Source organism: Prunus dulcis, chromosome 1 (assembly GCF_902201215.1).
Source record: "Prunus dulcis chromosome 1, ALMONDv2, whole genome shotgun sequence".
In the NCBI taxonomy this organism is placed as follows: Eukaryota; Viridiplantae; Streptophyta; class Magnoliopsida; order Rosales; family Rosaceae; genus Prunus; species Prunus dulcis.
The window spans coordinates 23,862,814-24,002,385 of record NC_047650.1 but is presented as its reverse complement, the minus strand read 5'-3'; the positions used below and the strand labels follow the sequence as shown (position 1 = coordinate 24,002,385).

General features: G+C 37.6%; 17 protein-coding genes, 1 long non-coding RNA gene and 1 other non-coding gene across 28 annotated transcripts in view; 10 read left to right on the top strand and 9 right to left on the bottom strand.

Moving 5' to 3' along the window:
- Positions 1-1,508, top strand: part of LOC117624249 — a 4,030-nt gene extending 2,522 nt beyond the window's left edge. Inside the window, exons 3-4 of the mRNA XM_034355405.1 lie at positions 642-716; positions 836-1,508. Coding sequence (XP_034211296.1) covers positions 642-716; positions 836-1,225 — 465 coding nt within the window. The 3' untranslated portion in view covers positions 1,226-1,508. The remainder of the gene's footprint in view (positions 1-641; positions 717-835) is intronic.
- A 5,460-nt stretch (positions 1,509-6,968) lies between these two features.
- On the top strand, positions 6,969-8,057 carry LOC117613898 (thioredoxin H2-like). The gene is made up of 3 exons (XM_034342513.1): positions 6,969-7,216; positions 7,402-7,524; positions 7,628-8,057. Exons 1-3 carry the CDS (start codon positions 7,079-7,081, stop codon positions 7,757-7,759), a joined length of 393 nt encoding a protein of 130 aa, XP_034198404.1. The 5' UTR covers positions 6,969-7,078; the 3' UTR covers positions 7,760-8,057.
- Positions 8,058-9,161: 1,104 nt separating this feature from the next.
- On the bottom strand, positions 9,162-11,356 carry LOC117613462 (dnaJ homolog subfamily B member 1-like). The gene is made up of 2 exons (XM_034342073.1): positions 10,534-11,356; positions 9,162-9,880 (listed from the first exon to the last, which is right to left on the bottom strand). The coding sequence occupies exons 1-2, from the start codon at positions 10,983-10,985 to the stop codon at positions 9,436-9,438; spliced, it is 897 nt and encodes a 298-aa protein (XP_034197964.1). The 5' UTR covers positions 10,986-11,356; the 3' UTR covers positions 9,162-9,435.
- A 2,094-nt stretch (positions 11,357-13,450) lies between these two features.
- On the top strand, positions 13,451-14,779 carry LOC117615831. The gene is made up of 2 exons (XR_004584067.1): positions 13,451-13,559; positions 14,474-14,779. It is a non-coding gene; the product is annotated as an uncharacterized LOC117615831 (long non-coding RNA).
- A 3,182-nt stretch (positions 14,780-17,961) lies between these two features.
- LOC117623024 (pentatricopeptide repeat-containing protein At1g59720, chloroplastic/mitochondrial-like) lies at positions 17,962-19,846 on the top strand. The gene is given in 2 exon segments (XM_034353862.1): positions 17,962-19,558; positions 19,561-19,846. Coding segments are annotated over 2 exon segments (1,776 nt in total). The 5' UTR covers positions 17,962-17,994; the 3' UTR covers positions 19,773-19,846.
- A 221-nt stretch (positions 19,847-20,067) lies between these two features.
- LOC117623032 lies at positions 20,068-24,212 on the bottom strand. The gene is made up of 4 exons (XM_034353875.1): positions 23,266-24,212; positions 20,888-21,487; positions 20,496-20,787; positions 20,068-20,399 (listed from the first exon to the last, which is right to left on the bottom strand). The coding sequence occupies exons 1-4, from the start codon at positions 23,881-23,883 to the stop codon at positions 20,365-20,367; spliced, it is 1,545 nt and encodes a 514-aa protein (XP_034209766.1). The 5' UTR covers positions 23,884-24,212; the 3' UTR covers positions 20,068-20,364.
- A 12,021-nt stretch (positions 24,213-36,233) lies between these two features.
- LOC117635381 (LEAF RUST 10 DISEASE-RESISTANCE LOCUS RECEPTOR-LIKE PROTEIN KINASE-like 1.5) lies at positions 36,234-38,656 on the top strand. The gene has a single exon (XM_034369713.1). It carries the CDS (start codon positions 36,424-36,426, stop codon positions 38,362-38,364), a length of 1,941 nt encoding a protein of 646 aa, XP_034225604.1. The 5' UTR covers positions 36,234-36,423; the 3' UTR covers positions 38,365-38,656.
- A 71-nt stretch (positions 38,657-38,727) lies between these two features.
- LOC117635389 (tetratricopeptide repeat protein 38) lies at positions 38,728-43,214 on the bottom strand. Of its 6 annotated transcripts, none has more exons than XR_004586892.1 (14): positions 42,769-43,214; positions 42,513-42,665; positions 42,304-42,429; positions 41,530-41,631; positions 41,138-41,281; positions 40,924-41,018; positions 40,710-40,854; positions 40,535-40,639; positions 40,030-40,136; positions 39,898-39,949; positions 39,409-39,491; positions 39,234-39,318; positions 39,096-39,160; positions 38,728-38,976 (listed from the first exon to the last, which is right to left on the bottom strand). XR_004586892.1 is itself a non-coding variant. In XM_034369721.1 (14 exons), exons 1-14 carry the CDS (start codon positions 42,859-42,861, stop codon positions 38,890-38,892), a joined length of 1,449 nt encoding a protein of 482 aa, XP_034225612.1. In that variant the 5' UTR covers positions 42,862-43,208; the 3' UTR covers positions 38,728-38,889. The 6 variants fall into 6 exon arrangements, 5 of the variants coding, with proteins under 5 accessions (XP_034225612.1, XP_034225616.1, XP_034225620.1 ...); XM_034369721.1 differs by having other exon boundaries at positions 39,409-39,498; positions 42,769-43,208; XM_034369725.1 differs by having other exon boundaries at positions 39,409-39,498; positions 40,710-40,839; positions 42,769-43,206.
- A 325-nt stretch (positions 43,215-43,539) lies between these two features.
- LOC117613854 (glutathione S-transferase U17-like) lies at positions 43,540-44,645 on the bottom strand. The gene is made up of 2 exons (XM_034342453.1): positions 44,215-44,645; positions 43,540-44,099 (listed from the first exon to the last, which is right to left on the bottom strand). The coding sequence occupies exons 1-2, from the start codon at positions 44,536-44,538 to the stop codon at positions 43,719-43,721; spliced, it is 705 nt and encodes a 234-aa protein (XP_034198344.1). The 5' UTR covers positions 44,539-44,645; the 3' UTR covers positions 43,540-43,718.
- Positions 44,646-63,079: 18,434 nt separating this feature from the next.
- On the bottom strand, positions 63,080-65,241 carry LOC117615938 (glutathione S-transferase U17-like). Its single transcript, XM_034345120.1, has 2 exons — positions 64,711-65,241; positions 63,080-63,622 (listed from the first exon to the last, which is right to left on the bottom strand). The coding sequence occupies exons 1-2, from the start codon at positions 65,026-65,028 to the stop codon at positions 63,242-63,244; spliced, it is 699 nt and encodes a 232-aa protein (XP_034201011.1). The 5' UTR covers positions 65,029-65,241; the 3' UTR covers positions 63,080-63,241.
- A 919-nt stretch (positions 65,242-66,160) lies between these two features.
- Positions 66,161-66,231, bottom strand: TRNAG-GCC. Its single transcript has one exon. It is a non-coding gene; the product is annotated as a tRNA-Gly (tRNA).
- Positions 66,232-83,455: 17,224 nt separating this feature from the next.
- On the bottom strand, positions 83,456-88,767 carry LOC117615468 (hydroxyproline O-galactosyltransferase GALT6-like). 2 transcript variants are annotated; one of them, XM_034344551.1, is made up of 8 exons: positions 87,543-88,767; positions 87,135-87,367; positions 86,764-87,054; positions 86,533-86,661; positions 86,269-86,442; positions 85,005-85,112; positions 84,673-84,887; positions 83,456-83,996 (listed from the first exon to the last, which is right to left on the bottom strand). In XM_034344551.1, the coding sequence occupies exons 1-7, from the start codon at positions 88,402-88,404 to the stop codon at positions 84,678-84,680; spliced, it is 2,007 nt and encodes a 668-aa protein (XP_034200442.1). In that variant the 5' UTR covers positions 88,405-88,767; the 3' UTR covers positions 83,456-83,996; positions 84,673-84,677. The 2 variants fall into 2 exon arrangements, with proteins under 2 accessions (XP_034200442.1, XP_034200440.1); XM_034344549.1 differs by lacking the exon at positions 83,456-83,996 and having other exon boundaries at positions 84,536-84,887; positions 87,543-88,766.
- A 2,867-nt stretch (positions 88,768-91,634) lies between these two features.
- On the top strand, positions 91,635-93,648 carry LOC117615469 (glycerol-3-phosphate acyltransferase RAM2-like). Its single transcript, XM_034344552.1, has 2 exons — positions 91,635-92,254; positions 92,689-93,648. The coding sequence occupies exons 1-2, from the start codon at positions 91,637-91,639 to the stop codon at positions 93,586-93,588; spliced, it is 1,518 nt and encodes a 505-aa protein (XP_034200443.1). The 5' UTR covers positions 91,635-91,636; the 3' UTR covers positions 93,589-93,648.
- Positions 93,649-94,321: 673 nt separating this feature from the next.
- On the top strand, positions 94,322-97,724 carry LOC117614833 (exocyst complex component EXO84A). The gene is made up of 6 exons (XM_034343747.1): positions 94,322-94,581; positions 94,912-95,009; positions 95,109-96,153; positions 96,251-96,964; positions 97,051-97,187; positions 97,331-97,724. Exons 1-6 carry the CDS (start codon positions 94,408-94,410, stop codon positions 97,518-97,520), a joined length of 2,358 nt encoding a protein of 785 aa, XP_034199638.1. The 5' UTR covers positions 94,322-94,407; the 3' UTR covers positions 97,521-97,724.
- Positions 97,725-97,996: 272 nt separating this feature from the next.
- Positions 97,997-100,006, top strand: LOC117630625 (LRR receptor-like serine/threonine-protein kinase FLS2). The gene has a single exon (XM_034363323.1). The coding sequence runs from the start codon at positions 98,039-98,041 to the stop codon at positions 99,986-99,988; it is 1,950 nt and encodes a 649-aa protein (XP_034219214.1). The 5' UTR covers positions 97,997-98,038; the 3' UTR covers positions 99,989-100,006.
- An 85-nt stretch (positions 100,007-100,091) lies between these two features.
- On the bottom strand, positions 100,092-104,466 carry LOC117630633. 2 transcript variants are annotated; one of them, XM_034363330.1, is made up of 9 exons: positions 103,991-104,465; positions 103,388-103,477; positions 102,794-103,288; positions 102,172-102,307; positions 101,711-101,873; positions 101,029-101,157; positions 100,679-100,873; positions 100,453-100,575; positions 100,092-100,345 (listed from the first exon to the last, which is right to left on the bottom strand). In XM_034363330.1, the coding sequence occupies exons 1-9, from the start codon at positions 104,202-104,204 to the stop codon at positions 100,238-100,240; spliced, it is 1,653 nt and encodes a 550-aa protein (XP_034219221.1). In that variant the 5' UTR covers positions 104,205-104,465; the 3' UTR covers positions 100,092-100,237. The 2 variants fall into 2 exon arrangements, with proteins under 2 accessions (XP_034219221.1, XP_034219228.1); XM_034363337.1 differs by having other exon boundaries at positions 100,162-100,345; positions 103,388-103,468; positions 103,991-104,466.
- A 2,165-nt stretch (positions 104,467-106,631) lies between these two features.
- On the bottom strand, positions 106,632-112,953 carry LOC117630610 (spindle pole body component 110). Of its 2 annotated transcripts, XR_004586209.1 has the most exons (14): positions 112,675-112,953; positions 112,540-112,584; positions 112,361-112,459; positions 112,099-112,209; positions 111,844-112,018; positions 111,697-111,753; positions 111,255-111,391; positions 111,087-111,146; positions 110,911-110,988; positions 110,423-110,496; positions 109,823-109,988; positions 109,639-109,722; positions 109,275-109,450; positions 106,632-106,670 (listed from the first exon to the last, which is right to left on the bottom strand). XR_004586209.1 is itself a non-coding variant. In XM_034363313.1 (13 exons), the coding sequence occupies exons 1-13, from the start codon at positions 112,867-112,869 to the stop codon at positions 109,394-109,396; spliced, it is 1,338 nt and encodes a 445-aa protein (XP_034219204.1). In that variant the 5' UTR covers positions 112,870-112,953; the 3' UTR covers positions 109,006-109,393. The 2 variants fall into 2 exon arrangements, 1 of the variants encoding a protein (XP_034219204.1); XM_034363313.1 differs by lacking the exon at positions 106,632-106,670 and having other exon boundaries at positions 109,006-109,450.
- A 4,403-nt stretch (positions 112,954-117,356) lies between these two features.
- LOC117630599 (transcription factor BHLH089) lies at positions 117,357-120,576 on the top strand. The gene is made up of 6 exons (XM_034363304.1): positions 117,357-118,206; positions 118,468-118,665; positions 118,834-118,899; positions 119,146-119,214; positions 119,320-119,391; positions 120,025-120,576. The coding sequence occupies exons 1-6, from the start codon at positions 117,874-117,876 to the stop codon at positions 120,148-120,150; spliced, it is 864 nt and encodes a 287-aa protein (XP_034219195.1). The 5' UTR covers positions 117,357-117,873; the 3' UTR covers positions 120,151-120,576.
- Positions 120,577-132,318: 11,742 nt separating this feature from the next.
- LOC117630584 (phospholipid-transporting ATPase 3) overlaps positions 132,319-139,572 on the top strand; it is a 13,586-nt gene continuing 6,332 nt past the window's right edge. The window contains exons 1-14 of one of the 2 annotated variants that reach the window (XM_034363288.1): positions 132,319-132,995; positions 133,979-134,044; positions 134,698-134,759; positions 135,135-135,216; positions 135,459-135,569; positions 136,553-136,630; positions 136,747-136,843; positions 137,006-137,112; positions 137,517-137,582; positions 137,761-137,882; positions 138,004-138,103; positions 138,246-138,323; positions 138,424-138,540; positions 138,846-138,995. In XM_034363288.1, coding sequence (XP_034219179.1) covers positions 132,831-132,995; positions 133,979-134,044; positions 134,698-134,759; positions 135,135-135,216; positions 135,459-135,569; positions 136,553-136,630; positions 136,747-136,843; positions 137,006-137,112; positions 137,517-137,582; positions 137,761-137,882; positions 138,004-138,103; positions 138,246-138,323; positions 138,424-138,540; positions 138,846-138,995 — 1,401 coding nt within the window. In that variant the 5' untranslated portion in view covers positions 132,319-132,830. The remainder of the gene's footprint in view (positions 132,996-133,978; positions 134,045-134,697; positions 134,760-135,134; positions 135,217-135,458; positions 135,570-136,552; positions 136,631-136,746; positions 136,844-137,005; positions 137,113-137,516; positions 137,583-137,760; positions 137,883-138,003; positions 138,104-138,245; positions 138,324-138,423; positions 138,541-138,845; positions 138,996-139,572) is intronic. The other variant, XM_034363293.1, reaches the window with a different exon arrangement.

The window sequence follows — 139,572 nt, the reverse complement described above, 5'->3', positions numbered from 1 at the left end:
CCTGAACCCATTGTGCCTGTTTTGATTTAAATGCAATTTGAGACTTGTGGAGGACGTATGTGAACTTGTCCACTACCTAAATTATATGATTAACAAGTTTGGAGGCAGACTTGACTACCATTCTGCAATAAGTAAACTTCTGTATCGGCCATACTTGTCAGAGGTTTGAAGAGGGGCGCGGGGGAGGGGGGCCTGTGTCTGGTAGTGGTGGTGTAAATTCAAATAGGGGTAACTTTTCACAGATAGGCAGGGGTACAATACATCTTTTTTAGTTTACCTGGGAGTTCTTTTTATTTGCATGTGAGAGATGATTTGAACGAGTGCATTGAGATCTATCCAAAACTTCGAATCAAGATTGTCTAATGCATTTCTCTTTCTTATATATTTATAAGATATAAAGATGTCTTTACTTTTTTGGTTTAATCTGGTATGGATAACAACTTGAGCATGCAATGTTTACTTGTTTCCTTTTGACGATACATATGGGATAGCTATCTTTATTTCAACTCCATTGTTATGCTGTTTCTGGTCACACCCATTTATAATATATTTGATTACTTGATTTTGTTATTGTTGTTGTTCACTGAGCAATAGCAATTGGTCAAGTTATAAGTGTTGAATTTTCTGTATATGCTCTGTAGGATGAAGACACAGCAAATTTTCAAGGAAATGAGACTGGTGATAACCAATCCAGTCGCACAGAGGAACTTCAGAAGGTGGTGCTCTGTGCTTAGCATTCTACAGTCATTCTTTCTTTTTTAGCATTTTACTATCAATTCTTCCGGGAAATTGGTTTTATTTATTTATTGAAATGGGGGACGTTCTTGCTTTGCAGGATGAATTAGAAACAGAAAATCCTTCTGAGGTTGTCTCGGTTCAACAAGAACAAGCCAAGCTAGAAACAGAAGTAGAGTACAATCAAAGAGATGCAGAATCCGAGCAACAGCAATTTTCACGCAGGCCATATCAAAACCAAAGAGGTGGTCGTGGTGGAGGTGGGCGTAGAGTAAACACCAATGGCCGTGGAGGTCGAGGCAGTGGAAGAGGAGGTGGACCCTACCAGAATGGCCGCAACCAGTTCTATGACCAGCCTGGAAATTATTATCCGAGGAACTACTATAACAATAGGGGAAGGGGCGGTAGGGGTGGTGGGCCCTCTTACAACCACCACGGTTCCGCAGCTCAAGATGGCCATAACTCGGCCAACGTTGGAGTTGCATCATGACAATACTGTTAGTTTCCATAGGATGCTTCTTTACTAGTTTTTATAATGGGGGTTGTGGTTGGGGGTGGGGGTGAAAACGTTTTCTGCTTTGCATGAAATATTGTTTGGCTGTGGGTTCTGCCGTTGACGAATTCACCATCCAGGACATCTTTTGGTCTTTTGTAGTTTCAGCTCATGCATTTTGTGGTCAAAAACTTTGAAAGAGGTAACATGTTGCAGTATTTTTGGGACATGATTTGACTTAATTTAACGCAGGTGCCGGCCTGCCTGATGATTAAATTTCTCCCTATGAGTAGTTCAATTATATCATTTCTCAAAGACCCTGATAAGTAAATCTCGTGCTGTGGCATATGTTCATGGTTGCTGGCGTCCGTGAATGCTACGGTCCCTAATTATGCTGACGGTTTTTTGAATAATTGAATTTTGACATTTTCATTGAGAGGGGTAAGAACATAATAGACTTATATGCACTACACGATACTAAGATAAGAATCCATGACCTCTCCTAAGCATAGTCTAAAATATCGATAATATCGAGGAAATATCGAGGATATTTCGGTTTTTTTGAATCACGGATATTTCGGAACATATCCATATACATATCGTATAAATATCGACAATATCGACGATAATATCGGAAAATATCGATGTCGATAATTTCGCTCACATTTCAGCAATATTTTGTTAAAATATCGATGTAATATCACTAAAATATCGAAAATATCGATGTGAAGGAAAAAAAAAGTTTTTTTTTAAAAAAAAGGAAAAAAGGGGAGAAAAAAGCACAAAGGGGATATAAACCCCTTCCATTTTACTCATCCAACACCTTAAACACCATATCACTTATGTTTTTGTTATAATATGCTAAAATATTTATATTTATATGGGTGGTATGTTAACAATTACATGCAAAACTATTTTGAGGATTTATCATTTGATGACTATTCTTCACAATACGCTTATGTGGTACTAAGTCACTCATGTATCTTACCATGCAATGTATAAAGTGTAAAATATTATAGTAAATCATTATATATAAATGATTACGGTGTATTTAATCTTTTTTCATTAATTATTACATATTTTTTACACTCATAGTGTTTGCCCGCTTGCTGTATAATCAACTTAAAATTAGTCAAATCCATTATGCAATGCATTTCCTTCTAATTTTTTGTGATAAACTCATAGATAATTGACTAAATAAACATTTTCCAAAGTTTCAATGAAAATTTCCAAGTTTTTCTTACAATTTCCGTGGTTTTTATTCAATTTTTATCGATATCGAAAATATCCCGATATTTCCATCGAAATTTTCATATTTTTGGACTACCGATATTTCTGATATCATCGATATTTTAGACCTTGCTCCTAAGGAAGTAATTGCTCCAACTAATACACATCCACATCCGATGACGGTTTATTTTTGGACAAACTACAGTAAACCTCTCAACCTATAAGGTCATTTATGAGTTCATACTCGATTTTGGGGACATTTACAAGTACATACTCAACGTCGCGGAAAACCTACAGTTTGCCCCTCCGTTAGCGAGACAGTCAGGAAATCCGTTATTTGCCTACGTGACATTTGTAGGACCCATTTTTTAACTAACGTGGACTCCACATAAGAAATAAAATTAATAAAATAAATGAAAAAACAATAAAAAAATCCACACACCCAAAAAAAAAAAAAAAAAAAACCTCATCTTCTCCCATTTCCCCTGCCTTCCAGCCTGACCTCCAACCCACCCTCCCCACAGCTCCGCCCCACTTCCATTAGATCTGACTCTCTCCAACCCAAATCAAGTTGCTCTCTCTCTCTCTCTCTCTCTCTCTCTCCCCCGCCCCTTGGTTTCACCTCCATGGGGCATGGTGACTGTGTCGCTTTCTAGAATTTGACCCAGTTTGGTGCGAGACCCATCTACGTGCTGGAGAGAAAGGGCAGCAGCAGCAAAAAAACATCTCTTGATTTTTACCATCATGGTGATGATGGGGAAAATAAATGATGATGATCGTGCATCAGCATCGAAAGTGATAAGGACGCGTATCAAAATAACAACATGCATGGGATTCATCTTCATCTCATCAATCCAAATCAAATCTACCCCTTTGCCATAAATGCTGCCGTTTTGGGAAATGGATGAAGAAAAATCGCAAAAAAAAAAAAAAAAACTCAAAGATCATAGCTTTCTTAGATGGGTTTGTTTGAAAAAGTGAGAAGCATTCGGTTTCTTCAAATTTTCACATGCTTTCAATGTGTAGCAAGCAACCAGTTTTGTGCAAATTCCATTATAATTTATATGTTGGTGCTGGCATATGTGAAAAGTTTGAAGATTCTTTTGCGTTTTGAAGCATTAGAGAGCTGGTGATTCTAGGTCCAAGTTATCAGTTTTGCCTTGTGAGCCTTTGTTGAGTGCTTTGTTGAAGGAAAACGGTTTTGGGTATGTTGATTGCATGTATAGAGAGGTGATTAGGAGTAGAATTGAGCAAGGAAAAGGATGTTTATTCTTAGATTGATTGATTTTTTTTTTTTCTGTTTGACTATCAAGGATCTGGTTGCACGGCCCCAAACCTCTTATTTGAACACGGCCTTGTTGAAATTGGTACTTAGGTGACGAGGGGTAAATTTAAAAGATATTCAATCAAGAACGCAACAACCTTCACACACTTTAGACCTTGACCAAGTACATTTATGACTAGTCAACTGCTAGGCATGAACAACCACAATCAAGAATACACACAGAGCATGCCACAATGTACCTGCAACCCTAGAAGATTACTAGTGAGAACCTAGGCACTCAGAAGGACCCGTCAATCTAGGCATCCCCTATGCTAGCAACAACTATGGTGAAAGTGTGTGAAATCATCATAATCAAGTAAACACCAAACAGCAGATAATGATGACTAGTCAACTATAAGGACACAAACCCAGAATTTATACAATGACTAGTCAACCACAATTCATACGATGACTAGTCAACCACCAAGAACACAAACCCAGAAATTCATGCGATGACTAGTCAACCACCAAGAACAGAAACCCAGAAAAATTACAGAGATGCAATCAGAAATTGTTCACCCAGAAACCCACCATTGGGAAAAACTGGGGGTCATCAACCGACCAGGCAATCCACTAAGTAGAAAAAGATTCTTACAAAGGAACACAAGCAAGCTCAAGCAAAACCTAGATCTATTTAGGAAGATGAGCAATACCTCCTTTGTGCAATCTTCTTCTCCAACTTAGCAAAGCTTGAAGCTCAGTTCTTCATGGCAATGGCAGCTCCTTCTCCAGCTCTTTCATCCCATGGCACTAGCTTGCAAGCTCTAACTCATACAGAAATGAAATTTGGATTCATGGAGAAAATGACCAATTTCTTCAAGAAACCATACTCTTGAAGAAATCAATCTTGAATTTGACCTAGATGTATATGATAGAGTGTTTGATCTAGCAAGATGAAGTTTTCATATTTCAAATGCAGTTTTCAAAAAGAAACAATTTGGAAAACTCAAAGATGAAAAATATGAAGGTTACTCTTGAGGAAGAAGAAGCAAAAGTTTGCTATGAAACTTTCCAAAACTTCTCCCCCAAAAGTGACGGCTGCCCAAAGAAGAATTCTTTGGTATTTACACACAAAAGTTCCCTAGGTCAGAATCCCATGTGGCAGCAGAGAGAGAGAAAAAGGAATAGGACAAAAAAGTTGGTTATCAAGCTGGCGAGCAAGGATGACTAGTCATCCAAGAAACAGATGACTAGTCATCATTTTATGAAAATAGTATAATGCAATGTTATGCAATGCACAATTTACCTTTGCCAATTTGCATGAACCTCCATATGATAGTTGTTAGTTAAGAACACCTAGAGAAGCTATTCTCAATCTAAACTTGAGCTTGATAAATAACAATAGAAATCCTATTACTAAGTTGTCAAGGGAAGCCAAAAGAACAATACAAAATGCATACATTAACACTTGTGCCACCCAGATCTAAGCAACAAGTTGAGTCGCGGGTTGAAGAGGGTTTGGATCGTGATAGCTTCCTCTTCTCCTTCCATCCTATGCAAGTTGGGTGGTTCAGTAGTTCGAATATTGTGGTGTTATATGGGGTTGAAGCACCCAGAGTTATATGGGGTTGAAGAAATTGGGTGGGGGAAGAAATCTGGGAGGGAAGGAATTGGGAGGAAAGGGGAAGAAATCGGGAGAGAGAGAGAGAGAATTTGGGTAGGGTTTTTAATTTTTTTTAAATTTAAAATTTAAAATTTATAAAATTTTAAAATAATTTTAAAAGTAAAATTTTTATTAGTTTTTTATCCACGTGAAACCCCATGTCAATTAAAAAATGGGTCCCATAAATGCCACGTAGGCAGATAACGAATTTCCTGACGATCTCGCTAACAGAGAGGGCAAATTGTAGGTTTTCAGCGACGTTGAGTATGTACTCGTAAATGTCCCCAAAATCAAGTATAAACTAGTAAATAACCCTATAAATTAGGGGGTTTACTGTAGTTTACTCTTTATTTTTTATATCTTGGTTTGATTTCGGGATAAAGTATGGTCATGTCTACTACAAAGTCCATTTAGAATAAGATGTACCTCTACTCTACATCTCCCAAATAAATTAATCAGCGAATGAGATGCCAAACTATGCCTTTTTGGCTTTAATTGGCCCCCTCTCTCCCAAAGCAAGATTGTTTCTTTTATAATCTTCAAAAGCATATCTACTTGCCATTAAACAGATTGAATTTTCATTGGTGAGAAGTAGAGACGAATAAGGAACGAATTGAAAATCAAATGAGTCCTAACACCACAAATTATCACTGAATTTTTCATCTTTGGAAGAAAAAAAAAAAAAAACATTATAAAACTTTTTCAGATCGGTCCGATATAGTTGCTTTTTAGCTTTTTTTTAGTGGTCTTCATATTTTGCTCTTTTTTTTTTTTTTTTTTTTTCCTTCAATCATAAATGAAATATGAAGATGTTTCTAGCCAAAAGAAATATAAAATTAAAAAGGAAAGAAAAACATGCTGTATTTTTTTGGGTTTCAAAAAAACATGTTGTATTTGTTACTATATATTCAGCCGCAATTTGGGTCTCCCTGTGATTGGATGATATAAATGCTTTTTCCAAAAGCGATTATCATTTGTGGTTTGGCTTTGTGGGTGGTAAGTATGGTCGCTTTTGCTTTATGTGCATGCATGGGTGGCACGCAACTCGGACGAAGCAAAACATGGGAGCCCTAGCTGTAAAGTTAAAAAAACAAGATGCTCTTTTTGTTCTTTTATTTTGGCTAAAACTTAAATTTATTTTATAATTACGCTGACTTTTAGTTTTAAATTGGATGCTAATGGAGAGAGAATATATTTATCCCATTCTTCTCCTTGCGGTAAGTTCTCCATTAACATATTTTACTGTTGATACGTTGTTTTCATTTCTTTTGACGTCAGGTCACAAAATTTGCTCTTTACTTGCTTAAATTAGGGTTTCCTTCCCTGTCAGTTAAAAAGAAGGGTAAGGCCCAATCATAAATCTCAAATCAACTCATAAATATGAACTTTAGAAAATGTTGAAATCACAAAGATTTTATTATATAGTGATTTGGAATAATTGCTCTCTCGGACAAGATATGAGTGGTCCACATAGTAGAATGATAGTTGTGTTAAACATATGAATCGGGTTCCTTCTTATAGGTCATCATTCAACTTCCTTTTGCCCACTGCCACTATATAAACTCCCCTTGCCCACCACTTACAAATACCCCAACATTTCTTTCTTTGTTTATTAATTTGATCAAACAAAGAAGAAGAAGAAGAAGAAGAAGAAGAAGAAGAAGAAGAAGGAGGAGGAGAAGGAGAAGAGAAAATGGGAGGCAACTTATCACACATTCAAGACTACTCCGATGATGATTCATCACGCGGAAAGAAGTCTCGCATCATGGCCTTCCATTCCAAGGACCAATGGAACACTCACTTCAATGCCTCCAAAGAAAGCAACAAACTGGTACTTATATTTATAAGCTCTCTCTCTCTCTCTCTCTCTCTATATATATATATATATATATATATATATATATATATATATATATATATATATATATATATATACACACACATAATCTTTGAGTTTTTGTTGTTGTTGTACTAACTTGCATGGTGGTGGTGGTGTTGATGAAAAAATATATGTAGATGGTGATAGATTTCACGGCAACATGGTGTGGACCTTGTCGAGCCATGGAGCCAACATTGAAGGAGTATGCTGATAAATACACAGACGTTGAGTTTATCAAGCTGGATGTAGACGAGTTACCGGTATATATATTTTCATTTTATTTATGCATGATGAACTTTTGTTTCTATATTATTGAAATAATAATAAGGATTTGAGCGATTGATATTAATTGTATACATGTAGGATGTGGCTAGGGAGTTCGGGGTGCAGGCAATGCCTTCATTTGTTTTTGTGAAGAAAGGGGACGTGGTTGATAAGGTCGTGGGGGCCAGGAAGGAGGAACTCCAGAAGAAGATTGAGAAACACAGGAAATAAAATAAAAATAATAATGAAGGTTGAAGAAGGTTGAAGAAGGTTGAAGAAGCTTGATGGCTGATGCTCTGAGTCAAATTGAGCTCGATCGATCGGGAATATGATGATGTGGGAATAAAGCCAACAAAAAAAGAAGAAAAAAGAATAAGATGTCTCCATCCCCTGACTTCGTTTCTCAGAGGGGAGATTGAATAAAATATGAGCCTAAGTTATTTAATTTTCATGCATGGAGTTATGGTGTCTGTAGGTATTTCACTTTGATTTTAATTTGAAATGTCTTCTCTTGCTCTCCTTCCTTTTATAATCCGACTCAATACCAGTATACTTAGAACTCATGAAATATCCAATTCAATGCAATCACAATTCACAACTTGCTTTAAAATCACAAATTTGATCCCTGCAATAATACATATTGAATTCATGATTCTTACATATATAATCAGCTAACGTTTGGTCTAGTAATCTCTTTTTCGTAATATAAAAAATATTCTCAACTTTTCATCATTATTACAAAAATAAAAAGGTAGGTATGTTCGTACATTTAAGCACTCCGTCAGATTCTTATCACTATGGTATTGCATATTCATTGGCGCTCGTGCACACGTTGAGCATCACCTTTCAATCCCACCACAAAGAAAAAGAACAAAAAAGGGTGATGCTCATCAAATGCAGGCCAGAAAAGGGGTTGGTAGTGGAGCTTGGTGTTTCCTAATTAGGAATTAGATTTTTTATTATGAATTTAAATTCTTATCAAGAATTGAATTTCACCTATTAAAGATTTATGTGTTTTGAAGGAATTTAATTTTTTGTGGAACCCACAGAATTCATGTGATTCACATCACAGAATTAAAAAGTAAGTAGAACCCACACAAAATTAAGAATTGAATTCTTAATTTTGGAGGAATTCAATTCTTGGGTGGGAGGTGATATTCCAATTTCGGGAGAATTAACTCATTAAAAATTCATCTTTTTTACCTATTATATCTTCACACAATTTTAAAATTTCCAAATTTTCCATCTACTTGAACTCAATAACGAGGACATTTTAGTAATTAGTACCACTGCTATCCCAATTCCATATGATTTAGTAAACAACTTCAATAGAAATCCGGAATCTAATTCACCTAGCTATTCAACTATGACTTAAGACATAGCCAGCAATACGTTGGACTTGGAGGTAGAAAAATATGCCATGCCCTCTAAATGTTTGTACCATCAGGATTGAGGACCACCAGCCCCACCGGTTAAAGCAGAGACAACAACATGCAATGAATTCAAGCAGACTGACTTATAATATATGAACACGGACCAAAGTCTGTACAAGCTTGTAACTCCAATTCTCCTCAACCACTCAAATGTATAGGGGGCATTGTCCGCAAAAGAAATAATCAGAGAGAGAAGAAGCTTGAAGCTAAAACCAGTTCATCATTTAAAAAACAAAACACATTATACAAATGGTTTTTCCATCATTCTTAAAAAAGAAAGGACTAATAGCTATTTTGCTATTACACTGATTAATTTGAAATGGAAGGCCCAATCCAACCCTAAAAACTTTGCTTCCTAGTATGCACAATTAAGCAGTGGAAACATTAAATATTTACAAAATTGATCTTAATTTGCCAATTAGAGTTAATGGACTTGGCATCCTAGTTAGGCATGAACTCTGATCAAACTAGGAATTAATCAGCTCGACCAAGCACCCTTCTCAGATCACTTTTCTGTTCTACACTCAGCTTCGATGGAAAGACGACGTCAAACTTGATCCTGAGGTTTCCTTTCTTGGTGGGATCTTTTGAGATGGGCATTCCCTCATTAGGGATCAATTCCTCATGACCAGGTTTAATTATATCTCTCACTGGCATCATCAGAATCCTTCCGTCTAAGGTTGTCAGATTGACGAAAGTCCCAGTGAGAGCCTCGAGTAGAGATAACTCCTGAGTGACCACAAGGTCATTCCCATCCCTCTTAAAAACACCGTGGGGTTTTTCATCGACCACGAATATAAGATCTGCTGGAGAGACTCCTGGTTCTTGGTTGCCTTTATCTGGGAAGGTGATTTTCGTACCCTTCTTCCAACCAGGCTTGATGTCTATCTTTAAGATTTCCTCAACTGTCTTCGGCTTACTGCAACAGAGTTTTCTGAAAATTAGACAAAACAGAACTAGAGGAGAGAATCATTCAAGGGAAAAAAAGTTTTAGTTAACTAAATGTCTAAACGCTTATTACAAAGAAATTTGGTTACACCAGACTAAGCTCAGGGCTGCTCTGTAGATTTCTACCCAGGACTTGAGCCTAAATCTCCAAAGAATCATCAATTCAACACCAATTCGCAAGCTACTAGATTGCTAAGTGATTAAAACAAAGAAAGGACAATCTTCTCAAATTAAGAAACTTCATGAGGCCTTAATTCCCTTTCCCTTTACAGGAGGGAGACAAACAAAATGAAATCTCACCCAAAATCGTTCAAGTAGATCAGCTAAACATCTCCAAATGTCTGATTTAATTAATTAGCAAACTCAAACACCTACCCCAAACAAAGCTACTCAATCCAATTTGAACCACATAATGTATATATATGCTTAGATCAAACCAAATTAAAGTCAGTGAAAGAGTCAACATGCCAAAAACACTCTAAATTAGGAAACAATACAAACACATCATTTTCCAAAAATTCCAAATCCCAATTAAAGAAAAAACAAATTTTGCAGCAATTCCCACATATAAATATATAAAAGAAACTCAAAAACAGAGACACAGAGAGAGATTAGAGCACTCACCCAAATTCATCAGGAACAGTTCTTGAAATCCTCATCTTCCTTCTGGTCCCTTTGTACAAATCCTCCAAACTACACACCAACTTACTCTCAATCGCCGCAAGCTTCTTACTTTTCCCTCCACCACCAACGCCATAACTACCATTAACGCTATTCTTCTTCTTAAACACCCTGTCTCTGTCCCCAGATCCGCCGAAGAACTCGGCAAAAATATCATCTGGGTCACCATAATTGAGCCCTTCCTCGCCGTAGATGTCATAGATCTGACGCCTCTGGGGGTCACTGAGGACATCGTAGGCCTGGCAAACTTGCTTGAACTTGGCCTCTGCTCCTTCGTTGTCAACTGGGTTCTTGTCCGGGTGCCACCTCATCGCCAACCTCTTGTACGCCTTCTTCAGGTCCTCCTGGGTCGCGTCCCGGTTCACTCTCAGCACGTTGTAGAAGTCCACGCCCATCTGATTCTCGAATCAACGGCTCCGCTTAATTTTCCGCTGTGAATTGAAAGAGAAGAATGTCGATATCTGCGGGTTTGAATTTGAAAAACCAGAATTATGAAATGGGGGCAATCGGAGAGAAAAATCGGCGAGTGGGCCGGTTGTGGAAGTGCATGGCGAGCAAAATCCAAACGAAACGAAACGCGGTTTTTCTAGTTTTAGATTTAGAGTGTGGAGATTTTTGAGCGCTTAGTTTGGTACGCGTTTCGTCAGTGTTGTTGTTGTCGATAAGGTAGGTTGCTCCAGGAGCAAGAAGGACACAGTTGGTATTAACATTAAATAAAAACCACAACGTGCAGTAGTCAAGTGGGGGGAGCTTGAAGAAACAAAGTATTTTGTAGACTTTTTTTTTTGTTTCTTTTTGTTTTTGGTTTTTTTAAGAATTAAAAGAAAATATTTACAGTTGCACAGATTCTGGTCGGTCGTTGATGCTGGTGATGAGGTGAGGTACATAGAATGAGTGATAGATGGCCGCCATCTTTGGACACGTAATGTTTCCACAACACGACACCGTTTTCTACTTTTTTATTTAGTTAACTTTAGTTAATTTAATTTAATTATTGATTGTTCATTACGCCGCCCTTTCCTCTTCCAAGCTTTGCTATGTGACATTGTGAGTATGTGTGATCCAATTTATTCTTTCTTGTAAAGTATAGTTGTAATTTTGTGGTGTCGACCGACTTTGTGGCTTTTAATAATAACGCAGCTGGCAAGTCAAGTGGTGAATTGGATTGAATTACGAAAGCAGCAATGCAAATGGTGTTAGTTGTTACTTTGCTTATTGGACAAGGAGTTATTGTCAATGTCAATGCTACTTTGCATTTCGAAGTCTAACAATGTCTCTTTAAGTCCTTTTGAAAAGAGAAACTTCCCTACGTAATATTAGGGGTGGGCATCGAGATCAGAAAACTAGAACACTAAGTCACATTAGAAAGAAAAACTCGAAAAAAAACGTGTTGGCTAAAAAAGTCAACAAACTAGCATCGAACTAAACCAGATTGGTTCAAATCAGTTTGATGCTAGTTTCACACCTTACACCGGACATGGACCGGCCATGTATTTTTTTATTTAAAAAAAAATTATTTAAGTTCAATGCTAAATTTCTAATCCCATAACTAATATTTCCCCAAGTTCAACATCAAAGCACCTCTCTTTCCTACGCTTAATTATCTATTTTTGTATGAAATTAGGTCATTTATGAATCAGACTAGACCACACCCACCTTTACGTCATATCACCTATCCGAAAAAGCGAGAAAGACAATAAAACAAGAATACATAAATTTTACTATTGTTTGCGAATATTTCTAAAGAGAGTACTTTTATAAATCTCAAGCGTTTTAAAGTTTTTGTGAAACGTAATCAAAAGCATTTCTTCTTCTTCATAGAAAGGAGATTGACTACCTACAACTTACTTGTGCAACTTTTGTATTGGATGCCACCATAGAGGTCATGATATCATCATCATTCACATGATCAAATGGCACATATGGCCCGATGAGTAGGGTGGTGGTAAAGCTTAGCCTACTTTGGCCTTATTCTGGTGGGGGTGGTAGGTCGCTCTCAAACGTGATGATCAAAATGTAGAACTTATTAAGCAGAAGCAATTAAAAATACTTACCTTGATTTGCCACAAAGTTGTCGAGATATGTAAAATTGGTACACGTGATCTTCCCCTCAATTTGATTCCTCACACACTCATTTAAGATAGGTGAATACTTTTAGTGTAGGTTGCGTAATTGATTGAGCATGAGCAATTGTATTTATATGCATCTACTTAAGAGTCTTACCTATCAAGAAACTCTCAAATAATCATTTTCACAATGAAGTAGGAATCCTTCTTACTCTTGTATTAGGAAAGTAATACAAAAGGGAAAGATGGATAAAAGCGAAAGTCATGGTTTTCCAATTCCATTAGGAAAGTAACTCTGGAAACTGGAAAGTTTAAAGGACTTGGAGAGTTTGGCTTATGAATTTAATTAGGAAATCTTCTTTAATTTTGTAGGTATAGAGAAGGTCAAAGGTGAAAATGTCTTTATTTTCTAAGTGTGCTTTTAGTTTTACTTTTTAAAAGTAACGGTCGGACACTACCACTTGAATGAGAACAATAAAAGCATAGAGTTATTATTTAGTGTCGTTTGATATTACTTATTTGGGGTGATAAGTGATTTAAAAAAAAAAAAAATTAAGAAGCCCAATCCGTTTGGTAAACTATGAGAAAATCACTTATTGTTAAAATTGTTGTAAGAGAAAGCTACAAGGGAAAACAACTAATGAGGTGCTTTCATTTGCTGATTATGCGGGAATCAGTTTTGAAGAAGTGCTGGGTTTAATGAAATTTAAAAACTTCCGAAAATACCCCAATCTATTTTCACGCAATCTCTTCTCTTTGTGCGTCTTCTCCTTCGCATCCCTTTGCTTCTTCACACCATCTCTTTCACAGAGTTCTTATTCTCTCGAATCTCTTGTATTCTTCATATTATTTTTTTCTTGCTGAATCAAATGAATCACACTCCTGAGAAGCCTCAAGACTCATGTATGACGCATATTATGTTTATTTCTTCCCTCTTTCTCTTTAATTTTTAGGGTTTTAACTATAAATTTCCTTCTTCACTCTCTAATTTCTAGGGTTTTAACTTCAATAGTTGTTGTTGTTGGTTTTTTTTTTTTTTTTTTTCATGTTTTTTTTTCCTTGTTTAATTTTTTTTTTTTCTTCTTCAGATTATGGTGCTTTGTAATCCTTGCATTTGGAGATTTGTGTAGCTATTTATTATTGTTGTTTTTCTACTTAGCCTATACGGGGGATTAGATTGGCTTTAGTTTGGTTTGTATTCCTATGAGTTGTGGCTAGTTTGGTTTGTTTTGTAATTCGCTTGTTGTTCTTCTTGTTATTTTGGAGTCCTAAGTTGTGTCTTTGGCTTCCTTGTGAGTTGTGGCTTGCCTTTGTGGGTAGATGATACCATACTTAGCTAGCAGCAGAGTTGGCTTACCTCTATATGTCTCGGAAGGGTATACAAATTATTTTAGAGTTGCTCTAAAATTATGTTCGTCTTTATGCAGAGAGTTCCAATTTCCAAAGGTATTGCTTTCCAGTTTTATTTATTTATTCAAATCCTTCTTCATAATATAAGCATTTTGTTTTTCTTGTTGTGTGTTTACCATCTTGCATATTTTGCCTTCACCCTCATGGTTCTCCAAAACTAATTGCAATTTGAAGCTTATATGAACAATATATATATTTTTTTTGTTTTTTAATGTTTAAAATCTTGATTTTCATGAGTGTCTGTATGTTGGGTTAAGGGCTATGGTGATTGACTGAGGACAAGTGTTTGTTGGCTGCCTTAATTGCATAATGTTGCCTTGTAGGATTGGTTGGTGAGATTTTAGAGGACTTTGCCTGGTGCTTTCTAATTTCCATGGTAGAGTATAATTTTTTTATTGATGGAACAGAGTATGTTTGGGTATTCTTATTAGCAGTGGCGGACCTACAGAAGCGCAAGGAGGTGCAGATGCACCTCCCGTCGCCGGAAAAAACTATGGAGTTATTGGATTTGCCCCTTTGCTCTTTGGCTTTTTAAAAGGTGCTATCAAGACGCTCCTCATGGAGTGCGTCGATCTGAGGCTTTTTCAAGTTTCACAAACGACGTCGTACTTAGGATTTAGGTTCAATGAAACGCATGTTTCAATGAAGTTGTTTAAAAATCAAACTCTTCGGTGTTGGTGCAACCTAAATAACAGCTGTTTCAAAATTCATTATTTTGCTTCAATTACTTGGTTATTATAATAAATATTTTATTATAATCTCACGCTTCCAATTTGAAAAAGCTCATTTGTCCAAAAAAATAAAACAAAGAAGAATCCTTGGACGATGCTCTCACATCACAATTTGAATATTAGAGTTTTTGTTTAATTAGGACTTGATTGACACAACTTGTTTGTTGATCTAATCTTTTTACTATGGTAATATGTTATTATTATTATTATTATTTTTTTGTATTACCGTGCTAATTAACTCTAAAATTATATGAAGGTCTAGTTCATTTCAAAATATGTTTTTTATTCAGTCTTTGGGCAGTACCAAAATCATTATTGCCCCTCTCTTAAAAAATTCTTGGATCCGCCACTGCTTATTAGGATAAAAGATGTGGGCAGCAGAGTGCATAATTCAATACTTTTTCTGTGGGCCGTGGGGTGGAGAAAATTAGCAAGGATGGATCTGGTGTTTTGCCTTTATGAATTGGTGACCACCTTTTCTATTCTTCTACAGGGAATAAATTGTACTTGTTTTTTCTGGGTAATCTCATTACACCTTAAGCATTTATAAGTTGAGATATATCTATGATTCCATTCTTTTGTGCTTATATATATATATATATATATATATATATATATATACACAATAAGATGACAAAAAAGAATAGTAACTTCACCACAACTGAAAATGTTGTAAGTGGATCTCGAAAATTGTCAGCATTGATGCATAACAAGAAGATGGTCCTATAGCACAAGAAATGGAGGCATTGAGAAATCATATAGCTTCAAGTTTAATGAGTTCATCTGGTTTAATTTTTGTTATGATTATATTATTGACTGAATATTTATTTTAATGGAATATATTGGATTTAACTTAAAACATTAGTTTAGAGCATTTGGATACAAATATTTAATTTTCAACATTATAATTTATTTATTTTATAATTAAAATAATTTTTAAGGTGTGATGGAAACATATTTAATACAATATATATATATATATATATGTATAAGTGAAGGTGAAAATACTTTCCCTTTTATCAAACACTTGAACAAAAAAATCATTTCAACATAATACCATTTTTAGTTATTATACACCGCTCACAACACTTTCACACAAAAAATTTACCAGACACTTAGAAACTGATTATTGTATAAACAACACTTTTAACAAAAAGTTTACCTAATGCTAAACTGATTTCTCTCACAACAAATCTGACATCGATTATTTTCACAGTACAGCAATGTCAAACTGAATTGTTAGAATATCGCTTTACCCAAAAAAATAACTGCCCAATGTTTGTTGAGACCTAAAAAATTCAGGGTTGGGCCCAAATAAATTCCAGGCCCAATGCGATACTTTACCGAGAAGAAACCCGATTTGGGCATGCGAAAGTTCGTCATGCACGATTGCACAAGCCACGACCATGTGCCATGCCAAAATATGCAATTCGTCACGCTAAGAATTGAAATGAGCCTATAAAAGGCACTGGCTCTACAAGCCCATACTAATTATCCCGTCAAGCATCATATCCCTTTTCAAAGACAATAAAATTCAAGCACACCAATCGACATGCAATGCCAAGCGGAAAATCATTATTTTTACACATAGCCAGGCTACAAGCTTAAGTGGGCTCAAGCCATGCAAATGCCCGGAGCTTGCTGAGTGGGTTGTGGTATGGATGGTAACGAGCTTTCATGAGGCCCATTGATGAGCCGAGAAATGGAAGTTTTGGGCTGCTTCGAAGCCCCAAAACTCAAGCCCATTTCTTGAGCCCAAATATGTGGGTAAACATAAATGAGAGAAAAAAGCCCAATACTTTAGGAAAAATAGCCAAATACTTTAGGAAATAGATAGCCCATTACTTTATAAAATGGGCCCATCACCCTAATAAAAATGGTCCATCACTTTAGGAGGCTGGCCCATTCCTTTGGTACACTAACCCATCACCTTAGGAAGGCCCAAATAACCAAGAAAATATCTGAAAGTCTCCAGCACATAGCTGGAGACTAAACAACTACAGAAGCCAAAAGCCACTCACGAAGGTGGACTGCTGAGAGTCTCCAGCACATGTTCAAGAAACAAACCCAAGGCAAACCACTTGAAGAACCAAAGGATATTAGTGCACACAGCACCCTTCAGACCAACGTTGTTACCCATCTCTTTCTCATACCAGCTCTTGTCATGATAGGGGAGGAAAGAAAGAGATATGGTAACCAAAGATAGGAGATTGCCACTGAAACAGCCGCGGGAAGGCTCTAGAGCCTCCAAAAATCTTGTCTTTGAGTGCTTGGGCTAAGGAAGATTTCACAAAATAGGAATGAATCAAAGGAAGAGAAGAGAAAGGGGGGGGAGAGACTTGGCAGATTGGAGAGGAACCATCTAGGGTTTCTTGGGAAGAAAGAGTTTTCAGTGCCTATAAAAAAAAGCATTTCCTACCCATCATCAAAAATCACACCCACTACTTCACCACTAGCTATAACCCACATCCAGAGAGCAAGCATTATTTCTCACTCCTGAAGCCCTGCAATTTCGTGCCCTATTCCTCCATCTCCTCCCATTTTCTCTTCTGGCAAGCCATTTCAAAGTCTGACATAGCTTTTGTCAGGCTGCCGGAAAATTACTCAACACACTCATTGTTCTTCCCATCTCTATCTCTCTCTCTCTCTCTCTCTCTCTCTCTCTCTCTCTCTCTCTCTTTTTAACGAATCCTCTCAAAATACCATTCTTCCCTTACCTTAAACCCCTGTTTCTCATAGGAAATCACATCCCTCTCTCTCTTTAATGCTAAACTCATGACTCATTTGCTTCCATGCCACAAGCCTCTCATGCCAAACTAAGTATTTATCTGTAAGCGACTATTAGTTTTGCTGGTGAAGGTAATCAATGTGCTTCCTAAGGCCTCAGCTACCCTTTCGAAGTATTTTTGGAGTCTAATTCTTGAACTCAGACCAGGGGCAATTTTCACACATTTGGCTCTTTACAGCAACCCAGGCTTGCAGTAGCTGCCGGAACGAAAAAGTCCCCACAATGATAAACAGTAATTTAAATTTAATAATTGACAAAGAAATACATATAATATTCGTATGCATAATAAAATATGTAGATATTTTCATATTCACACGACGAAAAATATATAGGTGATTTTTTCATAAAAGATAAAATAACAGTGTGCTTATGATCTCTCACGGCGTTGCAAAGATTTGGCAGCGCGGCAATGGTCCTGGCAATCACACCAACCCCACGTCCTCATCATCATCTCCCTCTTCACAGCTCCAATAATGGAGACTCACGCGCCCACCTCCACACCCATCTTCTCCACCTGTTGAACGAGTGTACGGACATGTCTCAGCTCAAGCAGATACACGCTCACACATTGCGCGCCACATCGACCACAAACCCACACAGCCTCTTCCTCCATAGCCGAATCCTCCATTTCTCTTCGCTCGCCGATATAAACTACGCGTTTCGGGTTTTCAATCAGATTGAGAACCCCAATTCGTTCATGTGGAACACTCTCCTCAGGGCCTGCGCACGAAGCTCTCAGCGCGAAGAGCAGGCCATGTTGCTTTACTGTAGAATGTTAGCTGAAGGGGTTGCTATGCCCGATCAATATACGTTCCCTTTTGTTCTTAGAGCTTGTGCCTACTTGTTTGCCTTGTCCGAAGGGAAACAAGCGCATGCCAGCGCTGTTAAACTCGGGTTTGATTCGGATGTTTATATTAACAACAGTTTGATTCATTTGTACGCTTCTTGTGGGCGTTTGGAATTGGCGAAGAAGGTGTTTGAGAAAATGCGCGAAAGAAGCGTTGTGTCCTGGAATGTTATGATTGATTCATTTGTTCGGGCTGGCGAGTTTGAGACTGCGCTGAAACTGTTTGATGAAATGCAGAAGATGTTTGAGCCTGATGGGTACACAATGCAGAGCATTATAAATGCTTGTGCTGGTTTGGGTGCTTTGTGTTTTGGGATGTGGGCTCATGCTTATGTGTTGAGGAAGTGTGATGGTGGTCTGGCAAACGATGTTTTGATAAACTCTTCGTTGATTGATATGTATTGCAAATGTGGGTCCTTGGAAATTGCTCAGCAAGTCTTCGACAGAATGCCTAAACGTGATGTAACTACATGGAATTATATGATTCTAGGATTTGCCATGCATGGTCAAGCTGAGGCTGCCTTGAAATATTTTGAACGTTTGGTTAAAAAGGAGACCTTTGCGCCCAATTCCATCACATTTGTTGGTGTTCTGAGTGCATGTAATCACAGAGGCATGGTAAACGAAGGACGCAAGTTTTTCGAAATGATGGTAAACAAGTACAGGATTGAACCCCGATTAGAACACTACGGATGCCTAGCTGATCTCTTGGCACGTGCCGGCTTCATCGACGAAGCATTGAATTTGGTGACAACAATGCCCATGAAACCCGACATTGTAATATGGAGGAGTCTTCTTGATGCAAGTAGCAAGCAGCATGCTAGTGTTGAGCTAAGTGAAGAAGTGGCCAGGCAGATCCTCGAGTCTACAGGAGGCCAAGGAGGTGTTTCTAGTGGTGTTTACGTGCTTCTGTCAAGAGTATATGCTTCAGCTAGCCGTTGGAACGACGTTGGATCGATTAGAAAACTAATGACAGTTGACGGTGTAGCGAAAGAGCCCGGCTGTAGTTTGATAGAGATAGATGGTGTTACCCATGAATTTTTTGCAGGGGACACATCTCACCCTCGCAGTAGGGAAATATATAGGGTTCTGGATGTGTTTAAAGAAAGGCTTGAAGTAATGGGTCATGACCTAGTGAGAGAATAGCCATTGCCTTTGGGCTCTTGATCTTGAACCCTGGCGTGCCTATACGCATATTCAAGAACCTGAGGATATGCAATGACTGCCATAAGGTAACCAAATTGATCTCTAAAATATTCAACGTGGAGATTATCATGAGAGATCGTGCTCGATTTCATCACTTCATAGACGGCATCTGCTCTTGTATGGATTATTGGTAACTTTTCACTGTTTTATGATTGTATCACGAGTCAGCAAATGTATAGAAAAAGGCTATTTGCCAACATTTCGTCGACATTTTTCAGGCAAGAGGCTTGGCGTTTGCCTTCGCACGTTGTGAGAGAACAAGTCACATTCTAAACAATAATTAAAAAAGAAATTAGCTCGTGGGTTTGGTTTGGGGTCAAAGAATCTTCACCTGTTTCCCATTAGGGGTCTATCAATAACCTGCGTTTAAAGCGGGAGAAAGTCTTGGGTGGGGTAAATCATGTTCCTCAGATTTCAAAGTAGCACATGTTTAAGCCACCAAAATACGTAAATAAATAAATAAATGATTAAATCCACAAATAATTGTTAAAGGAAGAACTGGCAGCAGGAGGAGGAGGAACAAAGCCATGAATTCATACATTTCAAGGCAACAACGTTAGCATATGTCCTTCCACCATAGCCAAGACATCAACTAAAGAAAGGGCTTCCCCCCATTATCGTTGATTCAAATCCTTTTAAGCTTTAACATACAAACAAGTCTAATCGATATGTACAGAAGACGCAGTAGCCTGACCAAAACTTTGATTTCCATTTGATACCTCCCTCCTATAATAAACCTTGTTTTGCAAGAGATTGCCCAACTGATGCATCAAAATGTAAAACAAAACAAATCAGAAAACCATTCCAAGTCCGAGAACAGATTATGTTAACAAGCTAGAAACTAATAAAAGGCTCACCTTTTGAACTTGACAGCACCAGAACAACCTGCATAGTGACATTGTTTGGGGGAAGCTGCAAGCGAAGGGGAAAGAGCTGGCGATTCAAAGGGCTACGAGCACACACAATGAGACCCTCAATTCCCGTCTCTTCCTCCAGTTTACGAGTCAACTCTTCAACCCCATTTCCTTTGAAGGTCATAGAGTAACCCTGCGCTGCTTCATCGTCCACATCACCATTATCTTCAGCTATATGGTAATATATTGTCCTCCCCTCCGACTTTGGTGGCGACTCCGCATAAGAATCACTCGACTGCAACACCAACATGAAAAAAAAAAATACTCAAAATTCGAAAGATTTCAACTTTAAAGATTTAAGGAAGAAAATAGAAAATCCCAATTCTTAAACAAACCTCTTGTCTGGAAAAATGGTCGGATTTGATCGAAACAGCAGAAGGGGAGCTGGAATCGAATTCCAGGGAATCGGAATGGGGAAGAGGCTGTGGGGCCGAAGGTTTATGCACCGGAGACTGAATATGAATCTCGACGATATCCACATCCCACAAAACCCAATCTTGAGTGGCGGTTCTGTGAGGAATGTCGTGGGTCACCGAGTTGCGCCACGGAGGCAGGCCCCCATTGGCTCGGAGGAAGTTGCCGTACCGGGTCCGGAGCCGGACCTGGGTGCCTTCTCTGATGGGCTCCCACTCCACCGAGGAGTCGAGCCGCCGGGGCAGAGTCTGGAGCACTTTCCGGCCGGTCATGCCGAGCAGGTAGGGCTGGTTGGAGGCGGTGAGGTACTTGCCGAAGCAGCTCTTGAGGCGGATGATGGTATCGGATTCGGGTACGAACTCGACGGTCCATCGGGCCTTCTTGGATGACCCGTTTCGGTCTTGGGTCACGGACTCTTCGTCCTCCTCGGCTAGGAGGTACTTGTCGTGGTGGCTGCGGAGGCGCACCGCCTTGGCGTTTTGGAAGAGGTTCATGCCGATTCTGAACTTGTTCGAATTGGTCTGATTGGAACAGAAAAAATAGAGTTGAAGATTTTAACTCAGAGAAGGAAAAATGTTGAAGAAGGTTTGAATCTAATTGGGATTTTTTCAGTTTTGGATTCAGACACGCAAGCGGATGAGAAATCCTATCCTCGCATTTGTATTTGTATTGCTTGTGAGCTAAGACAAAGGCTAGTCAGCGCCATCACACAGCCGGGTTAGTACAACGCGGTTCTGTGTACGTGGCCTGGCTTCTTCGTAGTAGGTTCCGTGTGGGAGGCTATGATGGGCCCACTGCATGTAGGGTCCTGGGCCGAGCCCATTTATTGTTTATTATTTTATTTAAATTTGTTTGTTTTATATATATATATATATATATATATATATATTATTATTGTAATTGCTGTGTTCCCTTAAAAAAATAAATAAATAAATAAATAAATTGATATCTTCATTTTGAAGCAATTGAAAAAAAAGGTATGAAAATCCACTAGACATCCATTGTCCAGAGCCATGTGAACCTACCTAGAAATATCAAAATCATCACAACTGAAAACAGGTATGATCTATCTACTACTACCACCTTGCTTTTCTGTGTATTTATAGTTTTGAAAACAACTAGTAATTACGTGTTTGCATACGAGGGTAGAATGGTCCACTTTCATTATGGTAGTGCAAACATATGACAAAGATGTATAACTACATCATGTTCAAAATGATGAAATCAATCAATAATGTTTTTTATGACCAAAATGTCTTGTGTTTGTTTGAAGTAGTGCGGTTTTTTGTGTCCACTCTCTGTGCCCATTAAGTTGTAGTGCGTAAGGGTTGGTGTGCAGTTTGCACACAAAAATATCTCCAATAATCAGCCAAATAAGGAGACAAAGATCAATCTGCAATATTGTAATTAAACAAACAAACAAAAGATATGAAAAATTGCAACTTCAAAACAATATTTTACTAACAAAAGGTAAATTCGATAGCTTCCATCTTTTTTGCTTCTAGAATACACAATTCCCACATTTTGTATTAACCTTTTCATTTTCAACCACAAAGTAAGATTCATATTATATATGTGAGATTAAAATGAAGTAGGTCCGTTTTCTTTCTACTTTCTTCTCATAATAAATCAACACCAAGCTCCCACTGACAAAAGGAATTGCCGTATGATATTTTTACTTACCACTTTAACTCTTAATACTTGATACGTGTCTATAGATATAATTATAGTTAACTTTTTACTTTAATTTATATAACCACGGTTATGCTTATGAATACGTGTCAAGTGTTGACGTGTTGAGAAGAATAATGAGCATACACCTTGAGTTAAAGTGGTGAATAAAAATCCTCCCACCAAAATTAGGTTTATCATACTTTATAGATTCCTTACTTACACATTTAGAAGTGTACATGCATACCCAATTAATCAATCAAACATTATGTCTAGTCACCAGATATCAATACACTGCTGCTTGTCAAACACTTTCCATCCCTAAAATCATGACAACAATTTAATCCAAACACTAAACCTATAAGCCTCTGCCACGAGAAAAACTTCCCTATTTTTGTTTTCTTATCTAATTCTCTTTCTCATATCCTGATAAGTAACACATGGAGTAAAAAACAAGGAAAAAGGTGCAACGAAATGGAAATAGAGAAATAGTTCTCCTCTACTACCTTGCCTTTGTAGAATCAATCAACAATTAATCATAATTAACAAATGAAGCTTCTTAATTACTCAATTATCAAACTAATCATATAATTATTATTTTTTTAAACAATAAACATTAAAAACATACCTGCTTAGCGAGTTTATTTGAAGACGGTTTCGGAGACAGCAGCGTAGGCGACTTTGTCGAAAAAACCGAAACGGGCGACCCGTACTCCGACCCGTTAAGTTCATCAGAAAACGACGAAAAACTCGACTGCTGCGACAGTAAAAAATCCGTGAGAGACTCGGAAGCCGGGACCTCGGCCTCGATGACGTCCCACAAAATCCAGTTCTGGGTGGAGGACGTGGTAGGGTCGTCGTGAGTGACGGCGTTCCTCCATGGCGGCGGCCCACCGTTGGCGCGCAAGTACTTGCCGCACCACGTCCGCAGCTTGAGCTGAAAGCCGTCGCGTATGGGCTCCCACTCGAACTTGAAGTCCATGCTCTTGTCGGCTTCCGCCTGGAGCACTTTTCTGCCTGTCATGCCGAGGAGGAAGGGGTGGTCGGCGGCGGCGAGGTAGAGGCCGTGACAGCTCTTGAGGCGGACGACGTGGGATTTGTTGTCGACGAGCTCGACTGTCCAGCGAGCTTTTCGGGAGGCGCCGTTTCGGCTCTGGCGCACGGACTCTTGGTTGTCGTCGGCGACGAGGTACTTGTCGAGGTGACTGCGGAGCTTCACAGCCTTGGCGGTGTTGAAGAACTCCATGGTGATGATCAATGATCAAGTTGAGAGTGATGAAGATGAAATTGATTATAGTTGTGGGATTTTAGTAAGAAGAATAAAAAAATGGAGAAATTGAGGTGATTTGGAAAAGGTTGGTTTGTTTGGAAATTGCTTGTTGGTATTAAACTTGTTCACACATTGACGATGAAGTCATAATAATATTATAAGTTGGCACGATGGCGAGAGCAGAAGATGAGAAGGAAATGACGATCTGGGACTTGTTAATTGACTGAGGAAGATGATGAAGTTTCCTGGTGGAAACAAATTAATTGAGTCAAAGAATATATACGGGGGGTTTTGGGATTTGGGGTAGCTCGTGACTAGCAGAAAAACTTATATATGAAAGTGGAATAGCACTGTTTTTAATTATATTATGTCTAATAAAATGATTGATTAAAAATAACAAAACAGTATTAATCGTGTTGCACGCAAGTTTCTCCGTGACTACATAGGGAGATGCAGAATTGACCATTGGATGATTTGTCTTGGTAACGCGTCCGGGGGTGGTGTCGTATTGTCTAGAAGCTCATGTTAGTGGACCGTAATTCATTCTGTCAAACAAAGACTGAACTTACCTCCACCACCAAAAAAAGGGGGATTGATTTACATGCACCAATTCAAGAATGAATTTCTTCGTCTCTAGAAACAAATACAATTAATGTATTAAATGACTGAAAATCCCCTTAAATTTGTCACTTGAGAGGTTAAGAACCTACATGTTTTAACTAGAAATAACGATATCTAATATATTGTTCTTTTTACAAAAATGATAGTTTAAATTACTTTAAATTATTTTAATATTAAACGAGGATGAAACCGTTTTAGGCCGGCGTACTCTACAACAAATATATATATATATATAGAATATCACTTAATTATCTTTCTCGTATTTATTTTATTTTATTTTATATTCCCTCTCTCATCTCCATTATCTTCCCCTTCCCATTATCCTGTCCATTTAAATGGGCTTCTTACTTAGAGAAGATGACTAGTTCTGGAAAAGTAGACGCTGTGTTGGCATTAGCTGGTGTAGTGAAAATGGTTGGGGCAGAATAATAAGCTACTGGATTTTCATGTCACTATCTTTCCATCCATCCATCAAATATTCCAATATAATATACTTACAAAACGCAAAATTGGCCTCTCTCATGCTAAAACTCCGTTGGTTTTATCAGGTCCCTGATTGTCGCAGTGCCAATTTCAGTAAAATACAATATATACAACACCAAGCGTGAGCGTACAAGGTCAAACCGATTGTGACTCTGAATGATAGCGCTAATTTAAAAATAAAAATAAATAAATAAAGTTGTAGACGAAGCACAAAACAAATTGAAGCTCAGCTCGAGTCATTCTATAATAAGACTCTTATTTAGATGATATCATATCTCTTAATTATTGGATCAAATTAATTAATAGTTAAATTTAATTAATTAGTTTGATTCAACGGTTAAGAGATAAGGCTTCATTCCCTCATCACGATAGAATTCTTGAGCTATGTTGTCCCAAATCATAGTGCCAAATAGAGGTGGACTCAGTTTGGTTTGGTTTAATTTTGAGCTTAAATTGTACGTCGAACTATGAACACCGGTTTGGAGAAAATTCAAACCGTGTGCCGACCAATGAGGTGAGAAACCAATCATCTCGATTAACCGGTTACCTCGGTTTTGTGAAAACTTGCTTGAAAACATTTAGACTCTAAATTCATTCAAGCTCAAACATTCATTCAAAATCTACTTGAAATTCATTCACCATTCACATCACAACAGATTCAAACTCATTCATTCAATCAATCCTTTTGTTGAGGCCCAAAAAATCCAAGGGGCTAAGCCCAGATTAATTCTTGGCCCAACTCGGATAATTGAACGCAAAAGAAGCTCAATCGGGATAAAAGAGAATTTGCAGGACACACCAATACAAGGTATGGGCCACGTGTCATGCCAAGTAAGCACGCGCAAAAGGGCCAAAAGCATGCCAACTTTACAAAATCACGCTCACATACCCGTTCGGTATTACTTGGCTCGATTATAGCCTATTACAGCATAATAAAACTCAAGCACAAGCGTAGGTGTCATGCAAGAAGAGCTATTATTCTAACACCAAGCTATGCCACAAGCTTCAGTGGGCTCAAGCCACAAAATTACTCGGGGCTTGCTGAGAAGGCTGTGGTGTGGATGGGTACAAGCATTCACTAGGCCCAGTTAAAGGATCAAGGAATGAGAATTTTGGGCTACTTGCGAGCACCAAAACTCGAGCCCATTTCTTGGCTCCAAAACATGGGCTAGCATGAGAGAGAGAACATGACTCAATGCCTTAGGAAGAATACAGTAGTTTGCTTAGAAAACCCAATGTTAATTAGAATGCCCAAATACTTTGTTAAAAACGCAACAGGCAAACTGCTTCCAGCAACTTGACGAAAACAAACTGACTAGTCGCTGAAGAGTAGAATATCACCAACCTATGGCCTTGGAAAAAGCCCAACCCAACACTCTATAAAATATCTAGCAGACATGTTCAACCTTTGCCCAAAGGAGTCAACCGAAGCCAACACAAAAACCAGAGAAAATCCATGTGAGCAAGAGGTATACCGGTTGGGTAAACAGCATGTCCATTCCCACCTTTTCCTCTGTTAGCCCCCATAGGAAAATCAAGAAGAAAGTTAGTGGCGCTTCATCCCTATGGAGAAAGGCCAGACATGCCAAAACCTTGGAACCATAAAGAACTCTTTTCCTATGCACCTTGGATGGGAGAATTTCACCAAAGAAGATAAAGTGGAAAGAAGTAATGAAAAAGGAAGGAAAATGTTAGATGAAATTAGGGTTCTTTGTGGCTATAAAAGAAGGTTTTTGCTACCTAGAAAACCAACCCATCATCCAGAGCCTGACCAAGCTTTGTCAAGTATCTGAGAATTTACTCAAACGAGCCCACTTACTAAGGATCGAGACTTTCTACCAAAAATTTTGGCAGAGTCTCCCCTGTAAATTGAACATTTCCCCAAAAATTCAACATGCTCAAAATTCACAGTTTAAGGTACCCAACCAGTAGCATGCTTTAAAGCAAATAAACAGTTTACAACAAAGGCCTCTGGCCTCAAAGATCAAACCCTAGCAAGGGCAATAACAGAGGATATCTAAGGAATTTAAATACAACAAAAACAAAGTTCAAGGGAAACAGAATGAAGGAATCTTACGAAGGCTCAAGGCTCGTGAGCACACGATCCGGCTCAGCTGCGGAGCTCAGTCGACTACTGGCTGGGGGCGCAAAACAGAAAAATGTGAGTGGACAAAAATAAAGTTCAATTCAGTGTAAACCAACATAATATAACCCCCCTGTTTAATAAACCAAGCAAGAAATCCGAATGCATCCCAAATCATCAAAATCAAATAAATATTTATATATGTCAAAACCAAACCAATGCCGGATGCCAAGTTCGAAATCCAAACAGAACACTAAACAAACCCACCAATTAAATATTATAAGTCCCAAACCAAACTCTCGAAAGCGTACCCATTGGCACGACCGGCAAGAAAGTATCCTCACCGAAAAACAAGAATGAATGAATAATTATATACATATGTAAATATATATATATAGATATATATATATATATATATAATATAAGAGATATATATACATATATAATAATAATATAAATATGACCCACACCTAGTTGTACCGGGGAAACAATCCAACCGGGGGATTGTTTGACTAGTCATCATGGCAGAGTCCCCACGAAGAGTCTTCAATTCACCATGTAACTAGGGAACGAGCCATCCAACTGGGGGACTAACTCTCAGCCAGCACGTATAGTCGATACCCTCAAAACTCGTACGTCTGTGACCAGTCCTACGCGTGCGGACTACCCAATCAAGGGTCTACAGCAACATCCCGTCAAGGATGCCCCGGGTTCCGACATTTCCAAGTATCTCAAGTTTTCGTATCCAAGTTCCAAAGCTGGGGAGGTACATAGGGTAGTGCTTATAGCACTCCAAATTGACATTCTATACTCATCACTTTCCAAAATCTCATCTCAACAACCCAAGTACCCCACATATAGCCAAACATATATATAAATTCTCAAAATCCATATATACATACTCAAGATACTCAAATATATTCAAAACCCAAAATATATTACCAATACTTTGTGAAAATAAAGAATTTAACTATTAAATATAACATGCATTTCAATAACTATTTAATTAATATGCATAAAATTCTCATCATAAAACCATGCTTATAAGTTGAAAACAAAGTCCATTCACAAGTAGTCCAACACTGTCTGACCCTGAGAGGGTCTCGCCTGCTGCGTATGCGTGGTCGGAGTACCTATTTCAGAATACGAATACGAGATTAATACAAAGTGTTTCGAACGAGAACTTGAATTAAAATCCTAATTTCCCGGGTTTCTAGCGAGTGTATGAGGAACGGAACAAACTGGAAGTTCCTAAGAGTTCCACAAGGTTTAAGACACATGTCCCGTAAGTTTGGTCCGAAAAGGACGGTTAGGTCGCAGATTGCTCACGATCGGACGGTTGTCGAAAAATCTTCAAACTTTAAATTATTGAATCGGAACATCCGAGGTTCTGATTCATGATCCGCGAAATCCTACGCACTCGTGACAACTAGGAGATCGCATTGGGACAAAAATGCAAGTTTGCTACAGTGCCCGGAATCGGAAATCCAAAACCAGCCGAACCCTAAGTTGAAATTCAATTGACCTATGCTTAAAATTAATGAAATCCTACCCAACCGTCAGCTAGAGCATGAAAAATAGGTTGAAAACCATACCTTACTCGTCAAATTTGGTGGAGAAATGAGAGAGAACGAGAGGCCGAAATTTGGATGAAAAACTGTCAAAGCAGCTTCGTTTCGTGGCTGTTTTCGGCTTCCACGACGGCGGATCGAGGCTGGGACCGGTCTAGAATCGAAGAGGGAAGTGAGGCAGTTCTAACGGGACCGGTGCAGCCCCAAGTGGGGGTGTGTGGTGGCGGTGGCAACGGTGGGAAGTTGCTGCCGTCGCAAGCCAAAAAAATAAAAAGGGAGAAGGGCCAAAAAAATAAAAAGGGAGGAGGGTTTCTGGTTCGCAGGAGAGAGAGAGAGAGAGAGAGAGAGAGAGAGAGAGAGAGAGAGAGAGAGAGATTTGGTTTTTTTTTTAAAAAAAACCAACTTCAAAATATTTACGATTTTGCCACTGTCGATATTTTGATCGTAACTTCTTCGTTACAACTCCGAATCAAGCCCACTACGTGTCTACGGACTCAACTCAATACGATCTACCCAAAAATACCAGCCACTGCCCCAAACTCTGTCCAGGTAATAAAATGACCAAAATACCCCTGCCCCAATGGTAAATCCGTAAATTCAAAATTAATTAAATTAAGAAATTTAATTTAGAGTCAGGGTGTTACAATCTTCTTCTTCGTTTGTTTTTCTTCTTCCCTTAAGATATAAATCGTTCTAATTTTCCTCTGTCTTACTACAAACTTTCGTTCTCTGTAAGAAACCCATGCTTCTCTCTCTCTCTCTCAAATTGCTAAACTTGTGAAAGCTTAGCTCCTATGCCACAAGCTCCTCAAGCTAAGCCATTAATCGATTTATCATGTTTATTTGGCTATTGGTGGAAAGAACCTAAGAGTGTTTTTCTAAAGTTTCATTAGACTTTTCAAAAACTCTTTTGGGGGCTTGGTTCTTGAACTCAAGCATTTGGAGAATTTCTATTCGTTTTCTTCTTATTGCAGCTCAAGCCCATTCGTCAGGTTGTTGAAACAAAAAGACCCCTACACCTTTTAAACTAAAACATATGCATCTGTAACACCCCGACTCCAAATTAAAACCTTTATTTAAGTTATTTAAATTATTTAAGGGAAATTATAAATTTACCATTGAGATAGGAGTATTTTGGTCATTTTCTTAACCAGAGGGAGTTTGAGGCGGTGACTAGTATTTTTGGATAGGTCGTACTGAGACGAGTTCGTAGACATGTAGTAGGCTCGAATCGGAGTTGTAACGAGAGAGATATGGTCAAAAGAAACCCAGTGGCACAATCGTAATTATTTCGAAATGAGATTTTTATAAAAATCAGATTTTTTTTTTTCTCTCTCTCTCTTTCTCTCCTTGAAATTCCGGCCACCTACCACGGCTGTGGACGGGGCCGGTACTAAAATGACCAAGGCGTCGTCCTCTTCCAGCCCCAGCCGACTCTCGCCTCCAGCCGCCGTGGTTTGGCCGAAAAATGGAGAAGAAGTGGCCGGTGTCATTCGATCTCCGCTATCGTCAATCTCCCTCCTCCGGCCACCGATTTCGACGAGCGATGTATGGTTTCTCACCTACTTTTCATGCTCTAGCTGCCTGTTGGGTAGGATTGGATCGGTTCTTAGCGTAGTCAATTCGATTCTCGAATTGAAATTTGGCAGGTTTTGGGATCGCGATTTCGGCCACCTCCGGTCAGTTTTTGGGTTAGGTCCAAGAACAAAAGTGGCTCCAAATAGGGTGTTATACCTAGGGTAGGAGTTTAAAGCTGTGGTTTTGAGATTTTTCGGCGATGCGTAATTGCTTTGGACACCCAACGCTGTCGCGGCTGTGGCGGCGCGTGGCCGAGGGTGGTGGAGTAGCATTATGTCGCGATGAGATCCTTAGGTTGTCACGAGTGCGTAGGATATCACGGATCTCAATTCGGACGTCGTTTGACTATCGAACGGATATCGCCTATTGTGCGTCATCCAGGTTCGATAGGTTAGGACCGTTGGATGGTCTTAAATTTAATATATGTAAATCTAGGTATTTCTAGGATCGTGTAGGATTTCACGGATTGTGAATCGGAGCCCCGGATGTTCCGATTTAATAATTTAAAGTTTATGTTTTATAATAACCGTCAGATCGTGCGATCGTGAGCGATCTGACCGTCCGATCTGAACCAAACTTGCAGGACGAGTGTCCTATACCTTGCAGAACCCATAGGAACTTTCGGATCGGAATTTGGAGGTCGTGGTCCCCGTCGGCCCGTTTGACCAGGGTTAGGGTAGTTTGACCCGTAGTTGACCGTGAGTCTCCCGGAGTAATCTCACCTTCCCAGGGGGATTTTCAGGTGCTAGACTATTGTTGGGGTCTACACAATATTAGAATTAATATGTATGTTTGTATAAGGGTACAAAAGAGTCTAGAATGTCAGTTTGAAGTGCTATACGCACTACCTTAGGTACCTCCCCGGATTTTGGTTACACTCTAAGTACCACCCTGTGAAAGTTAGGTCCCACGTGGCGTAGGTTATCCGGCGTGCGGACAGGCCCCATACGTGGCATTGGTAGTATCGGCGTATGGGGAGATTACGTGATAATATGTTGAGGTCGCACGTGGCTTAGGTTATCTGGCGTGTCGACAGACTCCATACGTGACGTTGGTTGTACTGGCGTATGGGGAGAGATTGTGATATGATGTTCAGGTCTCGCGTGACGTAGGTTATCCCGCGTTGAGACAGACCCCATAGGTGGCGTTGGTTGTACCGGCGTATGGGGAGATATGTGATATGATGTGCAGGTCTCGCGTGGCGTAGGTTATCCGGCGTTGAGACAGGCCCCATGTAATAACCCAAAATAAAATATCTAAAAAGAAAGAAAATATCTAAAAAGTAAGGACAATATCTTTTACCAAAAAGACAAGTTTGCCCTCGCATATTTTAATGGGAGAAAATTTGACTTTTTAATCGAGAAAGAATTTGAGAATTTCGCTTACTCCATTGCGTAGTGCGTGGCGAAACGAGTTCGTAGCCACGGAGTAGACCCGAATCGGAGCTGTAACGAAGAAGATATGGTCTAAATACCGCGAAGGGCAAAATGATAATTTGGCCAAAAAGTCAGATTTTTATCCTTTCTCTCTCCTCTCCCTCGTCACTTTCTCTTCTCTCTTTCTCTCCCGTCGCACCCGATCATTGCGACCCTTCACCTTCTCGGCGACGGCCCGGCCACCACAGGCCGAACTGATCCGTGGGTACCATCGGGTCCGCCTCCCTCTCGCCGTCAAAACCTGACCGACCTCCACCCTTGGGCCGCCCGGAGCTGATCGGAAAACCATGTTTTCCGACGGATGTTCGTCCGAATCCACCCGAACTTCCAGCTCGAATTTCTCCTTCAATTCTCCACCAAATCGATCGAGTAAGGTATGGTTTCTTAGCTATTTTTCACGTTCTAGCTGATGGATGTATGGGTTTCGATCGATTTTAGCTCTAAAGCGATCAATTTTCGACTTGAATTCTGGCCGAAACTTAGGCCGCCAAAAACTACTGTTTCTGGTCACTTTTTGGGGTATGTCCAAGAACAAAAGTGACTCCAAATGGGGTGTTTTACCTAGGGTAGGAGTTTGGAGTCTCGGTTCCGAGATTTTTCGGCCACCCGAAATCGCTTAAGACACCCAAATCTGCCCGCGCGTGCTGGGGCGCGTGGGCGAGGGTGGTGAAGTAATTCTGTGCAGTTTTGTGACCCTCGTGTCGTCACGAGCGCGTAGGATTTTGCGGATCTCGATTCGGAGTCCGTTTGAGCCCCGAACGGATTTTCCATATCGCGCGATCCGTGGGTGCAGTGTCGTCAAATAATCGGATCGCGCTGGATTTCGGATATGTCGGTCTACATGACCTCAGGATCGTGTAGGATTCGACGGATTGCGAATCGGAGTCCCGGATACTCCGAAATCGCGAACCCTGGGGCTAGGGTTTGGATTTTAAACGATAACGCGATTTTGGCCAATCCGACCGTCCGTTTTGGACCAAACTCGCAGAACATGGTTCCCTCTCTGTAAGGAACCTTCAGGGAAGCCCAGATTGGCCATCGGAGATCGTGGACCCACGGGGTCCCGGGTCGGCCGATCTGGCAGTTTATCGCTTAGCTGAGCGTCGGACCTTCCAAAACTGGTCCAAGTGTCTGAAAGGGCTAATGTGGGCATAGGAGTAACTTGGGATGAGATGCACGTATTTCTAGGAGCCGGGGGCAGGGTGTTTAATTTAAATTCTTTTTGTCCAGCAGTTTATTAATTTATTATTCTTGGATAATCAGGCACCAGGAGTCCAGCTAACCCACAGGAGGGACCTTCGAAGGGTCCAGCTAGCTCGGACCAGCAGTGAGTGGACTTTCTTTCATGAATTATTTTATATAAATGAGTTATATAAAGGATTTCTATAAATAAGATTTCATAAGTGATTTTATATTGATTTTATATAAATGAGTTTTTATAAATGAGTTTATTTGAATAAATTTCTTTATTTGATCTTGAGTAAGCTTTATTGTGGTTCCGAACATGATTAGTACAGTAATAGTTCTATAAGTCTGTGCTGCTTATTTACCAGTTATAGAAACAGAGTTTGAGGTTGGAATCAGTTGAGACCGCAGCACAACTTGAGCTTTACAGTTATTACTCAGATATTTTTCTAAAGGAATTTATTTTAAAACCACCTCGTACCCATTTTCTTTGGTGATTACCCACAGTTGGACCGATGTCTACGGACATCCAGTCCGATTTCAGTTTATGTCAGTGCACTTGACTTTGCCTCACGAGTTACGGGGACGCTCGGACCGTGAGTGCCAGGATTTGCGGCTCGGCAGACTTGGTGTCCCGAGAACCTGCCAGGATTGCGGCTCGGCTGACTCTGTGTCCTCGAGACCTGCCAGGATTGCGGATCAGGCTGACTACGGTCCCCTGCATCCTGCCAGAGCGACTCGAGCTGACTTGGTGTCATCGAGGAATCTGCCGGCGGATCAGGCTGATCATAGTCCCCTGATTTCGCTAGTTTGCAGCTCGGGTAGACTGCGTAGCGCCCGAGACCTGCCAGGGGAATTGACGGACATGACATGGGTACAAATAGGTGGTAATTTAAGAGGATTTGAGTTTTCTTTTATTCAAGTATGACTTTCAGTTATTTTATATCAGTTTCTTGATATTCGTGCATTTATATCTTTACATATTGGTTCAGTTATACAAGCACAGTCATCAGTAGGCTTTTACATGCTTATTTGAATACTCTATATTGAAATCTAGACAAACCCTCAATTTAGACTTCTTCTTATTTTTAAATGGGGGTTATTATGTTTATAAAATTGTTTTCAAGAACATTATTTTTGTCCACTCACCTTTTCAACTTGTTTTTCGCCCCCAGGCCATAGAAGTACGCGGGATCCACCACCGAGCCATTCAAAGCTTCCGCGTCACCACGTAAGGTAGAGTTTTATAGAAAATCCTTGAAAGTCGGAAACTTAGAAAATGCTCTGATATCTAGTTGAAACTGTGAAACTAGAGTTGAGATGGGTTATTTGAGATATTCTGGCAGTTGGTGTGAATTTATTGATTGTTTAACAGGTGGAAAATTTTGGGATTGGTTAAAATACAGGGGAGACTCTGCCGAAATTTCGGCAGAAGTCTAAGGGAAATCTGAAAAGAATTTGAGACGAGAAGGGTAAAAAGGTCTTTTGTGCCTGACATTCGCCAGATGTCGGACACGCACAGGATTCGACTCGGATTCCAAAGTTGAAATTGGGTCGGGTCCTGTCACCCCATACGTGGCGTTGGTTGTACTAGGTTATGGGGAGATATTGTGATAGTATGGTATGATTGCACGTGGCGTATGTTATTCGGCATGTTGACAGGCCCCATACGTGGCGTTGGTAGTACCGATGTAGGGGGAGATTATGTGAAATACAGAGAAAAGAAATAAGGTATTGCCTATGTGCGGAATTGGGTTTTATGGAAGAACTACGTGTGGCTTGATCCCTCAGGAAGGGTACGTAGGCAGCCTAAGGTTATTAGGTGCAGCCGCAGACTAAATGTTAGTCCTGTTGTTCCTTTGAGGTTGGTTCGGACCTTGTCCTTGGTCCTGAAATTTACGCGGACATAGATGTAATCGTGTTAAGAGGTTAAAACCTCCTATGTTGAAATTTATTAGTCATAATTTATATTTTGAATTTATCGTTTGCCTTGCTTAATGCATGAATTGATTTGCTAGCATGCTTGGTAGTTGAGAATTATTGAAAGGACGAAGGCCGTTTTTGTGAATTGTATGGAATTATATCGTGCATGCTGCCAGTTGTAGATATTAAATTGTGTTTTATGCATGTTGAATTTTGGGAAATGTTCAATTTACAGAGGAGACTTTGCCGAAATTTCGGTAGAAAGTCTCGGTTTTTAGTAAGTGGGCCCGACATTAGGGCGATGTCGAGAATTCCACAGGATTCGCCTCGAGTTTGGGAAATTCAGAACGGGCCCTTTCAACATCATTCATCATTCACATCCATCCAAAATTTCAAAGTAAATCGTATACATCATTCACTATTCATCATCCACAAGGACGTTTTTCATGGGCCATGCATTGGTGTCGCTGGGTCTTCAAGACAACATCAATTCATGCATCTGGGCTTGAGGCCTTAACTTCAACAAAACACTAGCAAGGGCAAAAATGGAAAACAAATTGATTTAAGCTTGCTTGATGTTGAAAGCGGAGACCCCTATGCTCTGCCACTGCACGGCTGCATGTAACCAAGTACAGAAGATAATTGTTTTTATATTATTTCCCAGAAATCGACGAGCTTTTTATAATTTCCATGCTCATTTTGGTCTTGGGGCCCCTTACCATTATAATTTTAAAAAAAAGAAAAAAGAAAAGAGAAAAGGCTATTCTATGTTTTCACCCTCCCTAGTTTGTCAAATGCTTTCGCATGTCCCCCAGTCAACACAAGCAATAAGAAAACAAACAATGTCACATTTTTAAGTCCCATTTATTTATTTATATATATCTAACATTGAGTCATAATCTCTATATATATATAAAGCATTTAAAATATCAAAAAATACTCTTAATTAATTTAAATATTAAATAAAAATAATATGATAAATTTATATTTTTTTATATTAAAATAAAAAATCAAATCAATTAATAGGTCCACATTTATAGAACATAACTATTCATATTATTTTTTTAAAAATTTAAAAATAAAATAAAAAATAAAAAATAAAATTAATTGGCACATGCGTGCCACGGGCTTGTAATTCATTAATCTCCGACCTCAACGAATATATGTCGACAGGGAAAGACCTTCTGAACCTCAACCTTAAAGCTCAATAATGGAGGAGGAAAAATACAGAAGAAGTTGCTTACCAAAGTAATTTCAGACCCAGAAAGCTAAAGTACTAAGAATGTGCTGTTACACTCTAAAAAGTTAAAAAGTAAAAGCATTTATGACTGCTGCAATTGAAAGAGAATAGAAGAAAGAAAAGGAAAAGAAGAGAAACAGGTAAGAAATCTATGAAAATAGAAACAAAGAGGTAAATAAATATTCAACACAGACCTCGATCGCCATTCTTCCACCCACCCCTCTCGAGTTTTTTTGTCTTCTTTCCACCTTGCTTCACGTGACCCTCCTCCTCCCTCCTCTACATCAGATTCAATTCATTTCGAGATCTCATTTCTATCTTTTTCATGACTTTTAAAACTACACTCTTTACACTCTCTCATTCACCACATTCCAATTCCCATTCCCATTCCCATCCATGCCTCCACCAGACTCAACCACACTCTCAGCAGCCCTTGTCTTCCTCCTACTGACAATCTTCTCAGTTTCCACAGCCACCCACTCATGTTCTTCAAAACCAGAGGCCTCCTCCTCCACGTTTTCATGTCCACCATTCACTTCACCACCTCCCTTTCCTTTCTCTTCTTTACCTGGTTGTGGCCACCCTTCCTTTCAAATCAAATGCGCTGCTCCTCATTCCACCATCTCCATCAATAACTTCTCTTTCTCTCTCCTTCGCTACGAACCCAGCTCCGCCTCACTGGTTCTCTCCCCTCACATCACCAACTCAACAAGCTCACTTACAAAATCAGCCGACACGAACTGCTCGTTCCCTCACTTTCTCTCCATCCCCGACCGCTCCATCAACCTCTCTGCCTCGCCTTTCCGAATCTCCGACGCTTCTTGTTCTCGGCTCTCCGTTCTCAAACCTTGCTCCCCTCCAACTCTTCCCAACTGCAGCCATTGTCCTTGGGAATGCAAGCTCATCAAAAACCCACTCAAGCTTCTCCATGACTGTGGATCTCCACACCGCCCTGTTACAGCGCAGGGCTGCCAAGGCGATGTCTTGGGCTTTCTCGACAATTTCCTCAAATGGGGGATCGAGCTCGAGTGGGACGAAGCTCAAGACTCTTACTTTTCCAGCTGCAGAGATTGTCAGGCCAACAATGGCTTCTGTGGCTTCAATTCCTCTGACCCAGAGAAGCAATTCCTCTGCTTTCGCCCCATACCTCACTTTTCACCACCATGGATTAGCAAAGACAGCCCCAATCGAATCGCCATCTTGTCCTCTGTATTCACATTGGCTTGTTTCCTAATCATTGTCTCAGTCTTTATAGCCATTTTCAGGTCCAGAAGATTAAGCTCCTCTGCCACAGAAGAAGACCCAACAACCCTGTTCCTCCATCGCCACCTCTCAGCTAGTCTTCTCCCACCAGTCTTCACATACGAAGAGCTCGAATCCTCCACCAACCGGTTCGACCCGAAGCGCAAAATCGGAGACGGCGGGTTCGGGTCAGTGTATCTGGGTCAGCTCTACGATGGGCGGGTCGTGGCGGTGAAGTATCTCCACAAGCCCCACCATGGCGCCGCCTCTGGTCGAGCCTTTTCCAACAAGTGCTTCTGCAACGAAATCTTGATACTCTCTTCGATTGACCACCCAAACCTGGTCAAACTCCACGGCTATTGCAGCGATCCAAGAGGCCTTGTTCTGGTCTACGATTACGTCCCTAATGGAACTCTCGCCGACCACCTTCACGGCCCGAAGAGCTTGTACCGTAAAGGGTCTCTGACGTGGCAGGTGAGGGTCGACATTGCTCTGCAAACGGCCATGGTTATGGAGTACTTGCATTTCTCGGTGGTGCCTCCGGTGGTGCACAGAGACATAACGTCGTCGAATATATTCGTGGAGAAAGACATGAGGATCAAAGTTGGGGACTTTGGGCTGTCCAGGCTATTAGTGTTCCCCGAAACGTCGTCGTCTACGTCCGGGTATGTCTGGACCGGCCCGCAAGGGACGCCCGGGTACTTGGACCCGGATTACCACCGGTCGTTCCGGTTGACGGACAAGAGTGACGTGTACAGCTTCGGGGTGGTGCTGCTGGAGCTGATATCCGGGTTGAGAGCGGTGGACCAGAGGAGGGACAAGAGGGAGCTGGCGTTGGCTGACTTGGTGGTGTCCAAGATCCAGATGGGTCTGCTCCACCAGGTCGTCGACCCGGTTTTGATAGTCGACGGAAAGGTGATCGACGGCATTGATGTGGCGGCGGAGCTGGCGTTCAGGTGCGTGGCGGCGGATAAGGACGACCGTCCAGATGCCAGGGAAGTAGTAGAGGAGCTGAAGCGTATCAGGAGCCGTACACGTGGGATGAGCCGGGCTTCGAGTTCGAATTTGATTGGTGATGAGGTGGCGAAAGGCTGATTTGATTTGATGGGCGGGTGTGCGTGTGTGGGGTCAGATGCACATGTGCGGGGGTTTGACTGACAAGCGAAAGTGAAAGGGAGAGAGAGTGTTTGTGTTGTGTCTCATCTCAGCTCTCAGAAGAAGGTTTTTGTGTCGCAGAAAAAGACTGGACTAGATAGAATGTGAATAGATAGATCTGTTTGGTTACTTTAAGAACTGTGTTTTTTTCGTTTTTTGTTTTCCCAGTTTCTGGCTTTTACTGTGTATTATAAATTCCAATATTCAAAACCGAATTTTGGCGTTTTGTTCATATACCCAAGTGCCCATATCACTAAAACAAACCAAAGGATGAATTTACTTTGAATTTTGATGTAGAAGAGAAAAACATAAATTGTTTCCTAGTTAAGGAAACTATAGACTGATTTTATTTGAACATCAAATGTACATATTTGTTCGTGTTACAAGATGTGGAAATTTGCTTGTGTCCTTATTTGTTACATTACATGTACAACACCTTGATTTGGTTGGCTGTGATCTAACTGGTCATGGGAAATATGCAGTCTCCAAAAGCTTGGCTTTCTCACTCGCAATTGCAGCCTCCTCCCTGCCTGTCAATTTATAGCCCCTCTCCTGCAAGCAAAACACATTCCTTTAAATGCAACTGTTCTAACAGAGAACGGTCCTAGAGCTCGTATTCAAATATAAAATTATTAAGTAAAAACATCTTCTAGTATAGCAGAGATATATACCAGCAGGCGCCAAAGGAAAGGGATCCCTTCTCTTGTTTTGATCCGCTTCTCAATCACTTCAATTGCTAGAATTCGGACACAAAGTTAGAAACAAAACCACTGGGAGGTTTGATGGCAAAAGAGTAGCATATACCATACCTTTTGTGGCTTGTCCATTTTTAAGCAACATACAGTACCAGACTTCATTGAATATATCAAGCTGTTCACCTGAGGCTCCAACCATCTTGCATTGTAGTAAGTGGATAGAAATTCTTTAGTGCTCCTCTATGTGAAAATAGGCCAGAGTAAGACAAGCAATTCTTAATGTTAATACCTTGCAGTCATCAGCATCGAAGTCAGGACCGAGCAATTCCAATGCTTGTTTTTCATTACCCCTCCCATACTCGTACAAGGCTTCTGCAAGCTGATAACAATGATATTGTGAAGATGCCCCCAACTTCAATAGGAAAGTGCTAGAATATGTTCTGAAGTGGTAAGAATCATGGCTCTTTTATTTTTCAATGAAATGATGCCTATTATCTCTAATGCCAACCCGAACTGTAGCAATCATAGTTTCTAAATCATTCTATTCGTTGACAGTATTAAGCAAAAAGTCCTGGGTAAAAGTAATAACACAACTTCTTAGTGCTCATAAAAAGTTCAATGCCTGGGTCCCCATATGAGGAAGATTCAGTAGGTAGTGTGATGTGACCAATGCACATATAAAGGTACCCTTTGAAGAGGCAATGCAGAAACAATGAACCAAAGAATAAATAATGATTCCAATATAAAAATTACTGAAGAGGTCACAATCAGAATAAACCTGTATTGGTCTCTGCATTAGCTGTTGCTTCTTCTTCTTCATCTTAGCAATCCTACATGAGGAACAGACTAGCAATCAATACATTGCCAGATAACATTAAGAGTGTGGTTGAGAGTGGAAGGATCCTTTAACCTGGACGTCAAGCCCTTGAGCAAATCTTCTGCCTTTGAAATCTCACCAGTATTAGCCAAGGCCCATAAAATTAACACGTCAAGATGCCACTCTAAATACCAGTTGGCCTGAACAAAGTGGAGCACATTCAGACAACAGAACTAGATTAATAGAGAGACAATAATTAACAGCACATGAAGCATGCATAACCTAGAGAGCTAGCATTGGGATAATAGCTACAAGTTCATATATATTCTTTTTCCAAATCTATGAACCGGAAAAGTAATAAATATTCACCCTTGACACATTATACCGGCCATCTTTATTATACAGGCGTATTTCGTAATTCTCAGACCTTCTATTCTTTGCTACAAAACGAGCACACTTCTTGCGAAAATTGAACAGAAACTGAGGTTTAAACATCCCCTCAAATAGCAGATTTCTAGGAATCTCAATTACAGAGGCATTAGGAAATCATATTACACGTAAGATTGGTAGGGAATAGGGGTCATGTTCTGTAACTTACTTGATCTGTCACGCAATTTGCTAGGGTCTTCAAACGGTCCTCAAAGGCATCTATTTCACCCCGGACATGCACGCGTAACAACAACCCAAGGGCATTCAAGTACACCTAATTGAACAAGAAGTTAGGAATGAAAGATGCAAAAGAGCTGGTCATGTCAAAAATACTTGAAATAAACCTCTGGAGATGCAGCATCAGGTTTCTCCAACTCCTTCCAGATACAATGGTCATATACATTTAGGACTGTTTGGATTGGAGAATGGCCTTCTAAATAACAAAGAGCTACATGCCACCAATTGTGTGTGACCCTGATAATCGTAACACTTCATAGCATCTAAATATCAAGTGAAGAGAAAAAAATGTTTAAATTTGAATAAATTCAATTTGCGTACATAAATGATGAACAAGAATCCCATGAGGATGAGCACTCTTTCATAAACTCTACTGCTTCTTTAAAACGGCAATCATACTGAAGAACATGGCACAACTGCATAACAAATTAAGGACACATGAATTACGACAATGAGTCAAGAACTTAAGCATTAGAAACTTCTTGTGACAACTACCAGATAGTGATATAAAGCAAACTAGATAATTATAACTCACGTTATGGTGCACCCAGCAGTCTTGCTTGTTGATCTCATATCCCTTTTTTGCAGCTTTCTCAGCTTCTGTCATCCGGCCAAGTTCCAATAAAGGAAACGAAAGCATGCCATATATGTAATTTTCTTGTTCATTATTGGGTAGAACCTGTTAGCAGATTGTTACAAGACAAACAAGAAAACAAAACAAGGATTCCCACCCAGAAAAGGTTCCACTAATATCTTAAAAATGCTCAAAACCCCAGACAATGTGTGTTTCTATTAAGTCATAAACTATTATCCTTTGATTGAAATTGCTCAATAATTCATGCAAACATGGTGGGTAAAAAAATTAAGTATTCTCCACTATGTTCAATGAATGTATAAACTTCACACATCCTCAACATAGAAATGAACCTGTTGAACAAGATCCAATGACAGATCAGGTCGAGCCATGTAGAAGCAGAGCACTTGGGCCCTTTTCAGAGAGACCAAATCTTTAGGGAAACTTTTCAAGAGCTGCAAAAATAAACGAAATGAAATTTAATGAACAAAGCCTATAGAACAATAAAAGACTAAACTTATATTGAAGTACTGGAGACTGAAGCTTATATGAAATATTTAAACCGCACAGTATTTACTCCTATACTATTTACCATTAGTACCAAAATCGGGAATATAAGAAATTCACCTATGGAGCATTCCACTTTATTTATATAGATGAACAAGGGGAAACAAGCATTTGAAAACATTGTCAAAAACAACTGTGCAAGATTACGCTTCATTAACAGCTTTTCATGTCTTGGGTTCAGGATGATATATATTTTTTCTATATTTTTTCTATCGGTTATGCAATTCATTAAGAGAAATTGTATATGAGAAGATGTGTCTAAATCATTATGGCACAGCGAGTTTTATGAAGAAAGTGATTGAGCAATCTGTAAAAAAACTAAATTGGCATTGAAGTGAAAAAAGTTTATAGTTTGAGGCAATGATCCGAAATATTTATACAGATAAGTAGAACCAAACTAAAGGTGGGCAAGTACATTTCTGGATCATCTGCAATGAATAACAGCATGACTGACCAAATAGTTAACATGGAGTATGAAAATTGTGGAGAAAGTACAATTTAAAAGCTGTGGTAGGAAACCAAGTAAATAGGTATGCACATCAAGTAAGGAAAATCCCCACTAATAAAGAGGGTGGGTAGTGGCCCGCCTTAGAATGCAACTCAAGAGCAACATCATCATCTCTATTATCAGAAATCAAACAATTGACAGCGTCGAAAACTGCTTTCTCGTATTGAGTAGCTTGTTCCTGTGCATAACAAATTTCCCATTACACCTCTCCAAGGTTAATTAACAAAAGATGTCAAATTGCTCAACTTCAAACAAGCTTACCAGCCGAGACTTGGCGGCTTGGAGATGAGAAGGAGCTCGAGAAGGATCAGAGGAGCAGAGAAAATGGGCAGCCAAGATGTTAGCAAGCACGCAGTCCTTGTCATGTGACGGTGCCTCCAATATCACCGACCTATGTCTCCCATAACTCAACACCTTCACTCATTCACCAAAAATCCCAGTACCCATCTCAACTTTTGACATACCAAACCAATAGAAACAGAAAAATTGAGTAAAAAGAAAGGAGATTAAGACATGCCTGGTCATAGAAATCGTCGATGGCAGATATGCAAGCGTCTGAAGAGGTCCTCACCTCGTAGCCCCATTTGTCAACTTTCACTCCTCCCTCCATTTCCTAGCTCTACTCACCTCTTTTTTTTTCTTTTTTCTTTTTTAATGAGCAAAATCTACTCACCTCTTTGAATCAGTAGCTTGTTGCTTAAAAAAACAGTGTTTTTCTTAGCCAAAACAATGGCGGTGACTTCAACGGAAACTGGGTTTTAGTTTTTTTGCTGTAAAATTTGCAAATGGATGATCATAACATAAAATATGACGAAGGTCTTTGTCAATTGTCGCCGTTGGTTTGGTGGATAGTCTAATGTTAGCATCGGCGCCTAATCTTTTTTCTCTGTTGTCAGATGCCTTATGCGGTTCGAGTAAGGTAGGGACATAACATTTGGATCTGATACTTTTCAATCACCGTGGACACAACAGCGAAGCCCACGTCGCCTGTGCATAATTCATGATCTGTAAATATGATTTCGTTTTTGTTTTCTGTTTTTAAGTGAAAAAATGGTTAATGTAATTTTGCTTTGAAATGGACTGGTTGTAAGTGCAGTTTTAGGCCTAAACAAGGTTCAAGTTGGTAGTTTTGGGCCTTGAGCCCAATTGTAATTTGTAATTCAAAAGTTAAGTTCACTTTAATGAGGGTCGACCTTTAAATAAAGTCTTATATCTTAATCGTTGGATCATGTTAACCAATTTAATCTAACGGTTGACCAATCTAATTTAACGGTTAAAAGATAGTGCCTTACCTAAGGATCATATATAAGGTCCTCACAATGCTCAAAAGTACAAAGTATCAATTGACAATGGTTATTAAAAGATAAAAATAAAAACAAAAATAAGGATAAATATGTTCTCTGTGTAACATTCAGAACATAAAATAGGGCAAGGCTACAGTAAGTTATTTATCCTCGGAATTGGTAATTACTTGGGAGGGGCAGCTGCCTCTCTCAATTTGGCCGCAAGAATCTTAGCAATCTCAGCAAGCTTATCAGTCTCAGGCATGACATCTTTCACAGCAGTATGTGCACAAAATTTGTCAGCCCAATTGACCAGCCCTGGTGTCTTTGTTTGGTCCAGCAGCTTGACCCCATTCAGTTTCTCTATGACTCTGAGCCACCCCAAGAAGCACCCAAACGCAATGTCAAGGTACCCAATCTCATCTCCACCAAAAAAGTCCTTTCCTTTGCTGGACTTTTCATATGCTTCCTCCAGCAAGGCCAGCCCTTCTTCCACTTGCTCCACTGCTGCCTTCTTTGCCTCCTCTTCTTGAGCTGCACCTATGCCTTTCAATGATGGGTACCACTGCCGCCCACATTTAAACCAAGAAACATTACATTAATTAGTAAAAACCATTGTAACAATATTTTTTTCAAAACGCTAATAAGTACAAGTGCTTCCTATAGAATAGCTAATTTACCTTCTCACTAACATAGGCAGCCCAAAATCGTGCTGTGGCGCGATCATAAGGGTCGGAAGGGAGGATAGATGGGCCGGAGGCCCAAACCTCATCAATGTACTCAACGATGACAAGAGATTCACATATGGGTTTGTCACTGTGAATGAGAACCGGAACTTTCTTATGGACTGGATTGGATTGGAGGAGAAGCTGGCTTTTCGATCCAAATGTCTCTTGAAGAAACTCGTAGTCGACAGATTTGAGGTTAAGAGAGATGCGAGCCCTCATCACAAATGGGCTCGGCCACATTCCCAGGACCTTCACGTCGCTCTTGGTGATGGCCATGATGATCGATCAATCTCTCACAACTCAAACTCGAAGCTTTTAATCGAACACTGAGTTTTTGTGTTTAGTGAGCGTGGTGGGATGAATTAAACAAGAGAAACAACCATGGATTGTTAAGTAAGTATGGATTAGAAAAGTGGCTGTGGTGAGTTTGGTGTCAATGCGTGTAACGACATAGTTAGGTGCACTGGTGGATGCATGTTTGAAGGGTAGGCCGCAAAATTAAAGTATTACGTCAATTCATATTTTTTGACTCTTAACATTGTCCAAAGTCGAAAGTAACCTTTACAAAGTTCACTTAAATTTGTTAACATTTTAGCATGGAAAATTCATTGGAGGCCTTGTTTTTCAGAATAACTTTCATGTAAAGGAATACCACTGTAATCTACTTCAAATTAATTGTTCATTGTGATATTCTTGATATAGGTAAGTTTTCCTTATTGTTTTCTTTTTTATTTAGATTTACAGAACGTTTGTAGGGAAGTTTGGATCTGTTCCATGACAGACAACAACCATCAAACTTTGGGCAGCCCTGGTGTCCTTGTTTCGTCCAGCAGTTTGACGCCATTCATCTTCTCTGTCACTCTTAGCCACCCCAAGAAGCACCCAAATGCAATGTCAAGATACCCAATTTTGTCTCCACTGAAAAAGTCCTTTCCTTTGCTAGTCTTCTCAAACGCTTCCTCCAACAGCACCGGGCCACTTGCTTGATTGCCGCCTTCTTCGCCTCCTCTCCCTGAGGAGCAGCAATGCCTCTCATGGACGGAAACCACTACAAGAAAATGCGACAGACTGATAAGCGAATGAGTCATCCAAAACCAACATGTCTCATTTACCAATTCACAATCAATATACAATCAAAGTTCCATTTTTAAGTTCAGTTCATACAGCTTCATCATTTGGTCTCACAAGCATGAGAACCGTGATACATCAAACTCAATGTCAATGTGTACTCGTCACGCAATGTTATCAATTTATAACACGTAAATTTATTTATGACCTTATTGTCCATTCATATTTTAATAAGTGAATTAATAAAAATACATACTGTGTTGTGCTTGTGGTTGGTGCGAGTCAGCTGACACTCTACAAAAGTTATCAATCTCATTAAATGAAGATATAGATGCCAATATTTAAGCATAACTCATCGGTGGCTGGCTCTTGGTCTTACGTTGGCCCTTGAAGCGGTTCTATTGCAATTTTATATGTTTGCGTCGTTTGTTTCATTCTGATCCAAGTAGCTGATATATATGCATAAACTTTCTATTGATTCAGTCAAACAAGAACCACTCATCGGTGGCTGGCTATTGCTATTGGTCTTCCTTAAGTTGGCCCTTGAAGCGGTTCTATTGCAATATTTTTCCTGGCAATGCCCCAAATAAGCTTCACTTGTTGAATTTCTGGGATGCAAGCGCTCCTCTATTTCTATCTTCTTCTCTGCTCATACACTTAACACTCCAACTCTGCCAAGACAGCTGCACCCGGCCAAAGTAAAGTGAAATTATTTGATGTGAAAATTCATATTAACAGCGACTAAAACTCACATAAGCTTAGACCGAAGATTGAATTTTTCCAAACCTAATTTAGGGGGACCATGGTTTTAACAAAGAAGCTTGAGCATTATGAGCACTCAGAAGAACATTTTATTCTTTTGACTTCGAAGAAAAAAAAAAAAACATGTTATTGGTATGATGTAGTGCACATTTAGTTATGCTAGCTCAAAATAGAAAATGAAGGCCCAGGAAAATGAAATAAATATTGCAATTAGACCCTCATAATGAACAATTTCATAATTCATAGTTGATGAAATAAGATTAGGGGTTCATTCATCTATTGATAACATCAAACGAGAATAATAGTCAAATCACCCAATTCTCACATGCACATAATTATATTTAAATATAGTAAAAATTGATTGCCCACTCAAATGCATATAATTAATATCAATTAGGCCCAAAGCTGGGTTGAAACCCAACGGGCTGGCCTATTTAAAGCCCATTATTAAATTACATTTATTTTAGAGAACAAATAATATATAATATTATCACATTTATATCTTAAATTTAAGTCTATTTCTTTTCTATAATAATATATATTAGCCCAGAGTGTGCCAATTGTTTTTTGTTTTTTTAAATTAAAAAAAATAATGGGTAGTTGTGTTTCATAAAAATAGGAATCCATTATATATTTTTATTTTTATTTTTTAAAATATAAAAAAGTGTGAATTTATCATCTTATCCTCATTTAATTAATAATTTCAATTCTAAATTTTTGCATTAACCAAGGGAATTTACTGATATTTTGAATGTTTCATCATTCTCTACCTTTTGCTTTATATATATAGATTAAAATTTAATATTTTCTTTATATATAAAATAATGATTTTGTTTTTCAAGTTTCAATTTTTAAAGTCCAAACAATAATTTAGTCATTTTCTATTTAAATATATTTTAAATAAATTTATTGGTCTCCTTTTTCAACCAATAATAAATCTTGTTAGTATATATATGATTGTAAAAAGATTTAAATGAAGCTGTAAAAAAATTGTAAAACATAAGTCAAATTTGAAGTGGACCCATTTCGGCCCGTTTAGTGGCCCAGCACAAGCATGGGCTAGGGGCTGGATTGATGATTTTCATAAATGGACGGACCCTACAAAGCTCGTTTATTAAATGGGCCAATTTTAAATACACGACCCGAACCGTTTGACACCTTTAACCTTGTGGCATTTCCGTATTAATAGTCAAATATAATTGACAAGTTACTGAAGCACCAAATCCTTATTGAAAAAAGTTAAAAATCTATAAAGGTGATGAGTCTGATTTTGTCAACCAAGGTGCAACTAGAAGATTCCATCGTCGTCAACCAGCACACTAGAAACATGAACACATGCAATTTATTATCAAAAATCCAAGACTAGGACATTGCAAAACTGTTAAATCACAACCAGGCATTAGCATAACTCCTGGGAAATAGCAAGTTTCAATAGTTATTAGTTACCACGGGATGACTAAGTTCCCCTGCCCGACGAACTGCAGCAACCAGATCTCGGTTGGATTCAGTATACATAATACATATATGCTAGTTACATGTCCATATTGACCAATGAATAAATAGATCACAACTGGTGTCAGAGGACCAGCAACCTGCATTTGTTCCATCAATTTTTCAGCCTGAGCTATATTTCCTGATTTACAAAGGCCATTTACAATTGAGTTGTAAGTAAAGACGACATAAAGTTGAAGGCCCTTCTTGCATATCTCTTGAAGATGCTCATTTGCTATGTCTACCTCCCCTCGTTTACAAAGGCCACAGCCAGTTATATAAATAGTATAGTCGTGTGGCTTTAAAAAAAATATTTTAATATGCAACATTTCACCGGCATAGTCCTGTGCCGACGAAGTTTCATCGGTAGAGTTTTTTTTTTTAAAAAAAAAAAAATACAAAATTAGTTTATATATAAAAAGACTCGCCCAGCGCCTATGCGCCACGTGTCAAACAAGTAAAGCCGTGCGACTATACTATTTTTTTAAAAAATTTAGATAAAAGGAGTCTAACCGGACGGCTATACTATTTTTAAAAACAATTAGGAAAAAACTGAGTATAGCCATGCGGCTACCTTTTTAAATATATATTATTTTTATTCAATAATATGTGAGAATAAGGTGTATAATACGTAAATTTTGTGTGTCTTATTGAAATCTTTGTAAAACATACATGCATTAAACATGAGAAATACGTAATAACTCCGGAAAAGTAAAAAATCAAAAAAGGACAATAGATATTCTAGTAATGGCCTAATAGTAATGGATATGGCTCTTGGGCTATGGAGAAATTTAATTAAGACACCCAAATAATTTCACAAAAGACTTAATAAATAAAAATTAATTATTTTGTGGACTTTTTCTTTAATTTTTTATATTAAATAATAATTCAAATATAATTACTAATTAAAGTAATTAAAAAAGACTAAGATATTACTTAGTTACATATATTAAATTAAAGAAGAATGCCAAAAAAAAAGAGTAAAGAAACTAATTTTATATTTTTAAAACTTAAAAAAAAAAAAAACCTCTCCCGAAAGTTCGTCAGACTCGTCTATGCCGACAAAATTTCTAGATTAAATTTCCTTTTTAAACAGTATAGCCGGGCGGCTATACTATTTTTAAAAAACACAATGAAAAATGAGTATAGCCGCACGACTATACTATTTCTTAAAAAATTTGAAAAAAAACTTGTATTGCCGTGCAGCTATAGGATATATATATATATATATATATATATAAGTAATTTTTCTTATCTTTGCCGTGACTCTTTTTCCAATTTTTCTTAGGGAAGAATTTCTTTTTACCATAAAATTATTTATCCACATTATTATGTTGGAATAACTGTCTTCTGCGTGAATAATGGCAACGTTTACTAAACTATCGGTTGTAGTGACTGGACTTATTCTTTCTAGATGGGGAAATAGACATTAGACCATACTGTTCGCAGAAATTACCTAACTCATATTTAGCAGAATTTCTTTCATACTGGATTTATTTACTAATTTTCATATCAACACACATTCTCATACCGACTTGGTTAATGGTGCTAATTATATTACCGTATGTGAGATGATCCCAATCTATATGTCCTTGTTCATTACTAAGGGTTGATCGGATCTTATGGGCGAATAAATTAGGAAGACCATTAACAAATTTTTCTTTCCAAAATGACTGATTACTATCATCTCTAATCATGACTCTGGAAATAAACACATCTTTATACCACATAAAATCAGATAACTTAGGGCATCTTAGATTACTAATTGATCATGAATTCTGGCAGTAGTATTACTAGGTGTTCCAATGAAGTGATCAATTATTGTGTATAGTAAGGTGTTGACTCCATCTTCAATGCATTGACCTATTTGTTCATCGAAAATAGGAAGACCTTCATCGTTTAGTTTGACTGCATGAATTATTTGTTGCTTAGACTCATGGGTTAAATGTTTATCTCACAAAGAACGAAGAGTTCCGGTGAAACCAGTTTCTAACAAGGGAACAATTTCAGACTGTCTGAAACTGTGGTTGGTGATGTAACTATTGGTGACTATGGACATATGTTGAAGCTTATTAAGGATTTCTTGCTCAGAAAGACTATCAATGTTTCATTCATATAACTTATTTGAAGAAACTAAAAACTGACTGAAAACTAACTCTGTGTGTTTCGTTCTTCAAATTGTATATCCAGAGGTGTTGGCTTAGGATACCAATTTTTTGTGAGACTAGTAGGGCTGACTTTGTTTGTTAATCGTTGGACTTGGGGATCATTTTCTAGCTCAAGATTTTTAAATGCATTTTCAATTTTAGAAATATTACTAGTTTCTGTTTCAATACTGGCAATTGATTCAGACTCAGAGGAGTTATGGAAAGCAAATGGTGATTCAGAGGATCCTAAGACTTTAACGCTTGTTTCAACCTTTTCTTTATCTTTTCTTTTGACTGGCGTTAATTCCTCTAGCATCTTCTCAATTTTTGTCATTGTTTCTTTTGTCTTAAAAGTTGGACTTGATTTTAAATCCTGAAAAGTGACTAAGGGTTTCTCATGTTGCCTAGGTGTGAGTTCTTTAGACAATAATCTGTCAACTTTTGTCTCTATCTTGTCTAATTGCTTACCTATGACAACTAAACTTTGGTTGGTGTAATTATTTTGCTCAACTATCATTTTATTCTCTGGATCAGGGATCTTAAAGGGACTGGCAACTATTTTGGATTTCTGATGCTTTATGATTATTGTTTCTACAGGTGGAAAACTGGCAAGGATCTCAGTGTGATATACTTTTTCCCATTTTTCTTAGGTTAAAGTTTTTAACTCATTAGGCAAATGTCGGCTTTCTACAAAATCAAGATAATATATTTCAACTTTAGCAGTGCGCATGTATTCTTTCCAATTATTAAAAATTTGTTGTATTTTGACTCTATCAGGGATAACTGAATCATAAAATCTCTTCTAGCTTGATTCTCAGGGGCATGCAAATGATTTTCTAATCCTGTCCAATCAATTATAAATTTTTTATTTAGGGTTCTTAACTGATTACCTATGAAATCAGATTGAGTAGGTGAATCAAGGGACTCAAATTTAGTGTCTTCCTATAATGGGGTTTTTCCATAAACAGGATGGGTAACTTGGGAAGTTTTTCTTAGTGATTCTAATTTTAAATCAATTAAAGCTTTCTCTAACTCTAGGTCTCGTTCTAGGGTAGAGGAAGAAGTTGCAAAGGAATGCCTTACAGGAACATGTCTCTGGGATTGACCATGTGTGGGTAACTGTTGTAATTGGACTGTTGACTTTTGTGGAGGTTGATTACCAAAATTAATTTTTACCGTGCCATCTAAATATTGTTGTATGTAGTCTAAATCGTTTAGACTACACTGGATGGGAACTGGAGGGATCTCAGTGGTTAGGGTCCAACCAGCAGGAAGGGTAACGTCTGACCATTTGATAGAATGGGGAACTCTAACAATAGCATCAGGCGTATGGCTTTGGATTAATAAAGTTTGACTCTTTGGGCTCTTGTTTAGGGCTTGAAAATTCATATTGGTGCCTGTGACTTTATAGTAGATTCGATAGACTAAAGCTAAGGGTTGGGAACCCGACAAGACCTCATAGCCTTCTGTTTTAATATTTAAAGTAAGGGTTTTCAATATGTGTGGATCACTCAGGCTGACTGTAAAATCTGGATAGCAATCAAAGTGAATAGGGCCATTAGCAAGACTAGACTCAATAATTCCTAACGTACCGTCGTTGAAATTAGTAAACCTAGCATCACACAAACAGAGAAGGATTGAAGCCTTTAACCCTAATCTGGTTAATGGCTTGACAACAACTTGGACTAGACCAATATGGAGGAAATTGTTTCCATCATTTTTATGTTTTCTTATTGACTCAAGATTAAGCAACTGACAGGTCTCATGATTCTTACTCAAGGCATAGACTTGTTCGACTATTTTGACATGGGTGGTTGACTTAAAACTGGATAATGACAATTTTTTCTTATAGATGTCCTGACTGGGGACTCTAGGTATATTCCAATCTTTATTATCTAAATTATTATTACTATTGTCATACTCAACTTGTTCTTCATTAACTATCTTTGGGAGACAACTATTAGCTCTAGAGCTGCTAGAATTGCAAGAATTAGTTCTAAATAAGCGACTCATTTTTTCTCAAGGTTCTGGGGTTGGACTTCTAATGAAGAAAGTGAATAGAAACTTCTAAGACTGACTCCATGGGATAACAGGATACGTAAAATTCTCTCGCCCTCCTACTAATGCCATACCTCTCAGGCCTCCTTGTGACTTACTGTTTGTTATGGGTCTTACGATTCGGACACCAAGAGAGAGAAGGACAGGTAGACTGAAAGACCATAAGTAGACAGAGAAGAAATTGAAAACTTACAACTCAAAAAACCTAAATCAGCCACTTGGGTTGGATGAGTTGCAAACTTAGATTAACTCTTCAACACTTACGGTTGTGATACCAGAAGGGCTCTAGAACCAGGAAGAGATAGAATAAAAACAAAAGTATGTGTAAGCACAGAGATTGTAGAATGCATGAAGCAAATTAACGAATATATGAAAATAGATGCAATTAAAAATGGCATTACTCAAAATACTCAAAATACTATTAATAACTTGCAGAATGCAAAACACTTTCAAAGATCCTAGTTTCACTACTGAGTTCTTCAGAGCATTGGTACTTATAGAACTTTGAAATTGAGAAAATTATAGTGTACTAAATTACATTATGTTGATAACTGAAGCTGAGGCCTTCTTAAATAAGCAAATAAAGTGAACTCTGATAACTATTGATGAGCTGGCAACTTTGGATGCTCTAGAAAGTGACTGTAGAAGCACGTGAAAGCTTTTGCTTTTACTGAGTGCTATAACTTTTACTTTGTCGGGGAATCTGACTAAAGAAGCACGGGCTATCAGACCGTTGAAGTACGGGTCCAAGATTCCGAATGCTTTGCCTATCTCAGGGCTCATGATGTTGGGCAAATTTAATCATCTCCGAGGTCAAGAGGACTAAAATCATAGGGGTCTTGACCATGGATTTGATCATAAGGAGGGTAATCACTCCACCGCATTTTCGGGGCTGGAGTTTTTTGACTGGATGACTTTGGTTGACTGGTAGATGATTGTGACTTGGGAGTGGCATCACTATCATCATCTTCATTCATTTGTGAAGCTTGCAACATTAACTGACGAGCAATTTCCTGCAACTTGGACTCAGATTTTCCCTCGATTGGGAAAGAAGAGCAGGGGATGTCTTTTTCTCTAGCTGAGGATTCCTGACTGGAGGAAAATCAGCATAAACATAATCTGCAACACGCTCAAGTTTAAATTTATCCCACCATTTGATTGAAAATTGATGGGATAAGACTCTGGTTTCCCAATTAACTTGGTAAGACCATTTGAGGATACAAAGGACTTTGTACTTAGCAAAAAAAGGGAGAAGATTTGGGAAGAACAACTCAGACTTCTTAAACTTATTTTTATTAGTGAAATAATTGACTAAATCTTGCATTGGAAGAGGAAATAGATTAATGACTAGACCATGTTTTTCCCACCAGTGATTGAACTAGTAGGGGAAATGACTCTTAAATTTGCTGTCAAAATTGAGGAACCATGAATGACTAAAATCCACTGTTTGGTGAAGCAAGATAGAATACCATGCTTCGATATAATCATAATAACTGTATTGAAGTTCTGACCAAAGAACTTTGAGATCATATGGGTGACTGCTCCATTCATTCTCATCGATAATTTGATGGATGTAGATGGAATGATAGAGGATGATATGGGAATTATCTATGTCTTTGATTGGCTTAATTGTGATTGATTGGGTCTCATGAAGGATGTCTCTATAAAACTTTAAATTTTTGAATGGTGCTGGGGGAATGAAGTGACTATTTGGTGGAAAGTAGGATTTGGCAATGAAATTGTATTTGGACTCAATTATGAACAGGTGACTATTACTCTTGATCATGTATGGGGATGTCTTATGGTAGGAGGCAACTGGAAGATTAGACGGTGCAATATCCTAGAAAGGATCGTGACTAGATATGAGGGTAGACTGAAAACTGGGACGAACTTGGCCGACTGGGGCTCCTAGGTTGGCAAATCTGTTACTAATTTGGATAGGAGAACATCCCGGGAAATGGACGATCTGGGAAGATGACTCATGTTTAGCTTGACTCATTGATGGAGGGAGGACTCGGGGTGACTGGGGATGACTGGGTTGACTAGTTTGACCAATTTGGCTTTTTGCTTGTCTTTTTCTTTTCTTCTTTCTGCCATTGCTTTCCCTACAGGACTTCTCTAGTAAGAAAATCAGGGACATAATTCTCACTTCCTCCCAAATACTCAATATCAAAATCAAAGATACTCAAAATAGCTTGCCAACGTGCAAATATTTGTTTGGATGCAATATTTTGAACATCTTTTTCTAATACATGCTTAGTAGACTTACAATCAAGTCAGATTAAAAAATTTTGATTTAATAAATCATACTGAAATTTATTAATGCATAATACAATAGATAATATATCTTTCTTAATAGTACTATAATTATTTTGAGACTGTGACCAAGTACCAGAATGGAATCGAATGATTTGCTCAGTTTGACTAGAATTGACTCTTTGTTTGAGGATACATCCATAACCAATGTTAGAGGCATCAGTTTCAACTATCTTGAATGAATCAGCAAAAGGGATACCAAGACATGAAAGTGTCTTAATATAAGCTTTGATTTGTTTGACTATATCAGTATGAATAGAGGACCAAGGTGGTGGCGATCAAATAAAGGCTTACATTGTTTTCTCAAATTCTTATAGAAATCAAAAACATAATTTAGAGATCCTAGAAATCTCTGGAGTTGACTTTTGTCTAGGATTTGATCAGGAAACTTATCAGCAAACTGGATAACTCGATCTATGGGACTAATATGTGATTGGCAGATATTAAACCCAAGAAATCTCACACTAGCAGAAATAACTAAAAGCAGTTTATCAGGGATAACTGAATCATAAAATCTCTTCTAGCTTGATTCTCAGGGGCATGCAAATGATTTTCTAATCTTGTCCAATCAATTATAAATTTTTTATTTAGGGTTCTTAACTGATTACCTATGAAATCAGATTGAGTAGTGAATCAGGTGCCTCAGATTTAGTGTCTTCCTGTATTGGGGTTTTTCTATAAATAGGATGGGTAACTTGGGAAGTTTTTCTTAGTGATTCTAATTTTAAATCAGTTAAAACTTTCTCTAACTCTAGGTCTCATTATAGGGTAGAGGAAGAAGCTGCAAAGGAATGCCTTGCAGGAACATGTCTCTGGGATCAGTGGCGGACTCATAAATTTTTTAGCGGAGGTGCAAAATTGATTAAGTATGAAAAATGGTTTTTCGGAATAATAATTTTCTCAAGATAATTTTTGGCGGCTTTTATTCCTTACAAATCAAATAAGAAAACTTGATTTTATGGGATTTTAGTATGAAGTATATATTGACTTAATGAGCCATCATTTTTAGCCTGAATCGTATTTTGCACTAAAACCGATTTTTCATATTTTAATTTGGTAGGAATTTGATTTTCTAGTATTTTTATTTGAATCCAAATGGAGGGTACTTCTTTATTTACATTGTAAACTTAAGTAAATAGAGTAATATAAAAATAAATTAAAGTAAAAGGACAAAGACATTTACTTGAATGTTGAAAATGGAAATAAAGTAATCTGTACACCAGTTGAGCAAATGGGCAGTTTGAAGCACCTACAATGGCTTTTTCGGCAAAGAGAGGTGCAGCTGCACCTCCTTGCGCCTTAATGGATCCGCCTCTGTCTGGGATTGACCAGGTGTGGGTAACTGTTGTAACTGGACTGTCGACTTTTGTGGAGGTTGATTACCGAAATTAATTTTTACCTTGCCATCTAAATATTGTTGTAAGTAGTCTAAATCTTTTAGACTACGTTGGATGGGAACTGGAGGGATCTCAGTGGTTAGGGTCCAATTAGCAGGAAGGGTAACGTCTGACCATTTGATAGAGTGGGGAACTCTAACAGTAGCATCAAGCGTATGGCTTTGGATTAATAAAGTTTGACTCTTTGGGCTCTTGTTTAGGGCTTGAAAATTCATATTGGTGCCTGTGACTTTATAATAGATTCGATAGACTAAAGCTAAGGGTTGGGAACTCGGCAAGACCTCATAGCCTGCTGTTTTAATATTTAAAGTGAGGGTTTTCAATATGTGTGGATCACTCAGGCTGACTGTAAAATCTGGATAGCAATCAAAGTGAATAGGGCCATTAGCAAGATTAGACTCAATAATTCCTAACGTACTGTCGTTGAAATTAGTAAACCTAGCATCACGCAAACAGAGAAGGATTGAAGCCTTTAACCCTAATCTAGTTAATGGCTTGACAACAACTTGGACTAAACCAATATGGAGGAAATTGTTTCCATCATTTTTATGTTTTCTTGTTGACTCAAGATTAAGCAATTGACAGGTCTCATGATTCTTAATCAAGGCATAGACTTGTTTGACTGTTTTGACATAGGTGGTTGGCTTAAAACTGGATAATGACAATTTTTTCTTATAGATGTCCTGGCTGGGGACTCTGGGTATATTCCAATCTTTATAATCTAAATTATTATTACTATTGTCATACTCAACTCATTCTTCGTTAACTATCTCTGGGAGACAACTATTGGCTCTAGAGCTGCTAGAATTGCAAGAATTAGTTCTAAATAAGCGACTCATTTTTTCTCAAGGTTCTGGGGTTGGACTTCTAATGAAGAAAGTGAAAAGAAACTTCTAAGACTGACTCCATGGGATAACAGGATACCTAAAATTCTCTCACCCTCTTACTAATGCCACTACCGCTTAGGCCTCCCTGGGACTTACTGTTTGGAACGGGTCTTACGATTCGGATACCAAGAGAGAGAAGGATAGGTAGACTGAAAGACCAGAAGTAGACAGAGAAGAAACTGAAAACTTACAACTCAGAAAACCTAAACCAGCCACTTGTGTTGGATGAGTTGCAAACTTAGATTAACTCTTCAACACTTACGGCTCTGATACTAGAAGGGGTTTAGAACCAAGAAGAGATAGAATAAAGACAGAAGTATGTGTAAGCACAGAGATTGTAGAATGCATGAAGCAAATTAATGAATAGATGAAAATAGATGCAATTAAAACTAGCATTACTCAAAGTACTCAAAATATTATTAATAACTTGCAGAATGTCCTGGCTGGGGACTCTGGGTATATTCCAATCTTTATAATCTAAATTATTATTACTATTGTCATACTCAACTCATTCTTCGTTAACTATCTCTGGGAGACAACTATTGGCTCTAGAGCTGCTAGAATTGCAAGAATTAGTTCTAAATAAGCGACTCATTTTTTCTCAAGGTTCTGGGGTTGGACTTCTAATGAAGAAAGTGAAAAGAAACTTCTAAGACTGACTCCATGGGATAACAGGATACCTAAAATTCTCTCACCCTCTTACTAATGCCACTACCGCTTAGGCCTCCCTGGGACTTACTGTTTGGAACGGGTCTTACGATTCGGATACCAAGAGAGAGAAGGATAGGTAGACTGAAAGACCAGAAGTAGACAGAGAAGAAACTGAAAACTTACAACTCAGAAAACCTAAACCAGCCACTTGTGTTGGATGAGTTGCAAACTTAGATTAACTCTTCAACACTTACGGCTCTGATACTAGAAGGGGTTTAGAACCAAGAAGAGATAGAATAAAGACAGAAGTATGTGTAAGCACAGAGATTGTAGAATGCATGAAGCAAATTAATGAATAGATGAAAATAGATGCAATTAAAACTAGCATTACTCAAAGTACTCAAAATATTATTAATAACTTGCAGAATGCAAAACACTTACAAACATCCTAGTTTCACCACTGAGTTCTTCAGAGCATTGGTACTGATAGAACTTTGAAACTGAGAAAATTATAGTATATATATATATATATATGGCTTATTTATGTACATGCCCCATGTGCTCTAAAATTTGTCTCAGATTACCACCTGTGTTTGCAAACGTCTCAAAATACCCCATAAACTTTTTCAAACAGTCTCACGTTACCCGTTCTGTCAGTTTTATAGATATTCTGTTATGTGCATTGGGCCCCACTTCGTTTTCATCTTTAACCTCTGCGAATAAGGGTTTTTCAGTTATAAGAAAGGGAGAAATTTGGTGCTCATAAGGTTTGGAGAACTCTATGACTTGTTTACCAGAGAAAACTGTTTGGAATTTTGGTGTGGTGCTCATGAGGATTGAGTGTGGGGAGAGAGAATCAGAATAGAAGAGGCTCCCTTTGGTGTTTAAAGATTGGTCATCACTTAGAGACCTTGGCAAGCATGAAAGGCTGGGGAAATTTGTTACTTCTTGTTAGGCTGCTTCTTGGGCTGATTGGTCCACTTGGAGACTTGGATTTGTTGCTTCTTGGGGTTTTGAAAGGGATTTCTTGCTCAGCGTTCCATGTTCAAACCAGTATGAATCAAAGAGGCTGAGAAGGTCTTCTTCTCATTCTTCTTCTTCTGTAGCCGTTTTTTTATTATTTATTTTTTTTAAAAGGTTATAACTGCCCGGCTATACTTTTAAATATATTTTGAACGAAGTAGGGCCCAACGCACATAACGGAATGTCTATAAAACTGACGGAACGGGTAACATGAGACTGTTTTTAAAATTTTGGGGGGTATTTTGAGACGTTTGCAAACACATGTGGTAATCTGAGACAAGTTTGAAAGCACATGGGGCATGTACATAAATAAACCTATATATATATAAAGACCCGCCCAACGCCTATGCGACTATACAAGTAAAGCCGTGCGACTATACTATTTTTAAAAACAAAAACAAAAAAAAGGTGTATAGCCGCACATCTATACTATTTTTTTAAAAAATAATTAGGCAAAAACTGAGTATAGCCTTTTTTTTATAAATATATTTTAATTTTATTCAATAATATGTGAGAATTAGGTGTATAATACAGGAATTGTGTGTGTCTTATTGAAGTCTTTGTAAAATTATGTGTATTAAACATGAGAAATACCTGCGTACATGTATCATACATTATTAAACGTGAAAGTGATAAAATCTTTATACGGGTAATAACTCTGGAAAAGTAAAAAAAATCAAAAAGGAACAATAGATACTCGAGTAATGGCCTATAGTAATGGATTTACGAACTTTTATTTTAAGTAACTACTTCTAATTAATATTATCAATATTCATGGTGATTTAAGTAATTGCAAACAGAGACTATGTAATTGACAACCAAGAAGCATCCAATTACATACCAATATGCAATTGCATTTTAAGTACAATCTTATAACTTACAAGTTTAGGGATTTTGTTTACGATGTTATAGTATTATTATAACCAAAACATTGTAACATCAGTCATCACCCTTGTAAACTTTATGTTTACTAGAATAAGGGCCACTTTTAACATCACAAAGGTCTAACCTTATCAATTCTTTGTAATGTAGATTTACATTCTTGTAAAATAAGGATTTATAACTTTATGAATTTGGTGAACCCTAATGTTGTAATCTTGATGCAAAAACTTGTAAACCACTATCCAAATCTTGTAACTTATAAGTTTTGGGATCCCCTTACAATGTTATGGTACCCTTGTATCTAAAATATTGTAACACCGGCCCTTAATTTGGTAAACCCTCATGTTTCCTAGAATAATGACCCCATTTTACATCCCCAAGGTCCATACTTATCAATTCCTTGTAATGTGAATCCATATAGTTGTAAAATAAAGATTTACAATATTATGGATTATGCGAACTCTAATGTGATAACCCTGGTGCAAAAACATGTAATTCCCTACCCAAATCGTGTAACTTACATGTTTATGGATCCTCTTTACAATTTTATGGTACCGTCGCATCCAAAACATTGTAGAATCGGCATTTAATCTTTTAACCCCTCATTTTACTAGAATAAGGACCCCAATTTACATCTTCGTGGTCAACACTTACCAATTCATTGTAATGTGGATCCATATCCTTGTAAAATGAGGATTTACAAAATTATGGATTGGATTATCCCTAACTTTGTAATTCCAGTCCATAAATTTGTAACTCGCAACCCAAATCTTGTAATGTACATGTTTATGGATCCTCTTTGCAACATTTTGGTACCCTCGTATCTAGAAAATTGTAAAATTGGCCCTTAATCTTGTAAACCCTTATTTTACTACAATAAGGGCCCCAATTTACATCCTCATGTTCCGGACTTACCAATTCTTTATAATGCGGATCTATATCCTTGTAAAATAAGGAGTTAAAACATTAAGGATTATGAGAACGCTAATGTTGTAATCGTGGTGCAAAAACCTATAAATAACTACTCAAATCGTGTAACTGCCATGTTTATAGATCATCTTTACAACGTTATGGTACCCTCATATCCCAACAATTGTAAAATTGGCCCTTAATCTTGTAAACCCTCATTTTATTAGAATAAGGATCCCGATTTACATCCTCATGGTCCGGACTTACCAATTCTTTGTAATGTGGATCCAGATCCTTGTAAGATAAGAATTTACAATATTAAGGATTATGAGAACCCTAATGTTGTAATCGTGGTGCAAAAACCAATAAATCACTACCCAAATCATGTAACTTACATGTTTATGGATCATCTTTACAACGTTATGGTACCCTCATATCCCAATCATTGTAAAATTGGCCTTTAATCTTGTAAACCTTAATTTTACTAGATTAGAGACCCCAATTTACTACCTCAAGGTCAACACTTACCAATTACTTGTAATGTGGATCTATATTCTTGTAAAATGAGGATTTACAACGTTATGGATTGGATGATCCCTAACTTTATAATCCCGGTCCATAAATTTGTAACTCACGACCCAAATCTTGTAATGTACATGTTTATGGATCCTCTTTCCAACGTTATGGAACCCTCGTATCTAAAAAATTGTAAAATCGGCCCTTAATCTTGTAAACCCTCATTTTACTATAATAAGGGCTCCAATTTACATCCTCAGGGTCCGGACTTACCAATTCTTTATAATGTGGATCTATATCCTTGTAAAATAAGGATTTACAACATTAAGGATTATGAGAACCCTAATGTTGTAATCGTGGTGCAAAAACCTATAAATAATTACCCAAATCGTGTAACTACCATGTTTATGGATCATCTTTATAACGTTATGGTACCCTCATATCCCAACTATTGTAAAATTGACCCTTAATCTTGCAAACCCTCATTTTACTAGAATAAGGACCCCGATTTACATCCTCATGGTTCGGACTTACCAATTCTTTGTAATGTGGATCCATATTCATGTAAAATCAGGATTTACAACATTAAGGATTATGAGAACCCTAATGTTGTAATTGTGGTGCAAAAACCTGTAAATCACTACCCAAATCGTGTAACTTACATGTTTATGAATCATCTTTACAATTTTATGGTACACTCATATCCCAATCATTGTAAAATTGGCCCTTAATCTTGTAAACTCTCATTTTATTAGATTAGAGACCCCGATTTACTACCTCAAGGTCAACACTTACCAATTCCTTGTAATGTGGATCCATAGATAGCCTTATAAAATGAGGATTTACAATATTATTGATTGGTTGAACCCTAACTTTGTAATCCCGGTCCATAAATTTGTAAATTACGACCCAATTCTTGTAACGTACATGTTTATGGATCCCCATTCCAACTTTATGGTACACGCATGTCGAAAATATTGTAAAATCGGCCCTTAATCTTGTAAACCCTTATCTTTACTAAAATAAGGACCTAATTTACATCTTCAAGGTCCACACATACCAATTCCTTGTAATGTGAATTCATATCCTTGTAAAATGAGGATTTGTAATATTATGGATTAGGTGAACCCTAATGTTGTAATTCTGATTCAAAAACTTCTAAATCCTTACCCAAATCTTGTAACTTATGAGTTTTGGAATCCTTTTACAATGTTATGGTACCCTCATATCCAAACTATTGTAATACCGGTCTTTAATCTTGTAAGACCCTATTTTACAAAGAAAATGACACATAGTAAGACCCTACTTTACAAAGAAAATGACACATATTACCACGGTGAGAGTGGACCTTGGAGGAGTTAAGTTGTGTCATTATCCTTGTAAACACAACTGAAAATCTTGTAATCTACGAGAAAACTTGTAAACTTTCTACTTTTTTTACTTGTTTTTCTTGACTTTTAATCCTAACAATGTACTATAAAATCCATAGCCATGTTAAGAAAAGAATACAAATTTATAATACTTCTAGGATGTCGACGAAAGTACAACCATGTAACATAGAGTTCAACAATTAATATAGTTCTTATTTTAGAAATTGATTTTACACATGCAATTGGATATGCAGTAAGGTATACAATTGAATTGTTCTTTTCAACCAATTACATAAACAAAACTCGAGGTGAAAAAATTTGATGGATAAAGACTTTGAAGCTCTCAAATAAATGTTGATGTGCATTCACCAATTCTATGAAACAAAAGAAACAAAAATTAAAACTACCAACCTCAGTTGATTTTAAAAAACTAAGTATAAGATACAGAGGAATTAACCACAAATAGCCATCATAATTCATATAAATAAAACCAATAACTCATAATGAAATTGAGTAAATCTACAATGAGGTGACATATCGGAAAAAAAAAAAAAAAAAAAAGTTTCTAACACGGTTCTAAAAAAATAAAAATAAAGTCTAAAACGGTAACTTTAGATTTATAAAAGTAAACAAATGTCTTTGCGAAATTTATAAGCATGTTATCGTGAGTCAAATAGAACAAACTCAATTGAAAAATAACATCTCAAATTATATGGCAATTGTCAAACAGGAAGGCCTTAATTGCATGACCATTATGCAATTGCATATGCGTCAAATATTAATAAAAGATGAAAACTGGACAACTTGTATAACCGATAATCAATTTTTTAAAAACCTGGGCGCATCAGTGCGCCTGGTGCACTATAGAAGGTGCCGTGTTGTGTAATCAGGGAAAACTTTCCTAAGCCGCATTTCGTCAAACAGCCTATATGCAGCTTGAATATGTCCCATCTTACAGAAACCATAAGTTAGAATTGTGTAGACGACATTATCTGGAAGAAATCACCAGAGCCATCATCTCCCTCAATATCACTTCTGCTTCAGATAGTTACCTGATGTTGTAATAATAGTTCTGCTACAAAGTCAAAAGTAACCTTTACAAAGTTCACTTAAATTTGTTAAACATTTTACTAATTTAGTATGGAGAATTCCTGTAACGTAGTCCAAATTAATTGTTCACTGTGGTATTAATTCTTGATTTTGGTAATTTTTCTCCTTGTTTACCCAAAAAAAAAAAAAACCCAAAAGATAAAAACAAAATTACACTTGATATGCAATGCAAAAAGTGTTCTCTATGTGGATGTGATCAATTAAAATTAATAAAATTTTAAAACGAGAACTGCTGAAGTAGGCCATGATTTATTTTGCATCACATTACATGATGCACATAAAAAGACGAACATAAAACAAAATAGACCAGAGTCTATGAGTCTATAGCATATTGCCTAAGATATCCGACTAATTAATCACTGACTCAGACAAGATGATAATTAGAATATTCATTATTTCGGGGGAGCACCTGCACCTCTCAATTTGGCCGTAATAATCTTAGCAACCTCGGCAAGCTTCTCAGTCTCAGGCATAACATCTTTCACAGCAGCATCTGCACAAAACTTGTGAGCCCATTTGGCCAGCCCTGGTGTCTTTGTTTCGTCCAGCAATTTGATCCCATTCATCTTCTCTGTCACTCTGAGCCACCCCAAGAAGCACCCAAATGCAATGTCAAGGTACCCAATTTTGTCTCCACTGAAGAAGTCCTTTCCTTTGCTAGTCTTCTGAAAGGCATCCTCCAATAGCGCCAGCCCTTCAGCCACTTGCTCGATTGCGGCCTTCCTCGCCTCCTCTGCTTGAGCAGCAGCAATGCCTTTCATGGCCGGGAACCACTACAAGAAAATGCGACACATTGATAAGCAAATGAGTCATCAATGTATACAGAGTCAATCCTATTTTATTGAAACCAACATCTCATTTGCCAAATCACAATCAATTATACATGCAAAATTTCATTTTTAACATCACTCAAAGCTTAGTGACAAGCATGATAACCGTGAACATCAACTCGATGTCAAGGTACTCGTCACATAATTACTAACTTTACTAATTCACTTATTGTGTAACACATGTATTTATTTTTAATTTTATTATCTATCCATATTCTAATATGTGGATTAATAACACTACATATTGTTGTGGTTGTTGAGAGTCATCCGATTCTCTAAAAAAGTTATAAATCTAATTGAGAATTAAGATAAATGGCAATATTTCATTGATAGGGAGACAAATCGGTACTACGACTTTACGGCATAAAATGTCACACAAGTATGATATGTGAGTAAACCAGTAATATTATTAAGAGATATTTAGTGATATACCCATTTCTAGCACTAATATTATAATAATATTATAAATAAACCCTACACAATTGAATTCCTATAAACAAACCCAAAAAAAACCCAAAAAATGATAGCTAGCCTTATTTAATTTAATATTGATTATTAAATTACTTTGATGCCCTATTGAGTGCTTTGGGTATTTTTATGAGATTTTGGGGTTGGGCTTGTTTTAAGAAATTGATGGCAGTTTTGTAATTTATAAGAAGTTAAAATCTTTTTTGTTATGTTGTAAATGGGCTTTGGGTGTGTTTCTAAAGTCCATTTTATATAGGATATTTTTATAATTTGGGCCCTCATATTGGGTATAATAGTGAATCTCCCTCTTATTAATTACTTAAAGGTTTGTCTTTTTTAGGATCCAGTTGGTTAAGGTACGAGCCTCATCCAGGAGGTACATGGCATGCATCTTCTTCTTCACATGTAACTTGTAAGTGGATAAGTCCAAACAACAATAACAAATAAGAAAGTTCGAACAAATTCTTTTTTAAATTACACATCCAGGACAGGAGGTCCAAAATCTGACATATATATATTAAGAAGGCCCTGAAGAAAAAAACCATATATGCATGAATTAATACCTTCTCATCGATATAGGAAGCCCAAAATCTGGCAGTAGCACGATCATATGGGTGAGAAGGGAGGATGGAGGGACTCGATGGCCAAACCTCGTCGATGTACTCAACAATGACGAGAGATTCACAGATGGGTTTGTCGCCATGAATGAGAACTGGGATTTTCTTGTGGACTGGGTTTGATTGGAGCAGAAGCTGGCTTTTCGATCCAAATGTCTCCTCAAGAAACTCATAGTCCAGAGACTTGATATTCAGAGAGATCCGAGCTCTCATCACATATGGGCTCGGCCATGCTCCCAAAACCTTCAAATCATTCTTGGCCATGATCGATTAAATAAATTCCACTCAAACTCAAAAAAGTTTTCAAGCGTACAAACTGATGAGTTGAGGGTTTTATTTATAAATGAGAACGAGGTGGCGTGTGAATGAAGGAGGTAAAAAGCAAAAGGACTTATAAAGGAGTAGGGATTTTAGAATGTGGCTGTGCAGAAAAATTTAGTTGCGACGGCGAGAAATAATAATATATTAAGTGAAAGTGTTATTATATGTATATGATATTGGTCGAAAATAACAAAATAAGGTTATTTCCATTTTATATATGGAAATATTTCTTGTGGCTGTGGTGTGTTTGGTGTGAACGATAAATGACAGGATTGACATATTAGGTGTTGAAGTGGATGGTAGAAGAAGAGCTGTGAAAGGTAGGAAAATATTAATGTCTCGTAATGTCAAATTGGTAACGGTTGTGCCATGCAGTGCAAGTGACGGTGGGGTGTCTTCAGCGTTTTCAACCATTTGAGTCCGTTTACCTTTTTGCTGGGATTTGATTTCAGAAAGGAAAGGAAGGGAAGGGAAGGGAGGTTGGTGTGTGGTGTGGCAGAGAACAAAACACGTAAGTAAGAAGACATTTGAACCATCAACTCTTCGTGCTGCGTGGCTTTTCTGTATCCAGTCATTTCCTACGCAGAGATAGTTTCTTGTGTGTGTGTGAATGTGAGCCCATTTGATCCCTGACATGAGATAGCTGACAAAGTTAAACAGTTGTGTATTTTTTGGTTCATTTTTCCAGCATTCATACCACAGTAATGCTATTATGCTACGTTTAGAAAGAAAAATTAAATATTGGAGTAATGGTAGGTGCCCATATTTATGAGGCCCGCCGACCAATCTATACAAGTGAGTTCAATTCTAATATACACGTGGACGGTTAAAATATATCCAACTAGACGTCTAGTTTATATGAATTAAATCACTTAATCGGGATAGTGAATTCACACTTTTGAATTCAAAGTCGAATCTTCTTTTTTATAAATTAAAGTAATTTAAAATAGTTTATTATATGTATTAAAAAGGAAGATGCTAATTAACTACGTTGAAAATGATAAGAAAAGGATTATGATAATTTTTGGGTGTTAGGAATATACATAAAAATTAATATAAAAAAGAGAAACTTTTTTGCACCAGCCGGGAATCGAACCCGGGTCTGTACCGTGGCAGGGTACTATTCTACCACTAGACCACTAGTGCTATTGTTTTGTTGTTGTTAAAACTTATGGAATCTACTAATTTATAAGCGTCGGTTAGTTGGAGTTTACTCAGAGATAAAGAGTTTTAATTTCGCGCACACATTTTTATTTGTAGGTTTGCAAGCATCCTCATTCAAATTGTTTGTAATTTTCTTAATCTGAAATACAATCTAAACTTAGTTAGATTAATCGAGGTCTTTGGTGCTCTCTTAAGTGGTCTTGGAACTTCCATGGTATTAATATTGTGTGGGAGTTTTTCTCACATCCCCTTTCTAACTTTAGCAAAAATAAAAAATAAAAAAATAATAATAATACAATCCAAACTTGAAAATGATGTACCGAATTTTACCTTTTACCCAGAGACCTTTAAATTCTTTTTCAGTGACCCCGAATTCTATAGTATAGACTATAAATTTAAGTCAATTAAGTCAATTTTTTTTGTTGAGTTACATTGGAGAAAAAAAACCTCATTAAATTCGATCGTGAGTGCCATTGGGAAGGGGGAATCCACCACCACAAGTCAACTATTGAATTGTCGCATAATTGATTCATTTGGGAATCAATTCCCAACAGCTAATAAAATTTGCTTATCATTTGTTTAACTCTGATCCACTTACCTGATGAATAATGCCAGGACACTAAATTTGTGCACCACATTAGAGTCCTGTGGCAAATGACACATCATCAATTAATTGCCAATATGTATTAGTTACCAGCAATTAATTAATTTTAAAAAAATTAAAACATAAATGTTAACTTTAATTAACCAAATGAAATCCCAAACTTATCACCACCATATCCCCCCAACCACGAGATCTCCCCGCCCCCATCCCAACCACCTACAGCAACCCATCATCCTAGACAATCTAAGAGGCTGAAATCCCATCATCAAAATTTTTATTTAAAGAGAAGATTTAGAAGAATTTATCGTTTACCAAAATTAATTGGGAAGCGAACGGCTGGGAAAAAAATTTGTTTACAACTCTTTTGCTGATTGAATGAATCCATGAAGGTTGACTTGGGGTAGGGTGAGTTGTTGATAAAGGCGCAGGAGCGGCGGGACTGGCTGTGGTGGAACATGGTGGTGATTAGGTTTGCAACTTTGGATTAATCAACTCACATGGTTTTATTTATTTATTTTTCTTTTTAGAATAATACATGCTAGTAATTTTATTAAATTAAAGTGATGATATGACGTGGACCACATCATTTGAGACTTAAATTTAGTGTCTAGCATTACCCTTTAACTAATACATGCTTACAGTCCTGATCTCTTGGACCCTTGTAGTCCAAGAGATTTATGGTCACTCACCGTTAGATGTAAATTCAACGGTTGACTTGAATCGGGTAATAATCATTTATGTCATATTGCATTTATATATATCATTTTGAACAATTGGATTAATATCCAACGGTGGGTGACCACAATCTCTTGGACTCCTGTGGTCCAAGAGATCGGGACTGTACATGCTTAAGTTATGTTTACAATAATGTCGAAATTGATTCAATCAAACAAGCACCATTCGTCCCACACATTAGTGGCTCTCGGTCTTAAGCTGGCCCTCCGGATCAGTAGCTTTAGTTGTTTCTTTTTGGGATGCAAGCGCCCCTGCATCTTCTCTGCTCATAACACCTAACTCCAACTCTACCACTGAATGCTGCACCCAGTCAAATTAGTTAAAATCAGAATAATGATGACATAACATTTGTAAGCCGCAAATAAACGTCCTTCAATGCCAAATCTTGAAAGAAAAAGAGTGAAAAAAAAATAGAAGTACAAACAGGATACCCTACTTTACTGGGGAGATAAGTACCTGGTGTATCTTCTTTTATCATTTTAGCAGTGATGCAATTCAAACGGATAAACGTTTGAAAAAAACCACCATCTTGAGATTCCTTGGATATGTTTATGGAATGTGTAGTCTCTACGGGCCCAGCTTCATCTATCTTTCGATTCATATCAAATGCTCTGATACCCAAGTACTATGCATATCTTGGTCCCTGGATAACAAAGAGAAATATATCTCATAACGTAGGCAGCACAAATTCATCAAGTAAGAAGAAAAAACCTAGAAATGATACCATTAGGAACTCGGCATCATCATTTCAGAAAAACTGTGCAACATTCTTGGATCATACTAAACGCATAGGGCTGAGAAAATTTACCATGATGGTATTACCCGAGATGCAAGGTCAGAGAAACCAAAACTGACAATTTCTGTCCAAAAGATCTCAATAGATAACCACACAAGATTCAGCTGCGTGTCTTCATTCTTGGGTTTGCCCACAAGACAATTCTCTGTAACTTCATCACAGAGCTCAAGAGTTATATGTCCATGTTACCTTCTTCATAGTTCATATCAACAAAAATGCTGTATGTTTCTCTATCTGCAACTACACCATGTCATCTCTTCATAGAGTTCCCTTGCCTCCGCAAATTTCCTTTTCTTAAAAAGACCCTTAATAAGTGCACTGTAACAACTTGCTGTGGGAATAAATCCCTTTCCTGCCATTTCCTTATGCTAAAACCATGCCTTACAATGCCCTTTTATTAAAATGTTATAGGTGGTGTTATCAGGCATTACCACCAGCACACATGCTCCTATACATATCAGTTGTAGTACGCATATTATTTCTAATGCAGTACGGCTTCATGAGAGAATTATAAGTGCCGGCATTAGGCACTATAACATTCGCTAAAATCCACTTAAGTAGCCTCTCACCATCTTCTAGCATTCCTGACATACAAAATCCATTCATTAGCACATTGAATGTCGCAACTGTAGGTTGAAGCCCTCTATCGAGCATCTCACGCAAGACACATGCGTGCCTTAGCCATCTACCTTATCTTACAACATGCATCCATCAGAGTAGTATAAGTAACAGTATCGGGATGCGGCCCAGCAACCATGATTAGGTCGCATATCACCCCTATAATGGACTAAATTAAATCTGGTTGACAAAGTAAAAGAAAAAACAAAACCAATTTACTTGTTTCAGTACCATGTTGTTGACCATAATCAGTTGATTAGGCCACTTTCTAATTCTCAAGAAAAAAGGCTGGAGATCAGATAGAAGAGAAAGGCAAAAGATAATTACAATCAACCAGCGAAGCGGTAAGGACCTGCATCATAGACATAAAAGATAAACACTGCATTTGATTACTTTCATAGAGGCCATACTAATATAATTATATAACTCGTAAAAAAGAGTGAAGTAATTATTGCAAAGGGTTCACTTGTATAGTTTTTTTGTATTTTGTTTCTTAGGACCTTTCCTATTGTGAGGGGCGATAGCATACTAAACTCACACACACTACACGGATGCTAGGACTCGAACCCAAAACCTTGCTTGAGGGAGTAAATACTGGGTCCTTTGCCACTTGTATAGTTTAATGGCAGTAAGTATGCAAATCATCTTGACCATTCGATCAAACATGCATTTGGCATATTTCCTTAGTCCTTGTCCAAAAATGTTTTCGTAAGAGAAAAAACATTTTATTTTTCCACTCGCATAGCTTAAACAAGGGCAGATGTAGGGGCTTTGAGTTTGAGGACACTTAAGGAAATGCCAGTCAAACTTTTTCCGATAAAAGATCTTTTAATTCTTAAATTGTGTACTATCTCGGTCTTTCAAGGTTATCTTAATAATATGTGTGGCATGTCATCCCTAGATATACAATGAAACGAATCTATCTGTTAAAATTTACTTGGTTACATTAACACATTGATAAGAACCATCATTATATCACATTTATGGCATGAATTGTACGACAAGTTTCATTTGGGATGGATCACAGATGGATAGATGATTGACTGATCGGACCTATCATATGTTCACTAAATTAGGGGAAAGATCACCGTGGTTGAAAAATGTTTCAGGAGAAAGGTTCCTTTAATGGGAAAAGTGGGGCAAAAGAAAAACATAAACATTAGAGATGTAAACTAAAGGTGTCAAACGTGTCATGTCGGGCTGGCCCGGCCCGTTTAGAATCGACTCATTTAATAAAAGGGTTGTGTCAGGCCCGCCCATTTAAGAAAATCATCACTTCCGCCCCAAGCTCATATGGGCTCTGGCCGTGCTCGTGACGGGCCACTAAACGGGCTGATATGGGCCCATGCCAAATTTGACTTATGTATTGCATTTTTGTTGTAATTTTTTTTACAACTTCATTTCAATCTTTTTTTACAATTACGTATATACTAATAAGATTTATTATTTGTTTTTAAAAAAAAGGTCAATAACTTTATTTAAAGTACATTTAAATAGAAAATGGTTAGATTATTGTTTCGGTTTTAAAAATTGAAACTTCAAAAATAAAATTATTATTTTATATATAAAGAAAATATTATATTTTAGTATATATTATTAGAGAAAAGAAATAGACTTGAATTTAATATATAAATGTAATAAATTATGTAAAATGAGTACAATTTAATAAATAGGTTTCAAACGGGCTAGCCTGTTGGAATTTGGGACGTCACGACTTGCCCGATGTTAGAAATATGCCCTTAAAGCCAACTAATTATGTAATAGTTAGAGTTAAGGACATCTTTGATAAAAGACATATTATGTTATCAATGGGCAAGAAAGGTTGTTTTATACATTAAATCATCATATATTATCTTTCAATATGTAGAACAACCATAGTCCAAGGAATATACAAGTGGATATGAAAGCTATGTAATGAGATTATATACATAGAGTCTTCTCATCATCCCTAAATCTTGAATATGTTCATGGTCATAGGAATATTGATTGGGTGTCAATATTCCGCAAAGACTAGTACACACAGTATCGTCTCTATATATAGGGAATGCAAAGGTCTCAAGTCATTAAGTGTGGAGACACATCGATATATGTGTAGGTACTTGTAGAAGAACAAGTACACTGAACACGATCCAACACATGAGTTACAGCATGGAAGTCTTTACTCACATGTCAAGCTGGAACTCATAAATTGAAATGGTGCAAACTAATCCTTAGACCTGTGGCATCATAGATGTTTTGTGGCTATATTGTTAATCTTTGAGGGCACTATACGGTCATGCTGAATTAGGCATAGCTTAAAAGTGCTCATCAGGATTCTCAATAGAGTCATGCAAGCAAATGAATGTACAACAATGAATCTCTACTCTTAGTAAAGGAGAGAGAATACTCCAAGATATGATTGGTCAAATCTCTGCCCAGAGTAGTGAATAAGACTTGAAAGAAGAAGTCTTCAAATCTTATCAGGATAATCATATAAAAGGAATGATTCACATTAGGATATTGACGATCGGATTCCATGATCTAATAATGTGAATAAGTAGTATTGACATAAGAGAATGATTCAATTGCACGGTCATACCAATTTGAATAGGTTCTTTCACAACTTCTCATTTAGCTTGGATAACCATGACTTATTGCTATGCGACAACCTTGGTTTGTGGATGTCCTAAAAGGTTTCAATTAAACTTTATTAATAGGAAGAATTTAATTGTGGAATTTGATTCGTATATCATCTCTGAGGAGTTGAGTCAACCCACTACCTTGCTAAAGGGAACTTACAGATCTGCACACCTAAAGAATGTGATTAGAGGTACAAATGAGGAGACACAAGTCAATGATTGATAATTAAATGTCAAAGTCAACGGTCAAAGGTCAACATGTTGACCAAAGCAATTGACCAAAGTCAAATAGTTCGACTGGGTCAATTAAGTAAGATTATAATTATAATTTAATAGTTAAGTTATAATTAAAAGATTAATTATGGAATTAATACTAACATATAGAAAAATTAGATTGGGCTTTTAAATATGATTTAAAATAAAATGGACAAAATAGCCCAAAAGGCTATTGGGCCCGAGGGGTAAGTGGCATAAGATGACATGATCAATGGATCAAATGGAGCCCCAAATACCCACCCAATTATTTTTTGTGTTGTCCTATATAAGCTAAGTGTTAGTGAAAACTTAGCTAGGGTTTTTGGTTTCCTACTTTCATTGATGAGTGATCATCTTTGTATCTTATCTTCCATAAACCAAAAATTGGTCCAATCAAGAAGTAGACTAGCATCCATACTTCTTGATTGCCTTATCGTCATCTCTAGGAGCATTTGGTGTGCTGAGGTAGAGGACTCCAATCTTGGAGCCTTAAGGTGAGAGAGTCAAAATCAAGAGAAACAAAAGGCCCTTCCAACGAAGGTGTTCATTCTTGAGAAATCAAGCAAAGGTTATCAAGGGTAAAGATATATCCCTTTTATCCTTTTTCTATTTGTTTTCAAAGAGAATAGGCTAAGATACTTGGTTTAAAATAAAAAAGGTTTAGCTCAACTAGTATAAACAAAATGAATCCGCCATTTAGAATGTTTATGTTGTATAGATTGTGGCTAAAGTTCATTTCCTAAGCATTATATGCATGTGTTTCCTTCAAGTGGTATCAAGAGCCAAGGTCTAGTCTCTTTGAGCCTTCTATTTTGGTTATTGGTTTTAATATGAGTTTGTTTTCAAACTTATGTGATATATGTGTTAGATTTTCTTTTTCACGTCACTTGTTCATAGGATATGGGACATAGGATGAATGAGTAGGAGTATGAAAAGAAAAATTAAGAGATGACACCAATGGGAGTGGCGGCAAGGAGGGTCTTTTTGGGTCTTATGTGTGTCCATGTGTGAAATGTTTACATGGTTGTGTTAGTCTTGAAATTCTAAGTATATATATGATTTTTGTATGAATTTAGGATTTTTGTGTGATTTATGAAGAGTCATAAAGATTTGAAAAAGGTTCTTGAAATGTTCTTGGTGTTCATGATATGTTAATAGGAGTTCTTGTCAAGCACGTTTTTTTATCTTATTTGATACTTGACATTTGTATACTGAATGTTAGTCAAAAATATTTTATGACATCCTATGACATTTTCATATAGTATATAGTTTTTGTCCCCTAAAGTTTTAAAAAGAAACCAATGAAAATGAAGATGCTTTTTGGGTACAAAAGATGGTACCACCTTGTGGTTCCAAAATCACACCATCTTTTTCAAAATATCAACACACACACACACACACACTCTCTCTCTCTCTCTCTCTCTCTCCTACATGGCCGGCCCCACCCTAGGATCCCTTTTGGGGTCCTCATGCAATTTTTTGTAAATTAAGGTCTGTTTATGCAATTGCTGGAAAATTACAGTTTTGCCCCATTTCACTAAATGACTAAGTGTTTTTCATCTTTTGTGAAAGTTTAGGGTTCGGTCTTGGGACAATTGAATGTGACAGTGTTTAGGTGGTCTGGAGACCATCCAAAGTATGGTAAGTTACTACAACTTTAACTTAGTGCATTGAATATTTTATAGGTTTAAGCTTTGTCTGCATATGTGTGGTCCTGTGTTGTTGTCCTTGGTTTGGTCATATGTTGTTGTCCTTGGTTTGAGGCAGAAGGCTTTGAAAATATTATTTTTCTGTCAGATGTTGTAACCAAAGTAATTTTTTTTTTCTTTCTATTAGTTACACCCGAGCTATGCACTTTGGAACTTCACCATTTCGGTTTGTTGAAAAATGGTATATATAAGGGTGGGAAGGTATGCTTCACAGACAACTGTGTGGATGACTATTTGTCACTGTTGGATTTTGAAAAAAATTAGAACAGAGCTTGGGTATAAATTGGATATAACCCAGAAGGTGACGAGCCTAAAAGTGTTCTATAAGTTGCATGCAAAAGATGTTGTTAAGGAGGCTTTAGATAATAGGTGCATTGGAAATTTAGTTAGTACCATTCCATCAAATAGAGTTGTTGTGCTGTATTTTCATGACCCAATTGACCAGAACACACTTGGCAGTAAAAAAAAAAAAAAGAGGTATGGCCATCGATGGATTCAGAGGAGTATGCAAATGTAGTTGAGGAAGATGCAGGGAATATAAATGGTAATGAAGAGGAACATGTGCAAGTTGAATCTGATGGTAATGAAGCACACAATGAAGAGGAAAATGTGGAAGTTGAATCTGATGGTAGTGAAGCTAAAAATAAAGAAAAAGAGAAGGATGAAGAGTTAAAGGACAGTGATTATGAGTACACTGATGATGAGATGCCAAACATTGATCCTGGAATGACAGGCAAAACGAGAGCAAATGTTCCACCAAATGTGGGTGAAGAGGAACCAAATATTGATCTTGAAATGGTGCCTCCTAATGAAGGTACATGGGCTATCTCAAATGATGGTGAAGACACTGATGCACTCCCTTCTGAAGGTGAAAGTGGAGAAAACTCAAAGAAGTCAAAGAAGAGAAAGAAGAGAAAATTACCAAACTTTAAACAATTTAGAAGAGAGACTGACCTTAGAAATTCTCAGTTTAGGTTAGGAATGTAGTTTGCTAACAAAGAAGAAGTGAATGAAGCTATTAAGGAGTATGCAATTGTCAAAGGCAAATCTATAAAATTTGTGAAGAATGATAATTTTAGGGTCGTAGTCAAGTGTGTTGGGCACCAGTGTTGCCCCTTTATTGTGTTGGCTTCAAAGATAGATAGGAATCAACCCACTTTTGCAATCAAGACTCTTTCTTTAGAACATGAGTCCGTTATAGGAACGAACACACATTCGAAAATAGGCACAAACTTGGTTCGGCGACTTGTAGACGCTTGCCCTGAAGAACCCAAATTTTTTGGAGTTTGGCGCATAAGTTGATAGACAAGTTCTCACTGGTAGGCTATATAATTTGATCTCGAAAACTTTGAAAGCTTTGAAGCCCAACACTGTTATGAATAAAGTAATTTGGTGCAATGAGTTGGGCCTACTCGTGACGACCCAAAATCCAACAGACCGTCCCGTTTAAAACTTATTTATTAAATTGTACTTATTTTACATAATATTATTACATTTATATATTAAATTCAAGTCTATTTCTTTTCTCTATTTCTAGACTAACACAACCATGTAAACATTTCACACATGGACACACACAAGACCCAAAAAGACCCTCCTTGCCGCCACTCCCATTGGTGTCATCTCTTGATTTTTCTTTCCATACTCCTACTCATTCATCCTATATCTCATATCCTATGAATAAGTGACATGACAAAGAAAATCTAACACATACATCACATAAGTTTGAAAACAAGCACATATTAAAACCAATAACCAAAATAGAAGGCTCAAAGAGACTAAACCTTGGCTATTGATACCACTTGAAGGAAACATGCATATAATGCTTAGGAAATGAACTTTAGCCACAACCTATACAACAAAAATATTCTAAATGGCAGATTCATTTTGTTTATACTAGTTGAGCTAAACCTTTTTTTATTTTAAACCAAGTATCTTAGCCTAGTCTCTTTGAACACAAATAGAAAAAGGAAAAAAGGAATATATCTTTACCCTTGATGACCTTTTCTTGATTTCTCAAGAATGAACACCTTTGTTGGAAAGGCCTTTTGTTTCTCTTGATTTTGACTCCTTCACCTTAAGGCTCCAAGATTGGAGTCCTCTACCACACCACACCAAGTGCTCCTAGAGATGAAGAGAAGACAATCAAGAAGTGACAGGACCCGCCCCGGAATTTCCCGAAAATCGAAGTGGACCCCGTCTTTGTTCCGACATCACCCCGATGCCAGGCCCACTTACTAAAAATCGAGACTCTTTACCAAAATTTTGACAGAGTCCCCCCTGTGAATTGAACAAACCCAAAAAAATTCAACCTGCATAAAAATACAAAATAATCCCAACCAGCAGCATGCTTTACAGCGAATAAACAGTTTACAACAAGATGGCCTCCTGCCTCACAAATCAAACCCTAACAGGGGCTATAACAGAGTATAGCTAAGGAATTCGATTAAAACAAAAACAGAGTTCAAAAGGAACAATATGAAGAAAGATTCCTACGAAGGCTCAAGGCTCGGAAGCACACGATCCGGCTATGCTGTAGAGCTCAGTCAACTACTGGCTGGGGGCGCAAAACAGAAAATTGTGAGTGGACAAAAATAAATTCAGTTCAGTGTAAACCAACGTAATATAACCCCACCGTTTAGAAAACCATGCAAGAAATCACATGCTTCTCAAAACCATCATACTCAAGTATATATATATATATCAAAACAAATCAATACCGGATGCCAAGTCCGAAATCCATAAAGAACGCTTACAAAACCCACCATCCAAAACTTATAAATCCCAAAAACTAAACTTCGAAAGCGTACCCATTGGCATGACTGGCAAGGAAGTATCCTATCCGAGAAACAAGAATGAATGAATAGTTATATATATATATAATATAAATATGACCATCACCTAGTTGTACCGGGGAAACAATCCAACTGGGGGATCGTTTGACTAGCCCGTAGGATTTTCAGGTGCTATCCTGCGTCTAGGGATGAGCGGTCCAACTGGGGGACGAAACTCCATAGCTCACACACCGGAACATCCAACGCCATGTGTAGCTCCCAAACTATGTCCTACGCGCGCAGACTGGATCATCACACACCAAAACATCCAACGCCATGGGTGATGACCCGAAACAATATACATAGTCTTTCCATACGTCAAAACATCCAACACCGCATATGGAAAGTGTCTCACACGCCGGAACATCCAACGCTGCGTGTGGAAAGTCTAATAACTGGGGAAGGTACTTACATAGTGTAATCATACAACTTCTCTCAACAACCCCTCATATTCAAGTTCTTCCACAACACACTTCAACAACCCAAGTTTCTCGCCTATAGAGAATATATATATACTTCCCCAAAATCTTTATAAAATATACTCTCAATACCGAAATATGTCAAACTCACAATATATTGCCAAAGCGCTATACAAACATCAAATCCAACTCATGAATATAATATATTCAATAAACCATTAAAAACATTATGCATAAATCTTTCCTCAATAAAACCATGCATAAGATTTGAAAACAAAGTCCACTCACAAGTAGTCCCACGCTGCTTGACCCTGAGAGGGTCCCGCCTGCTACTTATGTGTGGTCGGAGTACCTATTTCAGAATACGTATACGAGATTAATACGAAGCGTTTCGAACGAGTACTTTGAATTAAATATCCTAATTTCTCAGGTTTCTAGTAAGTGTACTAGGAACGAGACATTCTAAGGTCCAACTACTCAATTCGGACGATGGAACAGCTACGGGAGACACTCGGTCAACCGATGGTCAAACTTCCCAATTCGGGTCAACCGGGCCCACGGGACCCACGACCTTCCTTTTACAATTCGAAAGTTCCTAAAGGTTTCACAAGGTCTAAGATACTCGTCTCGCAAGTTTGGTCCGAAACGGACGGTTAGATCGCTTATGATCGCACGATCGGACGGTTATTATAAAACGCAAACTTTAAGTTATTGAATCAGAACATCCGGGGCTCCGATTCACGATCCGTGAAGTCCTACACGATCCTAGGAATACCTAGAACGACATATATTGGAATGGAGTCGATCCAACGGTCCGAACATGACGAACCCGGATAACTCCTAATATGTGAAATTCGTTCAGGGTCCGAACGTCAACCAAATTGGAATCCGAGCACACCTACGCGCTCGTGACATCAAGGAGATCACATTGGGACAAAAATGCCCCTCTGCTACAGTGCCCACATGCAGCCACACGAGCCGACAGCGCGTGGGTGTCCAAAGCGATAACGAGTTCCAGCTTGACATGTGAGTAAAGACTTCCATGTTGTAACTCATGTGTTGGATTGTGTTCAGTGTACTTGTTCTTCTACAAGTACCTACACACATATCGATGTGTCTCCACACTTAATGACTTGAGACCTTTGCATTCCCTACATATAGAGACGATACTGTGTGTACTGGTCTTTACAGAATATTGACGCCCAATCAATATTCCTATGACCATGAACTTATTCCGGATTTAGGGATGATGAGAAGACTCTATGTATGTAATCTCATTACATAGCTTTCATATGTACTTGTATATTCCTTGGACTATGGTTGTTCTACATATTGAAAGATAATATAGGATGATTTAATGTATAAAATAATCTTTCTTGGCCATTGATAACATAATATGTCTTTTATCAAAGATGTCATTAACTCTAACTTTTACATAATTAGTTGGCTTTAAGGGCATATTTCTAACATCGGGCGAGTAGTGACGTCCCAAAATTCAACGGGCCAGCCCGTTTAAAACCTATTTATTAAATTGTACTCATTTTACATAATATTATTACATTTATATATTAAATTCAAATCTATTTCTTTTCTCTAATAATATATACTAAAATATAATATTTTCTTTATATATAAAATAATAATTTTATTTTTGAAGTTTCAATTTTTAAAACTGAACAATAATCTAACCATTTTCTATTTAAATGTACTTTAAATAAAGTTATTGGGCCAGCCCGATACGACACGTTTGACACCTTTAGTTTACATCTCTAACGTTTATGGTTTTTTTTTCCCCACTTTTCCCATTAAAGGAACCTTTCTCCTTAAACATTTTTCAACCATGTTGATCTTTCCCCTAATTTAGTGAGCATATGATAGGTCTGATCAGTCAGTCATCTATCCATCTGTGATCCATCCCAAATGAACCTTGTCATACAATTCATGACATAAATGTGATATAATGATGGTTCTTATCAATGTGTTAATGTAACCAAGTAAATTTTAACGGATAGAGTAATTTCATTGTATATTGTTAGAGATGACATGCCACACATATTATTAAGATAACCTTGAAAAGACCGAGATAGTACACAATTTAAGAATTAAAAGATCTTTTATCGGAAAAAGTTTGACTGGCATTTTCTTAAGTGTCCTCAAACTCGAAGCCCTTACATCTGCCCTTGTTCTAGCTATGCGAGTGGAAAAATAAAATATTTTTTCTCTTACAAAAACATTTTTGGACAAGGACTAAGGAAATATGCCAAATGCATGTTTGATCGAATGGTCAAGATGATTTGCATCCTTACTGCAATACAACTGTACAAGTGAACCCTTTGCAATAATTACTTCACTCTTTTTTACGAGTTATATAATTATATTAGTATGGCTTCTATTAAAGTAATCACACTACAAGAAAAGTCATCTTTTATAGTACTCGTTTTACGGCATGCATTAAATGCGTGTCGTAAATGAATAATATAGATAATCTTTTACGGAACATAGAATGTGCACCTTAAATGAACGATATTTACGGCGTGCTCTTTTGCACGCTTTAAAAAAAAGGATATTCATGGCGTGCTTTTACCGCACGCCTTAAAAAAGAAGGTATTCATGGCATGCAAATATGCAAGCCATAATAAGTCAGAAAATTTAAAAATTTCCCACCACATCCCTAACCAAAACAAAACTTCCCACCCTTTTTAAATTCCTCTGCTTTTTTATTTGGTCAGATTCCAAAACAGCATCTTCCTCTCCAGCAAAAGAAACGACTCTCTCTCTCTCTCTCTTTCTCCCTCTCTCATTTCCCTATCCATCTGCCTCTGCCTCTCCTTCTCCCTCACCTTCTATCTAGTTGTCGCTTTGCTATTTCAGTAAAAGATTTAGGGTTCTGTTATTTCAAATATATTTATATGCAGATTAAGGCTTTTTCTTTGTCAGATTTGAGTTCTGACATGTATGAGAGCGAAGTGCTTGACCGCAAGAAGAAGAGGTCGTTGAAGAACGTTACTGGGGATCAAATCGCTGAGTAAGGAGCAACAGAAGATTGTAATTTCTTATGTTAGGGTTTTTATGTTTTATGTTTTATGTTTTATAAATTTGTAATTGTTATTAATTGTATGGTGTGCTCCCTTTGATTAAATAGGCAACTCGAAGATCGTTTCAGGCTATTCAAATTATTCGAACCCCTTTGGTGATTCCAATCTCAGTGAAATGTAGTTTTTATCTTTGTTTTTTGGGATTTATGTGAGGAAGTTTGCTGATAGAGGTTTTAGCTTTCCAATTTCAAATGTCGAATTCAAGCTTCCGAGGTTTCAGTTAGAGATTTACATGCTCCCTTCTTCTCCCTCTTCCTATCTCTGGTTTTTTATTTGCTATTTCATTAAGAGATTTGGGGTTTTTCTATTTCAAATCTCCAGATGCAAATTAAGTTTTTATTTGTTATATTAGACTGGGGCATCTGGGTTTTGATATTTAATTACAATTTCCTTTTCATATTTCTTGTGTGGGATGTACAGACTTTAAACTTTTGCAGGCATGCTTATGGCATCACCGTTTGGTTCATCTTTCATCTTCCAAATTGCAATTTTTATCTAAGACTTCACTAGATTTTCCTTTTTAGTTGAATAATGTGTGTGATGCTTGTCCTTTAGCCAAACAAACATGTTTGCCTTTTGGTATTAGTTCTATTTCAACTTCTAAAGCTTTTGCACTTATTCATTGTGACATTTGGGGACCCCATAAAATTCGCTCTCTCTTTGGGGGATGTTATTTCTTAACCATTGTCGATGATTAACCGCTTTACTTGGGTTTTCTTTATGCATCATAAAAATAAGACTCAAATATTTTTTTCCTATGTCCAAACACAATTTAATACAAAGATTCAACAAATTCGTGTCGACAAAGGGGGAGAGTTTTTCTCCCTTCGAGATTTTTTTCATGATAATGAAATTGTTTACCAACGTACTTGCGTTTACACGCCCCAACAAAATGGCGTGATGGAACGCAAGCACCGTCACATCCTTGAAACTGCACGAGCCTTGCATTTTCAAGCACACCTCCCTTTACACTTTTAGGGCGCATGTGTTCACATGGCCGTGTATCTGATTAATACAAATCCTTTCCAAAAAAAACCTATTTTGAGTTGTTATGCACTAAACCGCCCTTTTATTCTCACCTCCACGTTTTTGGTTGCCTTGCCTATGCTACCTCTGTCCACCCTTCGCACAAATTTGATCATAGAGCAACAAAGTGTGTGTTCATCGGTTATCCTATAGGTCAAAAAGCCTACCAACTCTACGACCTCTCTACCCATAAAGTCTTTACGAGCTGTGATGTTGTGTTTCATGAAGATATTTTCCCCTTTCAGGCTGCCCCTCCAGATACCCATCCTCCACCGTCAAACACGACCCCTGTCATTCCTACTCCTTTCCATGATAGCATCTCAACTCAGCTCCCTGATGACCCTCATGATACTGCCGCCCATTTATTCGATGATCCTTGTCCCACCTTGCCTACTCCCACTTCAACCTCTCCACTACCTTCACCACCTAATGTCCTCCATAATTCCCAACCCTACTCTTTACCTGTACAGCCACTTCACGACTCTCAACGCCACAAGACTCCATCCTTTCTTCTCAAAGATTTTTCATGTAACACTACCATCCCCTGACCATTTGTCGTCTCCGTCGCCATGTCCCACCAAAGGTACACACTATCCGCTGTCCAATTTTCTCTCTTATCATCGGCACTCACCATCTCATCTCTCATTTATTGCTACTATTAGTATGAGTGTGGAACCTTCTTCTTTTGCAGAGGCATCTTCTGATCCCAATTGGCAACAGGCCATGTATTCGAAGCTTGTTGCCTTGGCTACAAACAATACATGGACCCTTACATCTTTACCTCGTGGCAAGGTCCCCATTGGCTGTCGATGGGTCTATAAAATCAAACACCAATCCAATGGTTTTATTGAGCGCTACAAAGCTCGCCTGGTTGCCAAAGGATACACACAGACTGAAGGGCTTGATTATCATGACACTTTCTTTCCCCTGACAAAAATGATCATTGTTCGTTGTCTTCTTGCTCTTACTGCTACCCAAAGTTGGTCCCTTCACCAACTCGACGTGCACAATGCTTTTCTTCATGGTGACCTTCATGAAGAAATTGACATGTCTCTACTGCCTGTCAAATTTATTTTGTTGCGTCAACAAGTCTCTGTATGGCTTAAAACCAGCTTCACGTCAATGGTTTGCTAAGTTTTCTGAAGCTATACATGTCGCTGGCTACGTTCAATCCAAAGTAGATTATTCTCTTTTTACTTGCAAGGAAGGCAAGTCCTTTACTGCTCTCTTGATTTATGTTGATGATATCTTGATTACAGGGAACGATATTTTTACTATTAATTCTCTCAAGCAGTTTCTCCATACTCGTTTCAATATCAAGGACCTTGGAGATCTCAAGTTCTTTTTGGGGATTGAGGTGTCCTGATCAAAGAGAGGCATTAGTATTTCACAAAGAAAGTACACACTCGAGATTCACGAGGATGGAGGTGTTCTTGGTTCTCGACCCGTGAATTTTCCCATGGACCAAAACCTCAAACTGTCAGATACAGGAGAATTGTTTCATGATCCTTCCAAGTACATAAGGTTAGTCGATCGTCTAATTTACCTGACCATTTACGAAGCCTGACATCACATATGTCGTACACGTGCTAAGCAGGTTCATGCACGAACCCCATAAGCCTCATATAGAGACTACACTTCGAGTCCTGAGATACCTCAAGAATACTCCCGGGCAAGGACTGTTTTTTTTCTCTCAAAGTGACTTAAAGTTGAAAGCTTATTGTGACTCAGATTAGGCAGGTTGCTCGACCACTCGTAGGTCCACAACTGGGTATTATGTGTTTTTGGGTAGCTCATTGATTACTTGAACGACGAGGAGACAGAAAACCGTATCTCTTTCTTCCGCAGAAGCCGAATACAGAGCCATAGTCGGAGCATGTTGTGAGCTCTCTTGGCTGCGAAGTCTCTTGCGGGATTTGCAGCTACCACATCTTGAACCAACCATGCTACATTGCGACAACCGTGCTGCATTACATATAGTAGCCAATCCAGTCTTCCATGAGAGAACAAGACACATTGAGATGGACTGCCACTTCATTAGAGACAAGATACAAGACAAATTGATCATTACAAAGCATGTCGCACTTCACAATAGATTGCCGACGTGTTTACCAAACCCTTGGGTAAAGATGCATTCTCAATCATATTGCACAAGCTGGAAGTTCTTGACATCCATTCTCCAACTTGAAGGGGAGTGTTGAGAATTCATAACATCTCACACAATTTGGGATTAGTTAGGAAACTATTTCATTGTTGTAATTTTTAATTGATTCCGTATTTGTACTTACCAAAGTTGTACAACTAGATTGTAGGACTAAATTGTTTAATTGTAGGACGACCTCTGCATAAATCCAGTTCCTTGGTTAATGAGAAATTCATTCTGGCAATTATATTCTTATACCAAATTTATGTATTTGTTTCACGAGAGGCAACATTCACTTCCTTTGAAACAACATTCATTTCTGGGAATGGTGTAGAGCATGTTGGTCTAGATTGATGATTTTTCAACAGGAGTTCATTAATCTATTCTGCTAATAAAAGATAGGACACCAACTGTGAGTACTTGGTGAAGCCTCGTTCTCGATATTGTTGCTGCAAGAGCAAATTCGAGGCATGGAAGGTAGTGAATATCTTCTCAAGCATGTCAGCACCAGTGACATTCTCCCCGCAGTTTCATCATAGAAGTAATTATGTGCATCGTAGAATTATATTCAGATACTGTTTTGAAATCATCGATTCCCAGGTGTGTCCACTCATAGCGGGATCTTGGAAGGATCACTGTTCTCTAGTGATTATACCTCTTCTCTAATATCAGTGGATCTTCAACCATCAGATATTCGCTTTTTAATCCTTCATGAATATGACAGCGGAGAAATATCACGGCATTTGCCCTTCGTTCTGAGGAGGCATTGTTTTCTTCCTTGATGATGTCTCCAAGGTTATTGTCCCCAAATCTATTTTTGTATCAAGGGCCCATGAAAGGTAATAGTTCCAGATATATCTAATGCGACAAATTTCAGTTTGGTCAAGTTCGCCGTCTATATGAAAAAAATTGAAATGTGTCAGAACTTGTGTACACATAGTATTGGAACTTCAAGTTCCAACAAAATTTTCATTTTTGAACTTCAAGTCAAAAATATGATGTACTCAAAAACTTTAAGCTCGAGACTCGAGACTCGAGACTTTAGGCCCTTAATGATTGATGAATTTCAGGGCCTGAAATATCAATGTCATCTTTTATTTTACTTTAACTGTAGAAAATTACTATTTTAATTATTAAAACTTTTTTTTTTTTTTTTTTTTATAAATAGAAGAGTTTAATATTATAGATGAAAAACATGAAGAGAAAAAAAAAAAAAAAAAAACCTCATCCACATCAAGACCAACCAGAATGTTTCTAATTCTAACAAGCCCAACCAGAATTGAGAGGCCAAAAGAAAAGTGGACAGAAATGGGTGGGGGTTGAATCTTTCTGATTTCAATCAAGAACATTCGTTTTTTTGTGTGCTCTACAGCTTCTCTTCGATCGTAAATAATGTAAATGGGGAACCGAGAAAGCAAAAAATAGATAAGGAAATTTGACAGAATTTGGAAAAGGTTTATAATTAACCCCCACCGAATATTTACAGCGGTATACTATGACTGCAAAACTTGTTTCTATGTATTCTTTTTCACATTCTCTATATTGTAACGAAAAAATGTTTGATAATGCACCATGGTCATCTCATATTGCAGCACTGGGGTTTCCCTTGATGTTGCAACTTGTCCCACATGCATATCATCTGTCTCGGGGATTGGTAATGTGCGGTGTAATAGTCGTCGATGCACCCAAACTGGCAGAACTTCAAGCTGTGCACATACTCCACCGGTTTAGAATTGTTGAACTGCTCCACCCACATTCCCATGCTCACATCTTCCATCTTGAACAACTGCACCATATAAACAGTAATTTATTAAATCATCACATCCATGGCCTTCTACTGTCCAGTAGATAATATAACAACAATCTGTGAGCATGCGCACAGACTACACATGCAAACACATACTCGCAACTTGTGCTTTTCAAAATCGGATACGATGAACTTTGCTATGTCAGAGGAGAGAACGTATCCTGGACCATTTGCATAAGATGGATAATCTTCTTCCGGCCATTCCTGGAATAAGATCACGAAGATGTGAGATTGCTCATGACATAACGCATGTATCAAGTCTATATGAATGTGAAGAACAAAATGATAGTGTTAAACATCAAACTTGTACTAGAGAATTCTAACTCTTATTGATTTTTAAACTAGTCACCATTGCATTCAATGTTCTGTGTAAAAATACAATGAAAATCAGGCATATAAGAAATCCGAGTGAAATTTTCACAATGAAAGTTAGAGTTTGATAAGAACATTTGGATGTCAAATTTCTGAAAACATCAGGTTGCCCATTCTCAAAAGTAATAGTGGTTCCTCTATCCCCTCGTTTTCTTTCAAGTAAAAACTCATTCCCCCATCGCCTAATTGCTACAAAACACAACATCTCTGAACATCTTGCAGGGAAGATAATTACTCTAATCTAAAGCATCAACGCTCAACTAAGAGGCATCCCATAACGCATGTATCAAGTCTATATGAATGTGAAGAACAAAATGATAGTGTTAAACATCAAACTTGTACTAGAGAATTCTAACTCTTATTGATTTTTAAACTAGTCACCATTGCATTCAATGTTCTGTGTAAAAATACAATGAAAATCAGGCATATAAGAAATCCGAGTGAAATTTTCACAATGAAAGTTAGAGTTTGATAAGAACATTTGGATGTCAAATTTCTGAAAACATCAGGTTGCCCATTCTCAAAAGTAATAGTGGTTCCTTTATCCCCTCGTTTTCTTTCAAGTAAAAACTCATTCCCCCATCTCCTAATTGCTACAAAACACAACATCTCTGAACATCTTGCAGGGAAGATAATTACTCTAATCTAAAGCATCAACGCTCAACTAAGAGGCATCCCAAAAGGGAATTTACGAGAAGACATACTAACATGTGGCACAAGATCACGTGCATTTATATTATTACAATCAAACCTGAGCATTAGAAGAGAAACTAGTGAAACTAACAAGTTGTATAAATTTTCCTTTAAAATAAAAGCACATTATGCAATATAGTTGAGATTCTAGTTATCAATTTAAAGGACAATTCATACAACTTGAGAATACCAGAATTGATTCATGATTGGATTAGACCAGAAATGGACTTATAAACAGTAGAAGCTGTATAAACTTTCCTTTAGAATGATTGGAGAAGCACAGAAGAATTCAGACCTCATAAGTCACTGCCCATTTACCATGGCGAAGAGGCTTGTGGTGGTAGTTCATATTTCCAATATAGAGACTTCTATGTCCATGAACTTTCCGCGCTTCCTTGAGCACAGCATCCACCCTGACAAATGTGTCATCATCGCACTTCATGATATATTTTGCAGGCACTGTTCGAATCTGTAAAGAGCCACATTACATTGACATTCAGTATTCTCCATAAGGAATAAAAACAAATAGCCAAGTTGAAGTCTTGTTATGAGACTTTACCCCATATTCGCAAATTGCAACAGTCTTCAATACTACAAGATCATAGTTATCCATATAAGGAACTATAACAATGTCACCAAAATATCCTACTTCTTTCATTAGCTCCATGTTCACTTCATTTCTTCCATGCTGTCAGAACATAATTCCAAAAGCTGTAAAATCTTTGGCATACAACCAATACATAAGTGGTTTATCAAAGCACAAAACCATGCCTTCTACATTCACCCTTACCAGAGCTACAAAAAAACGAGCCACAACACGAGAAGATTTGATTAACTTATGCTGCATCCAAGACTTTCTCACAGCCATCCGCTCCGCAAAATGGTTGCCAGCAGACAGAATGCCAATGAACAACTCCACATGTCCATAGCGAAGAGACGGAGCTTTCCATCTGGTAACCATCTCAAGATGCATCGATGGTGCAAAACTAGGATGTGATGTGGGTAAAGAGGCAGCAAGCACAGAGTGCACATCAATGTCTCCATTTACATATAGTCCGGTAGCATCCTCAAGAGCGAATCCCTGACAAGGGAGTATAAATCATAAGATACCCTGCATTCATCATAATGTAAGACGATATCACAAGGCTACTCAGTACTCACCGTGCGATAAGGGAAAGAAGTGAGATGCCTACCATCAACATTGATATGGTAACCTTCCAAACCAGCACTTACGGTAAGAACAAACAATTTTCCCTCTGCAAAAGGGTAAGGCCAGTCTATTGTCACCTTCTTCGTCCGTCCTATCAGCCTGTTCAACCACCATGTGGCCTTTGATTCTTCTGAGTGATCATCATCATCACGAATCCACTTCTCACATTTCACCTGCCCATCAACTTTGACAAATCAAAGAATCAGCAAACGTGTGCATTAGCTTGGCACAGCTCTATAATATACACTTTACATACCAAGATAAAATTTAGTTAAATGCAACCCCTAAAAAAAAAAAACAAATAACCCTATTCTTAAATTCATTAAGAAAAGCAATTAAAATACATTGAATCCACCTACCAGTATCTTCATCAGCCCGTGATTTCCAACCCTCACACCGAAGCGCAGACCCCCATTGCATCCGATAACAAGTGTTCTGCTCAATCACTGGCTTCCCACTCCAATCGCCCTTCAACCTCGGATTGAAATGCAATATTCTCGGTGGGTCCTCCCCCTCCACATTCTTCAAACCCTGCAATTCCATCATAAACTGCGAAACCATCACTGCTTCGTCTCCCTCCTTCAACATCGATATCTTCGGATCATATTCCGAGTGGGCCCACTTCGGCGTACCTACCACCGTTATATGAGACCACAAAGTCATCCCGCACGGAAGAACCATGACCCGTTTCCGAGCCTCAAATTCGGACCCGGATAGTATAAGCGAGTGCGGGCACGGCTCGGAGCGGTTCTCGGACTTGTTCTTCAGGCCAAACTCGGGCTTCCCGGACTCGAGCTCGGCCCAGAGCTTCTTCCCAGCTGTCCAAGCATTCCTGGCGGCTTTGTGAAGCTCAGAGACTTGGTCTCTACTGACATTGGCGTCAAACAGAGTGTCCTTGAAGACCAAGCCCGACACTTTCTTGGCCTCGCGCGTTCGCCTCTGGGGGGTCCTAGACGGCGAGCCTTCAGAGTCCCGAAACGGGTTCTCCGTGGGTCTACTTGGGGCGTATCTCTCGCCCATTTCCTCTTCGCTTTCGAGCATGAACGTTATGGGCAATGCGTCCAGACTGTCGTCCGAACCCGACGACCCGAATCCGTGCTTCAACACGTGAGGGATTTCAAAGGTGATGAAGAGCAAGTAGACGAACACTGCACCAATCAAAATTTGAACCATTCCGAGTCGACTCGGAGGCAGCATCGAGTCGACCTTGCCTCGCTTCATTGAATTTGTCCCGCAATGCCTCTAAAAATGTCAGCTTTTTGTACGGACAATGAACAGGGCTCTAAGCACAAAACGATCAACGAATGAATGTGTTTGTTCTGGTTATTTGCCACTCAGTAACCCTAGATTTGAAGAAATTGGGGAAAGAGGGGTTCACTGAGAGTCTGAGAGACAGAGATATTGAGCTTAGAAATTCATATAGATATTTAAATTATAAAATGTTTTCAGAGAGCAAAAGGGGAAAGAAAGCAGAGAGCTTTGGTTTTAGACTATAGTATTTGGCGAATTTGACGCGTTTGAAAATTTTACGCCGTAAAAGAAACCAAATATTATTTGATTTCACACGCTCCCATTGCTCTCCCCGAGCACTTTGCTTGATTGGGTTGGAAAAGAAAAGAGGCACACAAACGAAGGCGACGCCGTTTAAGTACATAAGGACTCGGGGATGGTGTCGGCTGAACGTGGCAAGGTACTAGGCAGAGTATTTTATTGGTAAGTAATTAAATTTTTTTTTTAAAAGAAGAATATTCAGAGGTGGTCAAGAAGAGTCATTGGGGTGTGCATGCACACACCTCATTTTCTTCAGTTTGTGGACTTCCTAGTCAACTTTTCATTCTCTTTGGAATTTTGTTCCCCATTTTATAATAATGAGTTTTGTTTTATAATATCAAAATTCTATTAAAGTGTTAGATGCGCTAAGTTAAGGAAAATGAAGATCTAAGAATAAGAATAACAAAATCAAATATCGCAACTTAGGAATTTCATAACTTTTATTGGCAACTTGTAAGTTGTGATTGAAAGGAGTATAAGTCTTTTTAAAGAGGATGCACTTGTTCATATATTCAATGTTGCTTCAATATTTTCTTTATAGATAAAAAGATGACACATTGCATTTATAATTTAGGCACAAAGTTCGTCAGTCACAAGAGCCATTATAAATACACATAAACACACAAAGCTATTACAAATACGGAAGACTCCACCAGCAACATCAGACGCACAAGTATACCTCCACACATAACCTTAAGGGGCCAAAGAAATTTCAACATAAAAATCGTAAGCTTGCAAGGCATAGACCACAATGCACCTCAACACACAAATTTACAACTGCAAACTACAATATTTAAACTCTCACAAGTTAAAAAAAATTACATATAGAGACTATAAACACGCAAAAAAAAACTCAAAAATAAAATAAAATTAATGCACTTATTACTAACAAAAATTAAAAGACACGAAGTAAATACAGAGCTAGAACTGAGATCTTTTATTTATAAACTATTTAGCTACTTGATTGATATCATCAAATACCTAAATGATTCTAATGTACCTTATAATTCCTTATGCTAAGATTTTTGTAATGTAATTTGAATATTTCGTTTATAAATACAAATAAAATAAAATAAAGGAAGGCAAAAACCAATATGTCGACGGACGGCCTCAAACTTTAAAGTTTTAAATTATTGCTTTACTTTAATCATGGATTGGACTGATTAAGATTTTGGGTATTAAGGGGTGTGAGACTGTTGGGGACATGATTTGAATGCGTGGCCCGGTGGGGGTAGGACTTGTCACGTCAAGACGACGACGTAGAGAGCCATAGTTTGGTTGGTGGCGCTGTATTTAATCGTTGGAGATTTCTTGTTCTTTAGTTTGTGTTTTTTTTCAAATTTAAAAATTACAATTGATTTTAACTTAGCTGTCTCCTCCTCGATACCAACGAAAAAGATGGATAAATCTTGGCAAGTCTTTGTCATTTCCAGTTGATAACACGTTAATTAGTTAGCAATAAGATACGGGTAATTCACATGCATTGATGATTGTGAATGTGATTAGACGATTCACATATAAAACTGCATTAAGCCGCATTGCTTTTTTGGTTGAATTTCTGTGAAAAATACAATTTCTTTACCATATCTAAATTAGTTGTTATAATTACCAAACAAAAATGTGTGATTAATTAGCATGATTTTACAACTTCCAGCGTTCTTTTGGGTTATGATTGTGAATATAATTAGAAAACTTTCCAAACCATGGAGAGTTTCAATGATCAAATTCATTACTAATACTGAAAAACAAACAAGCCTAAGGAAAAGAAGAGAAGAGACAATGCAACAAGACAAGACAAAACAAACCCTACCGACAAAAAATCAAAAGAAGAAGAAAGGACAAAGCTAATGGTTGGGCTTTATACAAAAAAGAATAATGCTACTCTTATTACATTCTCATATCATTTTATGTGACAAATAAGGTAGAAAACTTATCAATTAAAATTAATTTAATATTTTCTTTTCTTTTATGATTTATTGATACTTTTTAATTGATTTAATTGTCTACTTCATCTCTCATGTAAAGTGATATAAAAATATGAAATAAAAATGTGATTGATCGGTCCAGCCATTTTCTGATTTGGTCCCTTAGTTTTAAAAATAAAAAGAATTCAAAATATGCAGCTGGTTTAAATCCCAACAACGTGTGGTGTACTTAGAACATACAAAAATTTCTCAATCCCAAGAACGTGCTTTCAATTGTCAAAGCAAACTTTTGAGTCTTAATTCAGGTAAAAACCAAGTTTGTTCCCGTGGCTTAAATTTTGGTCAATAATATATATATCACGATCGAGTAACATTTCTCTTTGGATTGAAGTCACGCGTCGTACATGTTGAGTAAGCAACATGCATGAGGCCTATAATTAATAAATAGGGTTATCTGGTAAAGAAAGTCTCAGTTAGTTTTAATTTAATAACCAGATTACTATATCAATGAATGAATGCAAAGTTTGCAACTATGCAAGACAAACAAATGGCGGTGGAGGCAAATAAAGACAGCAGCAAATTGCCGCAAACCCTAATCTCCAACTCCAAAAACAAGGGTCTCCTACCCTTGGATATACCATAACTGAGTTGTCTTTCAAGTGCCACCTTTTCTTTCATTGTTCTGATAAGCCAAACTAAATTTATTTGTCCCTTTGAAGACACCCTGGCATTCCTTTTATTATTTACCTTCATACTCACATAATATTAATATTGTCTCTAGCTAACATTCCTCTATCTATATATATACCCAACCAACATGTACAACTTCAATTTCAAAAGTCGGCTAGCTAGAGAGTACAATATATATGCTATTCTAATTAAATTTTAAACTCTCCTAGAGTTTAGGGTTTGAAACCCGAAGACCTGAGTTCGAATCCCTCCATTCTTGTACAAGAAGATATTTTAAACTCTGAGTGATGTATATGGCTATGGCGACCTTCCCAACCGTTGACAAATGCATGTCAAACGGCCGCGAAAAACACATGGTGGTTGCCGACATGGACGGAACTTTGCTTAGAGGGCGAAGCTCCTTCCCTTACTTTGCCCTCATTGCCTTTGAGGTTGGTGGGATTTTAAGGCTACTTTTCTTGCTCTTGGTTACACCATTAGCTGGACTTCTCTATTACTTTATCTCAGAATCTGCTGGGATCCAAGTTCTCATATTTGCAACGTTTGCTGGTGTGAGGGTTTCCGAGATTGAGTCTGTGGCCAGGGCTGTGCTGCCTAAGTTTTATTCGAGCGATTTGCACCCTGAGTCTTGGCGTGTGCTCTCTGCTTGTGAGAAGAGATGTATTCTGACTGCAAATCCGAGGATTATGGTGGAGCCGTTTTTGAAGGATTTTCTTGGATTCGACACAGTTTTGGGGACTGAAATTGCAACTTATAAGGGTAAGGCTACTGGGTTTGTTTGCCTACCTGGTGTTCTTGTGGGGAAGAAGAAAGCAGATGCTCTTAAAAAGGCTTTTGGAGATGTCCAGCCAGAGATTGGGCTTGGTGATAGGCACACTGACATTCCTTTCATGAAACTTTGCAAGGTTTGACGCTTTTTATTTATGATATTCAAATTATTTTTTTTCTTTGATAGGCACACAAATGTAAATATTTGCTTACCGGCCCTCTTTTACAACCTAAATTCATAATGTTTTGAACGAATTCTTTCTAGCAAAATCAATTCTAAATGTGAGATTGTGATACTAGAAATAATATTGGCAATAATACTATAGACACTAGCTTTTAGACACCAACATTAACTTATATTATAATATCTTATTTGGCGTGAATAAATAAAGTCTAAAATAGTCATAAAATAAAAATAAATGAAATATTATCACATCAATTAGTGTCCAAAAATTAATGTAATAAATTAATATCTAATCTATTACACTTATTAGATACTGTCAATGGATAACCGAATTACTTTATTTTACAATAATATATGTATATATGAACTTAATGAATATTGTTGCAGGAGGGTTACATGGTGCCAGCCGAACCAGAAGTGGAAGCAGTAACAAATGACAAGCTCCCAAAACCCATCATCTTCCACGACGGCCGCCTCGTCTTAAAGCCAACCCCTCTCATGGCCCTCCTAACCCTCCTCTGGCTCCCCGTCGGCTTCTTCCTCGCCTGCCTCCGAATCTCCGCGGGGGCTCTCCTCCCCATGCCACTCGTCTACTACGCCTTCTGGGCACTCGGCGTCCGCGTCACCGTCAAGGGCACCCCACCTCCGCCGCCCAAAAAGTCCACTGGCCAATCCGGCGTCCTCTTCATCTGCTCCCACCGCACCCTCCTCGACCCAATCTTCCTCTCCACCGCCCTCGGCCGCCCCATCCCCGCCGTCACCTACTCCGTCTCCCGCCTCTCCGAGTTCATCTCCCCCATCAAAACCGTCCGCCTCAGCCGCGACCGGGCGAGGGACGCTGCCATGATCAAGAAGCTTCTAGAAGAAGGCGACCTGGCCATCTGCCCGGAGGGCACCACGTGTCGGGAGCCGTTTCTACTGAGATTCTCCGCTCTGTTCGCGGAGCTGACGGACGACCTGGTCCCGGTGGCGATGGTGAATAGAATGAGCATGTTTCACGGGACGACGGCGCGTGGGTGGAAGGGTATGGACCCGTTTTACTTCTTCATGAACCCGAGCCCGGCTTATGAAGTCACGTTTTTGAACAAGTTGCCCGCGGAGCTGACGTGTGGGTCCGGGAAGTCGAGCCATGACGTGGCGAATTATATCCAGAGGGTTATAGCGGCCAGCCTCTCGTATGAGTACACCGGGTTTACCAGAAAAGACAAGTACCGGGCACTCGCCGGAAATGACGGGACTGTCGTTGAGAAACCTTTGCTCCAACCCAACAAAGTCATGGGATGCTAGGCCACCTCAGCCGATGGTTTTACTCCTACTAGCTTTTTACTGTTACTAGTCTAGTTATTGTTTTTTTTTACCGCAAAAAATATATATGTCATTGATCAGGTAAAAGACCAGGTGCCTGGGTAATTATTCACTTTTTCATTTAGTCAGTCAAATATGTAGAAATAAATGACAAGGAAAAAGAGAATGTGTAGTGTAAGTGTACCGAGAAGAAAATATATATTTGTATTTTCCTATTGTTTGTTTGGAATAATCATCATTAGTGGAATTTTGCTTTTAGTTTTATTTTCATTTTTGGGCAAGGTTTATGGAATTGTTTTGAAAAATAAACAAAATAAAAAAGAGCAAATGTGGATTACGTCGGCTGATCAAAGCACTAATGACCCCTTGCACCCGAATTTGTATCTCCTTTCCATATATTAAAATAATTAGAATATCGTTCTTGTCAACAAATCAATATATAAAAGAAAAAGGAGAAAAGCAAAAGGAATATAGTAAATAAATAAGTGAAGATTCAACGGCTATGATAGATTCATTTCAATTGGGCGAATGGATGGTTGGGATAGATCCAAAACAAACCAAGCGAGTCCAACGTGTTTCTAACGGGCTGCAATAGCATGTCGTTTGCCCGCCTCTGTCTCCTCCCTCCCTCCCTCTCGCAAGCGCGCGCGCGCTCTCTCTCTCTCTCTCTCTCTCTCTCTCTCTCTCTCTCTCTCTCTCTCTATGATAAAAAATGAAATCATATTCAGATTGAGCTAGAATTGTTGTTTATGTTATAGATAAACAAAACGGCAGTGGAAGAATAAAGAATTGAAAATCAAAATGGACTCGACGACGATCTCGCATCTTTCGAAAGGATCAATATCGTCAAGTATAGGAGACTCGTGGGAGCTTGAAGGAACTCTGCCTCTCAGCGATAGGCTTAAGGCCTTCAAGAGCTCTCAGTTCGACCCAGATTCCTATATTACCCACAAATGCCACACCATGAGTGAGAAGGTCAGAGAACCACAACCCCTCTCTCTCTCTCTCTCTCTCTCTCTCTCTCTCTACATGCCGCTCCTGATTGTATGATATGTTTGCTTCTTTCGTAATTTTCATGGGGTCGGGTCTGTTAAACCAAATTATGAAAAGGGTCGTCAATGGTTGCAGAGTTCCTGAGAACAATGCATGCAAATACATGTGATTTTCTAGAATCAGGCAAACAAAATCTGGTTGTGTTTTTATAATTTGACGCTTAATTTGTTGTTAGTATTTAATTCTAGTGATGCATGGTGAAGAATTTTACTGGAATTTGTAATATAATATAGGCATTGATGATGGTTTTAGGAGATAAAGCACCTCTGTTCTTACCTTGTTGAGCTGAAGAAGGCATCTGCAGAGGAAATGCGTAAGAGCGTGTATGCTAATTATTCAGCCTTTATTCGGTGAGCGCCATTCATTCTCTTCCTATTAATCTAATTATTCAGCCTTGATTATAATATCCTTTGGTGCATATATTACTATTTATATTGGTTCGTTTGCAGTACATCTAGGGAGATCTCTGACCTTGAGGGACAGCTCCTTTCAATGAGAAATCTCCTATCTACTCAGGCAGCTTTGGTTCATGGGTTATCTGAAGGAATTCGGGTTGATTCGTTGTCTGCTGGCTATGAAGATTTCACCAACGAGGACACATCGGTTGAAAATAGGGAACTTTCCGAGATAGAGAATTGGTTAGGGGAATTTCAGGACACCCTTGAAGTTCTATTGGCCGAAAGAAGAGTGGATGAAGCTTTGGCTGCCTTGGACGAAGGAGAACGTGTTATGGACCAAGCTAATGACAGGCATAAATTGAACCCAGCGGCATTCTTGTCAATGCAGATTACAATCACTGAACAGAGACAAAAATTGATTGATCAGCTTGCAGAGACTATGTGCCAACCTTCCACTCGTGTTGTTGAGCTTCGCTCAGCTGTTGTAGCTCTCAAAAAGCTCGGGGATGGTCCCCGTTCCCATACGTTGCTACTTAATGCTCACAGTCAAAAGTTGCAGTCCAATATGCAAGGCCTTAGCTCAACTAGCACTTCATTTGGATTAGCATATATTGCTGCACTTTCACAACTCGTCTTCTCAAGCATTGCACAAGCAACAAGCGATTCCTTGGCAGTTTTCAGTGAGGAGACTGCTTATACATCTGAGCTTGTTACTTGGGCAGTCAAACAGACGGAGGCTTTTGCTCATCTCCTAAAGAGGCATGTTCTAGCTTCATCAGCAGCTTCTGGAAGTATGAGAGTTGCTGCTGAGTGTGTTCATATATGCTTGGGACACTGTTCTTTGTTAGAAGCTCGTGGATTGTGCCTCTCTCCGGTTCTGTTGAGACTCTTTAGGCCCTTCCTTGAGCAGGCATTGAGCTCCAACTTAAAAAGAATTGAGCAGAGCAGTGCGGCATTAGCTGCTGCTGATGATTGGCTGCTTCTTTATCCACCCGTAGGTGCACGCCTTATGGGTTCAACTTCATCACTTAATGCTGTGAGCGCATACCAGTCAAAGCTTTCAAGCAGTGCTCACAGATTCAATTCAATGGTTCAGGTGACCATTGATCTCACTTTTACTTCAGTACTTGTTCAGGAATTTCCAAATTCACCAAAACTAATTAACTAATGTTGCTAATAATATCTGGATTTAGGAACTTTTTGAGGATGTCGCGCCCCTCGACACCCTGCAGTTAGATGGTCCTGCATTAGAAGGTGTTTTACTGGCCTTTAACTCCTATGTCAATTTGCTGATGAATGCAGTACCTGGTTCAGTGGAGAATGAGGAGAACTTGGAAGGTTCAGGAAATAAACTCGTTAGGATGGCAGAGACAGAAGCCCAACAGTTAGCTTTGCTAGCGAATGCATCATTGTTAGCAGATGAGCTACTCCCGCGTGCCGCTATGAAGCTTTTGCCCTTGCAGCAGGGTCAGCAGGCTAACAGAACAATGGAAACCCCTAAGAGATCTGCAGACAGGGGAAACCGTGTTCCTGAGCCAAGCAGGGAATGGAAGAAGAGGCTTCAGCGTTCGGTTGAACAGTTGAGAGATAGCTTCTGCAGACTACATGCCCTTGATCTCATCTTCACAGAAGACGGTGACACACGTCTCAATGCACACATGTACACAAGTATGGACGGAAATATAGACCCTGAATGGTTCCCATCTCCTATCCTTCAGGAATTTTTCGCTAAGTTGACAACATTAGCAAACCTTGCAACAGATATTTTTGTGGGAAGGGAAAGATTTGCAACTATCCTATTAATGAGACTGACAGAGACTGTGATCCTCTGGCTTTCTGATGATCAGAATTTCTGGGCAGAAATAGAGGAGGGGCCAAAACCGTTAGGTCCTCTTGGCCTTCAACAGGTATATTTATTCATATTCATTTGCTAAATGAATCTTTTGCTCTATCTATGTAATCTACGTTAACATTTTGTTTGATTTCCATGCAGTTCTATTTGGACATGGAGTTCGTGCTGCTATTTGCATCCCAAGGCCGATATCTTTCTCGGCATCTCCATCAAGTTATAAAGAACATTATCGGTCGAGCTATCGATGCGGTTACAGCTACTGGAGTTGATCCATACAGGTACAACAAGTAAAAGCTAAAATCTTAATTGAAAATGGCTTAAAGAAACAAAAATGTTATGAATGCTTGTTAATCAGAGAATATCAGCATTGCTCTGTATACCTTAATTCACATTCTTTTTTTTTTTTTTCTTGTTTTGGCAGTGTGTTGCCAGAGGATGACTGGTTTGCTGAAGTAGCTCAAATAGCAATAAAGATGTTGACTGGAAAAGCCAACTTCTCAAACGTAGAACAAGATGTTACCAGCCCCACTCAATCGGTATCAGCAAAATCTGTATCATCCATCTATTCTCATGGAAGTGAGAGCAATTTTGTTCACCACTATAGAGAGTAGTAACATGCTGTTGACAAACTCATTTGTTGATAACAAGGATTTTCTCTTCAAATTTTACCTCAGTTAGAATCATCATTTCATGGTGATGATGAGTTCCATTTAGTAATTTCAAATTTTGGTTAGGGGTGAGAAAGAGCAGTGGAGTTGGTGCCTGGTAGTTTAACAGAAAGGAAAAAAAAGGAGAGATTTCTGCCACTTTTCAGATTAATTGGATGTATAATACTTTAATCCTTTTGACTTCTTTAAACAATAAGCATGGCTATCACGTGCATGCCCTTTTGTTTTTTTTTGTTTTTTTTCCTTCCTTTGGTGAAGACCATCATGTGCAGACACAAACATGCTTTTGAGCAGTAAAACCTGTAAAGGGAAAAGAAGACAAAAAAGAGAGCACAATCGATATCTTTGACCAACTTTAGTTATATAACTTGTCTTCAAACCCAGAAAAAAACAGAGAAAATCAAATCCTACAAACTGAACACACACTTTCTCAAAATCACATTTCCTTCTGTGCAAACAAAATGACAATTGAGCTGCTGTGGGTTGTGCTCATCACCATCTTAACATTTGGAGAGGCAAATCCAAGACTAAAAGAAGTATGCAACCCAAGTGACCTGAAAGGCCTAACCATTTTCAAGTCTGGAATTCATGTTGACACTTCAGGCCGGCTGGCAAAGTGGGTTGGTGGCAATTGTTGCAACTGGGAAGGCATTTCCTGTGAAATTAGGACTGGCAGAGTGGCAGAAATAAATCTATCTGCCTTCATTTCATCTGATGATTCTCCTTTCCAAGCCCAGATGGAAGGCTTGTTCTCTTCTTCAATTACCCTCCTAGCCTCTCTTCAAGTCCTAGATCTTGGTGGGCTCTCTGGTCTTTCTGGGACACTTCCAAAATCCATAGGTTTTCACCTCCCGGAGCTCAGAAGGCTCGTTCTTTATGGCAACAACCTCAGTGGAGCAATCCCAAAAAGCATTGGTAAGCTGTCAAAACTTGAAGTACTTGTGCTGCATGAGAATAAGTTTTCTGGGTCACTCCCATCAAGCCTCGGGAGCCTTAAGAATCTAAAGAGGCTAAGTTTATATTCAAATCGACTTTTGGGTCTCATGCCTGATTCGTTTACAAATTTGACAAGTTTGGTATATTTGGATCTTCATGACAATTCTCTGACTGGTCACATCCCGCAGAGAATTGGTCAGTTGCAGGTCTTGGAAGAGCTTGATCTTTCAAGCAATTTCTTGGCTGGGAATCTTCCACCTTCATTGGCTAATTTAACTGCCATTTCAGTTATGTGCTTGGACACTAATTATCTTGAGGGACCAATTCCATTTCCATCAAGCTCTGCCCAAATGTCTTCTCTTCGGCTTTTAAGGCTGCATACTAATCATCTTACTGGGAAAATACCACCCACACTTGGAGATCTGGTCTCCCTCCAAAGATTTTCCCTAGCAAATAACAAGCTTGAGGGAGCAATCCCCTCTAGCTTTGGTAATTTATCAGCTTTGAGAGAGCTATACCTTAATGGCAACAAATTTTCTGGTCAAATACCAAAATCAGTTGGTCAACTCTCCCAGCTTATACTCTTCAACATCTCTCATAACTTGATCCAAGGACCACTTCCTTCTGAGATGTCTTCCCTCCAAAATATTCAAGCGCTCGATCTGTCATTCAACCTTTTAAGCCTTTCCTCCATCCCAAAATGGCTTGCGGAGCTGCCGTCCCTTTCTCGGATTTACTTGGCAGGATGTGGGATCCAGGGCAACATTCCAGGGTTCTTGCGCTCAACTCCAAGTCCAATTCAGGAACTGGACTTATCAGCCAACAATCTTACTGGAAGCATTCCAACATGGCTTGGAGTTGGAAGCCTTGCTCAGCTCTACTTATTAAACCTGTCCAGGAACTCACTTGTTTCAAAGATCCCTGACTCAGTTACAAACTTGCACGACTTGGGTGTGCTTGATCTCCATGGAAACAAACTATCAGGCTCGATGAGCCGAGTTTTCGAGATAGGACTGGAGTTCCCAGATGGATCACTAACATATCTTGATCTTTCTGAAAACAAATTCTCCAGTGGAATGGGGCAAATTGGGGTAGGATCTCAGCGTGGCATTCAGCTTCTCAACTTATCAAACAACATTTTGCAAGGTATATTTCCAACATCCATAGAGAGACTGAAGTTACTGCAAAGTCTGGATTTGAGTTCCAACAAGTTAGGCTTCAACTTGCCAGAGGCCTTGGCGAATTTAAGCATGTTAGAGACGCTAAAGTTGGAGAAAAACCGCTTTGCTGGTAAAATTCCAAATGGGTTTTTGAAGTTGAGAAAGCTGAAGCAATTAGATTTATCAGACAATCTTTTAGTCGGGGAAATCCCAGTGGGTAAACCCTTGAGTGACTTTCCCCAGAGCTCTTACTCTGGAAACAGAGGCTTATGTGGAAAGCCTCTCGCTCCTTGTAAGCCTACACGGTTTGGTTGATGTGTTTGAAAACTCATGAAGGCCTATCGACCTAAATAACTTTTACAATTAGTTCCAAATTCTTTGATTTATAAAAACATTTACAATTAGTGCATGGCTGTGATGATTTTTGCACTTGCTATGGCATGCTTGTTGCCTCAATTCATTGGAGATTATGAGTCTACAACCACACAAAAGATGAAACCTCTTGAATTTTTGCTGTATTAATGATTGATTTTAAGATTTACATTGTCCCAACACTTACGGGGGTCAAAGGGGATCTTGCGTCAACCCCAGTTGGTGGTAGTTCATGTAGTCAATTCCATTCAATCGTATACAACATAAGATCTGCTCGGGCAACTCTTCGGGCTTGTTCCCCTGTTTTAAAATGCAAATGTGAGATATAGATGAACAAGTTCAAAAAGCCAGCATGAAAAACACAAAGCGAATTATACAACTCAATTTAACTTGTTGGACAAACTCACCTGAATTGTGAGGCCAACATCCAAGATGCAGAGCTTTAGCCTATCCAAGAATGCTTCAAACCCCTTCCTAGAGATATAACTAAATCTGTGCATATCCAAATCAATCTCCAGGTAGTTTTCTCCCTGAATTCAGGTATTCATTATAAAAAGAAAACAGAATCTGTTAGTCCAAAGACGAATTTGGAAGAATGGGGCAAAAAAAATTAAGCAATACAAACACACTCACCAAGTAAAACTCATGTTGAGGACGTGAAAGAACTGGTTTTTCATTGTAAGCCTGCATAAGCTTCCGCTCCGGTGCACTCAAGTGAAGATCTTCCACATTCACAACACGTCCCAATATTTTCAACCTTTCTCGAAAGGGTGCAATTGTATCCACAGGAAAACCTTTGACCTTTTCAACTTCATCGCCAATTAACCTCTGGTGTGAAAAAAGGCACAGATATGAATTAATAAAAGTATTATGCATCATTCTAGGATGACTGCCCCGTCATCATCACTGATGAAAATGATATATACAAAAAGGTTCAGTATGAAATGAGGCTGCAATGCAAACTTCAAAAGGCTCCATCTTACTCTGATATTTTCTTGAAAATTTGATGGAAGTTCCTTGGAGTATATATCAGAAAGCTTAAAGTACAAAACAAAATTCATTCCTTCTCCATCAGTCTCACCCTGAAAAATTGCAGCAGGATACAATGGCACCTGTAGAATTCATGAAAAGGACAGTATTAGAATAATTGAATAAGTTTTACACACTTCTAGAAAGCAATTCCATTTACATTTAATTTACTAACCACAACGTATCTAGACTGACTACCCCAACCACTTAACTCTTGAATTCAGATTCAATCACAAATGATTCCACCACCAGAAACTTTTAACACTTAAATTTGAAACAAAACGATCATACGAAGAAAAAAAAGGGGGCAACATTTACAAGCAAGATAGATTTACACGGCCCTAGGCCTTTGTTTAAGTGGTGAATGGTGTGGTAAGAGTGGGAGAGCTTTAAAGTTGGAATCGTGTGTCGTAAATAAATGTGATAGGTGGCAGGGTATAATTCCTCAGTTGTTACAGCTTCTGGGCAATTTAGGGATTATTTAAATTATCCTTTTTATTTTATTTTTGAATTTTAAGTTGTCTTAGGAGCTTGAAAACCATTATTCTCTGGCTAATATAAAATGGACAAATATGCATTCATACAGAGAGAGGAAGAAAGGGAGAGAGGGAGGGGGTGGGGGAGAGAGAGAAATACCTGTACATTTACAACAAGAATGGCAGGAAGATCTCCAGATGAATTAACAATAGGGAGTTCCACAAAGCGAGCTATATGATCTATTTTTCGCTGAGATAAAAATACGTCAAGACCAAATGGATAATATGCAGCATAGCTGGGAGCAAATTCCTTCTTCTTGTCCCTGCAATAAAAGAAGATCAAATTACAATGGTCTAGTGGAAAAATAGTTCTGGGAACAATAGATCTACATAAGTGTATCTCAATTTTTGAATGACAGAGAATTTTTTATATGTTAATGGATGCCCATTTACAATCACTAATATTACAACTGATATTTTTTCATTAGACTATTCTAACATAAAAAGAATAGTGTCTGAATGTATGCGCAGAATATGAAATGTCTGATATGCTATATGAATGTACATATATACATGGACGAGTGTGTAAACCAATTGAACACTTTCCTCTGAGAATCTTACCTAAAGTAATTCGGTCCCCGAACTTTGAAAGTATTTGGCTCAATATGTGACCAAGAATCAAACATTTTCTTTTCTATAGGGCAAAAAGGAACTTGAGAACCTGCTATTGGTCTTTGCAGAAGCTTCTTTGAGGAAACTGGAATTGAACATAAAAGGAAAAAGAAAGGAATTACAATAGGAAATGTTTATACTAGACAAAAGAGTCAAGATGCTTACAATGCATGGACACTAAGAACTACCATAAAATATTATGACCATTTCTTTTAACAAGTAAATATCAACAACCAATTGAGGAAAGAACTAGGTCTAGGAGAGATGGTAGAAAATATGTCACGGATCAACATTACTTAAGCAAGTACAAAGAGAAAATTCACTGTGGATGACAATTTAATATTAAATTTGAAAAGAACCAAACACTGAGAGTCCCATGGGTGCAAGTGATTTGATTAAAGGAATAAAAACCAGCGTAAGGATAACTACTTGATGAATAACAAGACTGCGGCTAAAGACTAAAGAAAATGCATACTCGAGATAATAATGATGACAAGTTTTTTTAATCCTATTTGTTTCTACTGTGTGCATGTGGAATATTAATACACTTAAAGATAGTTCTGGTTCTTACATAAAGTTGCATTAGCTTGCTCTTTCCATTTGAAGGGAAGTTTTAAGGCAGCCTTTTTCCTTGCACTCGGCGGACTAGAAATTAGCGACCTTCTCTTTTCAACTGAGGGAACGGTTGACGCAAGACAAGGCAGACAGGTGCTTGGAAGAATCCCACAATTATCCAGTATTCCTTCCTCCTTGGCAGAGGTTTCATCCACAGAAGAGGAGATTTCATCAAGGAACACAGGTTCATTTGCTTCAATTACTGAATGATCATTAAATTTCGTTTGGGTATCAACGTCATTAACATTCATGATCTGTACATTGCTCCTTTGAGAAACCACAGTGACAGAGTTGCTTGCAGAATTTTCTGTTGAAAGATCCCCTGGTTTATGCATTCGATCAGTAGAAGAGGTATGGAGGCCATTGTCATTATACTCTCCACAATTGGCATCTTTCACAGACGAATTACAAGATACAGATACATGGTCAAAGCCGTTTAAAGATGGCATCTCTGCAAATAATAAGAGTTTCAATAATTCAAGTATAAAGACATCTAATAAATCAGAACAAGAAAAAGAATGCACGTGTGACTGAAATTTCAAAAACTTACCATCTGGAGCACTTTGGAAATCTTCATCGCAGTCCGATTCAAATATTGCAACTGGATCAAACCATGCCTCTTCGATACTTTCTGTGGAAGCTATCACATTTGAATAAAAATCAGGGGCTATGGCCGTAAGAAAAAATTACAGTAGCATGCAATTTGAGGATAAAAACGTTTGATAAGAAAATGCCGCCAAAGCCTGACTAGTTTGTCAGAGAGATTGTATTCCAACATGCCATTTGTAATAAAAGACAAAGACAACATAAGCAATTTCTTCTTGTTGTCTATCAACTAGCTCCGAGGATGATTTCAAAAGCCTCCAATTGGGAGGGTGGTCAGCTTGTTAGTCACCAGAAAGAACCGAAGGATCCTCTTGAAGACTGAACCTTTTCCAGAAAACAGGAACATAGCTTAAATTGATCAATTGGTCTTACAAGGAAAATTAAAACTAGCATTCTGTCTCTGGAAAGCTCAAATTCCAATAAATAAAACCAACCACCAAACAATTCAACCAAAGAAGAGAATCCCAGAACTGAATTCCGAAAGATAAACTAAATCAAAATTTCAAAATTTGCATCCCATTCTAGAGAGAGATTAAAGAAAATGAACCTTGGAAAGTGGGGTTGTTGAAGGTGGAGCGATCAGGAGGAGCAGACCCATCAAACCTGTCCGGTGATCCCTCAGGCAACCGGGCGGCCCGACCCGGAGACTGTTTAGCCCATCTTTTCACCCCATCTCTTCTCCTCTTCCGGCTCTTCTTCTTCTTGGACGAACCCAATCTCCCTCCAACGCACCGGTCCGGCGTTGACACACACGACCCCATGCCCCCCCTCTCTCTCTTTCTCTCTCACTCAGAGATCAACAAATACCGTCACCATAACATAATTATAGTTAGAGAGAGAGGTAAAGGGAGCTACCGTTTGTTGGTTGTTGCTCTGTTATTGTTTTTTTTTGTTTTCTGTTTTTTATTTTGTTCTTTTCTTTTGTGAAACCAAAGCTTAAGGAGAAAGCTTTTATTGCAGTCAAATAAAAGAAACAAAGGCAGTGACGGCAGTTATGGTGTGGTGTGGCAGCCAAGGCCAAACAAGCCCAAAGGCATCTCATGACATGAGTTAATAGCGGCTGGTCATAGTGGGGGTGGGGTGGGGTGGGGGAGGTTGAAGAAGATGGGGCCCACATAAAGACAATCATTTTGCCACGCGGCGCAATTTGGTAATCCCTTAACACGGGAACGTGTGATGTTATTGTTGGCGTTTAGCTTACGTTGTTCATTGTACAAGTTTCATGGTGTACGTTGTGTCGTATGTTCTTTCCATCTCTGGGTCAGTCCACGAATTGCCATGGCCTCACAGTTTCTTCTTCGACAATTACAATAATGTCGGCTTATATTACTTCTTCTGTTGAAATTATTCAAACATATTATTATTTGTTTTAATAATTAAGGAAAAAAATAAAAGCTTAAATAAATAAATAAAAGAGAAACAAACAAAAAGAAGAACAATTTTTTGGTAGTGGTGGATAGGATCATAGGAGGATAGGAGGGGAACAATTTTTTGGTAGTGGTGGATAGGATCATAGGAGGATAGGAGGGGAAGGGGAAATTCATTTTAAAGATCTCAACGCTTTTGTTTTGTCCACTCATTCTCACCTACCCAAATTGATTTGCTTTTGATACTACAGATATTTTTTTGCGTACGCACAACACAGATACAAAGAACAAAACTGTAATACTCTAGATATTTTAAAAATAAAAAACAAATAAATACAACCCACGCTATTTCCAATTTTACAAGGATAAAGAGGCATTTCTATTTCGTGCAAATTATTGACATATATACAAAAATAATTTATAAAAGTAAATCTCTACACACATTTAAAACTGTAATTAACAAAAAATAAGAATTCCTTACTTTCAAAGAAGGGGACGAGTATTTTCCATTTTATAAAGCCCTCACTTAAACAGTTTTAATCTTTATATTTGTGTTGTGCGTACACAAAAGAAAAGACTAATTTTCTATATTGTATCAAATGCGACTTGATATTAAGTGAAAATGACACATAGTCAAATATTAAATTGAATAAAAAAATTTATTATCATAAATTTTAGGCTTATTATCACAAAACGTCCCTAAGGTTTGCGAAACTATCAGATTGCATCCTTAATGTTTTTTTTTGTCATTCGTGGTCCTCAAAGTTAGCATGCATGATCACAAATGGTCCCTGCCGTTAGGTTCCGTCAAAAACTCCGTTAGTTTGCTGACGTGGCATATATGTATATCACAAAACATCCTTGAGGTTCACACACCTATCACAAATGGTCCTTATGAAAATTTTAAATTTTTTAAATTTAAAATTCATAAAATTTTTGTTTTCTTTTTAAAATTTTATGAATTATAATTATTTTAAAATATATATTAAATTTTAAATACATGTGACACTATATTATTGTAGATGTGGGCTTCATATATATGCCACATCAACAAACTAATGAAGTTTTTAAAAAATAATTTAAAATTCATAAAATTTAAAAATGAAAAAAAAAACTAAAGGTTTAGGGTTCATAAATGGTCCTCAAGATTAAAATCCTTCTATAAATTGTTTTTTCATTTATAAATAATTTTAAAAAGAAAACCAAAACTTTATGAATTTTAAATTTTAAAAAAAAAAAATTCGTAAGGACCATTTGTGATAAGTGTGTAAACCTCAGGGATGTTTTGTGATATATATGTATGCCACGTCAGCAAACTAACAGAGTTTTTGACAGAACCTAACGTCAGGGACCATTTGTGATTGCACATACTAACCTTGAGGACCATAAGTGACACAAAAAAACATTAAGGATGCAATCTGATAGTTTCGTAAACCTTAGGGACGTTTTGTGATAATACTTCAGACTCAAAAATTTATTATCATCTTCATATTCCCACCGTCCACAACCAATGAATCATTATGGCATCTTTGCTTTGTGGAAACAAATATCAACTTTAGATTAAATCATAAAATATGGGCAGTTTGAATCTCTTGAATCACAGAAATTCAAGAAATTTGTGGTCATCCACCGTTGAATGTAAATTCAATGGTTCAAATTTTTTTTTTAAAGAAATACAAGAGTAAGTGAACCGTTGAATTTACATCTAACGGTGAGTGGCAAATCTCTTGAATCCTTGTAATCCAAGAGAATAGGACTGAAAATATGAGATACAACTAGAAATGTTGGATGTACCAAAAGTATTTTACATTATTTTGTGGTGGACACTGTACGTGACTTGGCAGGGACCCCATGTTGCAGCTGTAAATCCAAAATTTTGAACAGCAATCAATTAATGAATACAGACATCAAACATTCAACACGAAAACTTCCGTAAGGAAGCGTTCGTGCCTGACGCGGATAGCAACAGCTATCACCAAATTATGTATGGAACAAGAAATTGAAATGGGGCCTTTGATGGGGATTGCATTGCACGTCCTGTGTGAATGCTGCTGCCACAACTATTTCAATTACTACACCTTTAAAATGAGTGTTCCATATTTCTTGAACCTCGTAGTGGAACAAATTATGAAAAACTTAAAGTTTGTAATGAGTGTAAATATGTTTTGTTTGTTAATAGCTGACTAAAGTTTGTTCAAAACAACCCCGTTTATTTCTAACAAATTTATTAAATTCTTAATTTTATAAAACCTCATGTATATAAACACTTTAATCACATTGAATTGTGGTTTCACGGCCTAATTAGTGTTGAAGGCGCACCTAATAAGTAGCATGGCTGATTCTGAGATCTTGAGGACCCTGTACGAAACTTAAATTGAGACTCTCACATAATTTAATATAAAAATAGTAAAAATAATAATTTTCCATAACTTAATATCATAAAACAATTATTTTTATATAACTAAAATTCATCATCAATAATGGTACAAATTTTGAGTGGTCTATGAATTTAGGAAATAGGATATTCATGTTTTGGTGTTGAAATTCCTGAATTTGAAATAAAAACAAAAATTCTCAAATGATTGAACAAAAGAGCCAAAGAAAGATTGATGAATGATGATGATGATGATGATTAACTTTTTCTTTCCTTTTGATGTGGATTGGAGGTGAAAGCGTGAGGGTAAATATACTGAAGATTTTTTTTTTTTTTATGTGAATGTTTTTACAAAGAAAAAAAAAAGTTTGTAAAGAATAAAAATGCACACCCAAGGACTTTATTTATACTTGAAAAGGCCTTAAATGAAGAGAAATGAGCTTGAAACAAAACGAGCCAAACACATGCTTGTCGTGTCAATGTGTGCGCACTGGAATATATAAAAATATTTACAATATTAATATATATATATATATATATATAATATACAAGTAAAATATTTTCCAGGCCCCCTTGCACTACCCAAGGCGGCCCTTGATAAGTAGTGAGTTAACCCTTGTTTTTTTAGTTAATGAAGAGGAGATTTGAACTCATGATCTCTTTCGAAAAGTAAAGCAATTCTTGTGAGAAAAAAAAAATTCCAGAAAAAGAGAAGAAAGTGATATTCCTAATATAAGGGGGATAGCTAAAAGAATCTTTAGTATTTCATTTATGGTCTTGGGCTTAGCATTGTCTGCCATTGTTAATTCTGATTCAGATTCCTCTAACTCTTTGTTTAATGCCTGGTCTACCTTTAACTTAACAACCCCAATCTACCATTACTTCTTTTGCACTATACCTAGAGGCTAGGGCAGCTAATGCAATTAACGAAGTTTTTCTCCTAACTGGGAACCAAAGTCCATCTTTCTTTGGAAATTTATTGGAGTGGCCGTTACTCCAAAGTTTTTGGTGGGTAAGCTGAAAAAAGCCTAAATTTTTTGTTTCTCTCCAGCTTCTATATTCCTCCTGGGATTAACTTTTCAAAATATAGCCCAAACAGATGAGAAAAGAGAATTCAAGATTCATGGTTATGGATCACCAAAACAAGTTAAAAGTTAAAGAATGGGCAAAATCATTCAACCAAGTTGACTACTTGTCATGGGCATTTCTCGAATTAGGGAATCATTAAATGTCATCTGGGAAGCAGTAGTTGACTCACGTGCCGTCCGGGTAAAGCTGCACGCCAACTTAACACGGATCTAGGTTTTAACTTTCTGTATGTTTGCCCATTAACAAACACCGATCCAGAAATCTTCACACTTCACAGACCAACCATGCACACACAATCCTCCTTCCTAATGTTCTTAATTTAATGAATATTGTTTGCCTTCTTCATGTGCAAAAAGAATCCAACAAAAATACAAAAAGAAAAATTTCTACACATGATATATTGTCATTAACATAAATGTAGGAATTGCTACTTATATAAAATGAGGGAAGTATTTTCTTAATTTAATTTATCTTATATGTGTGACGCCTATTAAATTTTTCTGAAATGAGCACGTGATCACATTTATTTATCTATTTTTTCTTTCTTTAATTCAGTTTTCGACATTTAGGTAGAGACTAGAGAGCCTCCTCTAATAAAAGAAAGATTGTCTGAGTAGATGCTTGATTTGATTCTCCTATAAAATTCTGATAAGCTTCAGTTTCTCTAATGAACTTTGTACTCAATGAGTCACTTGGTTGACATTTTGTAACAATGGCCATTAGACAACTAGATTCAAAATATAACCTCATAGAGCATTTCGATTAGAATTGTATCGAAAGGTTTAGCTTAGCTCAGCTGAGGTCAGCCTGAGATAATAGAAACTGAGTTAAAAAAAATTGAAGCTTTCAACACCAGAGATTCTTCAAAAAAACGCACCTAGCATTGTAAGGTCAGCCCACCAAAAAAATAAAATAAAACAACAGGGTGGGCTCAAGTCACCATAGCCCAACCTGTTCTACATCCACAATATCTACTATTTTAAGACAGCTATAGAATTTACCTAATTTCTGATGCCAACTCCCAGCGTCTTTGCATCCTCCTACTTATGCAGTTATGCTTCCCATGATGAAAATGATGTGATGGTTACTGTCCACGAACCTAATTTGGATTATTTGAGGCTTAATCTTGGGTTGTTGAGCACTCTGAATCTATATGCATTGATGTTGTGCAATTATCCTGAATATTGAAAATTTTACGTTAGGGAAGCTGAACAAGTCAATCAAACTAGTTTGAGCTCTTTTCTAATGCATCAAAATAATTAATTCTAAATTTTACTAAATCATCGCGTGTATCGTTGAGAAAAAAGATTTCTGCCTGACTTCATTAAAGCAGCTAATGTGACACAAGGTGACAAAACCTCATACCTTTCTATCATTTACTGAGGCACTTGGAAGAGTAGCTCCTGATTGAGGTTTTGAGGAAGCTGACTGTGGGGAAGAACAGTTAAACTGCCAGTGCATTGTTGAATAAGGAAAAGAACACTTACATTAGTATATAGAATAACCAAGTAGAGTGTTTCTCAATTTACAACCTGTAAAATTCACTTGCCTCTGACACACAGGAGTCAAAGTTATTGTTCTCTTGTAAGTCGTTGCCAGCTGACTTGTACTTTTGAGAAATAGGTGAACAAGAAAAACTTGTATTTCCTCCAACGCCTGTCCCATAAGCCTTTCCTTGCGACTTTTCTGCATTGTTGTTGACTGCATCTTCAATCCTGTAAGGACAATAACAATGTTCCTTAAAATATAACAGCGAGACCTAGCAAAAGTAAAACGACTACCTATGTTGCATTATGGTATTTGTTTATTATCTCCAATAAGAACATATTTCTCCAATCACAGAACAGTTTATACAATTTCCTGTTTTCTAAAGAAAGCATGACAAGCAAGATGCAAGCATGCCTGCTGGGAGATTTAACAGGAATGCCAATATTGCATTCCAATATATTGATTTGTATAGGACACCTGGACAATACCTTTGATTTACAATCACCTAATTAACGCAGTTGACTATATAGATCTTAAATGGGGAGAAAAAGATGTCTTTCTACTGTTATCACATTACAGCTCATATTGAAACAGGTTGGTAAGTTTAAATCTGGAACCGGCTATACAACTCATGAATGGATGATAACAATGTTAGTTCTACCTATTATCTTCTTTCGTCAAAATCATATTGCATCCTCCTTGGCGTTCCAGCATTGAGGAAATTACCCCTTTATCCTGGCATATAAATTACAGACATTTCCCATGAAGGAAGCAATGAGTTTCTTCGGTAGAGATCCATCGAGAAAATACTGAGGGAAGGTTCTAGATGCATTACAACAAAAAACTTAAGTCGCCGCACCAAATATCACATATAACATTGATTAATTAGAATTACCAATTAGAAATGTGGGATTCAATAGAATTGCTTAAGGACAATTATTCTCAAGAAAACAACTTTGTATATAAATTAGTCAGGTGACAGAATGGCAGGTCATACCTAATCTCTAGACAAGGCAATGGTAGACGTCTTAAGTCCATATATAGGTACCATCAATACAGTATCTGTCTATAATTAAACTTGATTATGGTCCCGGGTAAAGTTTTGAAGCAGAAACTCATATGTTTAAATCAAACTCAAACGTTCTCTACCTCTTCATTCATACTTCTAACAGTGTCTTGAATCTTCCTTAAGATAATCCCCAAACTCCCAACTTCAAAATGCAATGCCTGATCATGGAATATTTCAAGTAGAGTTTAGAATTCAACAGTAGAAGTATTTAAGATCTAAGATGAAAATAAATAATTAAAAAATCTGAAATTTAAACCTGTTTTTCTGACATCAAATTCTGTATGACAACATCCTTCGATGATATAATTTTCTGAAGGTAAGGGTAAATTAAGACAAGGCGTTGATGATAAATATTAAGCTAAAAGAGTAGGTTATACTTTAGGAATCAATCAAACAAACGAATCTTAAATGTTGGTGTGGATATCTCTTCTATTTGTGTATGGCTGTTATTGCAAATTTTTGCTGCCTCCATCTGTGCTTCTAGTTCTGAGATAACTCTATCCTTTCTCCGAGTCTCACCTTCATAATTATTCAGTTTGCTTTCGAGGTCACAGATCCTTTCTGCATAACATAGTTCATGTCCAATAAATTATTGATGGTATCAAGTATTACATCCAACAACTCCTGTTTGAACAATAGAATAACTTAATTTGCAACATCCATAGTTGATATACAATGGTACAGACTGGTTGAATTCTGGCATAACAGTTACACCAAAAAATTTATTATTATTATTTGGACAGCCCCAAGTTAAGTTAATTCCTTGGACATGACTCCCAAGTTTCACTACCTAGCCCAAATAATCAACAACGTTTGTACTTAGATAACTATAAGTTAGATGCAGGTGAATAAGAACTTGGAGTTACCTATAAATACTTTCTCAAATGTGGAAACAGTATCCAATTTGCTCTTTAAGCCAGCTACTGTTAACAAAGCAGCAAGTTAGAAGGAATCTGAAACTGCAGCTTCAAATTCAATATAAGTATACATTAAGAATTCAAAGAGCTGCTTGCCTACTTCCTCTTTTTCACTCACGATACGTTGCACGTTATCCACAACTTTCTTTACAGACATTGCCTCCTTTTCTATTGAATCAAATAGCAATAGATGATATTTAATCTTCTCAGATAGGACAGAAAGCTTTCTATCTCTGCACTGAATTGAGCGTTTCATTTCACAAGTGGATTCCTGTACACGAATATGATGCCAATGAGTAATGTGTCGGTTAAACACAGACAGGCTCTAATAATTGGCACATAAACACGAACCTCATAAGCATTAACGAATGTGTCCCTCGACTGGAGTAGGCTTTGTATCGTTCCTTTCAACTCTTTTTGCTTGTTCTCGAGCATAGAATTGTCATTCTGAAGGTACCTTGCCTGAAAGAACAAGCATTCACAAAAACAATTGGAGAAAAGGATTAAAAAAGAGGGGGGAAGAACAGCTCAATTAAAATAACATTGACTAGATCTCTAACAAGCATTTCGACAAACACTTCAGCAGCAAACATTTTTACGTAATTTGACGAACCTCTCTTTCGAGTTTTTGGCGCAGCTCATTGGAGGAAGCTAATTCAGCCTGCGCTTCCTGTAATTTCCTCCCGTATTCTTCCTCGGTTTGCTTTTGTTTCTGTTTCCAAACACTTCATTAATACGAAGAAGTAAAATGCAATTAGAAAGAAAGAGTTTAAGTTGATTTTCAAATTTAACCTGAATAAGAAGACGAAGTTGCTCGGTGGCAGAGCGTTCCTTTTCCTGGAAATGTGTATTCACCAAAAACCGATCACAGAGAGAGAGAGAGAGAGAGAGAGAGAGAGTGGTGTTGAAGACGATGATAATTCTTACTCTGAGTTCTCGGACTTCGGTGATGAGCGTTCGAAGCTGGAGCTTGAATTTGGAGAATTTAAGCAACTCCATTTTCTCTCCAAAATGTTCCATATCTACCTGTGTAAATTGTAATTGTTTGCGCACTGCATGCCACTTTTTAGTTTTGAGGGATTTAATTTTCGGTCTCCGCCTCTGCCCGATTGAAATTTTCATCGAATGCCCCCGCTAATTCGCATTACACTTTCCCGCCACTGAAATAGGGAGTTATGCTAATTTTTTATTTTACACAATTGATATTAGGGTCGGGGAAATTTGAATACAGGAGCTTGGATTTAGCGATAACTGCTTTTAATTATTTAATCATTTGAGATATAAGCTTTTTGCGATGGTTACAATATTTTTGATACCTCCATTGTTTTTTGGTCGGAATTTTGTTTTTTCTTCTTTAAAAAACCCTTTTTTGTTGTTGAAAGATTTATTAAACCATTATGTTATTTACAAAATAATAATTTTGGGGGCCTTGTGTTATTATGTATGAGTCCTGCTCATGCGTGACATTCGTTGGTGATGAAATGATCTTTATTCGCGTTTGAAGCTCCATATGGCCTACCAACTGGTAACATACAGATAACCAGTTGTTGATATTACTTGATACTTCAATATCGGGTAGCCTTCAATAACATCAATAATTATGACATTTTCCCTTTTGAGATGCTTGGCTCATTGGCTACGTACTGAAATTTTATGATATCATAAAATTATTAGGTCTCTTGTTTTTTTTTTTTTCTTTTTAATGGCATGTTAAGCCAATTTCTCTTACCGTTGACCGATGGATTGACTAGTGTTTTACAGTGTGCAGGCAGCTAAGCTAACTCCATACAGAATGTACTGGACACTGACTTTTGTGTTGAAAATATGGGTGCCCAAATGGGTCACAAAGATGATGAAACCATCGCGAGAAGGATTCAAAAGCTTATCACATATGTTCCCCACCTGCTTGTCCAGTTAGGCTGTCTGGCATTGCTCATTCTCTTTGCTTTTATCTTCCAAATAAGCAGGATTTACAGCTATTCATTCGAAAATAGTTATAATAATTGATGAGAATCTAGATGCATGTTTTTGAGTTGATGGATAAAGCATGCCAATTGGATCAAGAACCCTTGAATTATTAGTTTATGAGGGTCCATATGAGAGATGGTGAGAGAGTGGGGGTGGACAATGTGTTCCAGTAAGCCAGGTGTCAGGGCCACTCAACTTTTCATTGGGCTTCATTTATATGGTCAAAATCACGACCCCATTTTCTTTTTATCTGGTAAAAGTCCAAAATATTAATGTTGTGCAGCTAAGCACACGCTGTGTTTACCAGTTCGCAATTCTGCATATGTATGGACGTTCTTCTTTTTCTCCCTCCCTTCCGTGCATAGAAGCGATATTAGAGGAGATGATATTCGAATAAAAAACATATCGAATGCATAAATAAAAACTTTAATCAATTGAATTATAAACTCCTTGTAATATAGACGTTACAAACCCCTTATAATTTATGATCATTCAAAATAAAACTTAAGAATATTATTTTATGGTTAGTAAAATAAGGAGATATATATATATATATATATATATATATATGTCACAACTACTTAACTCAGCATTGAATCAACTAAACCACTTATCAACCACTCAGTAGGGACCGATCCATCTCATCTAGCATATCACATTACATTGAAAAGACAATATTTATGCATAATCCATAAACTGCTCTGACATCTACAGTTATCAAACACTTAATCATCGAGTCTGGCTCTGCTCATAGTAGGTACCATTAAGTATCTGAAAGCTTTTCATTCGCCAGTGATCCAAATCTTTTGCATATGCGGGATTTATAATAATTTTATGATGTATGGAATGTTTTCTCACAATGACTCTCAATTTTCCAAGCCCATATATGTGCATGAACGATTGTTCATATGCTAAGAACAATTGCATGCGCGGTTTTATATATATGTGTATGAACGATTGTTTTTTCATATATACTAAGGACAATTAAACATGCGCGGGTCATAAATATGTTTTGTAAAATTCATATAAATGAATTTAATAATTAAGAGTCACTCACATGTGCATTAACGATTATTTTTTAAATGTTGATTTAATTAATAATCATCTACCAAAAGTTGTTAGTTAGTGTGGATCTTACAAAGTGTTGAAAGTCGACTATACGCGTATGGAGCAAAGCTCTTTTACCCCTTTGTAGTATCACATTATCATATGGTGTGCCACATCCACCCATGACTTAGTAGTTACTGTATACAACTGATATATATCCACCCAAAGGGCAAAAAAAGTCGGCAGAAATTTCAGAGTACAAGCATCTGGCATAAAATCGCAGGGGGAAGCTGGTAGACTCCTAGTTAAAACAAAACTCAATGGACGGCATTTACATTACCATTTATAGTAACTTTCCACATGCCATGCGATGCTGGACTGAATTAATTCCTCTATGTAACAGTAATTCTTAGAATTTAGCACGTGCTCTTTAACATCATGATGATACCACAGCGTAATCTGTCACAGTGGCGGAGCCAGGATTTCACATTAGAGGGGGCCCTTCACAAAAAAAATTAAAATAATTCGAATAGGAGTCCTCAAGCGCTAAATAGGTTAATAAGTTAATAATATCATTTCATACTAATTAATAATTTGTCCATCTATTACAATCATAATTGTCCTGAATTTCATATTTTAACATGGTCGAATATTAATCTCATAATCTACACTATTAAAGACTCAAAATTTAACAATTTATACTTCAACAGAGAGAAGAAATACAAAAAATGTTCATAAATCCCAATATTAAGATACCCTACTTAGACATGTAAAATGGGGGAAAGGGGAATTCACAAAGCTTAAATTAATCAAAAGAGGAAGAGAATGAGAAAAAAAATATAAAAAAATGAGTTTTTACTCCAAGAAGCAAACATATAAGTAAAAATATGAGAAAATAAAAAAATTGAGAGAGGGTCTGGGCCCACCCTAGTCCTTAGGTGGCTCCGCCACTGATCTACCATATCTACATGTCTTAAACGACAACGATGGAGCATATATACATATGTTTTTTTACATAAGTGATATTGGAAGAGATGATTTGAACACATTAAGGTTATTATTCTTAACTACTTAAGCTATAAGCCTCTTACCGATTGAATATATCATCATCATCTTATACGATATCAAGCTTTTCCCTTACTTTGCTGGTATCCATATCTATCGCATATCGGATATCAATCCCAAAGACGACAAAGCAGAGACCAGTATCACAATCAACACACGTGACAAAATAGATGAACTGCACATGTTGAATTTGTGCGAGTGTTTATCTAGAGAAAGAGCAACATATCCTTTCCTGCAAGTATGTATGCCTAACCACAATTGATATTAGAAAGGGGCAAAGGTTTGGCATATTCGTCATATCCATCCATCACTCTTCATTTTTAACAAATGAGAATTGCATATACCAAACTAGGTCACCGTCAGGCCAATGCCAGAGCCTTTGCCTTTTAATTTTTGCAGTACTGAACCACATATGCTAGCTGTTAAAGATAAGTGAATTAATAATAACACGTAGCATTCAGTTACACCAAAGAATTTCTAAAATTTAGTCATTTGAAGGGAAGTACTGCTGACAAGTGGTCCTGCGCACTTGTGCAACAGACAAGGAACTTACTAAGCTGTAGAGAAATGCGCATGAAATGAGAATCTTATTTTACCCAAAACGCAATGCCCAATATTTCGTGCATACATCCTTATTTGCACGTGGAGTTTACCAAAATGGAGTTTGGTGAGTGCCAAAATCGCTCTTACGGATTCTTTTTCCTACAAGCTTTTGAAGGGTAATGATTCTTTGTGAAAGTTATTTTCGGAATAGAAATTCAAATGCAATGAGATGAATAGAACAGCAATGAATGAAAAATATTGAGGCTTTACTCAAGTGGGTTTGGTTTAGTGAAAAATTGAACGGATTTGGCCACATATGTTGGGCGAATGTGATCAGGCTCCTCAATGAGGTCCCGAGTTAGATCATCCGCATATGTAACGAACCTCTTGAGGAGAACTTTTTCTTAATTCGTGTTCGGCTCAGAAAGATGACACTCATGCCACCTTTTCTTTTAACCAAAAAATAATAATATTGAGGCTTCCTAATTTCCTCCAACTTAATTAACTACAATTTAATGCGATTAGTTGGTTTGGGATTGGGACATCTAATTTCAGAAAAATAAAAGAGCAACATTTCCCTTTTGGGTAATAATGATCATGATAGGTAGGGGTGGGCCAAGCTTCCAAAAATGGTCCCATTCATCCCCTAACACACATCAAATCTAAAACCATGCTTAGTCAAATCTTAAATATTAATTAGACCCATAGCACACATCATAATCATAACAATGATTAAATTATTGCGAACCCACTAACCAACCTTTTAGGAAATCATAAGCTACCTTAATCAAACCTACACAAAAGCCCAATTTAATCTAACTCAGATAACCAAAATATCGTGACCCGAGATGGGAAACGAGAAGATAGTACTTTGAATTTGTACTTTAAGAAAACGTGAGCGCGACACCATCTTCTTTCATAACAGGAAAAAAAAAAAAAAAAAAAAACGTATCGTCCCCCACCGTCAATGCGGTTGACTGTACTTGTATTTAGATCCGACGGTGGAGAAGCGAGGCAGAGGTTTTACATAAGACTGGAAGAAGAGTGAGAGAGAAGGCAGGAAGAGGGCATGAAAAGAAAGGGACAGTGAAACGCTGGAGGCTCCGAGAAAAGCTCTCGCTGGAAGTGACTTGGTTTCGCAAGTCCCGAGGTCGCTGTCTATGAAAATAGTGTGTGTTGTGAAAATTGAAGGAAAGAGAAAGAAAGAGAAAACTAAAGGGAAAACTCACCAGTACGCAGTAGGCACAGTGCGCACCAACCTCCACTGTCCAAGGAGATCACGCAGAGCTTCTCTCTCTCTCTCTACCTCTTGCTATCCATTTCTAGCTTAAATGCTCTCACTTTCTCTCATCTTCTTTTCCGAAGCTACTACTTACTAAAAAACGCTCTCTTTCCCCTTCGCGGCTAAGATTTAACTTAATATTTGAATCCGGCGAATGCAAACATTTATTCCAACTCCAATTCAAATCCAAACCCGAACTTGAATCGGATCGGAGTGTGAAAATGGATCCGCCTACGCTCGTCAACGAGTGCTCCTTCTCGAATGCCAATGCGACGTCGTTTAATCTCTCGGAGATCTGGCAGTTCCCGATGAACGGCGGCGGCGCGAGCGGTGGGGATTCTGGAGGAGGAGGTGCGCTGGGGCTGCGGAGGCCGAACTTCGGTCAGAATTTCGCGCAGTTTGGGGACGTTTCGGGTGCGATTCGGGACGTCTTGGCCGGTAGTGATCCGAATCCGATGAGCTTGGACGTCAGAGGCAGCCACGGTGGCGGTGCCGCGAGGAAAAGGCTCGATGCAGAGGACGAGTCCCCCAAAAGCAGTGGCCATATTGGCGGGGTACGTCCTTCATTCAATATAATTCAATTGCTTAAACTCTGTTTAGCTTGCTGCTAATTATGATTTGGTTACTATTATTTGTGTTCGTTGATTTGTATTAACTTGAAGTATAAATGTACTATTTACTGTTTGCTACGTAAACTTCTTGAAAATTTCTAATCTATATATTTGTGATTGGAGCAAGGCTGTTTCTTTAATTGAACTATTTCTTAATTATATACGTATATGTTTTGTTCCAATTTTTTTTTTCTTTTCTGGCAGAGTGATTGCGATGGGAAAAGGCTTAAAACAGCAGCAAGAAGTAGAGATGAGACCTGTGAGTCGAAAGCCGAAGCAGAAACCAGTTCAGGGAAGCCGGTGGAACAAAGTACTCAGCCCCCCGATCCACCTAAGCAGGACTATATCCATGTGCGAGCTAGGAGGGGTCAAGCTACTGATAGCCACAGCCTTGCAGAAAGAGTAATTTACTTCAATTCTCTTAAACAAGTTGTGATGTTTTTAATTTAATTTGTTTTTTTATAAGTGATAATCATAATGCAGATGTATTGAATTTTAAGCAATGGAAATTGTATCTGCTATGTTGAGCTATTAAATGAGAGATACTGATTGGAACTTTGTGGTTGACAGGCCAGAAGAGAAAAGATAAGTGAGAGGATGAAAATTCTCCAAGATCTGGTCCCTGGTTGTAATAAGGTACGGTATGGCCGTCCTTAAAATAAATTTCATCTACTAGTCAACACCTAATTGCATGAAAATGTGTTAGAAATAGTTGGCAAGAAAATTTTCTTATTTTTTGTTTTAATTTATAATTTTTTCTCTTAGTCTGCAACCCAGTTAGACATCAGAACTAAACATGCTGCATCGATTGTATTGCGTTTAGTTTCAGCCTTTGCTTAACATGGTAGAAAACTGCTGATTAACGCAAGTTATCTAATTCAGGTTATTGGGAAAGCCTTGGTCCTTGATGAGATAATTAATTACATCCAATCACTACAGCGTCAGGTGGAGGTATGAATATTTTTCCAATTCATTACCGTCCATCATTTTTTACTATGAATTTTTCCCACATGTAATCTTACAATCGAGCCTTATCGATGTACGGGGATGTTGCAGTTCCTGTCAATGAAGCTTGAAGCAGTCAATACAAGAATGAACCCCGGAATTGAGGTGTTTCCTTCTAAAGATGTAAGTCCGTACATTCTGTATCTTGTTAGAGCTTGAAATTGCCCTGTCCTCACGTTTTTCTCTATTGGAATGCATCATAATAGGTAGTGCCATTTTGTTTGTTAGTTGCAACTTTTTCCCATATGCCATTGTATTATTGCGCATATCATGGTTGAAACTCTTTTTCCAGATAACGCAAGTCATCTAAACATGCACATGTCATCAATTTTCTATGTTTAGTCTTCTGTGGAAATTGGTAAAGTAAAACCAGAGCAAGAGGACAACCAAATTTCCCCGAGTACCTCTTTACTGTATGTGAGATTCTCCATCTATGTTGTTATCCATCGTTGTCCATTTTAATGAGGGAAAACCCAGATTTATATGTTTTGATAAGGTCTGTCAACATTGTTGGACCACAGATCCATTTTCTTCATATAACCTTGTTCAAAATAATGCATCCCTCCTTTCCTCTCCGTGTGTCGATCAATATAGAAAGTTGTAATTCTAACATGTGTGGATAGACAACGGTGTCCAGTTAGAGTCTTAGTTATAGGTAAAGTTTATGTTAGGTCAAGCAAAAAAATATGTGGGAGGTGATTCATTCCTCTATTTTATGAACTATCATTCTAGTAACAGATCAATTTATTGTTGCAGTTCGGTCAACAAACATTCGATACCTCTGCAATGGCATTTGGTACGCAACCTCCAAGGCAGTATAGTCGGGGGTCTTCACCAGAGTGGTTGCACATGCAGGTTGGTGGTGGTTTTGAAAGAACATAGCCTAGAACGTCCTCTTCGACCAGGAATAAAAGCATCAAGACAAATGCTTCATCCTCCTTCATTATCTGTTAAAAAAAGTATACCGCATTATGTTAAATCAAGGAAGATCTCCTCCTCATATCCTACATCAGAGCATGGAGTTGTGGTTTTGGCTGTCTACAGAAAGGCTGCTCAAACTTAGTTAAATTTACTAAACATCATCTCTCCATTTGTATGTGTTGTGGAAAATTGAACTTTTGAACTTGATATATCCTCTATAGCAGGCTACACATTCTTCTCCTTATAAATACCCAAACATAACCTCCGGAAAATGAGTAGCCTTCTTGCAAAAAGAATGCTGCTTGTTCTATATTTCAGATGCTCACCTCTTGTGTAAACTCTGTTTTAACATTGATTTATTATTAAAGCTGAAACTACCTTAAATAAGTGAAAATGACGCCTTTGCTTTCTACAAATCCATATTTACTTTGGTCTCATCTCACCTGATGCGGGCCCTTGTGGAGCTTCCCAAATGTTTATAAGCAATATTTTTTTTTCTTTTTTGAAACAGGAACAACGTTACAACAAAAGATCCACATGGGATTTGTAAACCATACAAGTCAAATTTCAAAAGATCTATGCAAACATCCTTAGGAAAATTGATTATGTTCTTGTGCCTGCATGATATTTTGAGACACAAATTTGGGGGGAAAGGAGGACATTGGACTTGGACTTGGACTTGGAAAATCAATTTTTGAAATCAAACTGAAGACTATTTAAAGCTCCTGTTTGAAATCATTTCAATTTCAGTTTTTAGTTTTCACTTTTTGTGCTATAGTGTAGAGGAAAAAGAGGGAGAATAGAAATGAGAATGAAAGTGGAGTTGGAATTAAGAGGGAAGATGAGAGAGGAGTAACAAAATTGAAAACTGAAATATATTTGAAATTGTTTCACTTTAAGTTTTTGTTTTCACTTTTGTTACTCCTCCATTCTCATCATTTTCTCAAATCTCATCCTCACACCCATTTTCACTCTCATCTTTTTCTATACTCTTAGCACAAAAAATGAAAGGGAATGCTAGCAACCTTCTCCTTTTTCCTCATGACATGTGTCATTTTCTTTACACTTAAAACATCAAACAACCTAACTTTTGTTTTCCATATTTACCATTATTTGATGTATTGACTTTACTTTAATTTATTATTATTTTTTTTTACAGCTTTCTTAATACTTAGTAAAAAAATATTATTTTAATTTATTAAATATTTTAAAAAATCAAAATAAAAAACCTATCTCAAGTCGTCCCCACCTTCTTCCCCAAAGCCCAGCACCTCCATCTTCCCCACCATCTCCTTAGTGCCACCCATCCCCACCCCACCTTCTCCTCACCACCTCCCCATACTCTCGCTCTTCTCTCACCCTCTTTTTCTCTCTTCCCTCAATCTCTCTTCAAACAAAACCAAGCCCCTGCAAGTTTTTGCTACGGTAAGAACACCCTCAAGGCCATGGCAAACATTGGCCATTATACTAAATTTGGGTTTGAGGACCATCACCAAGCACCAACAACAACAACAACCCAGCCCAAATTTAAAAATCTCACCTTATAGTTGCAAATTTTAATATGAGAAATAAACAAAATGATTTCGATATATTTTTATTTGGGTGGGAGATGTCATGTCATTATGGGGATGAATGTCTGGCTCTCTCAAAATGATGAGAGGGAGGGTTGGATTTGGGGCTGCAAGTCTGTGATTATTCGAAAAGAGAGAAAGTTGTTTAAAAAAAATTGAATGAATTAAACTAAACATACATCAAATAAGGGTAAATATGGAAAACAAAAGGCAGGTTGTTTGATGTATTATTGACATTATTTTAAGTGTAAATAAAATGACACATGTCATGAGGGAAATGAAGAATGTCAAAAAGAGAATGATGCTAGCCTTAAATGAAATAAAAACTAGGCTTATTTACTGTAGTACGCCTGAACTTCGGTCAAATCTCACTTAACCCCCCAAAGTTAAAATGGCCCACTTAACCTCCTTGACCGTGGTTTTGTGTTCCACTTTACCCCACCGTTAATGCCATTCAAAAGACCGTAAAAAATGCTAACGTGGCAGGGTCAATATGGTAAAAGCACTCACAGTGGCCAATTGCTGAGCGTACTTAGCATCCTAAGTGGCATAGTGGATCCCACAGGCATTGAAAATCTAAATCTAAGTGACTGAGATCGTAGATTATGGCAAAAGAAGAACCTTCTCAGTCGAAAGAATTTGGGGATTAGGGTTTGGAGTGTATAATCGAAAAGAGAGAGAGATTCAAAAAATTGAGAAGAAGTGAATATTGCAGAAGAGTCAAATCAGAAGAATCGACATCTTGGCATTGTGCAAATATAGGAGAGATTGAAAAGGACAATGACAGTGCTAAGAGAGAAAGTAGGTTCTCAACCCGAGTACGGTAAGTGGCCCTTTGCTTTTGAAATGGAATCGACGAAAGCAAGAGATTTACAGAGTGTGGTCCAAGTTTAAGCTTCTTTATTATCTGCTTGCTTTGTTGGGTCGGGTCCAAAGGCGTTGAGTTTGATTAGCCTAGAATAAAAATTGTTGTGGGCCCTATGTCCTACATCAGGTAGAATGGTAAAATCTCCAAACCTCAATGAGTGGTGGTCAGAGTCTTAAATATCGTTTTTTTGAATGGGCGATATTATAGCACGTATCCATTTAAATATCGTCAATATTTTTGTGATAATGTCGGAGGCGATAATTTCCTACTCGTTCATGCTCTATTTGGGTATTATATGGCGATATTATCGTGATATGAAACTGAAAAATAAATGAAAATTGTTGAGAAATGGCGGTTTTGCGCACAAGGGGACTTGAACCCCTCTCTCTCTAATCCTCCTAGAGAGCCTTATCCAACATGCTACGGACGAGTTTGTTAATAAAGCTATGACGTGTAATATTTATATGGTCTTTAGAATTTATGCAAGCTAATATTATCTAGAATAAATTTTCATTTAAAAAAAAATCCCTAATGATAAATTTAGGCATATGTTTAATGTTATTTATTATTTTATTATGGAGTTGTATTTTTTTAGGTTATATATTATGGAGTTGTATTATTATTCACTATTGAGTTTTAATATTGTTCATTATATGTGATACTAAGTTTTAACAAATTCTTTCTATGTGGTACTAAGTTACTCATATATTTTTTGTTTTTGTTTTTTGTTTTCCAAGCTCATATATCTTATCATATGTAATATATTGTAGTAAATTATTATAACTGGTGTGTTTAATTTTCTTTCACTAATTACTTCATATTTTCTAAAGACACAGTGTTTGTCAGGTCGCTACATAATCAACTTAAATCACTCAAACCCACCATGCCATGCATTTTATTCCAATTTTTTGTGATAAAATAATAGATAATTGACTAAATAAACATCCTCTAAAGTTACAATAAAAATTTTCAAGTTTTTCTCACAATTTCTGTGATTTTTATTCAATTTTTATTGATATTGATATTTCCATCAATATATCCGTGTTTTTGGACCATCGATATTTCCGAAACTCTCGATACTTTAGACCTTGGTGGTGGTTTTATGTTGGGGGTCTGTTGATTATTTGGACTGGTGTCTTCTGGGCTACATAAATTTGTTAGCGATATATGTGTATGCAAAAGAGCTTTGCTACCATGACCAAGTGGTTGTGATAGGGATACAAAATGGTAAAAAAGTGTGTATAGATAGTGATGCTCAGCTATTTGATTGGTGTCATTTGGTGCTCCTAGCTTTGAAAGAGTTATTGTAATTTACTTGGAACACCCCACTGTTATTAATGTGGATGAATCTGCAGTGGCCTGGAGGAGAGGGGTCCTATTGCAAGAAACCTAACTGTTGAATTTGAACATAAAGGTGAGAGTGATGAACAATCTAGTTATGAGGGTATGTATGAGGAGGATGAGGATGATGGCATTGTTGTTGATGAGGCTATAAATGTGGAGGATGGGGGTGATGACATTGCTGTTAATGTGAAGGATGAGGGTGATGAAGGTATTGTTCCTGAGGGTATAAATGTGGCTGAGGAGGGTGATGAAGGTACTATTCTTGAGAGTACAAATGTGGAGGAGGAGGGTGATGAAGGTACTGTTCTTGAGGGTATAAATATGGAGGATGAGACTATATATGAAAAGGGTGAGAATGACAAAAAGGCTTAAAATGAGAGTGAAGACAGTCAAGAACATGAGGAAAACCCTGAATTTTATGACAGTGCTTATGAGCAAAGTGAAGATGAACAATGCTTGCTGGAGAATGATGATAAAGCATTTGACAACTATGTTGACCACAATGCTCCAGATATTGGATAGTAGCTCATGTGATGAGGTTAATATGCCTATGAGAAAAAAAAAAGAAAAAAAGAAGAAGAGGAAACTGCCCAAGTTTGAAGGCCTGACACAGATTTGAGTATCCGAATCTTTAAGCTTGGTCTAAGATTTCCCAGTGTCTATGTATTTAGGAAAGTAGTGAGAAACTATTCAGTATTCAACAGAAGGAAGATTAAGTTCTCCAAGAATGATAAAGATAAGGTTAGAGGAGCTTTTAAGGAAATTGTGAATGAAGATCTATGTGTCATAGCTTCAAAATCACAGATATACAGAGCAAGGCAAAAGGCAACTGCTGTAAGTGAGAGGACTTACACAAAACATTTTGAGTCTTTTTGGGATTATGTTGAGGAACTAAAAAGGACAAATGTGGGAATTGCTGTAAATATTAAGTCCAATTTTGGAGGGTGACAAATCCATATTTGAAAGGATTTATATATGTTTCACAGCTACAAAGAAAGGGTTTATTAATGCTTTGAGGCCAGTTGTTGGTTTGGATGCTTGTCACATCAAAGGGCAACACCCTGGGCAATTACTCTATGTTGTTGGTGTTGATCCTAACAACGACATGTATCCAATAGCTTATACAGTGGCAGAGGCTGAGAATTATGCAACTTGGAGTTAGTTTTTGGAACTCTTAGCTGTTGATCTCGGCATTGAAAATAGAAATGAGTATGTGTTCATTATAAATAGACAAAATGACTTAATTGATGTAGTGGGTGACATGTTCCCAAACTCTGAGCATAGGCATTGCTTTAAACATCTACATGCCAATTTTATACTTGCTGGCCATAGAGGATTAGTTATGAAACAATATATGGAGGCTGCTGCAAGAAGTACAACTATACATTGTTTTCAAGCAGAGATGAAAAAGCACCAAAATTTGTCAAGACCATCTTTTGATTGGTTGGCAAGGCTTGATCCAATGCAGTGGTGTAGATCTCACTTCAGAACACACTCAAAGTATGACATTCTCTTGAATAACATGTGTGAGGCATTCAACAGGTCTATTCTTGATGCTAGAGACAAGCCTATTATAACAATGCTTGAGAGGATCAGGTATTATATCATGTTATTGATGGCAAGTAAAAGAGAAGCTATGGAGAAATGGGCTCATGATGTGGGCCAAGAGTTTTTGCAACTCTTGATAAGCTTAAGAAGCAGTCAGCCTGGTGCATTCCAAGGCTTGCTAGGGAGAGCAAATATGACAGGACCCGCCCCTGAATTTCCCGAAAATCGAAGCGGACCCCGTCTTTGTTCCAACATCTTCCTGATGCCAGGCCCACTTACTAGGAAAACGAGACTTTCTACCAAAATTTTGGCAGAGTCTCCCCTGTAATTAAGCAAACCCAACAAAAATTTCAACCTGCAACACACATAAAATAAAAATCCCAACTAGCAGCATGCTTTCATAATTCAACAAGTCATACTAAAATGGCCTCTGGCCTCACAAGTAAAATCTACCATGGGCGATAACAGAGCATCTACTGAATTTAGATTACAAGAACAGTTGAGTAGAAGAAATTACTCAATTCCTAACTAGGAAGATTCACAGTTCGAGCCTCGAACACCACTTGCACGCTTCCTGGAGCGACTACTGACTGGGGGGCGCAAAACAGAAAACATGTGAGTGGACAAAAACTAGATTTGCAGTTAAAACAATATAGTAACCCCACCGTGTAAAAATAATGCTCAAGTCATGCAGGTTCACAATTCAATATTTAATTACTCAAAACATGATTCATTTAAAACTTTTCAAAATACAAATCATCTCCTTCATAAACCCCATTCTCTCAAATTTACAACTCCTGCCAAACCACTGAAAAACTCTAATTCTTCACTCACTCAACTATACATATACATATAATATATATATATATATATATATATAAATATAAATATAACTATACATAGCTATATGATATACCCATCACACTACCTAGGTACCGGGGAAACAATCCGACTAGGGGATCGTTTGACTAATCTGCAGGATTTCCAGGTGCTATCCTGTGTCTAGGGATGAGCGGTCCAACCGGGGGACGAAACTCCAAAGCTCCAACACCGGAACATCCAACGCCATGTGTAGCTCCCAAACTATGTCCTACGAGCGCAGACTGGATCATCACACACCGGAATATCCAACGCCATGGGTGATGACCCTAAACACTATACAAGTCTTTCCATACGCCGGAACATCCAACGCCGCATATGAAAAGTGTCTCACACGCCGGAACATCCAACGCCGCGAGTGAGATGGGTAACCTATTCTTCATACACGCCGGAACATCCAACGCCGCGTGTGGAAAGTCTAATAACTGGGGAAGGTACTTACATAGTGTAATCATACAACTTCTCTCAACCACCCCTCATAATCAAGTTCTTCCACAACACCCTTCAACAACCCAAGTATCTCGTCTATAGAGAATATATATATATATATAGTTCCCCACAACCCTTATAAAAATACACTCTCAATACCCAAAATGCCAAACTCACAATATATTGCCAAAGTGCTATACAACATCAAATTCATCTCATGAATATAATATATTCAATAAGCCATAAAAACATTATGCAAAATCCTTCATCAATAAAACCATGCATATGATTGAAAACAAAGTCCACTCACAAATATTCCCACGCTGCTTGACTACGTGAGGGTCCTGCCTGCTAAGTACGTGCAGTCGAAACACCTATTTCGAGATATGAACCTTTAATTAATATAAAATTACATCGAAGCGGAAATCACAAATTAAATGCTTAAATCCCCAAATTCCCAATACGTGCACGTTGAAGAAGGTATCCTAAGGTCCGATTACAGGTTTAGGAATCGTTCACGATTTGACGGTTATCGCTAACCCGCAAACTTTGCATTATTGAATCGGAACATCCGGGGCTCCGATTCATAATCCGTGAAGTCCCATACAGTCATAGGAATACCTAGAACAACATATTTTAATTCGGAAAAGATCTAACAGTCGGAACCTATCGAACCCGGATAACGCACAATATGCGAAAATCCGTTCGATAGTCAAACGACGTCCGAATTGAGATTCGCGAATTCCTATGCACTCGTGATAACCTATGGATCTCATCCGGTTAAATTGCATCTTCACCAACCTCACCCACGCGCCGCCGCACGTGCCTGCAGCGCGTGGGTGTGTAGAGTAATTCTGGTGACGGAAAAACTCGACACCCGAGCTCACCTTTCTTATCCTAGCTTCTACTCAAGGTCAGGAGCACTTCATTCAACTACGGGAAGGTCCAATTCGGGCGGCAACTGGCCGGAATTTCACTTTGAAATCCGGCCAAAACCTAGGTTTTCTAATCCATTTTCTAGACAACAAATCGGTCCAAACCTATACAACAATCAGCTAGAACTCGGAAAATGGTTGAGAAACCATACCTCACTCACTGGGTTTGGGTGACGGAGGTTGCGGCGCGACGACGGGAAATCTCCTGTTCAAACCAGTCGAGCTCGTGGCCGGAGTTCGTAGTTTTCGACAGGGAAAACCTGCTAGCCTTGATCGGGACGTCGAGACGAGTCGATCGGGACAAGTGGCGTACCTGACCGTGGCCGGTGCAGAGAGAACCAAAGAGAGAGAGTCGGTGTCGGGGAGAGAGAGTCGAGCGCACGCGAGAAGAGAGAGAGAGCTGAGGTGAAAAATCTGATTTTTATCAAAATTTTTGAAATATTTACAAGTTTGCCGCTGATAATGTTTTGATCGTAACTTTTTCGTTACAACTCCGATTCAAGCCTACCGCGTGTCTACGAATTCGTATCAGTACCACCTACCCAAAAATACCATTCATGGTCCTAAAATCCTTTCGGATAAGAAAATGACCAATTTACCCCTATCCCAAGGGTAAATTCGTAATTTATTTTAAATCAATTAAAATAGACACTTAATTTGGAGTCGGGGTGTTACAAAATATGAGGTTAAGTGTTTTGGAGGCACTCAGGTGATAGTTGATTTGAGAAACATAAGTTGTTCATGTAGGCAATGGATCTAACTGGGATCCCATCTAAGCATGCTTGTGCTGCCATTGGGCAGTTGAATGACAATCACATCAGCTATGTACATGATTATTACAAAAAAGAGGCTTTCATGAAAGCTTACAGACCCATGGTTCATTCAATGGCAACCCAAGACTTGTGGGCTAAAACAAATTTCCCAACTTTGCTGCCACCTAAGTATCATAAGCAACTAGGGAGGCCAAAGAAAACCAGGGAAAACTCAACCATTGAACCATCTCCAAGCTCTAATCCTAAAGCTAAACACTTGTCAAGGTATAATTTGGAAATCAAGTGTTTTATATGTAATCAACCTGGCCATAATAAGAGTAAATGTTCAAGGGTAAATGAAGCAGGGAGTAGCAGCCAGGTATATTCAAAGCATTTGATTGTAAAAGTTCTGTATGTTTGGCATTCTGATATGGATTCATATGTGATGTTTGTTGGCCAGGTACCATCACAAAGGCAAAAGAAGACAGCCCCTCAAGGCAACACCTCAACTCAGAGAATTACAAGACAATCGAGGCAGAAATGAGCATCATCTTCTACACAATCAAGGCAAAAACAACCATTAAGTTGGGTTTCTTTTATTTAAGTAATATTATGAAACTCTTCATTTGTAGATATTGATCCAAAAGAAATCTTGTTAATCTAACCCTGCCACAATTTTCAGATCATATCAAAGGCTAAAAAAAGGACCAATCATCACTAAACATCTTCTTAGTCTAACCAAGCTCCTCAACCTTCTCACCAACCAGCTCAACCATCTCACCAACCAGCTCAACCATATCAAGCATCTCAGTTTCAACAAGCCTTTCAAGCATCTCAGTTTGAACAAGTCTATCAAGCTTCTCAGTTTGAGCAAGCATCTCAAGCTTCTGTGTTTGAATAAGCCTCCCAGTCTCAAGAACTAAATTCATCTTAGCCTTTACAAGCTTCCCCATAAAGGAAAGTTAGGTTTAAGTCTCCAGCTAAGAGAAAAGCATTATTGGCAAATTTCAGCCATGGAGATATTGAAAATCTCTGCTTTGTTTTTATGTTTTGTTGTGTCTTGGTGAACACATATGTTTTTGGGTAGAAACTGTCTGTTTGGTATTTTATTGTCTACTTTGTTTTTGGGTACAAACTATTTGGCATTGATGGATATCACATGTGCATATTCAGTCTTTTGTATTTTATTTTGGCATTGCCATGGATTAAACATGTGCTTACAAAGTCTTTCTTTTGAGTTATGTACATGATTATGTACAAGACTATGTACAATTTATGTACAAGTTACTAAACATCATCTCTCCATTTGTATGTGTGTTGGAAAATTGAATGTTTTAACTTGATATATCCTCTATAGCAGGCTATACATTCTTCTCCTTATAAATACTCAAACATAACCTCTGGAAAATGAGTAGCCTTCTTGCAAAAAGAATGCTACTTGTTCTATATTTCAGATGCTCACCTCTTGTGTAAACTCTGTTTTAACATTGATTTATTATTAAGCTGAAACTACCCTAAATAAGTGAAAATGATGCATTCACTTCATGCAATTCCATATTGACCTTGGTCTCATCTCATCCCTGGATGCAGACCTTTGTGGAGCTTCCTCAATGGGTTGGGCTTTTTTGGACAGATAACATTGTAAATGTTTATAAGCAATAATTTTTTTTTTTTTTTTGAAACAAGAACAAATTTACAGCAAAAAATCCACATGAGATTTGTAAACCATAGAAGTCAAATTTCAAAAGATCTATGAAAACATCCTTAGGGAAATTGATTATGTTCTTGTGCCTGCATGATATTTTGAGACACAAATTTGAGGGGAAAGGAGGACATCGGACTTGGACTTGGAAAATCGGTTTTTGAAATCAAACTGAAGACTATTTAAAGTATCCGTTTGAAATAATTTCAATTTTAGTTTTTAATTTTCACTTTTTGTGCTAGAGTATAGAGGAAAAAGAGGAAGAATGAAAGTGAGAATAAAAGTGTTGATGAGAGAGGAGGATATGAGGGAGGGGTAATAAAATTGAAAACTGGAATATATTTGAAATTGTTTTCACTTTTGTTACTTCCCCCTCCCATCCTCCCTTCTCATCATCTTCTCAAATCTCATCCTCACACCCATTTTCACTCTCATTTTCCTATACTCTAGCACAAAAAATGAAAAATGAAAAATGAAAAATGAAAAATGAAAAATGAAAAATAAAAAATGAAAAATGAAAAACAAAAATAAAAACAAAATAATTATCAAACAGGCCTTATCCATAAAATGCATTAAATCTTTAATTATAAAAGGTATTGAAGTTTAAAATGCACCTTAGAGCAGCTCAAGCGCTGCATGCAAACCGGGCAGGAGGCCCCCCGAGCAAGCCCAAAACCGCTTCAGCGTGAGAGAAGAGGCCCGGGCAAGCCCAAGAGCAGGTTTCGCCCTAGGCTTCAGCACGAGGGCGGTGACGTCAGCGAGCGGGAATTCAAATTTTCACGCGCCAACGGTAAAAAAATTTGACTTCCGCTCGCTGACGTCATCCCTGACAGAATCTAACAGGCATGCGCCACGTGTCGCAACCCGGACGCTCCAATCCGACGGTCCTATTTTTTTGGCTAAAAAAATTGCAAAAAAATTCAAAAAAATACAAAAAAATTCTGAATTTTTTTAAAAAAAAACCAAAAAATTCTAGATTTTTTTCCATATAAATACCTAATAATTTTATTCACTTTCCACACTAAATCTTGATACAATTTCTTCTCCTTCCAATATTTTTTACTCTCCACTCACATTATTCACTTTCCACACCAATTCTTCATACAAACTCTTCTCCTTCCAATATTTTTTACTCTCCACTCACATTTTTCTACTACTTTCCATTTGTATCAAAAAAAAAAAGGCATATTCTGTCGAAGCTGGAGGCGCGTGGACAACTCAAGAAGATATTGCGTTGTGTCAGTCTTGGGTGATCGTTAGTCATTGCCTTGTCTCGGGCAATGAGATGAAGTTCCCTCATATGTAGAGTAAAATTCATGGAGAAATGAAGGAATAGATAAGAGATGGTGTGAGAGGTATGAGTAGATAGTGTAGTTTTATAGAGGGATTCATAAGATAGAGATGACACGTGACACAATTTTAGAGGGTGAAAATCTTATCTTGAATTTGAGATTATAATTTTTTAAAAATATCTGAAAATCTTATTTGACATGGGACACGTGACACAATTTTAGAGGGTGAAAATCTTATTTGAAATATGAGATTATAATTTTTTTAAATATATGAAAATCTTATCTGACATGGGACACGTGGCACAATTTTAGAGAGTGAAAATCTTATTTGAAATATGAGATAATAATTTTTTTAATGAATATTCGAAAAGTTTATCTGGAATAAGACACATGGCAACCGAGATTCTCATCCGAAAATCTTTTCTGAAAAATGATGGACATATGGTAACCAAAAATCTTATCCGAAAATTTAATTACAAAAAATTATCAAAATTAATGGTTTAAAGTATAAAAAAAATAGAAAATAAAGTACAATGAATAGTAATTGCCTTAGCCCTTTGGGGTGGAACCACAAATGACAAGGCTGCCACTATTCACATGAATAGTGACAGCCCTTACTCTTGCCTTAGCCCTTTGGGATGAAGATGCTCTTATAACGGAAAACTGGGACCTTCATTTGTGTATGTCTTTTTAGTCTCAGCCATTTTTCTTTGGGTAAAAAAGAAGTGAGAGAACAAAAATGTTCCCGGCTGCAAAAACCTAACGTCATGGTATGGTAGTAGTTATAACTTTATAAGGCCGTCAACCGCCCAAGACCTCCACGACCCCTGTCTCCTTTCAAGTCTCTCAACTGACCGTTACATTATCGTAGAGGGTGGGATTTCATAAGTAACGGCAACCACGAAACGACGCCGCACGACTATTTCCCGAACCAGGTCCTCCTTTGCGCATAAGTTATTGACCCTCAAGGCCACGCTCCCACTCGCGCGTGAAATCACAGTCCCATCTCCTTGGCCCTCACCATCACCACCGCATCTAGAAAGCCGCCAGATCTCTTACCATACGCGCTGAGAAAATTACTCGGTAAATCGAAAGAGCAAAAGAAACCAAATTCGCAAATCGCTCAAAAAAGAAAAGAAATTTAAAAGAAAAAAAATGAAGACAGGTTCGAGGGGGCGTTGAATACGCACGCACTTCCTCTGGCTCATACGGTGTTTAAACCACCACCAAACCAGAGAACAAGGGAGAAGACGACGATTGAAGACCGATCGGAGAATATTTGTTGGAAACGACTCATCGTTGAGTTCGGATCGGGTCGAAGATGAGTGGATGGAATCGGTCCTCGAGACCGCGGCTGGGTCGCAATTCGAATTCGCAGCCCGAGCGTACGTCAACGGTTCGACTTGGACGAGTCCAGCCCCAGGCGCCGGGTCACCGCACTATTTTCTGCAATGATCGCGAGGCCAATCTCCCCGTCAGATTCCCGGTTCGTGATCTTTCTTCTTTCTTCTTGTTATTTTTTTTTGGGTGTCTTTAGGTCCAGGTTCTCCGTTACTCATTTTCCTGTTTGGTTGGAAAACACAAATTGAAATATTGGGTTGCTGATTTTTTCCTCACTTGCATACAGGAAAATTGGAACTTCACTGACTTAGTTTGATACGTCCATTTCTTCTTTTTATGGAATTTGGTTTTCACTCATTAGGCTTTTCCTGCAAAACAACAAGAAGGGGTGGGTGGGGGCTTATTTTCATGGGAAAAAGATATTGAATTAGTTGTCGTGGTTTAGGGTAAATGAAGATATTTGTTTCAATGTCAGAATGATGTTTATACTAAATGAAGCTTACTCATGGTTTAAGGAATAATGGGCAAGAGTCATGCAAAGCACAATACTATTGTTAGAGTAAATTTAAGCTGCTTCCAACGTAGCTGTTTTTCTTAATTATTTTTTAAATCTTGCCCTCAACAATAAGGGAATAAAAAAGAAAGCAAGAAAGATTTACAGCGTGTTTCGAATTATCAATGTGGGTAGTTTTCCACTTGGTATTGTCGATTGAGGCTTCACTAGCCTTCTACTTTGTCTGCCAAATTTTTTATTATTGATTGTTCTTGAAGAAATAGTGTTAGTTCCCACTGTTCTGCTGGATAGAAGCACAAAATGTTAGGATTTGGCTTTCTCAGGGTTGAGAATGTTTGTAGTCAAGATTTTCTAGCGCAGTGAATGGATTCGGCAATTTGTTTTACCTGCACCGTTTACCACCAACAGGCTGTATGAGCTACTGGAGTTATAATTTATGTCTCCTTATGCACTCACCTATGTCTGTTGGAATTTTATATCAATTACTTGTTATGATATCCATGAATTGGTAATGTTAGCACTTGTGTTGATCGCATATTGCTTACTCGTCACTTGCATCCGACTCTGCTTTTTTTTGTATTCAGTTTTAATTAATATGTGTTCAATATTTCCAGGGGAATTCTATATCAACTACGAAGTACAACTTCTTTACGTTTTTGCCGAAAGGACTCTTTGAACAGGTAATTTATCTATTGGCCTCCAGGCTACTTGGATGGATATGATTATATTGGATTTTAGAAGTTATTATGTGATTTGCTATGGAAATTTCTGACCCTTATTTTAAGACAACTTCTTATTATGGTTCTTTTGGATATTTGAAACTAGACTAGATGGACTAGAAGAGTCTATAGGGTATACATTCCTTGGGGCTAAAATTGGAAATCTCAAAATTAAGGGCAATTTTAATGAATTTGATTTTAGGTTTTAGCTTGGATGTTACTTTTATCTGTCAAAGATTATTTTCCTGTCCTTATTACTTTCTGTTGATCATAATGTAACTAATGATATGATGCTGTAGTCAGTATCTTCTGTGTTTGTGTGAAATTTTTATATCCTGGGAAAAGAACTCAGATAGGTAACGCTTTAGTAAGGTAAACATCACTTCCCGTGACAAGTGCAATGATTTTTTTTTCTGTATCTTAGGTGTTGTTAAATCAACTTGCTTGCTGATGCATTTTTAAGCTTATCATTTTGGTTTGCAATGAATTTTAGGAACATCAGATTGCTACAGGTTACATATAAGTTAAAGAAATTGACTAAAGTTAGTTCATTGCTGCCAATACCTACGATTTTGTTTTGTCATGGTCCTGATAAATTGTGTTTACACTCACAGTTCAGGCGGGTAGCTAATCTCTACTTTCTCACGATCTCAATTTTGTCAACAACGCCAATCAGGTATATTAATTTTAATTGGTTTAGTACGCCTCTTGTTTAGCTTCATTCATGAAGAGTATGTTATTCACTAGAGTGAAAATTTTCGAACTCAATTATCATTTTACTTTTCCAAATTAACCAGAAATGACATCTGTAAAAAACTTAACAAGGTTATATTCGCAAATTGTTACTCAAACTGCCTGGAGTGGGAGCTTTGAATTCATATTTTCTTAAATTCAGATTCTTTGAATTCATAATCACACTTTTGGAATATTGCTAAACAATTGCTTTGGTGTCACTAAATATGAAGGGTTGACTACAATTGATTTACCCGAATAATTTATAATACTGTTACAATTCTATGCATGGTGTTCTCAACTATTTCTAATATTGCAGTCCTGTGCATCCTGTAACCAATGTGGTTCCTCTGAGTTTGGTGCTTTTCGTTTCTCTTGTTAAGGAAGCATTTGAGGATTGGGTGAGTAACAGTTGCTGCTTATTACATTATGCAGCCTTGATTTTCATTATAACCTTTTTTCTGTGTTTCCAAGATCTTCTCTCTCTCTCTCTCTCTCTCTCTCTCTCTCTCTCTCTCTCTCTCTCTCTCTGTGTGATAGCTGAGCTTTGAAGTTTTATCTATTAGTTATGCATTTAAGTATGAAAGTGAGGACAAATGCTTAATTATACCTTTTTTTCTTCTTCTTAATTTATGTAAATCAGAAGCGCTTCCAGAATGATATGACGATAAATAATAATTCGGTTGATGTCTTGCAAGATCAGAAATGGGAAAGTATTCCCTGGAAAAAGTTGCAGGTTGGAGATATTGTCAGGGTGAGTGTACTGCATTCTTATGTTTCCTTTATGAAATGTATTTGATGCATCTTATGATGATTTTGTGTTGAGCTGTAATAGGGATAGTGGTTGTCGCCTCTGTCGATGATGATAGTTGTTGCATGTTGTAAAACGTCCCCCACCCGACCCTGGGGAGGACAAAAAATTTGCCACCAATTTATTACATAAGCATTTGAGCATCATCTCATATGTGGTGTTTTTATTCATTTCTGCTGATTGTTTCTAACAGTTTATCAATTTTTTATTATTTACACTTCTTTTCTCATCATAGTTTATTATAGAACTTTTCTGGCATGTGAATTATTTGAGCATCTTTTTGGTAAATTTTTTGCTTCATATTCAGAGTTGACAACTCAATTCCATGGGAGTTTATTTTTCGGTGTCCAATGATGGGTACTATAAACAACTCAAGTCCGTGGGAGTTGATTTTCTTTGTGGGAAAGGGGGTGTTTGGGGATAGAAACTACTGTATGTTGCAGTTGTGCTGAAGCATGGTCATTTTGACCACAATTCTACAGAATAGAGATTGTTGCTATTCGAGAAGCATTGTTGTATTGATGATGTGTCTAAAGATGACCTTGAGATATAGCTGAAATGGCTGGAAGTTTTCTTTAGTTTTAACTCGTCAATGTGATGATGTGTTTAAACATGGTCTTGTGATAGCAACGTTGGAAGTTCTTGTTAATTGTCACTCTCTCTCTCTCTCTCTCTCTCTCTCTCTCTCTCTCTCCCCCCTTGCTGTCCAAAGTTTTTGAAACATGGGATTGAGTAATGCTTAATACGGTTGCGATGAACATTTTTCTAGCAATCAGCAGATAAATGATGCATATTTCCTTGGATGTTTGCATATTTTTTTTAAATGCTTGAAATGTTCTGCTTATGTTTTTGAATGTTGTTTGTGCTAAAAAAAAGAATGTTATAATCGCTTTACGTAGAAGCTGATATTCTGTATTGGTTTTTAGATTAAGAAGAACGGATTCTTCCCTGCAGATCTACTATTTCTTGCTAGTACAAACCCTGATGGTGTCTGCTACATTGAGGTCTTTGATTCTTTTATTTATTTTAGTTGTTGAACTAAGTTGTATTCTTGTTATGATTAATATGTATGGATTTACCCCTTTTTTGTTGAAAAAAAATATTTTGCTTTTGGTCGCAGACTGCAAATTTGGATGGGGAAACTAATTTGAAGATAAGAAAAGCATTAGAAAAGACTTGGGATTACTTGACTCCTGAGAAAGCATCTGAATTCAAAGGTTAAGTATTCTAGTTAACCCGCTGGTCAGCAAGTCTTTATAAATGTAATTTGTAACTGATGGCTTAAGTATTCATGTTAAATGTGATGGGTGTGAAATTTGATTGCTGAATTGATGTGTCACTTGTTTCAATTCTAATGAACGTTCCATTTGTAATTGCAGGAGAAGTGCAGTGTGAACAACCTAACAATTCGTTATACACATTCACTGGCAATCTCATCATTGACAAGCAAACATTACCTCTCACTCCAAACGAAATTATGTTGCGAGTATGATATGTGACTTATTTCTCATATTTCTATTTGTTTTTCTTTTGACCATTATGAATTTATTTTAGAATGTGATTTTTATAGCTTCTCATGGATTTCCACCCCCCTTTATTTTTTTTCTGTAAATTTACTTTTGCAGCCAATAACAGTAGTCTTTTAATAAACTGTACATTCTTGCACTTCAATTTTGTATTGAACTAGTTGTCATGCATGAACTTTTTTCTTTGTATTCTAAATATAGAATTGTGCATTATGTGAATCTCTGTATTGTTGATCCCGAATATTGTTGCATTATTTGTTTGATGTTGATTTTGATTTTGATTTTGATTTTGACTCTCGTATCAATTTGTGAAACGGACCTGGAAAATTCATTGGAATTGGGACCTTGCTATGTTTTTTTTCAGGGGTGCAGTCTCAGGAACACTGAGTACATGGTTGGGGCTGTTATATTTACAGGTCATGAAACCAAGGTATGTTATCATGAAGTGCAGTAAATTAAAAGAACTTTCTTATCACCCACCTATATGTTTTATGTGTTGTATTAGAAGCTGCTTGCATTTTCATCTTATTTTATTAGTATGTGCCCCTTGCTTTTGCATCTTCTGTCTATGAATTATAGAAATTTTACAATTTTTGGTTAAATTGCAGGTTATGATGAATGCCATGAATGTTCCGTCCAAAAGAAGCACATTGGAGAGGAAACTTGACAAACTTATACTCGCACTTTTTGCTACTCTCTTTATGATGTGTCTTATTGGAGCCATAAGCAGGTATGCGAATGTGCTATTCTGTAATTTAATTATGTATTTTCCTTTGATGGTTATCCTGCCAGTTGAATTCCTTTTTAAGTTTTCCACATGATGGATGTTTTTGCTGTATGAAATTCTACAGTGGTGTATTCATCAACCACAAGTACTACTACTTAGGTCTCCGGGGAAAAAAGAATGAGGACTCAGCATACAGCTCATTTGACCCTGATAACCGTTTTCTGGTAACATATTCTATCTACAGTAAAACAGTTGCTGTACAGTGGGTTTTTTTTAAAATTATTATTTATATTTATAATAATTTTTTTTTTCAGCAATTCATTTTTTACCATTTGTTTTTGCTTATATTGTTTGTTGGTCATATAGGTTATCATTCTGACGATGTTTACCCTCATTACTCTCTACTCAACTATAATCCCTATTTCACTTTACGTTTCTATTGAGGCAAGTTTCTTTGCTTAATACTGTATCTGCCTGCTAGTAGAATGTAAAATGGTATTTTTGACGGGTTCAAAATTTTATTAGTTCTTTTTATCAATTTCAGATGATCAAATTTATTCAGTCTACCCAATATATCAATAATGACTTGCGTATGTACCATGTTGAAAGCAATACCCCTGCCTTGGCTAGGACTTCAAATTTGAATGAGGAACTTGGACAGGTAAGTTATCCCATATTGGCTTTCTAATTCAGGACGCAGAAGCTTTTTTTTCTCCTAATATTATTCTATTTTTAAAAGTTATTATTACGGGAAAAATGTTTAAATGTCACTATTTTCATTGTCTTTATATAGTTACTGTTATTGTTATTACTATTAATTACTATCATCATCGTCATATCTGTTATTAGAACGGAGAAACGTTTACAATTTTTTAGTTTCTTTGAGGAATGGTCTTGTTTGAATCTCTATCAATTTTCTACTTTAAAATGCTGTTTTTCAAGGGTGACAGTCTATCTATTGGTCAGGTGGAATACATTTTTTCTGATAAAACTGGAACTCTAACAAGAAACTTGATGGAGTTCTTCAAGTGTTCAATTGGAGGAGAGGTCTATGGAACTGGTGTCACTGAAATAGAAAGGGGAGTAGCACAGCGGAATGGTATAAAACTTGATGAGGTATCTCTCTCTCTCTCTCTCTCTCCCACTATTATATATGTGATGCAGGACGCATAGGACCTAAATTTATTAGTTTCCTAATATATTTGTTAGTTTCCTAGATTCACTAGTTTTCCAAATTCTAGTAGGATTTCTACTTTTCCAGATTTCCGGATTTCTAGTTTTAAGTTTCCTATTTTATTTGGGTTAGGATTTCTGTTTAAGCAAGGGATTTTTATCCTATTATGTCTAGGTTTTAGTTTGCTATAAATACCCCCATGTAGTTCTTTAAAATTGAGATTTGAATGTTGAGTAAACCTTTTCCTAGAACTCTCATGATTTCGTCCCTTCGATCTATATTTCTTCTCCTCGATCTCCGATATTCTTCTTTGTTTTACTGTTTCTGTCCTTTATCTCGTCTTTTCGATCTCTATTTCTTCTCCTCGGTCTCTTATATTCTTCTCTGTTCTACTGTTAAGTGCTTAATATAACACCTACGGGCTGTACTACATCAATTGGTACTCAGAGCCTTCCCTCACTTTCGTTTGCGTTTGCTCTCTGCCATGGCACCCCAAACCATGGCTAGCCTTGCAGAACA

Excerpts from the sequence above, each read along its gene's own strand:
- LOC117615469 (XM_034344552.1), top strand. The coding sequence starts at position 91,637 with ATGTATATGGCTATGGCGACCTTCCCAACCGTTGACAAATGCATGTCA. Across the intron at positions 92,255-92,688 it reads CTTTCATGAAACTTTGCAAG|GAGGGTTACATGGTGCCAGC; the intron begins GTTTGACGCTTT and ends ATATTGTTGCAG.
- LOC117613854 (XM_034342453.1), bottom strand. The coding sequence starts at position 44,538 with ATGGCCATCACCAAGAGCGACGTGAAGGTCCTGGGAATGTGGCCGAGC. Across the intron at positions 44,100-44,214 it reads CTGCCTATGTTAGTGAGAAG|TGGTACCCATCATTGAAAGG; the intron begins GTAAATTAGCTA and ends TGTGGGCGGCAG.
- LOC117630599 (XM_034363304.1), top strand. The coding sequence starts at position 117,874 with ATGGATCCGCCTACGCTCGTCAACGAGTGCTCCTTCTCGAATGCCAAT. Across the intron at positions 118,207-118,467 it reads GCAGTGGCCATATTGGCGGG|AGTGATTGCGATGGGAAAAG; the intron begins GTACGTCCTTCA and ends CTTTTCTGGCAG. Across the intron at positions 118,900-119,145 it reads TGGTCCCTGGTTGTAATAAG|GTTATTGGGAAAGCCTTGGT; the intron begins GTACGGTATGGC and ends TATCTAATTCAG.
- LOC117615938 (XM_034345120.1), bottom strand. The coding sequence starts at position 65,028 with ATGGCCAAGAATGATTTGAAGGTTTTGGGAGCATGGCCGAGCCCATAT. Across the intron at positions 63,623-64,710 it reads CTTCCTATATCGATGAGAAG|TGGTTCCCGGCCATGAAAGG; the intron begins GTATTAATTCAT and ends ATTTTCTTGTAG.
- LOC117635389 (XM_034369721.1), bottom strand. The coding sequence starts at position 42,861 with ATGGAGGGAGGAGTGAAAGTTGACAAATGGGGCTACGAGGTGAGGACC. Across the intron at positions 39,499-39,897 it reads TAATGCAGAGACCAATACAG|CTTGCAGAAGCCTTGTACGA; the intron begins GTTTATTCTGAT and ends CATTGTTATCAG. Across the intron at positions 39,319-39,408 it reads TCGATGCTGATGACTGCAAG|ATGGTTGGAGCCTCAGGTGA; the intron begins GTATTAACATTA and ends CTACAATGCAAG.
- LOC117614833 (XM_034343747.1), top strand. The coding sequence starts at position 94,408 with ATGGACTCGACGACGATCTCGCATCTTTCGAAAGGATCAATATCGTCA. Across the intron at positions 96,965-97,050 it reads GTCCTCTTGGCCTTCAACAG|TTCTATTTGGACATGGAGTT; the intron begins GTATATTTATTC and ends ATTTCCATGCAG. Across the intron at positions 97,188-97,330 it reads ACTGGAGTTGATCCATACAG|TGTGTTGCCAGAGGATGACT; the intron begins GTACAACAAGTA and ends TTGTTTTGGCAG.
- LOC117630633 (XM_034363330.1), bottom strand. The coding sequence starts at position 104,204 with ATGGGGTCGTGTGTGTCAACGCCGGACCGGTGCGTTGGAGGGAGATTG. Across the intron at positions 103,289-103,387 it reads TTTCCAAAGTGCTCCAGATG|AGATGCCATCTTTAAACGGC; the intron begins GTAAGTTTTTGA and ends TATTATTTGCAG. Across the intron at positions 102,308-102,793 it reads GCAAGCTAATGCAACTTTAT|TTTCCTCAAAGAAGCTTCTG; the intron begins GTAAGAACCAGA and ends GTTCAATTCCAG.
- LOC117615468 (XM_034344551.1), bottom strand. The coding sequence starts at position 88,404 with ATGAAGCGAGGCAAGGTCGACTCGATGCTGCCTCCGAGTCGACTCGGA. Across the intron at positions 85,113-86,268 it reads AATGGGCAGTGACTTATGAG|GAATGGCCGGAAGAAGATTA; the intron begins GTCTGAATTCTT and ends ATCTTATTCCAG. Across the intron at positions 84,888-85,004 it reads TTGAAAAGCACAAGTTGCGA|TTGTTCAAGATGGAAGATGT; the intron begins GTATGTGTTTGC and ends TATATGGTGCAG.
- LOC117613898 (XM_034342513.1), top strand. The coding sequence starts at position 7,079 with ATGGGAGGCAACTTATCACACATTCAAGACTACTCCGATGATGATTCA. Across the intron at positions 7,217-7,401 it reads CCAAAGAAAGCAACAAACTG|ATGGTGATAGATTTCACGGC; the intron begins GTACTTATATTT and ends AAATATATGTAG. Across the intron at positions 7,525-7,627 it reads TGGATGTAGACGAGTTACCG|GATGTGGCTAGGGAGTTCGG; the intron begins GTATATATATTT and ends GTATACATGTAG.
- LOC117613462 (XM_034342073.1), bottom strand. The coding sequence starts at position 10,985 with ATGGGCGTGGACTTCTACAACGTGCTGAGAGTGAACCGGGACGCGACC. Across the intron at positions 9,881-10,533 it reads ACTGTTCCTGATGAATTTGG|TAAGCCGAAGACAGTTGAGG; the intron begins GTGAGTGCTCTA and ends ACTCTGTTGCAG.
- LOC117630625 (XM_034363323.1), top strand. The coding sequence starts at position 98,039 with ATGACAATTGAGCTGCTGTGGGTTGTGCTCATCACCATCTTAACATTT.
- LOC117635381 (XM_034369713.1), top strand. The coding sequence starts at position 36,424 with ATGCCTCCACCAGACTCAACCACACTCTCAGCAGCCCTTGTCTTCCTC.
- LOC117630610 (XM_034363313.1), bottom strand. The coding sequence starts at position 112,869 with ATGAAAATTTCAATCGGGCAGAGGCGGAGACCGAAAATTAAATCCCTC. Across the intron at positions 112,019-112,098 it reads CATTCGTTAATGCTTATGAG|GAATCCACTTGTGAAATGAA; the intron begins GTTCGTGTTTAT and ends ATTCGTGTACAG. Across the intron at positions 111,147-111,254 it reads GCCATACACAAATAGAAGAG|CTTCAGAAAATTATATCATC; the intron begins ATATCCACACCA and ends ATTTACCCTTAC.
- LOC117623032 (XM_034353875.1), bottom strand. The coding sequence starts at position 23,883 with ATGGAGTTCTTCAACACCGCCAAGGCTGTGAAGCTCCGCAGTCACCTC. Across the intron at positions 21,488-23,265 it reads CAAATAAACTCGCTAAGCAG|ACCAATTCGAACAAGTTCAG; the intron begins GTATGTTTTTAA and ends TGTTCCAATCAG. Across the intron at positions 20,788-20,887 it reads ACCATTTTTCCAGACAAGAG|TCGAGTGATTCTTATGCGGA; the intron begins GTTTGTTTAAGA and ends TTGGTGTTGCAG.